This window comes from Papio anubis, chromosome 1 (genome assembly GCF_008728515.1).
Source record: "Papio anubis isolate 15944 chromosome 1, Panubis1.0, whole genome shotgun sequence".
In the NCBI taxonomy this organism is placed as follows: domain Eukaryota; kingdom Metazoa; phylum Chordata; class Mammalia; order Primates; family Cercopithecidae; genus Papio; species Papio anubis.
This window is the reverse complement of record NC_044976.1, coordinates 183965310-184109488: the sequence shown is the minus strand read 5'-3', so window position 1 is coordinate 184109488 and position 144179 is coordinate 183965310. Positions and strand designations below refer to the sequence as shown.

Genomic DNA, 144179 nt, shown 5'->3' with positions numbered 1-144179 from the left:
CACTCTCTTTATTGCTTTTATATGGAGCCTGGGGAGGGAGATGGATGGGATGGGTGGCCACATCTCCATTTAGGAGTGTCTCAGGCAGGCTAGCCAGGCATGTTGTATCGCATTCAGAGAGCCGGGTGACTGTATTTAACCAGGTGACAAGAATAGGCAGCACCCTCAAGGAACTGTCAAGTGGAGTTCACCAGTAAGAGTGCGCAATAGGGATGGGGCTGTGGGCAAGGGAGAGCATTAGGGAAAGTCAGACAGCAAGTTCCATTATAGAACCTGAGGGTAGCCGAGCAGATGTTTTACCTCAATCTCACCTTAGTCCAACCCCATTGCCTGGGTGACAATGACAATCAGTATAATAATGACTACATTTGAGTTCTGATTGCAGTCAAACATTAAGGTAGGAATTTTACATACATAACCATTTAACTCCTGTCTTATAGATGTAGAAACTACATCTGGAAAGCAAAACTGGCTTGTTCAGTGTCATTCAGCCAGCAATGGGGTCTGAACCTAGGGACTTCTGCCAGAGTTTGGGCTCTTTTCATAAAGTCACACTGCTTCCCAACAAACAGAAGTTTTCCTAACAGATTTAGACCAAGCTAAAATGTAGCATGCAGTGTAGAAATACCAACCACTCTCCTGGAAAGTATATGGCTTGGAAGTTCAAAGGGCCAGAGCAGGAGCACCTGAAGGTTATGGGCTGTGAGGTACCACAGGCCCGTGTTCTGCCGCTTCCCACCTCCACATCAACCCAAAAGGGCTTCAGGAAGAGGTAGCCAAGAATGCAACAGGCGTGTTCTAGGTGCCTCTATCCCTGGGGCTCTTCATGGACAGCAGTTGCCAAGGCCATAGCTCTGGTACACGTCCTTCCTTCCCTAGGCTGTTCTCAGGTATCCTGATGACATCTCTGCTTGGAAGAGTGGACTGATGAGATCACAAAGCAAGCCTATAGTTGAAGGAAGACTGAGATGAGATCTTGATTCTCTGATTCCTGGCTCAGCAGCCTGCCCCTCATATGCAGCCACTAGCTGCCTGGTGGTACTCAACATCCAGGGTATTGAACAGGGCATTGAACCACTGGGCTGGGAAACATCGCCCAGGAAGTCTATCACTTGCAATTTCCTAAAAAGTAAAGGATCTCTCCCCAGAATGAATAGAAAGAATGCCACTTATTCTCATGAGAATATGCCAATTCAGTCATGCTGGAACTTGATGCTAGATCTTTCAAATGACTTTAATATGACCCATCAATTAATCAAAGAATATGTTTTGGGAACCATTTTTCTAAACTCCTTACCAATACATATTTTTTTCTTTTTTTATATTGTGCATCCTTTATTTTACACTTACTAAAATCCTTTATAATTATTTTTTTCATTAGCCCCAAGGGAGCTGTTAAAGGGAGGAAACAGTATAATCTTGCTTTCATAAGAAACTGGTTATTGGGTAATACCATTCTCATGATGTTGAGGACATTGAGGTTGTCTGAAAATGTTTATAACATATCCTTTTAAGACATACACTCTCCAAAACGATGTTGGTGTGAGTGCCCACTACCTGCCAGGTAGTCGACCTACCAAGGCCCATCAAGTAAGTAGATGAGAAAGTGATTCTGTCCTTCCTTCTGCCGATCCCTGGCCCTGTTGACCTGGGCTATAAGTGAAGGGCTGCCAAAGTGTACACCTTTGTGAGTTTCAGACCTGAAATTCAGCCTACAGATCAGTGGTGCAACTTGAGTTTCACTAGTTACTGAGTTGGGAAGAAATATGATGTGACAAGGAAAAATACCTATGTACAAAAGCATAAAGCTAGCATATATACAAAAAAGAAAAAATAGTGTTTTTGAAAGAACAGTAGCAATTTCACCCTAACCAGAAAACCTCAATAAAAGGCACAGCAAACAAATGCAATAGCCACTTGGAGCCTCTGACCAGTGAAACAACCAGGATGCAAATGGAGAAGGCTCACTTTTGAAAGGGAGCTGATGTCACCTGAACCAGAGAAGATCAGGTTTGCCTAGAGGATTTCATTCCCAGGCCCTGTAGAGCTTACCCATTCCTTGGTTGTTCTTGCCCAAGGAGGGAAAAGGTGCTGGAACAGAGAGAACATTGGACTTAGAGAAGGAGATCTGGGTTTCACGTTCCAGATCTACTACGAAGCCACAAACTTTCCAAGCCTTAATTTATTTATCAATAAAATGGAATCCATAATATCTTTCCCACAGGCCTGAGAGGACTGTGTGAGATTTGCATTAGAATTATAATTTGCAAATTGTAAAACTTTGTAAACCCATAGGAAGTAACTTTCCTTCATTGCAACTGGAGAACAATATAATAGCTTTTAGGTTTGAGAGCAGATACAGGGCAGTTTACATAGGCATAGACCAATGCATGTCTCTGCTCTCCAGGATGTAAGTTACAGTGAGCTTGTAGAGGGCTCACCCTAATGTCTGATGACGTTTGTATGGAGTGTGTAAGGTACTACATTGGAGAAATCCAGATCTTTGAAGGGAGGACAGAGCATGACCTAGGAGATGGTGGGAACATGTCAATGCTCCATATGGACATAGAGTGTTGCAGATGTGGTTTTGACTATTTTAGTTTGGATTTTGTAGGAGACAGGGGAGGCAGGGATGGAAGCAGGCAAAGAGGGAGAAAATAGAAACAGGAACAACCAAGACACACTCATAAAGTCTTCAAGGTGCATTCTGTTAGGCTAGATGTCTCACGGATCCTTCCAACATAGCATGTCCTAAGCCAAACTCACCTTTGTCCCCACCCCGACCTGCTCATCCTCCTATGTTCCTTCTATCAGACAATGGCTCCACCAGCCACCCACTGCTTAAAATCTTGGCATCACCCTGGACTCCCCCACTGCTCCACCCAGTTCATTCAAGTCCAGTAGACAGAACATTCTTAAAACATCCTCTTTCCAGTCCTATGACTACTATTGGGGTCAAGGCCCTCATCACTGCTGGCCTGATTACTGCAATCATCTCCTATAGTCCCCCTGCCTGTCTTCCCACTTGAATTAATTCTCCATACTGCTGATTTCTAAGCCACTTCTCTCGGCCCCTTTCTTCCTCTGTGAGTTCATTTCTTGCCTTTCTGTCACACAGTCTGGCCCTTTACTCTAACTGTCTGAATGCTTCCAGGCCTTTGCAAATGCTGTTCCCTCTTCATGTAATGCCTTTCCCAGCTTCTCCTAGGTAATTCCTTCTTATCCTGAAGATTTCCAGATTTCTCCAACCCCAAAGGTTCCATTTTGTGTCCCTCTTCAGTGCTTCCTGAGCACACCTTCTTTCACGTGATGATAGTATTTAGCCCACTGAATGGCAAGAATTGATCTATTGACTTATTTCAAGACTGTAATACCTCTGAAGAAAGACCTACCTTTATTTTAGCTTCGTGTGTCCCGCACTCACAACAGTGACAGGAGCCTAGGAGTTACTCAATCACTATTTGTTGATTTGAGTGATGCCGAACTAAAGGGAACCTGGCTCAGTCAGTCTGGTGAGTTTGTCTGGAGAAATTCAGTGAGGTTTAGTCGTCAATACACTCCAGCCCAGTGGACACTCCTGCGTTCCCCAGCCCAGCAAGTTGGTAACTGACAGCAGCTTTCCCAAAAGTCAGGCTGCTGCCAGGGGTCACCAAACTCACTCCAAAGCTGACCCAAATCTGTTGTTTGCCCCATAGTGAAGTTGGCTTCTTCTGCTACCCAGCATAACCCATCTTCAGAGGTGGATGTTCTTGAGCTTAGACCCAGCAAGGGCCTTGACAATCATCCTGAGATCATCACTTCCACCTCTTTCCAGGCACACTGAATGCAGATTTCTCAAGTTAATTAATGAATTAATGTGAGTCAAGCTTTGATATGGATACGGGCCCTGTGTGTTCTGCAGCATGAAGAACAACATTGCTCATGTCCTTCCAAGCTCTATTCCTTACCACCTGACTGAGGCCTGTGGGGAGCGAGCACGCCTCTGCTATGAGTAAAGTACATAGGCTTCGTGATAGTTATTTGCTTGGATTCAAAAACCTTTTCACGCAACTAGCATTCTATATATGGTCAAGCTTGTCAGAAGTTAGACCATACGTTGTTAAATGAAGCACAATCATTCAGGTTTTTTGGGTTTTAAAAGTGTCACTTCTCTTTTCTTACCTGAATTATTCATAAACCTTAGGAGGTGGCATAATGTAGTAGGTTGCAAAAATGACCACAAGGCTTCATTCCTGGCTTTATATGAGCACTTTTTGATGTGACTTTCAACTCCTCCCATCAAAAGGCAGAGTCTACTCCACTCCTCTTGAATCTGGGTTGGTCGTGTTATTTGCTTTGCACAACAGAATGCAATAGAAGTAACAGTGTGCTAGTTTTGAGCCTAGGCCTCAAGAGACCTTTTGTGTTTTCACTCTCTCTTTCTCTCTCTCTCTCTCTCTTTCCCTCCCTCCCTCTTTCCCCATCTCCCTCTCTCCCTCTGCCTCTCAGAACCTGCTAGCTACCATGCAAACAAACCCGGTCTAGCAGGCTGAATGATGTGAGACACATGGACAAACTATCCTCTATTTCAGTTCTCTATTGTTGCATAACCATCCACCTCAAACGCAGCGACTTAAGACAACAATTATCGTTTATTCAGCCTACAAATCAGCACTTTGGGCAGGGCCTGGCAGGGACAGCTCACCTGTGCTCCATGTGGCATCCGCTGGGAAACCTCAAAGGCTGGGGGTGACTCAGTGTCTGGGAGTCATTCAGCCTCTTGGAGCTGGAGTCATCTGCAGGCTCGTTCACTCACTCATTCACTTACACGTCTGGTGGTTGATGCTGCTGCCCACCAGGACCTCAGCAGGGACTGGTGGTGAGACATGCACACCTGACCTCTCCATGTGGCTGCTCCACTGCCACACAGCATTGTAGGAGAGTTCCAAGAGCAACGTTGCACAAGGAAGGAAGTGGAAACTGCCAGTTTCTCAAGGCAGAAGCCTGGAAGTTCGCCTGCCATTAAACCCACCACATTCTGTTGGTCAAGGCAGTCACAAAGTTCTGCCCAGATTCAAAGGAGAGGAACACAGAGACAAAGAAACTATCAGTGTCACATTGTAAAAAGAGATATATATTGTAGTAGCCATCTTTCATACCCCCATCAGTCTAGCCAACAGTCAGCCAACTGCCAAACACATGAGTAAGGCCGTCCTGACAAAGTCACACATACATACACACACATACACACACACACACACACACACACACACCAGCCAACCAGCCAATGGGCTGCAAGTGCCTGAGCAAGCCCAACCAAAATTAGCCAAGCCTCACCCAGATCAACAGAATATCCCAGCCAACCGGTCAACTGATGCTGGCTGCAGACTGTGAGCAATAATAGATGGTTATTGTCTTAAGTGGTTATATTTGGGAGTAACCTGGCTCCACCACCCACTAATGAAGTAACCACTTGAACTTCAGTTTCCTTGCCTATAAATATAGTAATCATAATACCCATGTCACAGGATTATAAATTATTAGGATTCGATGGCATAACAGGCCTTTGGTGCCTAGTAAAGTGTTGGCACTGAGTTGATAAATGATCCTTCCCTCCCCTTCCTCACACATTCAAAGCTGTAATGAAGGTCACATTCTCATCATTCTCTGTGCTACATAAACCAAGGTCACAGCATCTTGACTGGGTGTCAATCTCAGTTCTGCTTTGCAGAAGGTGACTTTCAAAAATAACTCTCCTTACTAATCAATTAAACTAGTGAGAATTTTCAAAATCACTCAACTATTCCAGCAGAAAGGATAAAGGGCAGGACAAGAGGTGAACTGTGTGATCCTCCTAATGAAAATTTCAAGGAGACTTGGTTTATAAACACTGCAAAAATCCATTCTAAACAAAAACATCAGCTTTTCACTGTGACTTGGATATTAGCCAGCAATGAAGGAGAGATTGACCTGATTTAGGGTTGGTTGCACAATATGAAAAGTGATTTTTTTTTTCCCTTTCCCTGGACCTAGAGCTAATAGCTTTGTTTGTGTCCCTGATGAACAGAAGAGAACACTCGGCTTGTCGCCTTTAAAATCTGTAAGTGCACAAATGAAACCTTGCCATGGTTAACTCCACAAGCACTTTGGAGCTGCTGCAGTTGACATAAGCTCCATTAAAGTAGGGGGTGCAGAATAAACACATCACACTCTGATACTCCATGCCTAAGCTCCCAAGAGGAAAGAGACCTGAGACATTTTCAAGAGATGTAAAAGCAGAAGATGGTTGTCAGTCTATGTTTTAGTTGCCCCTGACAATAACGACATAAGCTGATGGAATTTTCATCATGGCAGAGGAATTTTCATCCGGCAAAGGGCTTTGGAGCACATGCTTTACTTTTAACCTGTGCAACAGTTCTGTGTGGCAAACAGAGTAAAGGTTGATCGTCTCCTTGTACAGGCGGGGAAAATTCTGTGATTTGTCCAGCTTCTTTAATGGTTGCCACACTTTTAGTGAGCTCTCAAACTGGGTAGTTGGTCCAATATTCAGAGTATTTAATTCTATCCTGGAAAATTGACCATAGAAATTAACCAATCATAGTCAGATTGATTGATTTCTGAGTGGGGCCCAGAAATCTGTATTTTTAACAACATCCTAAGCGGTCCTTTGATAACACTGCCCCAGTCTGATACTCTACCTTGCAAAATCAAAAAATATCTATAAAACTCATACATACAAATAAATCCTGTTTTTTCATAGTTTGTTACTCTTAAGAATTTGGAAATACCAGGAGTAGCATTATACCCTCTTGAAACATAGTATTACCTTCAGTGAAAGCCTCATGGAGCACAGTTAATGTGCTAGGTTGGTGCTCGACCTGACTGCCAACACTATAGTATTTAGCTTTGGAATGCAGATTTTTTTTCCAGCAGATTTGTCTTTCTAATTATGTCTGACTTCAGATCATATTAAAATTAAATTGCTTTTCCCTTTTCTTGGGCCCACAGCAGAGAAGGGGGTGGGGAAGAAGAAGAAATGGGCAGAGACATTCCTTAAGTGTGCTGGGTGGCAGAAAGAGCAAAGGACAGACTCTGAAAGCTGAAATGAATGACAGTGATCATCTGATCCAGCTTATCAATGCCAGAAATTGGGAGACAAAGGAACAGAGATGTTAAGGGTCACAGACAATCCAGCCTTGACCAAAATAGTACCAAGCCATGCATCACACAGCCCATTTGGCATTCAAAAACTCTATGAGGGCAGACTTGAGTTCTTCCTCTCAAAGTTGATGCACGGTTTACCATATTTGCCCATTCTCTCATGGGGCTGATTACTCAAACGAGGAGCTGGCAGGCATGTAGGATAACGTTTACTTGAGAACATTGTGTTGTGCTTCTACAAATTGCTCTTATTGAATGAATTTTTCATGAGCTGAAAGTTTCTACCTTGTTGTAAAGCCATCTTACTATCTATAAATATAGCCAAAATGATTCTTATTGTAGTGTCATAAGAGAACTTCAATAACTAATGTCTGAATCCATGCATCATGGTAGGGCAAAGGCCATTTTGATTTTCCAGACTTAGATGGGAAAATGGAAGCATGTTAAGGGAAATTATATCAGGATAACTCAAGTTAAATTAGAACAATGAGTGAAAGGGGCTTCAGTGTTCTCTGGGATGTATCAGGAAGAGCCCTGATGTTATGGGGATATCAAGTAAGCATAACATTACTGCCATTTCCTCAGCAACTTGACCTAAGGAAACAAAAACGTGTTCTACCTTCCCACTAGATCAGGTGCCGTTCTACTCAAATAGGTTCTCCCTACTTTGCAGATTAATGCACAGATTCACATTTTGAAGTTTAAAGCTTTTGCCTTAATCTAAGAGCCAAAGTCTGCCAACATAGCCTGCTGCAACCATTCTGTAAAGCCTTACTCAATACAAAAACTCTTCTTCAATTCAGCATCAACAACAGTCAAGCGGCAGACTAATTAAATGCTCTCCAGCCTCTCTTTCCCACCCTGGGGAGGCAAAAAACCTACACTTCCTATCTTTCCTTGCAGCTTTTTGAGGGCCATGTGATCAGGTTCTGGCCAAAGAAATATGGGAAGGAATGATGACTGCCACCTCCAAGCTGCATATAAAACATCCCACACAATCATTTTCATTCTATACCTTTACTCATCAGCCGGAGAAAGCTAAAGATTCATGGAAGAACACCAAAGAGGCTCTAGGAAACAGGAGAGCCACAGTATAAAATGGGTCTAGGTCTCCATATCAACACTGGAGGAGAGTCCTTCAGAGGAACTGCCTGCTCTCCAGAAGGCTGTGGCATGGGTGAGAAGTAAATCTCTGTTAATAGAATCCAGTGGCCCTTAGGGTTTGTTGGTTCCTGCATGTGGTCTGTTCTAAATAACAAGGATCACATCTCCATAACTAAAGAGTGAGTCTATAATAGGTGTACCTATAAACCAATATGAAAGAACATGATCAGATAGTGAAATAACCTTTATGGAATTGTTTTTCTCTCGTCTGGAAGTAGACTAAACACACACACACACTCACACAAACCACAGCAAAATAACTGTCAAATTAAACACTTTTTTGGTGCACTTTTTCTCTTTTATGACTAAAACAGAGTCAACTATTTATCTTTGTGATTATGTAATCAAATTAATATCAGTATAAAATCTAAACTACTTTCTTACTGGTAATCACTTGAATTCAGTGTTTTGTCTTACAACCTCTCTTTATTTGAAAGGTTCATCTTTGTATGATGTTTCTAGGGGGAAAATCAAGATTTAGTAATAGCTAATATTTATTGAGCACTTACTATGTACCAAAAACACGCTAGCATTCTCATGACCACCTTGTAAGATAGGTACCAATTTACAGGTGAGAAAATTGAGGCCAAAAATCCTCTACATGCATCCTAAGGCCACCCAGGTCACAAATTATTTAGCCAGAATTCACTTCTCCACTGTCATTCTAAAATCTGCTTTCTTAACCACCTCACATCTCTTTTGTGACTTCTTTCCTTCTCTGACTTATCTGTGAATATCTTATAGTAACCATTTTCCTAGAGACAGAATTCCAAATTGGCTATGAGTGCAGTTACTTGACTTATTCTCTGGTCACCTTCCTAAGTGGACCTCTGAGTTTGCTCTGATTTTATTACTGTAAATCATATTTATATGTAAGGTCTACATATTTATAAATGTAACCCAAGTTCTCTGACTTATGAATTCTTCGAACTTCTAACTTTTTTTCAGAGGCTTATGGCTCCTAACACTCCTTAATGACTTAAAGGGACATTTTCTTTCCATTTCAAATTTCAAGCCTGCTTACCTTTTAAATATTCAATATTTAGGTATTATAAAAGCAATAGGATTATTTGATGTCCTAATTGACTCAGGCCTTCTTTTAAATGCTGTTGTAGCAAACAGTGACGCCAGCAGTAGCATTCATCCTTCCTACTGCTCCACTTAAAAAGCATCCAGACAGCCCATCGGATGTGAGACCCATCGGACGTGAGACCCAGCACTGAACCCAGAGGACTGTTAGGGCTCAGACTAAACCACCCTCCAGGAGAATCATACTCTGCCCCCTCTCCACATCACCTCTGAGCACATGCACGCACACACACACCCCTGCTGGTAAGATGAGGTCACAATGAACATCCAGAAGAGAATTAAGAGAAAAAGAAGATATAGAAGGAAATGTGAGGTACAATCCCCCAACTTACTTTCTCCTTGTTATTGGGAGTTCCAGGGACTGATGAGATTTATAGATGAATGCAAACTCTTATGTTTATCTGTGGTGTGTGTGTGTTTGTGTGTGTGTGTGTGTGTGTGTGTACAAAATGTTAAAATGGACTTTAGGCTAAAGTCATGAAGCATAGATATCATTTGGCCATGGTGGCACAATTTCAAAGGAGGTTCAATTCTTAATCCTCTCACTCATGTCCAGGGTATAAGGTTTAGAGATTAAGAGATAACTAAGAGATTTTTAGTTGGGTTTTTTGTTGTTCTCGTTTTGGGTGGCGGGGGGGTGGGGTGGGTGGTAGAGATTGTTTGATTATGGAAAGGGCCTGTGGTGAGAGTTTATATTCTGAGCTTCCTCCCACCAAGTCATGTCTAAAGGTGGGGTTCTGCCCTCACTTCACTTCTAAAGGAAAAGATGTCAAAAGAACTCCTCAGAGAGCCTAAGGCCTAATGTGTGGTTCTTGTGCACACACCTGACTCCTGCCTGCAAAATCTGAAAGGCAAGTGTATTAGTCTGTTCCCATGCTGCTAACAAAGACATAACCAAGACTGGGTAATTTATAATGGAAAGACATTTAATGGACTCACAGTTCAGCATGGCTGAGGAGGTCTCATAATCATGGCATAAGGCAAAGGAGAAGCAAAGGCACATCTTACATGGGAGCAGGCAAGGCAGCTTAGGCAGGGAACTCCCCTTTATAAAACCATCAGCTCTCATGAGACTGATTCACTACCATGAGAACAGTAGGTGGAAAACTGCCCCCATGATTCAATTATCTCCATTTGGCCCCACCCTTGACATGTGGGGATTATTACAATTCAAGGTGAGATTTGAGTGGGGACACAGAGCCAAACCATATCAGCAAGACATGGGCTTACTGGCCAGTTTGATGGCAGAGTGAAAGAGAATTCATGACACTGAGGGTGAGTCTCTGGGCTATGAGAATAAAGATGTTTTTGCCCTGTCGAGAGCCAAAAACAGAGATCACCAGTGTCAGAGAAGGAGGTGTAAAATCTCCAGAGAATCCCCCAAAAATGCCCTTCAGAGCAAGAGTCAGGTTTAAGCATCTGCCAAGTCCCAAGAGTGTCAATTCTGTGTATCCTGAGGTATCCTTTAAGGGAGACATTTCCTGCTCTCCTCATCTTCTCTCCCTCCCTGCACCCACTTGGGAGGGGTCAGAACTAACTAGGGTGGCACATAGTTTACATACAGAAAGTCTTCTGAAAAGGAAATGGTGTGATGGTTCTTTTCATGTGTCAACTTGGCCAGGTTCTGGTGCCCAGCTGTGTGTCCAACACTAGATGTTACTGTGAATGCATTTTGTTCGTGTGATTAACACTTACAATCAGTTGACTTTAAGGAGAACACTCACTGACCCAAAGGGGAACTATTAATAACTAGACCCAGGCAAAAGCAACTGAGACTACCCTGAGCTAACCAGTTAACCAGTTAGAACCCAAGAGTTAGTGGGATGTGGAAGTCAGTGGACTGTGGAGCATGGCATTGGTGGCATGTGGAAGTAGGGTTAGAAGTGCTGGGTGAGGAGAGAGGAGAGGCTGACTGCACTCTCTTTTCTGGACTGTGGCCTCCTACCTGGAATAAGCCTGAACTGAGAGAAAGAAAGAATTTATTACTCTAGAGTTTCAACTATAACATGGGACAAGACGTACTAATTACCATGCTAAGACTGTGTTGTGTGACTTCACGTGATGGGAGACTATTCTGTGTGGCTTGAAGTGACTGATGTGTGTGCTCCTCTGGGGTGGACAGAAAAGTCATAGGGCATGTCTGTGTTTCATTTGGAGAAAGAGGAAAAATTAGTTCCACAGAGATAGAAAGGTAGTTGGAGACAAAATACAGCTATTATCTGACTCCACTCCATGGTTATATATGGATAGACATCCTTCTTCTTGATCGGAGGCCTGCTTGAGTTACAACCAGCTACCAGTGTCTGCAGCATGGAGGACCAGCCCTGGGCCTGGGGCAAGGGCCTCAGTTGTTCATAGGGGCAGCTCTGATGGGCCCATAAACTGGTATGAGCTCAATATTTTGGCACAGAGCACCTCTTTCTACCTCTAGTCACATTTTAGTTAACATGACTAGCCCACCAGAGCATATGGTAACTATGAAAGCTGTTTAACACAATCCATAAATAGTTTCCACATTAAGTACCTATTTACTGAGCATCTACCCTGTGCCTAATATTGCTGGATAGAAGTATAGATATAGAACCTCTGAGGCCAGGTACGGTGGTTCATGCCTGTAATCCCAGCACTTTGGGAGGTCGAGGCGGGCAGATCACCTGAGGTCAGGAGTCCGAGACCAGCCTGCCAACATGGCAAAACCCTGTCCCCACTAAAAATACAAAAATTAGCCTGGCATGGTGGCAGGCACCTGTAATCCCAGCTACTCAGGAGGCTGAGGCAGGAGAATCACTTAAACCCAGGAGGCAGAGGTTGCAATGAGCAGAGATCACGCCATTGCACTCCAACCTGGACAACAAGAACGAAACTCCATCTCAAAAAAATAAATTAATAAATAAAATAAAATAGATATAGAACCGCTAGCTTCAGGAAATTTATGATCACAGGTAAGTTTTGGTATACCAATCTTCTTGCATTCTGTTTTAATATTGTTATGTATCTATTCTGAGTCAACCTAGCTTTTAAATTCTGAGAGCTCTGAATTTGATTTACTTGTTTTTCCAAACTTACCCCTGTGAGTTGTGCTTCTGGTGATAAAAATCAAAGCAAAAATTAGTTTTGTAGATTTAATGAGAGGCTCAAAACTAAAGATTCTGACCTTTAGACTGGGAAGAATTTTTCTCTTACTGGAAAATTAGAGTGTATGCAAAACCCTTTTATTGTGCATACAACACACAGAGACACATACTCACATACGTATTATTTTTTAGATTTTTTAGATTCCATTCACCTGATCTTGTTTTTTTTTTTTAATTTGTATTTTTTAATGCTGAAAGAGGGCCCACGGATTAAAATAAATAGCTCTTCCTGAGATATAGGAGGAGCACAGAAGACATGCTCTTCTGAAAAGCAGAAGGCCGATTCTTTGAAAACACTTAATTGCACAAGAGATAGTTCATGAAATGGCTTCAGATTTTCTCTCAGGAAGTGAGAGTTATAAAGTCTGGTGGTCAGAACAAGATCCATTCCCTCATGACAAGAACCGACCATGCGGCCAAAGCTTTATTCTGAAGTGCAAAGTCCAGGTGTTGGTCAATAACGAAAGGATCAGAGCAGATGGGGTGGTCCCCAAGAATTGATAAAAGATCAGAATGAGACCTTGTGTGGCTAAGTTTGGCAGAAGGGTCATTGTCATAAGTGTGGTGAAGACTCTTAGCACTCACTGACTTATTTTCATGAAAAAATGATCTGCTGATGCACCTAGCTCCCAGGCTACCTGCCACCTGCCATTTCCATGAAGCTATACTTAGTTCTCGTTTTTAGTCAAAGCCAGCTTGTCACTTAAGCCTCACTCTGCTCCAGTATTTCCAGAACTAAATCAGAAACCATTCAAAAAGATCCATCTCATAAAGGAGATGGGGGCGGGGGGAGTGCCATTATTTTATCTAAGACCAAATGTATTTCTTTGCTCCCAGTCTGGTAGTATATTGTTGTCCATAAAAACAAGCAAGGTTTCTGGAACAAATCTTGACTTGTTTGCTGTGAAGAGCCATGACACCTGCCTCATTTAAACTAATTTATCCTTAAGCAGCTCTAATGCCTGGAGCAGCCTCCCTTCCCCATCACCATATCTCATGAGAGTTGCCCAGCCTGGATAAGGCTTACTTCCCTTGGAATTCGGTTAATTCACCTTTTCCCCTCAAGGATACACATGGTTTCCACTTCACAGAGTAACCCTGGCACATCACTGGCCCACTCCTGCTTCGCACCACCAGAATCCCCTGAACTTTATCAGAGATGATACAGATGTAATTAAACCTGAATTCTAGTCTCTCCTTGTGACAACTCAGCGGACAATTAATGATGATAAAAGAGCCTGCCAGCTGCTGCCTGACACACCAATGTGAGCTTCCAACTCCAAGGAAGATGGAGGGTGAAGGGCAGGTCCCTCTGGCTCCATTTCAATCTGTCTTTTATCTCACACTAGCTAAAAAGTAACACTTACTTTGGGGAAATTTAGATTCTTTCTTCTCCTCTCTTAAAAGCACCAAACAGACAGTCAGTGGTAATGCAAGGTCTATGAAATAAATAAGAATGCTTCCGGGAAGAGTAATTGAAGCTTCATCACCAGGGACCACAGAGTCAGGCCTAAAGCCAGAGGAGCAGGCTGTGCTCCCAATCCTGACCTCAAGCAGGGGATATGCCCACCGCCTCTTTGCCACAGGGACCCATCAGTTGGTAGGGAGGGGCTTCGTAAGGGAGGCACTCAATGGATTTTTCCACAACAATGCTGTTCACTCCAAACTGACTTCGATCACATTTGTCCTTTTCTCTCTAAATTCTAGGTTGAGCCACGACTACAGTCCAGTGCAATAAAATGCTTGGAGGGAGTCCAAGGCTTGAGGGAGACATGGGCTGTGGAGGGATACAGCTGGAGAGAAAAGAATCAAAACAATGCAGACGAGAAGGAGTTAGAGGAACCTGTTCAATGCTCACACTTCAGAAGCTCGTGCAGAGGCTCCGTGGCAACAGTACTGCCAGCTTCCTGTGTGGCTTTCCGTTTATTAGCTTGGTGTTTGGGGGGTGTGAGAATCCATTTAGATAATTCCCACAAGAAAAAAGTGCAAATGACTCATAAACATATGAAATAAATGTTCAACAACACTTGTAATCAAAGAAATGCAAATATAAAACAACAAGATAGCATTTTCACCTATCAAATTAACAAAGATTAAAAGGAATTCTAATACCCCACAGAATGGTGAGATGGCCCATGTCACACAGCCAACATGTTAATTGGGACAACCTTTCTCCTGGCAATAGGTAGCAAAAATCTTAAAAGTCTGCATACTCCTTGACCTAGTCGTTCCCCTTCTAGGGATCTACCCCAAGGACAGCAATAGCAATTTCAGCAAAGACTTAGGCGCAAAGGTTTCTTTGGGATATTATTTACAACAAGAAAAAGTACAAAAATAAAATATGACTCATAAATTAAATAGTATAAATATAAAACATATAAATATAAAAATAGATTATAACACATCCTCATCAATTAATAATATGCAGCAAATTCATGTATTTTAAGAGTACATATGAAGTGAAGAAATCAATATTGTATATATATATTAGGATCTCAATTTTTTAAATTGAGAGAGGGAGACAATACATCAAAATATTAAGAGAGACTATTTCTATATAAGTGATTTCAAGGGATTTTTTTAATATTTTTTGAAATTCTCCACAATGAACATATGGTAATCAGAAAATGCAAGCCATATTTTAAAGCATGTAAATAAAGGACTAATAGTATATTTGTCATGGTGGGCTGTATAACAAACTTCGAAGCTTGGAGGCTTAAAACAATAAAGGTTTATTTCTCACTCATATTGGAAGTCAGCTAGGGACTCATCCCTACATCACTTTACTCAGGAACAAAAACTAATAGAGCCTCCATCACCAATCACCATGGCAGACAGAACGAAATGTAGCAAATCATACACTGGCTCCTAATGACTCGTCCAGAGGTGATACAGGCTATTTTCATCTACATTTCACTGGCCACAGCCAGTCAGATGACCCATCTTATGTAATGCAAACAGGGAAGTTCAACCCTACAATGTGCCTAGAGGAAAGAAAACAAAAAAAAAATTGTGAATAGAACCAATGTTACTACCAAAAAAGCATTGATTATCTAAATGTCAAACTGAAGGTCTTTCCTCTGTGCTTTGTAAGATGTGGCATTCATATGACCCTAAACAATTTGATTCTGCTTCTCAATTCACAGTTTCAAACCCAAGATATTCAGGAGATGCCATTAATGCCGGCAAGAGGCTACTTTAAAAGGCAAAAGGGTGTGCACATACCACAACCACATTAAAGAAATATACTTACTTTTCAGAGTCCTGGGACTATTCAGAGAAACTCCAGCATTTCTTAGTCCCATTCTAAACACACAAAAATCCAAATAAGCAATATTGGAAATTTCTCCCACCTTTTCCCAATGTTGGAGAACAAGGCCCAATCTATACAAGGTCCTCAAACCACCTGCTAGGAACACTTTTCTAGTCAGTATAATCTGTTTTCTTTTTAATTCTGTACTCTGTATATAAAAGATTAGAATACACCAATCCCAAAATATGACCATTAGTGTTTAAAAAATAACATCGTAATCCTCTGCACATTCAAACAATTCGTCGTGCTTACTCAAGTAAACACCATTTTAAAGTATTTTTGTATTAATAAAAAAACTAATATGGCTTTATGAATGACAAAAATAGAAGGCAACATTGGGCATTAAATCAATTCACTTTTCTCCATTAAAATATATCTTGAACAGTGTTAAAAATAAAAGCTAATTACATGGAATGTTGCTTTGTAGCTTGCACTGATAGATCTCTCTAAGGGATACAGGTAATTATAGACAATCTGACCCAAGACAGAACTCTCAGGATTATCACTGAATATTTTTCATCATCCACTATATCTAATTGGTCATCAAATCTTATTGATTCTAAACTTCCTAAATACCCATTTAATTTGATTCTTCCCTCCATTCCTAGTTGCTATGTTCAGGGCTTCATCATCTGTCACTGAGGCTATTGCAATCAGCTATTCTCTTGTCTTATTCCATCGGACTCCCCTCTCCAAGCCACTTTCCATACTGCCACCAAAATATGTAAATCCTGTTACTTCTCTTAAAATCCATCTGTGAACAGAAAACCAAAAATCGCATGTTCTCACTCATAAGTGGGAGTTGAACAATGAGAACACATGGACACAGGGAGGGGAACATCATACACCAGGGGGCCTGTTGGGGGGTGGGGGGCTAGGGGAGGGATAGCATTAGGAGAAACACCTACCACAACAGGCAATATCACCCCTCTCTTCAAAACCCTGCAATGGCTTCCCCTTTTTACTCAGATGAAATCCAGAGTTCATACCTACAACCCCAAATGATTGCTCTTCTATGACTTCTCCACCTACGTCTCCCATCTTCACCTCCCTCCCTTCCTGGGCTGAAAATACACTGGGCCTCGTGCTGTTCCTCTAAACATGGAACATTCACAGCTCCTTCTTTCCTGATTTCTCTTTAGTCAGAGATCCACCCACCTCACTCCTTCTCTTCTTTCAGGTCTTTACTCAAATGCAACCTTTTGGTGAGAACTTCCTTGACCTCTTATTCAAAATTCCCAAACTCCACTCCCCAGCACTTCCAATAAAAACTTTCTGACTTCTTTCCTCCATGGCACTTAATGCCCCTCTGTAAAACACTGCCCAGTTCAAGTTCTTACTTTGTTTATGGCCTGTGTCTCACAGTAGAATGTAAGCTCCAGGAGGGCAGGAACAATGACCTATGCTGTTCTCTGCCATCTTTCAGTGTTGAGAACAATGTATGGCAAATAGTAGACATTTAAAATATACTTGTTAAATAATAGGATGAGTAAATAATGAATGAATAGAAAAGAGTAAATCGCATTTCCCAAAATAATTCTAGCACAGATTCCTTTTTGTGGGACATTTCACAGGAACAGTTCTGAACAAGTGTTCCCACCCTTTCTGTCCTCCCTGTCTGTTAAAGAGGGCCGTGACTTTGCCCACTTGGCCTTTTCTCTCTCCTGGTCTCTGGGAAGCATTCTTCCTTTGACAGTTATTGAGATCTATTAATGCAGATTGAGGACAATGGGCCTATCTTACCTGATAGATACTTACAAATAAAAGATGAAAAATATTTCACTAGACCTTTCTTAATGTAGAGGTTTTCACCAAATCCACTTTATTAGAAAAGTATTCACTAAATATTAGCTATGTTCCAGATAATACGCTAATCCCCTGGGGCTAAAATGACTAATAGGACACCGTATTTGACCTCTATGGAAACAGACATATAACCAAATAGTTGGAGAATTGCAGTAAGCAGTAGGACAGACATATGACGTAGTGTTATGGAGATTCAGAAGATGTTTTTATAGTCTAAAAAGGCAAATAAATGCTTTCCAAAAAAAAGTGGCCTTTGAGTTAAATCTTAAAGAATAAGTAGAAACTTTAGATTAAAAACTAGACCATTCCAATTAGAGGGAAAGGCAGTGCAAAGGCATGGAAGTGTGAGAAGAAACTAATAACAGCTTGGATCAGTTGGAGGAAGGTGGAAGAGTTCTGGGAGAGGAGACAGAGATAGTAGTCAGGGCCCAGGTCAGGGAAGGCCCATAAACCCCACTCTAGACCTTGCTCAATGATAGATAAAGCTTTTCTTTGTTCAGAGACTCAGTGGAGGAGTGAATTCCTCAAGAGAGGTTACAATGGAGCAAGAACTCTAGGACAGGCGAGAGAGTGGCATTACTTGTATAAATGGCTCTTTAGCACCCACTGTCCAAGGAAGGTGGGCCGCCCTATAGGCATATTCAGGCTCAAATAGTACTCCTATGTATGGCACATCCGTCTGTTGTGTTTATTAAGTGTTTATTAATGAAAGAGGCCTTGCTGGATGCTCTGTCAGTGTATCACTCCTGATTACTCTGCTCTCCTACTGTGCTGCAAGTAAAGTCACCTACCGTGGTTCTAGGATTGCTCAGAGTATGAGCAGGAGAGGAAGATGTCAATGAGGCTCCGGCTGCATCCCTTTCTGTACAACCCTTCCAGACCCCTCCATTCTAATTATATCACCTTCTCCAAATCATGCATACCCCACATATGCAGTGTCTACCATATGCCAGGCACTGAGCTAATGACTGGTCCAGTAGTAAAGTCCTAATTCTCCTTGGCCATGCCTCTGCCCATATAGTACTTAAAATTCCTTGGAATTGCAGAACTCCATGAAGTCAGATTCCTTTCTATTTATTTGTATAAAAGTCTGTCTCCTGTACCAGGTCATAAGGTTTTTGAAATCACAAACCTTGTTTTAGACATCTCTGCATCTATCGAGTTCCTTGCACAATGTCTGGCACATCATAGATGTTTGACAAATGTTTGCTGAGTTTTAAATAATTGTGCAAGGATGTTCAACCAGAGGAACCATTGAGAAATGACTTCACTGCAACCCTTCAATGTTATATGTGAGCCTGCTACCTGAGCTGGACTGTGATTTCAAAATGGAGCACTGAATCCAAAGGAAATTAGGATTCCCAGATTTCCAGTAGAGGGCAGTACCATTATAATATCAAGATATAATCTGATGTCTAATCACCATTCTGTGATAGTAGAAAATGTGCCCCAGCCCAACAGACAGAAGGAAAACTGCAAAGAAAGCATTTATGACTATAAACAATTTTTCTTTATCCTCATCTGGGTCCTGAGGCCTGTGATTTGGCTCCAATTTTTCATTTCTGGTTGTTTGGTTCAGATAATAAAACTGTTCCTTTAAAATAATGGTGACTATATTGAATCTAAAAATAAATGTCAAAAGATCAAAGTCCCTGAGTGGGAACAATTATTGCAAAAAGACCAGCCAAGCTCAAAGCAACTGTTAAGGGATCCTGGCCCAAGCAAGAGGAGCCTGGCCTCCTTGGCTGATCTGGAATCACATGGGCAGGCTGACAAACCAAAACTGAGAAACTTCTAAAATATGGAAAACACACATGGCAATATGAATGACCCTATGAAAATTGCTCTTATTTGATTGTTATTTGTCACTAACGACTTGCAGTATCGTTAAGACACTTCACAAAATGGACAGAAAATGAGCATTCAGTGTGTGAGGAAAAAAAACCAGAAGGAAGAGCTCCTTGTGAATTTGCAAGAGAAATAACACTAGGGTTCAGTTTTGCTGTTAGATATAATAAGCTCCAGTAAGGAAGCAAATGAGAGGTAAGCCAAGATGATGTGGCTTTATTTCAATACTCTCTTTGTTTGTTCCCTAATGCATTCAGAGAAAAAAAGTGTCAAAATCATTCAGTGAATTCCAAGTACAATACTTACCGGGAGTTGCAGCTGTTTAAGAAGTGCCTTCCTCAAGATCCAGGCCTGGACAATTCACAAACACAATGTTTATTTATTTTTCAAGAAGCCTTCTGTGTAAAGACAATTCTCAGGAATCGCAGTACTGATATGCATAGATTTTCCTCTCACTGAATATCTCAATATTTGTATTGTTTAAGGGATACATTCCAACCAGTAATTATTTGATGAAAAATTTTAAGTATAATAAATTTTCCCATCATTAATTTATTCAATAAGCATTTCTTGAGCATGTACTATGTACCAGACCCTCTACTAAATGATACAGAAATGTCAGTTTCTGTACTCAAAAAGCGCAATCTGGTGGAAGAGTGATAGGGAAATGGACAGCTGAACAAGGAAAGTTCTATGATGCTGTAACACAGAGGACTGGCACTGAATCCAGCCTGGTGGGCAAGGGCTGGGGTCAGAAAGACTTTCTGGAGAGAGCTGACAGTGAGTAGTAAAGGAAGAGGCATCCCTTAGCCAGGTGAATTTGCTAGAACCTGTGAAAAAACCAAGATACTTACTGTCATCTGCTTACTAACAACAAAAATAGAAACTAATATTGATCAAGCACTTACTCTATGCCAGGCATTGAGCTAAGTACTTGGAGCTTTAGTTCTTGTTGAAGAGACATTGTTAATAATATGAGAACATCAGTTATCAACATATGGTTGTGGTAGAAAAAATCATCCCACTCCACCCCACCCCCAGCCAAAGATGTTCACATTCTTATCCCCTGGAACTTGTGAAGGTGTTACCTTGGCACGATATGGTTACGTGGCTTTGCAGATGAAATTCAGGTTAGAAAACTTAAAATAGAGCCCTGGATTATCCACATGAACACAACGTAATCATGGGGCCCTTAAAGGGGTAGAGGAGACGAAGAGTCAGCTGCAGCAGAAGAGGGAAACAAAGGAGACATTCCAAGAATGAGGACAAGACCCACCATTGCTGGCTTTGAAGAAGGGTGAAGAGACCACAAGCCAAGCAGTGTGGGTGGTCTCTATAAACAGAAAACAACCACCAGCCACCAGCTGGTAGACCTCAATTCTACAATCACATGGAACTCAACTCTACCAATGCCTTGAATAAGTCTGAAAGTAGATAATCCCCTGGACCTGCCAACACCTTGATTTCAACTTTGTGAGACCTGGCCAGAGAAACCAGCCAAGCCCACTGGACTTCTGACCTATAAATACATGATGATAAATTTGTATTGTTTTAAGTGGCTAAGTGTGTGATAGTTTATGGCAATAACAGAAAACTAATACGATGGCACTCTCTGATTAAGTGACAACTAAAATTAGCAGCAAAAAAGTTACCACTGCACCTACTATGTGCCAAGAACTTTCCAAATATTATTCCCTTTGACTCTCATAATCATGCAAGGCTGGTATTATTCTCCCCATTTTACAGATGATAAAACAAATGACAAAAAAATCAAAGAGATTTATAGATAACTAAAGTCACAGCAAGGCAAGTAGAATTGGAATTTAAGCTCAGGTCTATCAGATGCCAGCACTCCTGTTCCTGCCATGTTGCTCCAGGGTAATTACTCTTTACATGTGTAAATTCTGGGTCCGAAGCACTTCTCTGTGCATTAACTTAATTGAACCTTGCAATAGTAGGTGAGGCAAACAGGGCAGAAATCATTTACTCCTACTTACAAATGGGATACCCAATCTCAACATAAACTATGAGCTGCCTGTGGGCCAGGGCAAGCACACAGGCCTTCCAACTCCCAACCTGCTTTGCTCTACCACCTTAGCAGTTCAGAGAGTGTCCGTGAAGTACCCACCCCACTGTGAGCTCTGTACAGTCAAGTTCGCCTTGAACACGTGGCCTGTTTCCACAAAGCAATGCGAGCAGGCCAGTGTTACCAAAAAAAAAAAAAAAAAGATGATGGCTCCCTGGGTGGAAAGTCAATACTTTAAGTGAAAATAAAACCTATAGCTATGCTGCAAGAGATGTATGAGGGTTATTTGCTCCACTTAGGATAATTATCAATGAATTTAGTATATGACTTTGGTACAGAGAGCTACGTCTTCAGTGGCCTCCATACCTGTGCTAGAGACCAGCTGTGATGCTTTAAGTGCCTCATTTGTACTCAGTTATTTAATGTACAAGTTCCTAGAGGCATTTTTCACCTAGGGCTTATTTTTTTAAATGAAATCTAATTTCTGAGAAGACCCCAGAGAAATCTGCTTTATATACAGCACAATCCAATTTACCAGAAGTCTTTCTCAAATGCCTCTCTGGGCCATTGCTAGGCACTGGCAATGCAGCACTAAAAAAGACAACACAGGTCCCTGCCTTCATGGGGCTTACACTCTAGTGGTAAGCAAATGAATATGATAACTGCGTTTGAAATATACCAAGAAGGCAACAAACAGCACCTGAAATAGAGTGGGAAGTGCCTATTTTAAGGGTTCCTGGGGACAGAGGTTCTGACCATGGGGATTAGGAAGTTTGGCACAATGAGGCTTCTGCTTTGCCTAACTCAGACCGCTTTCACGCCTAATCATCCATGTAAGCTGGTCCCTGTCAGTGCCACGTTCTTAACCTATGGACAGATCCCTGAAACACCAGCCTGGTGTTTCAGGGAGGTAGGGGAAGACAGTGTAAGTAATTCAGTTCCTACAAAATACACCTGATCTGCCCCTCTGCCCCTTCCTATGTGCATTGGGACTGTTTACTTTACCTCTCTGTGGCTTAGCTTCTTCATAGGATTGTGTTGACACATTAAATTACTAAATGGTGTTTAGCACATAATAAGTGATCAATAAACATGAATAGTTCCTGAAACATAGTTATGACTTCATATTAGCTTTCTTGAGGATGTGTCTGCCCTGAAAAAAAAGTGTCTATTCCCTTTACTAGGTCTGCACTGTACATATACATCTCTATCATTACTGCCCCATCAAATAATGCATACTGTTATGGGTTGAACAATGTGTGTCCCCCAAAAATGATATAACCCCCAGTACCTCAGAATGTGGCTTTATTTGGAAATAGGATCAGTACAGATGTAATTCAGTAAGTTAAGGTCAGAAGTAGGCTGGGCTCCTAATCTGATATGACTGGTGTCCTTATAAAAAAGTGGGAATTTAGACACAGACAAAGAAATGCATAGAGGGCAGCTGATGTGAAGAGACACAGGGAGAAGATGGTCATCAACAAGCCCAGGAGAGGAACCTAAAACAGATTTTTATCTTTTTTTTATACAGTGGATTATATTATTAATTTATTCTATGCTTTCATTTTATATATATAATTTCAACTTCTTAGATTCAGGGAGTACGTGTACAGGTTTGTTACATGCACATACTGTGTGACACCGAGGATAACCAATAGGCAGTTTTTCAACCCTTGTCCTTGTCCTGCTCCTCCCTCCTCCCTCCCTCTAGTAGTCCCCAGTGTCTGTTGCCATCTTTATGTCCATATGCACCCATTGTTTAGCTCCCACTTATTAATGAGAACATGCCGTACTTGGTTTTCTGTTCCTGCATTAATTTGCTTAGGATAATGCTCTCCAGCTGCATCTATGTTGCTGCAAAGAACAGGATTTCACGTTTTTATGGCTGCATAGTATTCTGTGGGGTATATGTACCACATTTTCTTTATCCAATCCCCCACTGATAGGCATCTAGGTTGATTCCATGTCTTTGCTCTTGTGAATAGTGCTGTGATTAACATATGTTGTTTTTGGTAGAACATAGGTACATCATATGTTCTATATCATATGTGCATGTGTCTTTTTGGTAGAACAATTTATTTTCTTTGGGTTATATACCCAGCAATGGGATTTCTGGATTGAATGGTAGTTCTATTTTAAGTCCTTTGAGTAATCTCCAAACTGATTTCCATGGTGGTTAGCTCTAATTTATATTTCCATCAACAGTGTATAAGCATTCCCTTTTCTCCAGAGCCTTGTCAGCATCTGTTTGTTTTGTTTTTACTTTTTAATACTAGACATCTGACTGATGTGAGATGGTATCTCATTGTGGTTTTGATTTGCATTTCCCTAATGATTAGTGATGCTGAGCATCTTTTTTAAGTTTGTTGGCCGCTTGTATGTCTTCTTTTGAGACATGTCTGTTCATGTCTTTTGCCCACTTTTTAATGGGGTTGTTTTTTGCTTGTTGCATTAAGTTCCTTATAGATTCTGGATATTAGACCTTTGTCAGATGCATAGTTTGCAAGTATTTTCTCCCTTTCTGTAGGTTGTCTGTTTACTCTGTTGATAATTTATTTTGCTATGCAGCTCTTTAGTTTAACTAGTCTGCATTTGTCAATTGTTTTTGTTGCAATCACTGTTGAAGACTTAGTCATAAATTCTTTCCTAAGACTAATGTCCAGAATGGTATTTCCTAGGTTTTCTTCTAGGATTATTATAGTTTGAGGTCTTACATTTAAATCTTTAATCCATCTTGAGTGAATTTTTATAAATGGTGAAAGGTAGTGTTCCAGTCTGAAACAGATTCTTCCTCACAGACCTCAGAAGGAAGGAACCCTGTGAATACCTTGATTTTGGCTGACAATGAGAATCATCCAAATATGGGACTGGCTATCTATCTGTAATCAACATTCAGACAAGTGTTTGCCACTATGGTGAAGAGGAAGTCCTTGGAGTCCCCATTGGCAGGAGGTACAGCCATACTCAGAAGGCCTACTGGCACCCATATCTGTGACTTCTGTGTCTGGGGGCAGGTGCTCTCATCATACTGGACTAGGGTCAGACTCACTCTGTGGTGAGGGAAGCTGGCAAGAATAAGTAGTGTTCCCATAGGTGAATGGATCTGGGTAGCCAATGGGGTGTGCAAAGAGAATCCCAGAATAGCAACATGGAAGGCCAAGGGGATGTGGCTCAGGACCTCAGGCACAGGCTTTCTGAAGGTACACTGACACCTGGGAAATGATGTGAGAGTTCAGGGATCAGCATAACACAAGGTTCCCCATCTTAAGCCCATCCAATAGGGAGAGGAGGAATCCGCGGCCTCTCCCTGAAAAGGAATGGAGATGAGGGCTAGGCCGGCAGAGGAGCCAGGGCCATCCACTAGAGAGGGGTCTGGGGCCAATAGAAGCAGAAGGATGAGAAAGGAGGCCTCAACCCAGGGTGGGTGGATGAGCAAGAGTTAAGGTGATAATTCTACAGAGGAAAAGAAGAAGGGAGAAAAAAGGATTTTCATAATTGAACTATTCTAATTGACTGCTGACTCCACACTGTTCAGATCCACCAGGTAATTGCTCAAGTCTCCATTTCATTTCATCTGTGTAGCTGTAGCTATAGCAGTTAGTTGGGGGTGGGGAGGGAAGGTTTAAGAAGTGATTAGGGGAAATCACTCCTTGCAGGCCTTAGGTTATTCTTGTTAAAAATGATGCCAGGAAAATCATAATTAAAATGGGAACATGGTGAATAACAAGAGCCCCTTTCCTTGAATGTGAAATAAATTTTAACAGCTACCTTAGCTAAAGAACCCAACACATTCGACCTTCCAATAAGGGTTAGCAGAGTTTTCTATCAGAGAGAAATAGAAACTATAAATCAAATGTTTCATATCTAAAGTCCAAGCCAGCTCCCGTGAGTAAAATTCCACTCTCCAACAGTCTTGTGTTTTTTCACTGACTATCAGGCTTCCTTGACTCTAGAACTATATGGATACTGTTTCTTCATCTTAAATCTATGAAACTACCTTCAAGAGCTATAGTCTTGACTACTCATGACATACTATCCAAGATAAAGAAGCTGGTCAATAATAAATGTGCCTGTGTGTGAGATTCTATCAGGTGCATGTGGTTGAAATGGAGTTGTCAGAAGGAAAGGGAGTGGGGGTGGGGGATGGGGGCAGAGTCGAGGAAAAAATTCTATAGAAAGGGGGCAGGTGGCAGGAAGCATGTTTAAATGTTGGTTTAAATTCATTTTAAAGAAGGGTTGATGTTGATCATCAGATTCTCCTGATTCAAGTACAATGAAAATTTGCCTCTCCTGAGCCTGGATTTTCCCTGGTCTCCCCAAATTTACTATGGGGCCCAACAACATCCTTCACTGAGAGACAGCTTTGGTCTCGAAGGAGACAGGCTGCTTATAGAAACTTCAGGTCTATTTTTCTGGGATGCTGTGAGCTAACTAGAAGTGTGCTCAGAGCTATTTAGCTGACTTATACCCTCTTCCTGTTGAAAATGTAAGAGAATTCTTCCTCAGCAGTTTGGTTCAAAATAAAATATGCTCCCATGGTCACAGTCACACTCCACAAACTCCCCAGAGACTCTTTGATTATCTTAATGGTCCTTCTGTAGACTGGCAGTGAGATCTCAGGGTGCAGTGCAGTCAGTGCCTCTGTGGGGAGCCAGATCAGATCTCTGGAGAGCACTGAGGACTCTACAGCAGGCAATTGAGTCCTGCTGACCCAGCCCCGCACCTTCCATGAGATAAGGCCTAGGGGCCCCAGGATCCCTCAGTACCCTCCCCTTCTCTCACACCCTCCTGTGGGTACCTAGTTTCAGGCTATGGGAAACTTCAAAATCATAGCAATTAGGTAGATGAAAGCGCAGCATCTATTTCGGTTATTAAGGCTTACCTCCTTCCCAGGCGGCCACCCTTCCAGCTGCCATCGCTGGCCCTGTGCTGGGCTATCTTCAGTCCAAGCTCACATGACCTTGGAAATCTGAAAAGATGACTGACACATTTCCACATTCAGGCCAGACCTGAGGTTTATCTCTGGCCAAGTACACGTCAAGTCTTCTGGCAGATGCCACCAATCTCCCCATCTACAAATGCCTTACCCCAGTGATTCTCCCTCCTAGATTCCATTAGAATCACCTGGGGAGTGTTTCAAAGGATAATTACCAACACCCAGGCCCCACCCCAAAGATTCTGATTCGATTGGTCTGGAGTGAGGTCCAGCCTGGCAGCCTCATGTTTCACAAGCTCCCCAGGTGATTCTCACGTGCCGCCAAGGTAGACTATCAGGTCCTAATCCAAGTCCTCTGGGTTATTCTCCACAAGGATAGATGACGGCTCCGAGTTAATACCTTACGACGTTGGTCTCACTTATTACTTGTTTATCTGATAAATTCTCAGAGGGGTTACCTAAGTTCAGAATCTAAAGGTCATTAGAGGTTATCTTCAATGTACCAACTAGAATAAACACTGTCTATTGAGCAATTATTTGCTGAATGCCTATTACGGACCAGACACTGTGCTGGGAACTAAGACACGAGCATGTACATCAAACGGTTCCTCCACGTGTTTTGTGCTCCCTTCTGCCCCTTCAGATTTGGAAACCTGGTTTTCTGTTTCAAATTCAATCTCTCTCTCTCTCCCTCTTTTTTTCCCTCTCTCCGCTCCCATCTCCTCTCAACTTTTATATATGATGCACGTACCCAAATACATTTACTTATAAATCTTACAGCTCATGTGCAGCAGTAGCTAATCTCCGACACATTCCTAAGTCTCAGTGTAATTAGAATATGAGAAAGCACCCATCCTGGGTAGGAACACACCTCATGCTATCTTCTTTCATGACTTTTTATCTCCTGATCAAGTTTCTATTATATTTGCCTCAGGACTTAACTACCGTTAAATATTCAAGAAGCCCAAATAAAAAACTTTTTCTACTCTCTGCTCTGTCCTTTCAGGTGTTTAATTTTGACCCAACTGTCAGGAAAAACACAATCCTGAAACTCCACAACCAGATTTAATCATTCTTGTGTACGCCTGAACCCTTGAGGGAAAGGGAAGAAAATCCTGCCACAGCAAACCAGAGCCTGAAAGACCAAAGATCTAGGACCACAGGAGTGGCCCTAATTCATCCTTAGTCACCCCGCCTCTGTGCTACTCTGCCTCCTGCCTGCCTTCCCCGTGGCTCCCTATTTCAATGATGTCTCCATCTGTCTTCCTGCTTGACTGCAGCTGATTACAGTCTGTGACTCATTCATTCCTGTACTCCCATCCTCCAACAGAGACAGTAGATAACAGCTCACAGCTGTTGAGCACTTGCTGTATATGCCAGGCACTGTTCTAGATGCTTTCCACGTGTTATCTCTGAATTTCACTCAACTCTGTGAGTTTAATGCCTTTATTATCCCATTGTACAGATGACAAAACTGGAGTACAGAGTTTGAGCAATTTGCTCACATTTACACAAGGCTGATGAAGCAGAATCCTGACTCAAAGCCAGGCCGTCTAGCCATAGATCCTATTCTCTTAGCCACTACTATATGATGCTGAGACTTAGACAAATAAACACATCTGTTTCCAAGGTTTTTATTCGGTAGAAGACAGCTTAGCACCTACTAGCTATGTGACCTTAAAAAAATTGTTAAATGCTCTAAACCTTTTCTAGATCTAAAACTCTTCTAGAAAATAAGAGTAAGAGCAATGATGATTACGTTAGATGATGTCTGTAAAGTGCATGGCACAGTGCCGGGCATTTACTAAATGCTTTACAAAAGTTAGATGCTGCTGCTGCTGCTATTTGGTAGGTGGGTACATTGGGAGCATCCCAAATTACTCCCCAGTCGAAGTGGCCACTGCCTCCCTGTATAAGAAGAGTGGGTAGCAGCCATGAAATTCTTTTATAATTTTATTTAGATATAATTCACATACCATAGCATTCACCCATTACAAATGTACAATGAATGTTTTTTAGTACATTCAGAGCTGTACAATCAATTTTAGAACCAATTTAGTATTTAGAAACCAGTTTAGAACCAAACTTACAATCAACTGTGGGAGATTTTATTATCACCCAAAAAAGAAACCCCATAGCCATTACTCCCCATTTGCCCCAAGCTGTCCTCCCATCCATGCCCCTGGCAATCACTACTCTATTTTCTGTGTGTTCTGAACATTTCATATAAGTGGAACCATACAATAAGTGGTCTTTGTGAGTGACTTATTTTACTTAGCATGATGGTTTCAAAGTTCATCCAAGCTTAGCATGTGCCAATACTTCATTTCTTGTTATTGCTGAATAATATTCCATGGTATGGATAGCCTTATTTTATTTGGCCTTTTACTCGTTGATGAATATTTGAGTTGTTTCTCCTTTTTGGCTATTATTAATAATTCTGCATGCCTACAATCCCAGTGCCTTGGGAGGCCAAGGCAGGAGGATCACATGAGGCCAAGAATTAGAGACCAGCCTGGGCAGCATAGCAACACCCCATCTCCACAAAAAAATACAAAAATCAGCTGAGCATGGTGGCAGATGTCTGTAGTCCTAGCTACTCACGAGGCTGAGGTGGCAGGATCCTGTGAGCCCAGGAGCTTGAGGCTACAGTGAGCTATGATTGCATCACTGCACTCCAGCCTGGGCAACAGAGCGAGACCTTGTCTTAAAATAAATAATGCCTCTATGAACATCTGTGTACAAATCTTTGTGTGGACCTATGTTTTTCTCTTGGGTATATATATGGGAGTAGAATTGCTAGGTCATCTTGTGACTCTGTTTCACCTTTTGAGGAGTTTTCAAATTGTTTTCCAAAACTAATAGCTACTAATCTTGCACTTTCTTCTAGGTGACCTAGAACAAAAGTCACTTAACCTCACTGAGCCTCAGTTTCCTCATCTGCAAAATGAGGATATTATGTACCAAAGGAGATACTTTCAGTACAGTGCCATCGACTGCCTGACACCAGCGAGTGCTTAAACAAGTAGTAGGTACTCTGTTGCCCCTGGCAGATGGTGCTGTGCCCTTTCCTTCCTGTCCAGTTTGGATCAGAAATGAAAGGACGGTACCACGGAAGGCTTGAGCACAGCCTAATGCAGATGTTAGAGTGCATCACAATGCAAAATCACACTGCCTTTCTGGGCCATGGCACCAGTCTCTAAAATCAAGAAAAAATAAAATAAACTACTCTCAGCTCAGTTGTGTGTATATTCTCTTTCCTTTTATAAACTGGACTTTTGCCCAGAAATCACAAGTAAAGAAAGAATCAATAATCCAAGTTTTATATGCTAATGTAATTTGGTAGAAAATGCACTACATCTATCAGAACTCCATTCTCTTGATTGCAGAGTTTCTTACACGCCACATCTCCAGAAAGGCTTGTGAAAACAAGAGTCAGCGAAACCGTCATCCGCATGAGCCTAAACAAAGTGTAGAAGTGTGAACCCCCAGTGCCACCCTGCTGAAGGCCCCGATTAGCATTTCTGTTTCTGGCAGAAACCGCTGACAGTCCATCAGTCCCAAATAACAATAATAAAGCTCTGCAAATGGAAAGTGTTCCATTCTTAGGGGAGTTATTATTATTCAGGGTAAAAAATATTCCTTGGGCAGATTCATTTCACTGCAAAAGTTGGTTTCAGAGTTACTTTGTTAAACCTTGGTGGGGGCCGAGGGAGACAAAGAGAACCAGAAAAAGTTGTTCATGCTGTATTTCATATTGTAAGGAACCTTTAGGAACAATAGGTAGGATGCTTGGAGAGACCTGTCCTAGCATATGGGAAAATATAAGAATTTCTATCTTTAGTGCAAAGATAGTAATATGACAGACTTGAGGATTCAAGCCAAGCAAGGCTGCCCTACCACCCTGGCTCAGTTCAGGTCACACGTGAGCATGAAGCCATTGTCCCAGGCCTTCTTCCATAGGCTCCAGCTTCTGCCTCCCTCTGCAGTAATGCTAATTATGGGATACAAAAACCTAATCTTTTCCTTTTCTAAAGAATTAATCCAATCTATCAAAGAAGCACCAAAAAAAAAAAAAAAAGGAAGAAAAACTTTCAACTTGGGATTGCAGTGAAAGATTCCAGAGAAAAAATATACACAGAATTTGCTTACTATTAGCCACCAGAAAGTTAAGAAAAAACATGATAATTAAGTGACTAAAAGCCACTTGGGATGTTCTTTATTTGAAAAATCATATAGGCCGGGCGCGGTGGCTCAAGCCTGTAATCCCAGCACTTTGGGAGGCCGAGACGGGCGGATCACGAGGTCAGGAGACCGAGACCATCCTGGCTAACACGGTGAAACCCCGTCTCTACTAAAAATACAAAAACTTAGCCGGGCGAGGTGGCAGGCGCCTGTAGTCCCAGCTACTCGGGAGGCTGAGGCAGGAGAATGGCGTAAACCCGGGAGGCGGAGCTTGCAGTGAGCTGAGATCCGGCCACTGCACCCCAGCCTGGGTGACAGAGCGAGACTCCGTCTCAAAAAAAAGAAAAATAATATAAACTGAGACTCACAGCCTACCCCATTGTCTAAGTACCTCCTCATCACTGAGTAAAGATATATGCCACATAAAGACACTGGCAGTTCCCAGATATAATAGTACTTGTTTTGAGGCTGAATTCTAGATGAAGCAAATGTGGCATAGAGCTCTTCAGTTACTAAAGTACTAAAATGGCCTCATTATAGAAATCATCACCTAGGCAGTGGGGAGGAGGCTGCACCCCAGCAAACACTATCAGCAGGGGCAGGAGAGGACATCTAATCTTAGAACCAGAGAATATGTGCAGTGGCATATGTGCAGTGATATGGTCTGGCTGTGTCCCCACCCAAATCTCATCTTGAATTATAGCTCCCATAATTCCCTCATGTTGTGGGAGGGACCCAGTGGGAGGTAATTGGATCATGGGAGCAGTTCCCCCATACTGTTCTCATGGTAGTAGTGAATAAGGCTCATGAGATCTGATGGTTTTATAAAGGGAAACCCCTTTTGCTTGTCTCTGATTCTCTTCTCTTGTCTGCCGCCATGTGAGATATGCCTTTCGCCTCCTGCCATGATTGTGAGGCCTCCCCAGCCATGTGAAACTGTGAATCCATTAAACTGCTTTCTTTCGTAAATTGCCCAGTATCAGATATGTCTTTATCAGGAGCGTGAAAACGGACCAATACACCAGGGTATGCAGAGGGATGAAATTTTTTCTGGAATATTCCAGCTCTAAATCAGAAGAAAAAACACTAAAGTCATTCTCTACATCTAAAATGCTTCCTATAGCCTCTGAGGCTTTGTAGCCTCTGCGCTATCCTGGCTTTCTCCAGGCTAGCCTACTCCTCCTTTAGCCTCTGCACAGGCCACCTCCTTAGCCTGCGTTCCCCAGCTCCCAAGACTGTGTTATGTGACCCTATGTGCTTGTGCTGCTCCCTGTGATCACCACTTAATGGAAATTGTCTGTTTACTCCTTCATCTCTGCTGCTAGACCATAAGCTCCCGGAAGGAAAGGGAAAGGATTTTCCTGTTCTCAGGATTTTCCTGTCCTCAGCACCAGCACAATGTGGGAACCCAGTAACTGTGCTGACTTGGTTTAAGTCTCTAGCTGGATAGGGAAAAAAAAATGGACCATCTGAAACCAGAAGCAGAAACCCTGAAACAGCACATCAATCAAGGTAAACCAGGTCAAGTACTGGGGGAAGAACGGGGCCTAGAAGGACAGTCCTGGAGAAAAACTTCTCAAGGACAAGATTTTACCCCTCACCAGTCAATGACCATTGGCACTTTCTTTTCAAAATCTGTGACTTCTTCTTACTCTATCTTAGAGCAAAGAAGTCTTTTGTCTGCTATATTTTAAAAGTCAAAAGTCTTTTATAATGATAAAGTATTACATGAGAAGCATAGATCCTGAATACAGATTAACAGAAAAACAGAAACAGATTGACCTGAGTTCAAATCCTGACTTTGCTACCAACTAGGCAAGAGGTCCGTCACTTAATCTCTTCTGTACTTCAGTTTTCTTATCTGCAAAATGGTGATAATAATAGCTGCCATTTTCAGAGTTTTTGTGTGATTAGATAGCAATGTAAGTCGTATATCTTTGCACTCTGTGTAGTGATATTTCTTAGTGATAGATGTGTGTGCAACAATGTGTTTCAGTAACATTTAGAGTTATGATTCTCAAATATTTACTAAATTTATTCCTGTTGTGAGGACAGGGGGAAAATAGGCTTTGTTTTTTTTTTTTTTTTCTTGAGATGGAGTCTCTCTGTGTTGCCCAGGCTGGAGTGCAGTGGCACAATCTCAGCTCACCGCAAACTCCACCTCCCAGGTTCAAGCAATTCTCCTGCCTCAGCCTTCTGAGTAGCTTGGATTACAGGCGCCCACCAGCACGCCCAGCTGATTTTTGTATTTTTAGTAGAGACGGAGTTTCGCCATATTGGCCAGGCTGGTCTTGAACTCCCGACCTCAAGTGTTCCTCTCGCCTCGGCCTCCCAAAGTGCTGGGATTACAGGCATGAGCCACCACGCCCAGCCAAAATAGGCTTTTTTTTTTTTTTTTGAGACGGAGTCTCGCTCTGTAGCGCCGGCTGGAGTGCAGTGGCCGAATCTCAGCTCACTGCAAGCTCCACCTCCCGGGTTTACGCCATTCTCCTGTCTCAGCCTCCCGAGTAGCGAGACGCCCGCCACCTCGCCCGGCTGGTTTTTTGTATTTTTTAGTAGAGACGGGGTTTCACCGTGTTAGCCAGGATGGTCTTGATCTCCTGACCTCGTGATCCGCCCGTCTCGGCCTCCCAAAGTGCTGGGATTACAGGCTTGAGCCACCGCGCCCGGCCCAAACTAGGCATTTCTTTAGCTGCTATGCCCCTTCTGTAGAAAGTAAATAAACTAAAATAATAATAATAATACTGTCATCAGATGATGAATAAGGTATTTCCTACTAAAACTGCATCTAGGGTTATTACAAAAAGAAAAAAAGAGACAATAGTAAGTTCTAACAGTGTTGTCCCAGAAGTCACCCAGAGCAGAAAACTCGGACCAATGAAGACCAACAAGCTATTTTTTAGCAGGAAAAAGAAATGAAGGTGGGTTTCCATTTTTTTCCTGTGCTTCAACGACTCCCCTTTCCAGAGCTGCCTGTTGCAAAATTCTTTTACTCTCTGACAGGGAAAAAAAAATTATGTGTTAAAAGAGCAAAATCATTTATTAACAATACACCTCCAACTTCAAACTGCCAGCCACTCAAAAGACTAGATCCTGACAACAGAGGGTTCCCTGTTTAATGGGTAAAGTGGGGTGTTTAGATATGGGTTTGGGGGCAATACATTGCTCTGCATAAGAAAGGAAAAACTATGGAGAGGTACCTTAAGAAAAGATCTCAGCCTAAATTTATCTTAATAAATACATATTGAGCATCTACTCCATATTAGGCATTGACTAGATGGGATTTACATACATTCCTTCAATACAAGTCACAAAGTAGACATCACGGCTGGTTTTTGTTTTAAATGAGAAAGCAGTCTTGGGAAGTGAAATGATTTCCTGAAGGTGAAATGATCATCTGTAGAGGCAATAGTGGAAATTTGTTTATGCTTTTTAGGGTGACAAAGTTTATGTATAAGAGCTGAGCAGAAATAGGAACAGAAATCGACTTGTTTTGAGGAAGAACGGGGAGGGAATGGGAGAAGGTCGTGGAGTATTCCTGAGAGGGCAAGGCCTTAGAGTTACGAATGAACAGTATAAGAGCCCAGCCAAGAGAGAGGGGAGACTGCTGGGGAGATAGAGGGCAGGAAGGACGTCTGGGCCTACAACAGAATTTTACCAAAGTGTAATTTGGGTGAGAGAGAAGTGACTGGAATCAGAGGATCTGTGCTTTAATCCCAACTCTGGTACACGCTGGCTTTAGGCTTCGTTGGAGCGGTCTCCAAATCTCCCTGAGTTTTGCCATTTTTCTCACTGCAAAATGGGCAAATGTGCTTCACAGCAAGAATGAATTCATATCCTTGAAAGTGGCTGGAAAACTTCACAGGGACCTCAGGAGCTCGGTCTGTGGCAAAACTTCCCAATTGTTTCTCAATCCCCATCTCCACTTTGTCTGAAGCCCCACTCTCTTTAGAAGACATGATTGATACGGGGTTTGGTGGCCAGGGTCTGATTATTGCATCTCTGTATTTAGGATCCTTTCAAAATCAGACTTGACCATATCTATTTCCTTTCCTAGATAATAGAGACACCAGGTAAAGAGGAGACCAAGCACTCACACTGCAGAACTAATTGTCAAGTACCTTTTTCCTAGCCCTGCTTTTGTGAAGTAATTGTCTCCTTTTGATTGAGCTTCTTTACTCTTAATTGAGAGGGTTGGAACTGATGATCTCTACGGTCTCTTAGAAGACCCCTTGTGAGGCTGTCCCAACAGCCCATTGTTCCAGTACTTTCTATTGCCCAATTAGCAGCATTTATCCAACTTTTTTCTGTCAGGTATGTGCTTCTATTCCAGGCATTCTGAGCCAATTCTGCAAATCAAACTTCTTGGAAGACTCAAATGTTTTAACAATCTTCAAACATAAGACATCAAGCATACCATTTTCCTTTATCTACCAACTTTGTACTTTTACTGCAAAAAAGAAAGGTACTGAGTCCATCTGGCATGATTTGCTTTGAATAAAAGCCCATCTGCTTATTATTTCTAATTTCATTGTCCTCTAGAATGTTTACAGAGCTTCTTTCAATATTTATTGCGCTGTGTTTCTAATTACTGATCCAGACCGTCCACACAGACTCGGGGGGGCACTGGGCTAGGATGTAGGTGTCTTTCTTTTTTTCATCTCCACAATTCTTTACTCTGGAGGCACAATGTGGCCCTCGGCCGTCATTACAGAGCCCTGGTGTGATGCTGCAGAGGCAGATTCTGACAATCAACCTCTTTATCGTGAGTCTCCCTGGGGACTTGCAAAGCTGCCTCTGATGAATTTTTGCCTGCCTCGACACCATTATTGTCATAGGAAGGATGGAAATAATTACCTGATTTATTATCTTGAGGCTGGCTTCATCCCGGGGCCCTGTGATCACTGGAAACAGAAGGCCCGTCTCTGTCTTTGGGAGTCCTGAAGAGATGGTAAAAGATTCACATTCCCTACATGATGGTGTCTCTGAAAGGCAAGTGATGGGATGGTCTCTGCAGCAAAAACAATTCCCATTTAGTCCTTTTCAAAATATGCCCCCAAAATCCAAGATGCTAAAACTGTTTAAAAAATTAAAATCTTTTTCTCCCCAAATAAGTTCCCATTTCTGATTCCCCCAGTTCTACTAGGATGCTTTATTTTCCTCCTCTTATGGCACTTTTTGTCATTCTTCACAATCAAGTAAGCCTCGTTACTCCCTTTGTAGCATCTTAATGCCTTTCCCATCTGTCCCTGGCTTCCATTCTCACTCCATTGTCTAATTTCAGCCCCATATCACATTGTCTCTATTCCTGCAATACCTCCTATCCTTCAGTCTCTCCCCCACCCCACCCACCATACACATGCCTGCAGAATAACCCACCTAAACCAACTTGATTTCATCACATCCCTCCTCAATAATGCTCCATGAGCGCCCTTTGCCTACAGGATTAGTCTGCAAACCCTCACTGAAGGGAAGGGTCTCCAGGGCCCGGCCTCACAGCCCCACAGGTGGCTGTGCACCCCGCCCTGCCCTGAATCCTCCTTCCAGCCCTGCAGGGGGCACTCTGGGCCTTGGACTCTGTTTTTGCTCACAATGACTTCCTAAGCATGTGAAAAAGTTGAAAAAGGAAGAAAGAATCTGAGATGAATTCTTAGCGCAGACACCAAGGGATTAAAATTTCATTCTACACTGCTTTTTTATGGGGAATGTCAGAATCCACCTGATTCTCACACCCTCCTCAGATTCTGGAAAAGTATGCCCACTGTGTAATCCACAAGTCAGGCCCCAGCTCACCCTGAGAAATTCAGAAGGAAGTTCTATTCAAAAAAATAAAATAAAACAGAAAAGCAACAAACATTATATAGGAGGGGCAAAGGGTACAGGTTAAAAAGATAGGCTTTGGAGTAAGTAGACTGGATTCCAGAGACTTACTAATGCTGTAACTTGGGCATGCTACTTAGCCTTTCTGATACTGCTTTCTTATCAGTAAAATAGGGCAAATATCCACCTTGCATGGTTGATCTAAGAATTATAGTCAACATATGTAGAGTTTCATCACAGACCCCGGCACTTAGCCTCTCAGTCTTGCTGTATTACTCCACTACCACCTCCAGCCCCAGTAGGTTCCATTCGACTCCAAGGGTTCTCACAGGGTTGGTCCACTCTCTGCTGACTAGCAGGGTTACTCTACCAGCCTTCTGCAATACTGTTCCGACTTCTAACCTGGGCTAGAGAGTGCAAAGGGAGCCTGCTGTCTGGTCAGTGACTACAGTGATTACAGCTCTTCCTCCAAGGATCACAGGTCTGCAGGTGTTCCCCATGGCTGCCCCAGTACCCAGAGACCCCCAGGTGTGGGGCTTCACTTCTCCTCAAAGAGTAACACCTCCTTACCATTCTTAGTGACCAGGTGCCGTCTTAAGGTCCCAGAGATTGAGAAGCACTGACTCAGGACCATGTCAGTACATGAGAGGCAGGAAAGAATGATGGTTATGGCAGTTTAATCTTAACCTGGGCTCTTGAGTCAGACTGCCTGGAATTGTTCTTCCCTTTGCCATTTCTTATCTGGGTGATCTTGTGCACACTGCTTACCTTCTCTGTGTCTTAGTTTCCTCATCTATAATATGAAGACAATAACAGTACCTGCCCCTCATGGGGTTTTTGTGAAGATCAAATGGGTTAATGCACACAAAACACTTAGAATACTGCTTGGCACATAGTAGGTACTCAGTAAGTGTTCGCTGTCATCATTAATGAGTCAAGTCCTCAGTTATTTAGGTCCCAGGCACATTACAATCAGAATGATTGATTGAGACCGCTCTCTGCCCAGGGACTGTTTCAACACCCTGCTTGTTGTTACCACCACTGTGTGCACTTGTACACACATACACACACACACACACACACACACACATACACACACGACCCTCAGCAGTACCTCACGTCAAGAGAAGAATCATTTCCAGGAGGCTTCAACAGCACCAATGCTCACCACCTCTTAATGAAACAAAGTCCTCAGCAGTATCCTAGACATGCTTTTCTCAGGGAATTGCCTTCAATTCTCTCTACTGAGCAGGGGGGAGATCAGAGGGCCAGTAGAATCTTTTGGTCTAATCCTCTGTTGAGAGACCATTAAAAATGTGTCTTTGGGTCTAAAATGTCTGAAATATCCATGCTAACACAAATCACCAGATATTTCTCAACCTTATGGCCTCTCTCATTCATAAAGTTTACAAGTTTTAATACAACCTTTCAGGAAACATTTATTGAGCATCAGTTTTATGTCAGGCACTGTTCTGGTGGCTGCAGGTGTAAGGATGAATCAGAGATAGGCTTTGGTTTCTAGGTCACAGTCAAGAGGGATAAACAGGCAGGTGGACAGATCACTTCAATGCAGTGTGATGAGGCCAAGTCAGAGAAATGCAAAGGGAGCCTGTAGAGACCAGAGAATGGGCATCCATCCCAGATGGGTAGATCAGGAAAGGTTGCCAGGAAGAGGTGACCTCAGAGATAGGTCTTAAAGGATGGGTAGTCATTCACAAAGGAATAGCATTGAAAAGCATACAGGCATGAAAAAATACAACATGATTTTGGAGTGATGGTCATTTGGCAGCACTAGAGGGAACAGAGTAAGGAGGAGGGATGGGAATGAGAATGGAAAGATAAGCAGGTACCAGACCTTGAAAGGACTTCACGCTTCTCCAAGTCTTTTTTATCTCACCGTGGGATGAAAGGAGAAACAAAGAAGTGTTCTAAGCAAGGAAGTAACATGATAAAATTTGCGTTTCGGTAGAAGAGGGTTTTCCGGTGGAGGGGAGAACTGTCCGGAAGCAGAGATCATTTGGTGATAAACCTGGATTTGTAACAATCCAAGTAAGAGATGGTAAGAACCTACACTAAGATTAAACTAAGAACTTAAACTAAGTAGGATTAAAAGAAATGAAGACATTTCAGAACTATTTACGAGGTTAGATCATCAGAATGTGGAGACTAGTTAGGGAAAGGAGACAGAAATGAATGAATCCCAGATTTCCACCATGAATAGAAAGTCAAGCTTCAATTTACGACTTAGAAATCCTAACAGTATTTAGATTTATACATTTTCTGTGTAATATTTTAGGTGTTTTTTTCATTTTAAGACAATACTAACTAGAATTTTAATCATACCAACTGGATAACAAAGAAAGACCCTGAAATCTCTGATGGACAAATTTTTTAAGCAGCAACAGATCTTGAATTCAATTAAGAATCTACTACAGCCAGGCGCAGTGGCTCATGCCTGTAATCCCAGCACTTTGGGAGCCTGAGGTGGGTGGATCACGAGGTCAGGAGATCGAGACCATCCTGGCTAACATGGTGAAACCCCGTCTTTACTAAAAACATACAAAAAATTAGCCAGGCGTGGTGGTGGGCGCCTGTAGTCCCAGCTACTCGGGAGGCTGAGGCAGGAGAATGGCATGAACCAGGAACTTGCAGTAAGCTGAGATCATGCCACAGCACTCCAGCCTGGGCGACACAGCAAGACTCAGTCTCAAAAAAAAGAAGAAAAAAAAAGAATCTACTACTGCATTCAGTCTCCTTGCATTGACAGCTCATGCAAAGACGACTAGGTGGAAGGAATAGAGAAACAGACAGAAACAAAGACTTTTAGGTACAGAACAATTAGGTACAGAATGTGGACTGCTGCTCTAGGAGTACCCCCAAGTGCCAGCATCAGAACAACAAAGACTATGCCTTAGAATTGACCTCATTTGAAACTCTTTATAGTCTTCAATTATAAATAATTCAACATTGTCTTCATTTCCAATGTTTGTCTTTCTAGATCGTTGGAGGTTCTTTTGTTAGTCATCATTAACTGGAACCAGAAGTCTATAGAAGAAAATGGAAGATGGGGGGGGTCAGAAATGAGTTTTGGTGGGAAGATAAATGTTAGGCCTAGGAATGTAGTCTGCATTCGTAAGCAATGGGGAGTCATTGAAGGCTTTTGAGCAGAGCCATGTAAGATGAAAACAAATGTTCAAGAAGAATCTAACGACCTTGTACAAAATGAATCAATTTGGCTAAAATCTACTCAATACTAAAGTATTACAGTCATTCTAATTAGACTTTGCGCTTTCCCCTATTGTTGCATCATCATACTCACTCACTCTAAATCCCTGGCAAATTGTTTGCTAAAGGCTTCTAGCTTTCTGTCTCAGTGATTTTCAACCAGAGGAGGCACAGGGTTTGGAAATGAGTTAGCATTTCTTATTGGGGTTCTTGCTGTTTTCACAAGTTGGGGAAGAGTGGGTACTGGCATTTAGTCCCACAGGGGCCATTGATGCCAAATAGTCTCAACACACTGGGCAGTCCTGTACAACAAAGGCTCATCCGGCCCAAAATGCCAGCAGTGCCCCTGTTAGGAAACATGGCATCTGATCTCTTTTGCTGCCCCATCTCTGTCTTCTATAAATTTTCTTCTTCTATTTATCACCAGGCATCCCGCCAGTCACCTGATTAGCAGGTTAAATGGTCATTCAACTGTCATCAAACTCCTTCTCCCTTTCAGAAGCAACTGGAAGAAAGCCAGCATTCATTATTGACCCAGTTCCATAGCACTTAAGATTTCCATAGTGCTTTGCAATGGTTTCTATTAACTAATTCTCATGTCAACATATGAATTGAGTTAGTTTTGTTATTAGTGGTTTGCAAGCGGAGAGACTCAAGTACGGAAGATTTGGCAACTTGTTCATGTCTCTTACATTTAATTCATGGAGTCACATTTTGGGAAGCTATTTTCAAACTCACAATAATTCTTTCAAGTCTCTAGAAAATTCACTTAGTAGGGTACTATTTGTGACTGAATTTCAATATAAACATTGCTTACTTTTGGAATTTAAATACTTTGGTGGCCTACTTATGAAAAGAGAATCTCCTTCTCCCCTGGTTTTCATTATATTATTGAAGATATATATATTCATATTTTCAAAAATCTTTTAAAAGAACTGAATGTTTTATTGCCATCTCTATGGGCTGCATTTTGGTGTCTGTTACATTTTATTACTTGTATCACTGGCCTTCTTTGGGGGAATATCATATCTTTCTAATAGATGGAAAGTATCTTGAAGCAAACTGTCTTATTCTTTGTATTCCTCCAGGCACGAGGACAGTGCTTGGCCTGTGGTAATTACTTAGTAAACACTTACTGATGAATTGGTGATCAAGTTGGTAGTTAGTTCCACAGTATTCAAAGTTGTACTTGTTGGAAATTGTAGTCTCCACCCAGTGGTTTACTATTTTTTTAAAAATCTTCACAAAACATTATTGTACTTTGCAGTATTCAGCCTCTGTGATACTCCTGCTGCAATTAGCTTCCTTCCACCAATGCCCATGTCCAAGCCATGGATATTTCTTTCATGACTGAAGAATCCCTACCTCCACACCTGCCACTCCCTTCATCTCTCTTCCATCCAGAAATTTACTATGTTAAATAGAGCTGATTACTTACACAATGGGAATGTGGTACATTGACTATAATAATTGTCATAATTCTTCACTCCTCTCTATGACCCTGACCTTTGCAGTGCAACTTTGATTCTCCTCCCAATCAAGATGTGGAGTCTATTTTTCCCTCCCCTTGAATCTAGTATTGTGAGTTACCTTGGTCAGTAAAATATATCAGATGTGACCATGTGCCTGTTCCAAAGACAGGCTTCAAGGGAAGCTGGATGTTGTTACTTATTCTCATGAAACTTGCCCAGCAGAGAAAGGGTAAAACAAACCCATTAGCCAGCTGGATGATGAGCTTCACATGGCCTAATCCTCCCTAACACCTCAGCCAACAGCAATCAACTGCCAGATATGGGAATGAGGCATACTAAACCAGGCAATCCCTCATGAACCTGCACAAGCAGGCCCAGCCAAGATCAACCAAGTTTGCCCCAGAACAGCAGAGCCACCCAGCTGCCTACAGACTCATGAGTATTGTTTTAAGGCACTAAGTTTTGGGATGGTTTGCTACACTACATTATTTAAGTGCTAAATGTCTTTAAAGAGGTCTTTTTAATCATAGTCAAATTTAATGGAAAACTACCTTAATTTAAACCCTTTAGAAATTGTCAAGAAATCTGTTCTCTTTTTTTATTCATTTACCAAGAATAAGCTAAAATATATAACTAATTTTTCAGATAATTGATGTTTACTTCTTTACATATAAAACCTTTTATTTAATATAACCATTTTTATAGTAATTGTTCTAAACTCTATTATACATACATTTATGCTGTAACATCAACATAATACTTGGGGTTTTTTCCTCTTATTTTTCATTGACATACAATAATTGTACATACTTATGGAACACAGCATGATGGTTTTATTCATGTATAATATGTAATGATCAAATCAAGGTAATTAGCATTCAAGCATTCACCTTCACCTCAAACTTTTGTCATTTCTTTCTGTTGAAAACATTTAAAATCTTTTCTTCTAACTTTTTTAAAATACACAGTAAATTATAGTTAACAATATTCATCTTGCAGTGCTGTAAAACAGTAGAACTTATTCCACCTATCTAGCTATAAGAGTCTAATCATTAACCAACTCTATGTCCTCCCCTCCCCACGGCCCTTCCTGTTCTGTAAGAACTAAATTCTACACTCTGCTTCTAGGAGCTCAGCTTTTTAAATTTCCCATATATAAGGGAGAACATGTAGTATTTATCTTTCTATACATGACTTATTTCACTTAACATAATGTCCTCCAGTTCCATCCCCTGTTACTTGAAATGACAGAATTTCATTCTACATTATGGCTGAATAGTATGACACTGTGCACACATACATTTCCTTTATTCATTCATCTGCATCAACATAATATTTGAATTCTGTATTTAACTTTCCCTTGATGGAATTATTAATAAAAATGCTATCCTAAAGTACTATACAGTAATGACCTGAGGGAGTACCAAAAACTACTGGACAATTTACATTGGGTGGTCCCAGGCCATTTTGCTTGTTGTACTCATATCTGTTGATGCACACATTTTTGGGACCCGCCACCCTTTAAGATGTCATCTATCATTTCTTGCTACCATAGAATGTGCTTATCCCTAGCAGCTACCTCTCTTTTAATTTGTTTCTTCCTATCGACTGTGGACCATCAAGCCATATAACCATACAACCATATTGGTAAATTTTTTAAGTTCCCCAAATTAAAGAAATTCTGAGTGACTGTATCACCAGAACCATTCTACCCTGAGGCAACACATACACAAAGAGGGAATACACATTTATTTCCTCTTTTCAGAGACACATTATCACCTAAGATGAATAATCACCCCAGGAGAATATAAGTGTTAGGTAAAATTAACAAGATATCAGAAAAGCAAAACAACTATAAAAGAAATACATTGAACTGATCAACCTACGAGATATAATATGGGATTAATGGGTCATCTAAATAGAGACAGTCCCCAACATAATGATGTCCTGACTTGATTTTTCAACTTTACAAAGGTGTGAAAATGATATGCATTTAGTAGAAACTGTACTTTGAATTTTGAACTTTGATATTTTCCTAGGCTAAGAAGAATTGGTGATCCTGCCACTGTAGCATCACCATCACCTGGCAATTAATTGTAGTTCAATGCTTCAAACATTATTCAGGCCCAGTGTGCATTCAACTGTGTATACTAATGACACGTATCCATACAACAGTTCTGTTTTTCACTTTTAGTACAATATTTAATGAATTACATGAATAAGTTCAACACTTTATTGTAAAATACACTTTGTGTTAGATGATTTGCCCAACTGTGGGCTCAGGTAAATGAGTGTTCTGAGCACATTTAAAGTAGGTTAAGCTAAGTTATAATGTTCAGTAAGGTAGGGGTACTAAATGCATTTTCAACTTATGATATTTTCAGTTAATGCTGAGATTATCAGGCTATAACCTCACTGTAAGTCAAGAAGCATCTGTATACATATGTATATAAAAACACTATAGAGATAAAACTACATAGAGTTACAATTATAGGGCGTATGTGTATGTGTCTCTCTATAGAGCCTATATTTATTTAAAAGATACGGAGGCTAGGCATAGACATTCATATCACTGGAATTTATATTACTGGACTCTCCAATGGAGAGAAAATATATGCAGAGAGGTGAATGTATTTAGCAAAATAATGACTATAATTTTCCAAGAATTAAAGATATAAGCCATGAAATTAAAGGCTTTATATATTAACAAATGAATTAGATTTTAAAAATCTAAACCTATTATAGTAAATTGTGATTCATAAAGTCAAAAAGAAAATTTCAAAGGCTTTCAGAGAGAAACAAAAGGAAAACACCTACAAGGAAACAAAGACAAAATTGGCATCTAACTTCTGAACATCAATACTGAAGACAAGAATTCAATAGATAACTATTTTTTTAGTGTTGTAGAAAAATTAATTCAAACCTGGATTTTCATAGCTAACTAAACTGTTATTTAAATGAGAAAATAAAATAAAGATACTCTTGCTTGTATACGGCTTCAGAACGCTTCCTATGCTATTAAAAACATTCCCTAACTCCCGAAGAAAAAATATTAGTCAACATGGATACCATGAAATATGCAAAAAGTGATTAAAGGTCTTAGTAAGTATCCAGTGAAAAGTAGAAAGTACGGGGGGCGGGGGGTGGGGAACAAAAATATGATACATGGAAAACAAAAATTAAGTTGGTAAAAATAATTCCTAATGTATCAGTAATTTTAAAATGTAAATGAATTGAATTCACTGATTAAAGGAAGAGACTCTCAGATTGGATGAGAACATAATCACCATAAAATAAGATACTTCTGAGAACCACATTTTAAACACAAGTTTTCTGAAAGTTGAAAGGATGTAAAAAACATATTTATGCTAGGCAATTATAAACCAAAGAGAACTGGAGTAGCAATCTACATTTCAGACAAATTAGAAATCAAAGTGCAAGAAACAACAAGGAACAGAGACATTATATATTGATAAAAGAAGTAATGGATCCAAAATATATATTATTTTAAAAAGTAGTATTAACATTTATTGAGGACTAAGCACCATTCTGAATCCTAATCTAAGATCTTTTCGGGTATTAGCTCATTTAATCTTCACAATAAGCCCATGACATAAGTTATATTGTCATCTCCATTTTACACATGAGGCAACTGAGGTACAAATATAAGTAATAACCAAAAATACAAATGTGTCTAACAATAAAGTTCTGAAATACAAGGCAATAACTAACAAAAATAAAGGGAGAAAAAAACAATAATTATAGTTAAAATTTTTAGATGCATCTTCTAAAATCTATTAAATCAAGCACACATGAAAGAAATCCTTGAATCTACAGTCATATCCAAAAAAGAGGGAAAGAGTGCTCATTTACAGAGCAACTAATAAATGTAGAGGACACAGTAGCAGAAGAAAATCACCAACTGTAACTAACAATGTAAATCTTGATTCAGGCAAGGATCATTAATGTATGATAAAGCCATTGGGCAAAAGATTATTGAAAACACAATATTTACACAATCTTAATATATCATCCCATGGACTACTTATTGATTCCACAGAGAAAAAAATATATATACATTTACAACAAAGAGATCTAATACACACCACCTAAACCAAGTTACCAATAACGGAACAAGCTGACGTTATGTGCCTCTTCATGTAATACAATGGGAACAATATAACTTTGCGTCTAAGAACAAAAAAATATATATCAGAAAAATCCATATTGTAAAACATTAGGACAATTGGACTGAACTCATAAAAAACAAGTCGAAGACAACCAAATGCAAAATATGATCCCTGATATCCAACTGGCCCTGGATCAAAATTTAAAATAAGATGAAAAATTAGCAACTTCAATTACATCAAAATTAAGGATTTATTCTTCCTAAAGAAATTCCAAATAATATATATATAAATATATATTTTTTAATATTATATTAAATATATATAAATGCTTCTTCGTCAAAAAGGTGAAGCTTAATTCCCCTCCCTTTGACTGTGGGCTGAACCTAGTGACTCATATCCAAAAAACAGAATAGGAAAAAGAAAAAAATGTAACTTCTCAGTGGAGAAACTAGCAGACACCACCTTAACCAAGTGTTCAAAGTTAGTATCACCAGAGATAAGCTATATTAATATTATGTACCCTTTGATGTGGTGTGATAAAAAGAGCACTTTACTTCTGTGATCTTCAAAAAAATTCATAAGCCCAATTTAATCCTAAGAAAACATCACACACTTATTTTTTTCCCAAGATGGTGGATTAGAGGCTTTTAACATTCCTTGGCCACTTGGAAATAGCAACCTAGTGCATAAAGACCAACTCTGTGGCTGGGTTCGGTGGCTCATCACGCCTGTAATCCCAACGCTTTGGGAGGCTGAGGCGGTGGATCACATGAGGTCAGGAGTTAGAGAGACCAGCCTAGCCAATATGGTGAAACCTCATTTCTATTAAAAACACAAAACTTAGCCAGGCATGGTTGTAGGCACCTGTAATCCCAGCTACTCAGAAGGCTGAGGCAGGAGAATCACTTGAACCCAGGAGGCAGAGGTTGCAGTGAGCCAAGATCATACCACTGCACTCCAACCTGGGTGACAGAGTGAGACCCTGTCTCAAAAAAAAAGAAAAGAAAAGAAAAGAAAAAGAAAAATAGATCAACTCTGTGAGCTTTAATTCAAGAAGGAAAATGGGAATCCACTATAATCATGAAGGACACCCCAGATCCTAAGGAGGAGAACACAGGCAAACAGCTCCCGTGAAGGTGACCGGCTGATAAAAGTGAGTGAAGCCCCAGTACATGAGAGGACAAGGCAGCCTTCCTTGTAACTCACCTAGCAACCCAGGACAGGGGAGAGCACTTTGTTTTTCCCAACCTCTGGAGCTAACTTGAGGAAAAGCTTGGAGGCACCGAGAGAAAAACACTGGGAAAAGCTGCAGGCATTTTCCCAGACTGGTATTGAGAGCAGGACGCCATTTTTAATCCAGTCACAAACAAAGTCAGCCATTCTTTGGCAGCCTAGCAGTGTGACCACACAGGTATTTTAATCTTGGGCCAGATATTGGAGCACTTGCTCTGGAGCAGGGTAGGGGCCTCCACAGTCAGAACTATGGAAAGCACCTCAGTAGTAGGTGCTGGAACTGTGCTCTCCCCCATCACAGGCCTGGAGCAGGAGGAGAGCTGCTACAGCTGCAGTTTCTCCTGAACAATAAGACTTGCAGCCCAGAGCTGGCTTGGCAACCTGGAATCACTTTACATGTGTTGTTTCTGGGTGCCCCAGCCTGCTCCCCTGAGATCACAGTGAATCAGAGCCCTCTGCACTCCACCCCCAGGCAGAACCTCAAGAATTCAGACTACACGCTTGCCTAGACCAGCAGCCTGAGCCACCTAGACCTCCCTAAGCATAGATCATGGTGCGGTAGGGCCCTCTCCATTCCACACCAGGCAGATCACCAGGCATCCAGAGTTCTCCCTCACCTAGATGAGCAGCCTGAGCTGCCCCACTCTTCCTGTGCAGAGATCTTGTTGCAGGGGAGCCCTTTCCACTTCACGCCCAGGCAGATCTCCAGGCACCTGGAGCACTGGCTCACCTGATTCAGCAGCCTGAGCCACCCCACCCTTCCCAGGCATAGATTGTGGTTCTATGGGGCCCTCTTTGCTCCATGCCCAGGCAGATCTCCAGGTATGTAAAGCACCTGCTCACATAGATTGGCAGCTTGAACCACGCCCCTCTTCCTATGCAGAGTTTGTGGTTCAGCAGGGCCTTCTCTGCTTATGCCCAGGCAGATCTTCTGACATCTGAAGCACCCACTCTTCTGCAACAGGAGTTTAGAAATTGTGCACCTAAAGATTAAATGCTATTCCTACTAATGTCATAAACTACTGTCATTTTTCAAAGAACTAGAAAAAACTATTCTAAAATGCATATTGAACCAATATGAGTTGGTTCAATACAGAGCCTGAATAGCCAAAGCAACCGTAAGCAAAAGGAAAAAAGCCAGAGGCAGTATATTACCCAATTGCAAACTATACTACAAGGCTACAGTAACCTAAACAGCATGGTACTGGTACAAAAACAGATACATACATCAACAGAACAGAATAGAGAATCCAGGAAAAAAGCTGTATACTCACAGTCATCTAATTTAAAGTCAACAAAAATAAGCAATGGGGAAAGACTCCTTAGTCAATAAATGGTGCTGGGATAGCTGGCTAACTGTATGCAGAAGAATGAAACTGGACCCCAACCTTTCACCATATATAAAAAAATTCACTCAAGATGGATTAAAGATTTAAATGTAAGACCTCAAACCATAAGAATCCTAGAAGAAAACCTAGGAAATACCATTCTGGATATCAGCCTTGAGAAAGAATTTATAACTAAGTCCTCAAAAGCAATGGCAACAAAAACAAAAATTGATAAGTGGGACCTAATTAAACTAAACAGCTTCTGCACAGCAAAAGAAAATATCAACAGAGAGAACAGGCAACCTACAAGATGAAAGAAAACTATGCATCAGACAGGGTCTAATATCCAGAATCTATAAGAAATGTAAACAATTCAACAAGCAAAAGCAAAATAACCCCATTAAAAAGTGGACAAATTCGTGACTATCCTGGCCAACATGGCAAACCTCCATCTCTATTAAAAATACAAAAATTAGCCAGGCATGGTGACATGTGCCGGTAATCCCAGCTATTTGGGAGCCTGAGGCAGGAGAATTGCTGGAATCTAGGAGGCAGAAGTTGCAGTGAGCCAATATCACACCACTGCACTCCAGCCTGGGCAACAGAGTGAGACTCTGTCTCAAAAAAATAAGTGGGCAAAAGACATGAACAGACACTTCTCAGAAGAAGACATACAAGTAGCCAACAAACATTTAAAAATGCTCAACATCACTAATCATCAGAGAAACACAAATCAAGGCCACGATGAGACAACATCTCACACCAGTTAGAATGGCTGTTACTGAAAAGTCAAAAAACAGATGCTGGCAAGGCTGTGGAGAAAAGGAAATGCTTACACACTGTTGGGAATGTAAATTAGTTCAGCCACTGTGGAAAGCAGTTTGGAGATTTCTCAAATAACTTAAAATTGAGCTACCATTTGACCCAGCACTCCCATTGCTAGGTATATATTTAAAAGAAAATAAATAGCTCTACCCAAAAGACACTTGTACTCATATGTTCATCATGGCACTACTCATTACAGCAAAAACATGGAATCAACCTAGGTGCCCATCAGTTACAGACTGGATAAAGACAATGTGGTACATATGCACCGTGGAATACTACACAGCCATAAAAAAGAATAAAATCACATCATTTGCAGCAACATGGCTGGAGCTGGAGGCCATTATCCTAAGCAAATTAATGCAAAAACAGAAAACCAAATACCGCATTTTCACTTATAAGTGGGAGCTAAACATTGGGTATTCATGGACATAAAGATGGCAACAACAGACATTAGGGACTACTTGAAGGGGGAGGGAGGGAAGGGACAAGGGTTGAAAAACTACCTCTTGGGCACTACGCTCACTACCTGGGTGGTGGAATCATTCATATCCCAAACCTCAGCATCACACAATACACCCTTTTAACAAACCTACACATGTGCCCCTAGAATCTAAAATAAAAATTGAAAGTATTTTTTTAAAAAAAGAAAATATCACACAAACCCAAATTGAGGGACATTCCACAAAATGCTTGACCAGTACTACTCAAACTGAGACCATCATAAAAACTAAGGAAAAAAGAGAGTAACTTTCACAGATCAAAAGACTAAAGAGATACAGCAACCAAATGCAATGTAGCATCCTGGATTGGATCTTGGAACAGTAAAATGATATCAATGTGAAAACTGGTAAAATCTGAATAATCTGTGGTTTGGTTAATAGTATTAAACCAATGTTAAATTGTTAGTTTTTAAAAATGTGCCAAGTTACATCAGACATTAGCATTAAGGGAACCTTGGTGAAGAGAAAACTCTCTGTAGTATCTTTACAACTTTTCTGTAAATCTAAAATTATTTCAAAATAAAACATTTGCCATATATAAAAGAATTTCTCTTTAACAAAAAAATACAGGAAGAAACTTGCACCAACTAAAACTGACAAAAATAAATGTCTGAAATATACATGGAATTCCAATAAATTAATGAGAAAGACAAGAAAGCCAACTGTAAAATGGACAAGGCAATGAATAGACAATTCCCAGGAAGAGAAATCCAAAAGACTAATAAATATATGAAGAGATGTTCTACCTCACAAATAACAGTAAATGCACTAAGTAAAATCAAGAAGTATATTTCCATGACTCAGTCTGAGGAAAAAAATATATGATGAAATAGAAAACCTATTTCACTCCTGATAGGAGAGGAAAGTGGAACAGGCACTCTGGAGAGTACCTTGGCGGTACTACCCACTAAGCATGGGATCACCCCCCAACCTGTAATCCTACTCTAGAGCTAACACTCCAGAAACACTCACCCATGATGGTATAGGGGCATGGATAAAATGGTCCTCACAGCATTGTTTGTAGCAGCAAAGCCCTGAGCCAACAATGGTGTCTGTAACTGGCGTTGTAAGCATCACATGGTGGATACACTCTGGACACGATACAACAGAAGAATTAGCCAGATGCACATTCACCACATGGATAAATCCTAGAAAATTAGGCCAAATGGAAACAGTAAAAAGCAAATATATATGCACATATATATTTATATATTTTTTTTACTGAAATACCATTTATATAAATTTAAATGTCATACATTTTAATGGCATATTCTCAACACATTAGTATGCATGTTTATAATATATCAAGGGAGAGAATAGGCATTGGGATGGGGCATGAAAAGGGAAAATGTGAAAATGAACTAACACATGGGCAAGACCATGAGCAGGTAGATGCCAAGAGCTCCTTAGGATGATGACTTCAATTTGCACCTGAGATCCACACTAAAGGAAAAAGGGAGAGAGTGGCTCTGGATGAAGGTTTGAGGAGATCACCTTTGAGTTAAGAGCTTGAATTTTCGTGTGGATAAATGTGGAAACATCTATATTGTCTGCTCAGCAGCCCTTTTTCTTTACATACTGATTACAAAATAAGTCATCTCTTAATGGCCAGTAAGTCATGCTCACACAAGCAAAGCAATGCTGTGCTGAGTTTCATTATAATAAGATATACCTACAGTACAGCCTGACACTCAAGAGTAATTTTTTCCAAGACCTTTATGAATCCCTCCAATTTACAAATTACCACTATGGCACATAATTTCCCCCATAATATGCATATACAATGAATGAAAACAACATTTTTTCTTTGGGTGCCTGGGGGCAAGATGCCTGACTCATTTACTAGCTGTGCAACACCACTACACTTGCATCCCAGCCGGCAAGTGAAATTCTAATTCATGCTTCAGCAAAAATACAAATTATAATATATTTTAAACATGGAGGGTCATTTGCAAATAATGAGAAATGCAAATTCTAAATCAATGAAAGTCCAGGGAGTACTGTACCCTGATGACCACTCTGCTGCTCTGGAAGAGTTATTGCAGCTTTTGAAGTGTTTAATATAATCTCTGAAACAACGGAGGTCATGAGCAAACCCCGCTCATTTTGATTGACAGTTTGGCCTGTGGCTCAGACCACTGACTCTAAGCAAATCATAGAAGATTGAAATTCTAAAAGAAGATGTTGATTTCAAAGCTTTTAATGATTCAAATTTTCAATCAGCAGTTTTTAGTTTTCTTTTTTCCAGCTCATTACCCACAGACTCTGTGGATCAACCAATGTGTGCAGCCTATCTCCTCCTAATTCCTCTAGTAATACAATCCTGTCCATCATTTTACCTAGCCCTGGAAAACAAAGCCAAAATATACATGTTCATTTCACCTTCATTTACCTTGTCAGGATTCCAAAAGCTCGGGAAACAACATTAAAAAAAAAAAAAAAAACCCAGCATATCAGAAAGCTTCTAAAATGAAGCTGATCAAGCCAATGATTTATTTACACAACTGAACTGATGGGACATTGAATGCAGGCTGGCAGCTCTGGCTATGACAAAAAAGAGTTGCTTGTGAAAACGGGGAGGAAGAGGAGAGTGTTCAGCCTCACATCGGAGTTGTGTCCCTCTCAGCGTCATTCCACCTCGGAGTCTGGAGATGAAAATAACGTGACTTTGAAACATATGCCTGCTATTCAGAAAAGCAGCCGATAGTTACAAGTATGAAGTGGGATATGGGAATAGCTTCCTACTGTGTAAAATTGCATGTTATTGAATTGATTGACTTGTCATTCAGAAAAGGTGATTTTCGAAATGAAGCTGGTGGGGAAATAGATAGAGCAGAAATTCAGATCAAATTCATTCAAGTATTGTGGCAGATACCTGTGAAACTAAAGGATTGCAGCTTGAGAAGGTAATGTCATTAAACAACAACACTGAAGGTCATTCCTTGTTACCCTTTTATATAAATGATCCCACCTCTTCTTTGGCTCATTGACTGTCACTCAGCAGAGTCACTTGCTCACTGACTCACCTGGAGCCAGGGCCAGTCAGGCCTTGGTAACATTCAGAAATCCCCATGTTGTCTTAAAAGTCTCCTAGAACCCATTTCCCATGTTCTATTCCCAACCGTGACCCACCCTTACCTCTGGTGTCTCCCCTAAGCTACCATTTACTGTGTGTTTACCAGCTGGGGGACACATAGAGAACCAAAGCCCAACTTTAAAGCCTCCTGTGAGATAGACCACAGTAACACAAAGTAGAACTTCTATAGGTGTGTGGCAAACTGGTTCCATTAGGGTGACCTTGAGAGCCAAGGGGGTCAATCCTGGATTGTGTCTTATATATAGTAGATGTTCAATAAAAATGCGTATAATGATAGAAATAAAAATGAACAAACGGCAGTTCCCTGAAATAGCAGGAGACCAAGGAAAAAAAAACAGCAATCAGCATTCAGTTCTGGCAGGTCTGTCCACAGGAACAAAACCCCAGCTGGGAAAGGGAGCATGGGGGACAGAGCTCAGCTTCCTGGAGGACAGGGCTGGCAAGGAAGTAGCAGGTTTCCAGGACTTCAGCCAAGGAGGCTGGGGATCGGAATGGGGTTTCAATCACAACAGGGAATGCAAGTGTCGAATGGGGCCAACTCCGTAAGCTTAGAGGAAACACGTGCAGGCTCATCAGAACAACACAGCCCTGGGCAGGATCAACCAGGAGTGAGCAGGGAGCACTGCAGAGAAGGAGCCCTCAGGGCCTGCCCCAACTGGGGAGTGCTGACGCCCCTCTCCAGTTCGCATCTACTGCCTTTCAAAACTGGCTCCTGTATGGCAGTTAATGCAAGCCCCCACCCTTGTGGAAAGATCACTGACAAGGAGGCCTCAGCAGAAGCACCAGACTCCAGTCCCAGCCCTGCTATGCCCAGAATGCGCCCTCAGGCAAGGCATTTAACTCCTTCAAGTCACAGATCCCTCCTCATAATTGGGAGCAATAGTTAAATTTATTGGAGCATTTGAGGATAAAGAAGATTATACATACGGAAGCACTCTGTAAAGAATGTAACCCTGTAAATGTTGACTATTTGTGCATTAGGCAGTATTCCATGTTGAATCCAATGTTGAAATCGTCAAATTGAATTTTCTGGAATCATGGACATAAAGCTTTAGTTTCTCATTCAAAAAATTTTAAGCATCAGGCAGGCAAACTGAGCTTTGCACAGAGCAAGAGAAGCCTTCCCTGGGCCCCTGAAAGCACGCTGCAGTTGGCATCTAACCGATGCATTGCCACTTTGCTGAGCTCTGCTTACAGCTGGGATCGGCAGCCTCCGTATGAAGCACATCTAAGTATCTACTGCAGGGCATGTAAATAAAACTTCACTAAGGTAAACAGTTGTTCAGTTTTACAGCCTATTCACACATAACTTTTATGTTCCATTATGATATATGGCTTCTATATGTTTGGAAGTCCTAGAACATCATTCTGTGCAGTGTCCTCTAAGTGACTGGTTGATAAACGGTTATTTACTCACTAGCTTTCACGGCCCATGAAAGTCTTTAAACTGGAACGCTGTCCCTAACTACCCATTAGTGATCATGGTAATTCTTCCTAATGGGATGTGAGCCAGTTATCTTGACAGGCTTAGTGGTGTGGGGAGGCAGGTTGGGCAGGATAAGAAGGAGCCCACGCCCAACCCAGAGTGTTCTACTGCACTGTCTGAATCAAAGGCCATGCCTACCACTGGGACATAACATGGCATGCACTCGCAGCACATAGTCCGTGTCACACATACCAAGAGGATCCAGGGAAGTACTTGTCTGCTATAAACAGCATCTGTTACTGAATCAAGTGATTGAGCCTCCAACGCCTGCTTTCTGCTGGTTTCACACCAACATGACTGTGATCACCTGCTTGACACACTGTTATGGCACAGATAAGGGAATCAAGTATGTTTGCTCCATTTCCTGGTGGCGCCTGTGAACTCTTCTGTAATGTAAGGCAAATCACTTTTCCACTCTGGGAAGGAAAAGCAGTCAACAGCTTGCTAACAGAATGGGTTCAAATTTTGCTTGTAAGATTGTTGGTTGGCATTCACAAAGCATTTTTAATAGAAATTATAAATAATAGTCTGAAAATGTTTAATGGTTATTATAATAACAATAGTATTAAGTATTAATAGTATGAAGTATTGAGTGCTTATTACTTGCCAGAAACAGTACTAAGCATTTTATAGGTAATTTTCACGATATTTATGGTAAGCCCATGAGATGGGGTTTATCTTTTCCATTTCACAGATGAGAATACTGAGGCTCAGAGAAGGTAAGTAACTTGCCCAAGGTTACAAGGCAACAAAGCTGAGGTTCGAAGCCTGTGCTCTTGACCACTCCTCCATAGTCAGCAGTGACCCTTGTGTCCTTTATACTTTCCATATTTCCCAAATTTGAAAATGAATTGTTTTAATTGTACAATCAGGAGGACATTTTTGGTTAGCTTTCTAAGTTAGCCATCAAAAATTGTTAGCTATACACAATTGATGTATGAGAACATGAGTCTGATCAGGGCGCCAGGTGAAAGACGAGAAAGAACACAGAAAATGAGGAGCCAGGAATAGAGGAAGACGTCAGAGATGGAGGAGGAAGAGTGAAAGCAAGCAGAAATGGAGAAAAAGACATCTTCATGAAAGAGAATATGAAAAGGAACAGTGCAAGGAGGTTGGGGTAAGATGGTGAAAGCCTTTGAATACGTCAAAGAACTTTGAACTCTATTCCATCTCTGAAACCAGTGCCACTTTTTACCTCATGTGGATTTCATAACACAAAGATGTAATGAATGTAAAACAACTGTCAACTGGAAAAAGGAGGAAGTAAGTGTTGGCACCTACAAAGACCAATTTTTTTTAAGCATAAGATTACTTAAGTGTCATATTTGTAGTCAGAATCACCTTATCCTTCGAAGTGATGAAACAAGATGATTTTCACTTTTCGAAATACTAATGAAAACCCAGAACACTTAATTATTGCAAATGCTTAGATGCATGTGACCAGGGCTCATGTCTTCTAGTGTGTTTTTTTTAATAGCAAATGCTGTTGTATGCCATCCTCAACAGCATCTGACACTGTGTCTACACTCAGCAGGTACTCCATAAACATCAGTGGCTAGGGTTTCCAGGCACAACTCCAGCCTTATCAGGTCACTGAAATATTAAGCAGAGAAACTGAGGCAGAAGTCCAACTGTGAACCAGCCCAATGGCTGTAATCCTAGCACTTTGGGAGGCCAAAGTGGGCGGATCACGAGATCAGGAGATCGAGACCATCCTGGCTAACACGGTGAAACCCCGTCTCCACTAAAAATACAAAAAATTAGCCGGGCGCGGTGGTGGGCACCTATAGTCCCAGCTACTCAGGAGGCTGAGGCAGGAGAATGGCGTGAACCCAGGAGGCGGAGCTTGCAGTGAGCCAAGATCGTGCCACTCCACTCCAGCCTGGGTGACAGAGCAAGACTCTGTCTCAAAAAAAAAAAAAAAAAAAAAAAAAAGAATACCTTTTGGAGCCTCCTCAGGTATTTAGGGCTCAGCCCATTACAAGAAAAAATTGAATACCAGGTACTTCCCCTGGCACAGTGGAGTTGTGCACTCACTGAGCACCCTGGGTGCCAGGCACTGTGTTGATGCTGCAGAAACAGAGACAAAGAAGGCAGACTCCTGTCCTCAAGGACTTGCGGGGACTGGTGGGACAGAGCTTGTAGATGCAGGGTGTCCATGGGTCCTGTGCTGAAGGCTGATTGCGTAGAGGTGAGATGACAGGTACAGGGAGCAGGGCAGGGACCCTGTTAGTGAGGATGCACATGGTCTACACTATCCCTGTACAACTGTGCAAGAAGGGAGCCGGCTTTCCTGCATAAAGTGGGACAGGAGAGAGGATATTTGCTTTAGCTTCTATTTGTTTTGACCATTGAGCCCAGCAGACACTTAATTACTTTTAATTACTTTTCCACTTTATGTGGAAAGTGGTCACTTTCCGGCCCAGAAGGGCCAGCCCTAGCTCTTGGACTTCAGCCCCATTCCTACTGCAGCCCCCTTGGACATGTTTTAGCTCCTCAAAGGTGCCATATTCTCTCCACTCTGGACTTTTGCACTGTGTCTTCCTTCTGATGGGTAGATTCGTCTCCCCTCACTCCCCTCTCCCCCTTCACCTGGATAACTCTATTCTGCATTTCAGTGTCGGCTTACGCATCACGTCTGAAAAGAACTCTCTCTCTCCCAGACCAGGTTGAATGCCTTGCTATCTGCCCCTTAGCACACTGTTGTTCCTTTTTCATAACTCTTATCACACTGGTAATTACATGTTTCTTGTCTCCTGCCCCTCTAGACCATGACCTTTATAAAGGCAGGGCTTTATCCGCCTTGTGGCCCATTGTATTCTTAGCATCAAGAGCAGGACTGGGCACAGAACAGATGTTCAATAGGTCCTTGTTGAATGAGTGAGTCACAAGGCACATCTCCATGGAAGAACAACTTTCTGGCAACTGGTATAAGTCCCTTGTGAATTCCCAGAGGCTGGGACCAAGCCTGACTCATCTTTGTAACTGTGGTGCCTTGCATTGTGCCGAAACGCTATAGTCAGTGAACTCACAGGTGGGGTGCAGAGGAAGGGAGAGCATGAGGTGGGATTTCCCAACACCAGGCCCTCCCCACTACCCAATCCCAGAAGACCAGATACATTTCACCTACTGCAGGACATCTTTCCTCGCCAGTGCAGCCCCAAATCTGCTTCCTCTTCTCGACTCCTACAGGCCTTAATGTGTGTGCTTTTCAGTGAGCCCTTTTCACGCCCTGTCTTTTCATGTCCCTCATGAGCTCCTTGAAAACAGAAGCTGCAGCTCCTTTTCTTTATTCTTAGCTCCTAATTCCTTGTGCAGAGCCAGTGCTCAATCTATGTTGATTGAGGGCTGACAAGAAATTGAATTTGTTTCCAAAAAGATTTGATAAGCTCCTTCCCTGGTGGACTTTGAAATATGGGTAGATTTTCAGGTGTGCGGAAAGCAGAGTAAGAACCTTTCTGGAAACAAAAAGGTAAATCGCATGAGTCCCTGTCCAAGCCTTTGACTATATGAAAACAAGTGCCTTACTGACACTGTAAAAATGAGGAAACACTCTTTTCGGCTTCCTTCATTTGAGACAAAGCCTGGCTTTTTCGCATACGCTCCAGTTTCAGAGGGCTCTGGCGTCATAGGCAGCATTCTCCACTCTGACTTAAAGTAAACACAGACAGGCTCTCATCCCACTGACGGCAGAATGAGCTGCTTACTCCGGAAAGCTGAGGACACATTGCCAGCATCAGCACAGAAAGGATCAGCTGCACCACAGAGGTGACCCTGTTACTTCATGCACAGAGCCGGGCTTCCATCAAGGTCCTTCCATAAGGTCCTTGTCCCCACACTTACTGGCGCATTGCCCTGACCCACAGATAATGTACAAAATCTTGCCTTGCCTTCACATGGCATTTTGCCTTGCAGGATCTCTGCTAAGCCTCTCGCCACCTTCCCTCGTGGGCAGAGAGAGGAAAGGCCCCCTTAGAGGGACCCCTGGGTGTGTCACTAATCCATCCGCCTGCTTCTATGTCACATTTAATTACTCACTCAATACAGAATTATCTGTACCAAGACTCCAGACTAATGAGATGCTGCGAAGCCTTCAAATTGGGGATTACAAACTGCAGCATGTTGTACCAAGGTCGGTTTGAATTGTTCTAAAGCTCTGATTACTACATGATCACCTTCTTTTTAACCCGAAACCCTTTAATTTTCATTTTTCAGTAGCAAAAAATTTTAGAGTGCTTTGGAGGAGGCAAAGGGTGCTGCTTGGTTGTTTATTTTAACTACATGAAAGCTTTAGTGATCAATATCTAAATCCTCAGCGCTGCACTGAAGCCAACTCCCTCACAGTAATCTTCCCAATGGGGTATTTGACCTTTGCCTCAAGGGAATAAGAAACTACATAGATCCTCTTGGTGGCATTTTGCGAAGAAATAATGCAAAGGTTAAATAGATATTGTTTTAAATGTATCTGTATTCTTATCTAGTTTAATAATCAGAGAGTCTCCATGCAATCCTTTTATCCCGATTCCTTATCATGTAGGTCTCTCAAAGGTAAAGACTTTGTATCCCACCATATTTGCTGTGCCCAGGAAATATGGGGGCACAGAGAGCTTTCTGGACATTAACTATACACTCCATACTCCTGTCTAATACAGTAGCTGATAGCCACATGTGGCAATTGAACAGCTGAAATATGGCTAGCCTGAATGAAGATACATTATAAGTGTAAAATAACCACGAGACCTTAAATTTTTAAATGTAAAAAAAACAGATTATCAATTTTTTCTCTATTTGATTACATATTGAAATGATGTTTTGAATGTATTGGGTTCAATCAAAGTTTCTCAACCTCAGCACTGTTGATTGACATCTGGGCCAGATATTACTTTGTTGTGGGAGGCTGTCCTCCAATGCATTGTAGGGTGTTAACCAGCATCCCATCCACTAAATGCCACTAATGCCCTCCTAGTTGTGACAATCAGAAATTGCCCAGTGACATTGCCAAGTGACATTTTTAGATATCACCAAATGATTCCTGGGGAGCAATATCTCCCCTGGTTGAGAACCACCAGGATAAAAATATATATACTATTAAGATTAGCATTACTATTTCATTTTACTTTTTCAATGTAGTTACTGGAGAACCTAAAATTACACATGTAGCTTGTCTTTGTGGCTTGTATTGTATTTCTATCAGACAGTGCTACCCTAACATGTGAGCATCTTGGGATTGAGGTTCATGCCTTTTCATTGTTGCATAACCAATATTGAGAAGAGAGTTCCTAGGGACCTTGTACTGGGGACAGAGTCAGTGAGTAATGCTTACAAGTGGGGTTGGTAGGCACTGGCCCATTGAAGACACTCAGGAGCATAGGAACATAGGACAAACACTAGAAAGTCACAGATCAGGCCCACGGGCGATAGAGGAACACACTTACAACAAGTCACGGAGTTTGAGTATAAGTAAATTCTTAGTAATTGTTATGAAATCACAGGCTGTCCCTAATAGCATATATACCACTGGATAGAGACCACCTCAGGACCCCATGTTGTCTTTTAACTGAGAAAAGCTTTACTGGAGTCAAATCCAGTTTTTTCTTTAATGTATCATTTGAGGGCATCATGTCTCCATCAGCACACAGGTCCCCAGGTCCCTTTGCTACTACTTTTTCTACTTTTCAGTCTGTTCTTTCCTCTTTTGGGTTTACTTTCACACCCATCATGTCCCACTCATACCATAAAATCCTCAAAAATTTACTGTTCTTAAGTCACCCAACATACCTTTCCATTCACCCAGGTGCTCCCAACCTCTTCCACTGTGGTCACGTCTCCCAGGCCGTGAACTCTTTACTCATACCCCAACCCTCCGCCTCCAGCTCTTTCTAAAATTAGTCCCTTCCTGGTTCTTCTCCTGATAGACCTTAACTTAGGTGCATAGTTTACAGCTAAGGGCAGTCTCTAGCACCAGGTATCTCCCATTTCCTCTATAAGGCTCAGGGCTCCTGTCACATATCCTACCTCCATGTCCCCATGAAGGAAAAGGAATTTTTACCATGCCATTTTATCTATTAGGTTCCCTTTGACTGAAAGTAACAGAGAACTCCAACTCCAAATGCCTCATAAATAAGAGGTGGCCAGCACCACGGTTAACTTGGCAACTCAGTGACATAATCAAGGACCTAAATGCTTTTTATCCTTTTTGTCTGATCATTATTAATGCATCCACTTTGCCCTTAGGATTGCTCCCTTCATAGTCCCAAAATATCTGCAACAGTTCCAGGAGGCCCATTCAGAGATAATGTCAAGAAGCAGAAAGGGAGCGCTCTTCTCCCTGGGTCTCTGTGGAAGAGTGGGACAACATGTCTCACAAGCCCTCAGCATATTGATCACATCTCAGGGGCCAGAACTGCATCATGTATCTATATCTAAACAATAACTGGCAATACAAATGGGACCACTATGATTAGCTTAGATCGGTGATGCTCAAAGCATGGTCCTCGGACCAGCAGTATCAGCATCACCTAGGAAGTTAGAAATGAAGATTCTCTGACTCCATCTCGATCTCCTAACTCAGAAATTACTGGTGGGTCCCAGTAAGTGTTGGTTGATTCCAAGGTGATTGACTCCAAGGCACATTAAAGTTGGGGAACCACTGGGTTAAACCAATCAAGACCTGCTTCTGGGTGAAAGCCTGCCTCCCTTGAAACATGTGGTCATGATAAAGGAGGGTGGATGAACAACACCAGGGTTCTTTTATGAAAGAGAAAGGAGTGATGGAAAAACAGGTGTTGAATAGATAGCCAATATTATCTGTTAGAATCACCATGTAATTTTTCCCTTTTTTAAGACCCAGCCTTCTGGTATTACAAGCTTTTGTTGAACAATTCAGTAACCAATAACTGGCAAGGATATTTTCAAAGAACATTTCTGATATGCTTAGAAAAAGTTTCTATTTCTATACAACGTGCAACAAAAACAACAACTCTTCAGCAATGCACACACAGTCTTTAAAATTATTTCCCATAAAGGGTTTTATGTTATCCTTAGGGCAATTCTGCACAGTAGAAAGAGCAGTTATTATTTTTATTTTCATTTTAGTGGTGGGAACACCGAAGCTCAGAAAGGGCAGAATCACACAGCTCAAGGCCAGGATTCACTTCACAGGTCTTCCAGCTGCAGATCTGCCGGAACATCCGCCAACAGAACTCTGTGGGGGGTGACCTCCTGCAAAAAAAAGTCTTACATGGAGAAAGCCGTGAATGTTTCAATGACTTTCATCTGCATGGCCTTCTCTAATGCAAGACATTGGAATTCCAACTACAAGAAAATCTGACAACTAGAACAAATGGCACAGATTTCCCCACCACTGTCAATTGTACAACAGAGGGATTTTGCATGCTGCTGCCCAAGAAAATGAGCGTTTTTATTCCCCACCATAGCTTTAATGAATGAACTAAAGTTGAGCAAAAGAGAGGCTACCTTGATCACATTGAAATTACCCAAGAAGATGTTTTCCTCTAGAAAATCCAAATTTTGAATTCTACTTTTGTGAGCTAGAGATATGGATGTTTTTAAAATTCTAAATAGGAAAAAAACGTGGAAAAAGCATGTACACTACACATTAAAAAAAAATGCCAATGGCCGGGCGCGGTGGCTCAAGCCTGTAATGCCAGCACTTTGGGAGGCCGAGACGGGCGGATCACGAGGTCAGGAGATCGAGACCATTCTGGCTAACACGGTGAAACTCCGTCTCTACTAAAAAATACAAAAAACTAGCCGGGCGAGGTGGCGGGCGCCTGTAGTCCCAGCTACTCGGGAGGCTGAGGCAGGAGAATGGCGTGAACCCGGGAGGCGGAGCTTGCAGTGAGCCGAGATCGCGCCACTGCACTCCAGCCTGGGAGACAGAGCGAGACTCCGTCTCAAAAAAAAAAAAAAAAAAAAAAAAGCAAACAATGACTTTTCAGCTAGAGGACCCAAGCTATTATGTTCTTAAAGAGCCATCAGACCAGGAGCTCAACCCTCAAAGATCGCCTGGGAATCCTGGAGCAACAGAACCCAAGAGACAGGGCCGACATGTTTCTCAACCTCAGAGGCTCCAATCCCCTTGTATTCTATCCATTCTGCAGGCCTGCCAGGAATGCCCTTCAGATCCCGGGAGCACTTTTTACTAGAGCAGTACTGCCTAAGATGGAAATTCTATGAGCCTCCCAACCTCTGTCCCAGCCTGGGTCCACCCTGTGAGATTCTGGGGCCCAGGATACACAGCATGTCATATAATGGGAGATTTTCAGAAGAAAACAATTTTCAACAAGATGAATATGTCAACAGATTTCAATGGAAATCCTGAATAAAGGACAAGGGCAACATTATCCTAATGTCCTTGCCCTAGGGCTTTCTAAGATAAACAATCATTTCCAGATTCTCTACTCCTGGCCCTGCTGCTGATTTGCTACTACTTTTCTTCCTTTTACGGACTCAGTTTACCCAAAATGCTGATCTCTGAGCCCTGAGGTTGTATGGTTCTGTGCTGGACCAGCTCTCCATGTATAGGTTCCAGCATCTCTCCAATATGTTAGCCTAGATCTAATGCTGATCACCAAGATGCTGTCACCAAGGATCACTTTCTTTTTGATAAAGAGATGTCCCTACTCCCGTTCCACTGGATCCTGGCACATCTGCCAGGTCCTGTCCCTGACCAAAATCATACGTCTTCCTGCGAGAACCCAGGTGGACTCAGCCCTGCAGGAGCACAAGAGTTCAAAGCCCCGGGAAGAGCTCCGCCTAAGCTGAGTTCATGAATGCTTTATTATTGTTCTGCTGAGCAGTTACCCCCATGCCACGCAAGTCAGAACAAGACTTCTAAGCTACGGTGATGGATGTTTGCAGGGAACCCATGGGAGTTATTAATATTCATGTTCCTGTCACACTTTTGCAAGTAGTGGAAGCTTGTTTTCTGTAACACATCATTAGGTGAGGAAGACAAGTGACCTCCTAGAGTTTTGAAGCACAAAGTGTGGTCACCCAAGACCCAGAAGGGACTGAGGGAGGAACAGACAAGGTGAAAGGGTTGAAGGTGTCATATTTTCTCCTTTTGGAGGCTCGCAAGAGATCCTTTCAGTGAATGCAGACCTTCATGGGCCCCTACAGAGTGAGCAGTTGTGGAGCCTGGGAGCTGTTCACTGTCTCTCCCCTCTCACTGAGGACAGCAGGACTCAACATGGGGTGTCTGAGACCACAGGTTTGAGGGAGGGAAGCAGGGAATTTGGATGCCTGAGTTGAGCCATCTTGCCTGCTATAGAACACTGGAGGGACCTGCGGACCCAGGACCAAAATGTCAAGTAGTCATGTGGTCCAGAGCGAGAGCTCACCCACTGCCACTTTGAGTTCAGGGGAGACCAGGTCCAGAGCAGCAAAGGATTGGAGGGAGGGAGGGTAGACATGTGCAGTAGCTAAAACAGCTGGTCAATGGGGTGTGGGCAGGACAGCAATGAGTTCAAACAGGCCTCTCGAAGCTGCCACTTCCCCTCCCTGCTCTAAGGAATAGTACCCAGCCAAAACAGAAGCTGCTTTCATGCACCCCAACACTGCTCGCATTGTATTGCGTCTCTAGGTGTGTAGCCTCTCTGCCTCTGGGCGTGTTTCCTCATCTACAAAATGGGCGTAAGAGTAATATCTCATTTTGTTGTGAAAGTTGAGAGTTAATATACATAAACATGCTTAGAACAGCACCTAACATGCAGTACACCCCATTAAATGTGAGCTATCGTTACAACTACTGTGAGTATTACGTGTGTCTATTTTCCTCCTTAGACTGAGTTCTCTAGAAGCAGGAACTGTGTCTCATTATATTTAGTACCCCAAAGCCCAGCACTGTGCCAGACACAATTTGGCTGCATAATAAATACCTAATAAGTTAATAACTCGATGAATAAGGGTACATCCTCTAGTCCTACCATCCTCAGGCTACACGGAGTCATCTCTTCCTAACAGCATCAGATCATTAATTACTTCGACAAATATTTCTTGATCACCTGCTCTGGGCCAGGTACTGTTTTGAGTGCTCAAGGAGCAGGGGAGGCTCAGTTACAAATAGAGTGGTGAGGGACAACCTGCCTAAGAAGGTGATATTTGCAGGAAGCCCAAAGAAGTGACAGAGCCAGCCACGTGGCTGTAGGGAGAAGAGCCTTCCAGTTAGAGGAAAGAGAAAGTGCCAGGATCAGCTTGTTTTTACTGCAGTGCCTCGGGGGCATCTGTCACAGCCATACTGAAATGGATAGCGTTTCCTTCAGCACCTGGGTGGTAGAAGTCACTTCAGGGTGCATTCTTCCACAGAATCAAAGCAGTCAAGGAGTACCAGCCCTTCATTAACTAAGCTGTGTCTGTGGGATGAAACTGGATTTCTCAGCCTGATGAGGAAGAACACTTCTGAAAATTCCAGATCTGTTTCTGTCTTACGTCACAAACCTCTTGTTTCCCTGAGTATATCAATTAAATGAGATATCTGGAAAATGCCTACCCTATTTCCTGGCACATCATAACGGTTTTTAATGGTTATTACTGTTATTTCAGTCTTCCTTCACTGTCCCTCAAACCCACCCTTCCAAAATGCTACAGAGGAGGAAAAATACTGGAGGGGCTTTTTGCTACATCACTATTTGGGGAGCGTGGGTGGAGATGGGGAGGAAAGAGACAACTGGCTGTTAATATGTATGTTCTGCACCAGACTGTGAGCAGCTTGAGAGTAGCAATCTCTAAATCTGTGACTGTGCACACTGCCCAGCAGAGCACCTGGCACATAGTAGATATTCAGTAAATGGTTGATGAAGGAAGAAATGAAAAATAAAGTACAGTACCATACACTGGAGCCTGAGGCTGTGATGTGCTCGCTTCCAGGAGCCCTGCCATGCCTCTCAGCCAGCAGGAGCTGGTGACACCCAGGGAGAGAGGCTTGACCCACACTTCACATCTCAGGAGTTTAACTCTCCTACTGTTTCTTGTGCACACTCCCTCAAATGCCACCTGGTGCTTTAGGTTGCCTGTGAGTGGCAGCCCACAAAGGGGCTTTGGGTGATTTTCCTACAGTTTAGCTTTGTTGGCATTTAGATCAATCATCCCTTTCTGTAATATTAAACTTTAGTTCAGTGTTCTCAGAGAAGATATAAATTATTAAACAAAGGAAAGCAACTCTGGTTTCAGATCAGATGGTAATTAGCATCACCTAGCACTGAGACAAGTCCCTTCATGTGGTCCATGTGTCAGCATAAGGAGTTGAGGATTTGGCAACGATGCTCAAGTTCTAACTGATATTAATCTCAGTTGTGCCTGGACCCCAAAAGGACTAATTGAAAAAATTCAGGCATTCACCATCACTGCAAGAGGGAGGGAAGGGAAAAGAAGGAGAGGGGAGGGGAGGGGAGGGGAAGGGAGGAGAGGGGTGGGAAAGAAAAAGTAAATTTTGATATAAGAACAAAGAGAATTTACTTGACTGCCCATCTTCTATGTACCATGTATGGTACGTATGATCCATGACATTCTATGTACCATGTAGGGTACATGGTAACATATGATTTCATTTTAATTTATACATCATGAAGTATGTGCTATACTCTCTATTTTGCAAATGATGAAATCACTGTTCAAAGAAGTTAAGTGACTACCCAAACACACGCAGCAAGCAGAGGAGCTGATATTGGAACCTGGGTGATATAATTTGACTGTGTCCCCACCCAAATCTTCTGTTGACTTGTAACTCCCGCAATTCCCACATGTTGTGGGAGAAACCTGGTGGGAGGTAATTGAATCATGGGGGCAGTTCTTTCCTGTGCTGTTCGCCTGATAGTGAATAAGTCTCACAAGATCCAATGGTTTTAAAAAAAGGAGTTTGCCTGCACAAGCTCTCTCTCTCTTTGCCTGCTGACATCCATGTAAGATTTGACTTGTTCTGCCTTGCCTTCCACCATGATTGTGAGGCATCCCCAGCCTTGTGGAACTGTGTAAGTCCATTAAACCTCTTTTTCTTCCCAGTCTTGGGTATATCTTTATCAGCAGTGTGAAAACAGACTAATACACTGAGTCTACCTCATACTAAGCTGCCCGTTCTCAGAAGATGGCACAGGACCCTGCTGATGGCCACAGAGTCCATGCCAAAAGGCTCCATGGGCAATGAGCAACAGTGCCCTGGGAAAAGCTTAACTGTGGGCTATGCCCTTGGAATGAGAACACTGAGAGGGAAGAAGGAATCTTTACACATTTCAATGGCATCAAAATGTTCTTTACTGTGGAAAGAGGAACAAAGTCTTTCTTTATAGCAAATTGAGTGAAAGTCATGTAGTCCTAGAGCAGTTTCTCAACTTTTTCTTCACTATGGTCTCCCTAAAGCAGCCTTTTTAGATACTTTTTTCCGAATCATGAAATTTTAATACCATATATATACAGTATATTGTATATATATGGATATATCTGTGCTTTATATATGAAAAGAATAAGATTTTTTGCTGCCCTTCCCTTCCCCCATCCCAGAAAGCATGAACTTGGGTTCTACTGAGAACGCATGTCCTACAGCAAGTCAGGGTAGCAGTTCTTTCATTCATTCCACAGAATTTGTTGTGGGCTTCATACATGGGCTTCAGACCAGAGCACCTCACAGTCATTTTCCCTCCTGAAAAGTGGTGGGACTTAAATTGTCTCATCAAAGAGAAGGGAAAGCTCAACTGAAGTCAAGAAACACAGGAAGCCAGGAGCGAGGTAGAGTACAAATAGCCTTATTTGTGGCAGAGGTTCTGTGGGATGTGGACTCCAGCTGAAGCTGGCTCAACCCATTCAAGTCTGGCAGGACCCCACCTCCACATTAGTGTCCATAATGCCCCTACCCTGAGGTACAAGACTCCCAGGAAGGCAGGCCTCGCATGCCCCTGCAAGAGCATGCTGAGGCATGGCCACACTCACATCAAAAAACCCAGGGAATTAGGACAGGGAAGATCCTCAATTCTCCTCTAACTAACTGTCCTGTTTTACAAAGAGGGAAGTGGAGTACAGAGGGAAGTGACTCAGCCAGTGTCAGAGTGGCCTTGTTAATGGCAAATGGACAAGAAGGCAGGTTCTGATACCCTTTCCAGGGCATTCAGTCAAATCTAGCCCTGGCACATCTCAGCAAAAGATGCTGATCAAGATCCAGCCCAGTGCCCTGCTCAAAACAGGCTCCATAGCAGGTTAGAAACATGCAGAAGTTTCCCAACCACACGTGTGGCAATAACAAATGGCTTGGAGCAGTGGTGCCTGAAATGCCTGTGCCCAGGAAAAGTGAGGCAGAGAGACAACCATGCAAATCAACACCAACACACTCGACTCCATTCGGGAAGCTTGCACTGGTGTTGCTCACAAAACAGCAAGAAGAAGCACCCGCAGTAGTCCGAGGCATTATTTGGGGAACGTTGATGTCTGAAGCAGCTCGTTTGCATTCTTAGAGCCAGATAAGCTGTAAGAAGACTTATCATTCAAGCAACAACTGTAATACCACCTCTTCCAGGAAGCCCTCACCAACCCTTCCCTTCATTCAATCAGAAGTCAACCCTCCCACCTCTCAAAACACTCAAGTTGTATCATGTTTGTGGCACTATACTGCCTTGTATCATAATCACTATTGCATTCACTTTTGCTTATGGCGTGTCTCCCTTTCTAGATTATAATTTATATTTTAGGTGTAGATATAGAGCTAGAGGCTGGGCATGGTGGCTCATGCCTGTAATCCCAACACTTAGTGAGGCCAAAGTGGGTGGATTACTTGAGGTCAGGAGTTCGAGACCAGCCTGACCAACCTGGTGAAACCCCATCTTTACTAAAAACACAAAAATTAGTGTGGCATGGTGGCAGGTGCCTGTAATCCCAGCTACTCAGGTGACTGAGGCACAAGACTCACTTGAACCTGGGAGGCAGAGTGCAGTTAGCCGAGATTGTCCCACTGCACTCTAGCATGGGCAACAGAGTGAAACTGTCAAAAAAGAATAAGAGGAAGAAGAAGAGGAGGAGGAGGAGGAGGAGGAGGAGGAGGAGGAGGAGGAGGAGACAAAAAGATACAGATCTAGAGATGTATATATTTTACATTCCCTTTCAATGTCTAGAACTGGTCCTTGCCCCCAACATATACTTAGTAAGTATTTGTTGACTGAATACTCTTATGTAAAATCTATCAGGGCAATAAAAGATTACAAATGATTCCACAAAATAGAATTCAAAGAAGAGAAGCCTTAAAGCATTGGTATTTTTTCCTAATTCCAAAAGCAAATCCTTCTCTTGGAATTCAGAAAGTGACAAGAGTTGTTGACACAGGAATATGGGGGAAGAGGCAGTTAAATCAATCAGGGATCAAAACAAAAATCTTTATTTTCCCAAGAGTCCCTTGGCCTCTGCCATATGCTTTTTAGGACGAAGAGATTTCACTTCTCAGGGATGACCCCCATGGAAATGGGGGTGAAATTCAGTTGAAAAGGTAAATAAAAATAAAAGAGTTAAAAGAACACCATCAAAAGGCACGTAGAACTCCCAAGTCAGAGTTCTAATTGGTCAGGCAAAATAGGATTGTGAATAGAGCAGAAGGCTGCACTGCAAAAGACCCTCAAACTGCCAACAGAAATCTGAAATCCTGAAAAAATGAACATCAGGCAGGTTTGGAAGAAAATGCTACTTCAAAGATTCCTAGTAAGACCTTTTTACCCATCTGGAGAGACCACGCGCGCGCGCACACACACACACACACACACACTCACGCTTATGCACATAACTGATGAGAATGTTCCCAGGCCTTGGTAACCTTCCAACAACCATTGTTGCCAACTGCTGTGCCCTTTGGTCCCAAACCACCTGCTTGGTGCAACACAAGCCAGAAATTCCAGCTGAGCATCCCAGGACCATCAAAGTTCACACTAGCCAGGTGACTTCCAAGCCTGAGGGAACAGCCAGCTCAAACATTTCACTTGGGATCATGCCAAAAAGCAGCTGCCTGAATAACAGGACCATAACCAGCTCCACTAAGATTTCCCCTCTGGATAAGAAGGGCCACTGGTGCAGCCAGGATATGGGCTGGGAGGCGGGAAGAAATATTCAGGTGAAAGAAGCAGAGAATGCGATAAAGTCTATGTATTTCTTTCCAGGGAATTTCAAACCTTCTTGGACACAAAGACCTAGGCATGACCACTGACATAATAGCTTCTCTTTGCCACTCTATAACTATCCTAATTCATAAAAGAGCTAGAACTTATCCAAGATCACACAGCTCTGGAACTCTCACTCTTAAGCATATACTATACCATGTCTTGTGTTAAGATCCCAGGGAAATCCTCGTAGTGTGTACCTCACATGCTCTCACTCACAGAGTAACCCCTCAATCTCTCCATTGGGATATATGCATGTTCCTGAGTATTTATCCAATTCAGTAAATTAAATGAAGCTTTATTCAGCACGTGCTAGGTGAAAATCAGGACTAGATGCAGGGCCAGCTCCATCTGGTGGCAGGAGTCAGGGCTCTCCTCATTGCAGCTCACCCCCAAGGAGAAGGTGCTTGGGACACCACTGGTCATAATGCCGCGTGGGATGTTCTGTGCAATGAGAAAGAAGTTAAATCCTGTTGCATCCTTGATCTGCTCTCTGCCTGCCTTGTTTAGTCACTGCCTTCATTTCCAGATCATGTCCTCATATTTGGTTAGTGTGGTAAATTAAGCCTTCAGCTCCCTACCAACCCCTACATCCCCACGCCTCAGGGGTATAACTTAGGCCAATTGTGCTCTAGTCTACACTTCCCTAGACTAACTCCCTGTTAGATTCAGTTGTCCTCATCATTCCTACCACCAGAGTGATCAAGACCTGGGGACAGGCCTCAGAAAAAAAGACAAAGGAAGCCAGTTTTTAGCCCAGTTCTTGAACTCCTCAGGATGCAAAGAGGATGCTGTGACTCACACATGGTGAAGCCAGCTCGCCCAGGCTATGAGTTCTACGTGGGGCTTTTAGCCAATATTCTGTAGTAATAAATAGCTTGCAATTGTCTGACCTCGTCTTCATGCATTTTCACCTCAAAACCAGCAGTGGTGAACTGGGACTGACTGAGGAGTCTGGTTTTCAGGATCTCACCCATGTGTATCTCCATGTTAAAGATACAAAGATCAATGAACCATGGTCCTTCCCTTCCTTTGACGAGCATACAATTTAGTGGAGACATAGATTCTGACAAGTAGTCAGAAAAAAGGTAGTCCATGCCCTGGGAACACAAAAGAAGTCATGATGGATTTCAACGAAAACATTAGAAGAGGTTTTACAGGCCTTGAAGGATGAACTGGATTCTGATGGCAAGGAAGGGCAGTGCAGTCCAGGTCAAGGGAAAACGGGAGTAGAGACTTTGAAGCATGAAAGGGCGTGCAGTTTTGACTTGGATGGATATCAGTGGTTGACACACTGGGTGTAGGAAAGCCTCCATGTTACATGACTCAGCTTTTGTACTTTAACAAGTAAGCAGATACCATAGGTTTGGAGTATTTATTTCCTGAAAACTTTTCCCTACCTCTCCTTTGAACTCTGGACTAGTAAATCCAGCTCATGGGCTTGGCATGCCTCTACTTGTCGTGGACACATACATATCAAACTTAATGTGTCCAAACCAAACTCTTGCTTGTCGCTCCAAATCTACTCTTCCTGAAGTCTTCCCCATCTTTCTGCTGCTTGAGCCAGAAACCTAGGAGTCAGGTTATATTCTTTTCTTTCTCTCAGATTCCATAGCCAATTTATCAGCAAATTCTAATAGTTTTACCCTGAAAATATATGCAGAATTCAACCACTTTCTACAACCATCCCCATGGTTACCACCTTGATCCAATCACCATTATCTACTGGCTGATTTTGTTTATTTGTTCGTTTGTTTTTCAGATGGAGTCTCCCTCTGTCGCCAGGCTGGAGTGCAGTGGTATAATCTTGGCTCATTGCAACCTCCACCTCCTGAGTTCAAGTGATTCTTCTGCCTCAGCCTCCCAAGTAGCTGGGATTACAGGTGCCCACAACCATGCCCAGCTAATTTTTTGTATTTTTACAAATACATGTAAATTACAAATACATGTTGGCCAGGCTGGTCTCGAACTCCTGACCTCGTGATTCACCCACCTCAGCCTCCCAAAGTGCTGGGATTACAGGTCTGAGTTACCCCGCCCAGCCTGAGTTATTACAAGAGCTTCGTGTCTACCACCCAGTCTAACCTCTACTCAGAAGCCAGCGTGATACTTGAAAAATGTAAGTTAAATCATGTCACAGTCACTTCTTTGCTCAAAACCCTTCAGTGGCTTCCCCTAACTCAGAGTAATGGCCAAAGTCCTTACCTTGGCCTCTGTGTCCAACGAGACCTGTCCCTACTATCCTCTCTGAGCTCTTCTCCTACTACTCCCTCCCTCCTGCCTCACCCCCACATGCTGGCCTCCTTGCTCTTACTCATTCACCAAGCATGCTCTGCCTCAGGGCCTTTACACGTGCTGCTCCCTTGGCCTGGCTGGTTGCTCTCAGGTACCTGCACACCTCACTCTGTCACTCCAGCCAGGGCTCTACTCAATCACCTCCTTGTCAAAGAGACCATTCCCTGACCTTCACATGTGAAAAACAAACTCCTACAGCAATCACTCTCTTCCCCTTACCTTGCTTTATTTTTCTTTGTAACATTTATTGCCACCTGATATATTATACTTTGCTTTTCATATATCTCCTTCCACTAGAATGTAAGCTCTATGACAGCAAAGACTGTTGTATTCACAGATGTATCTCTGTGACTAGCAAGGTGGCAGGCACATAGTAAGTGCTCAATAAATATGTATGGTGACTAAGCATAGAAGTACACACAGAAGTACACTATTTTGTAATGTCTAGATCAAGAAGGTACATGTCCAGAGTCAGAGACATCATCAAAGACCACCAAAGAGGTTCTTATAATGATTCAAGACAGTCAAGGATGAGGTCCAGAGCTAGGGCAGATCCGGGGCTTGCATATGTTTATATACACACTTATGTTATTGGAAGCACAAATAAATAGTGGGTCTCTGGTCATGTCTAGTAGCTTCAAGTCACAGCAAACCCAACTCAAAGGGACTAGAACATTAAAGTGGTTCTTTGTGTGCACCAATAAGCATACAGAGAAAGGTTCCAGAGACAGCTAATTTAGCAGCTCACTGATAACACTGTGGACCCAGTTTTTTCTATCTTTCTGTTCAGACATTCTCAGCATTTTTTTGTTTTGTCCTGAGACCTGTCCCCTTATGGTCACAAGATAGCTATGGCGGCTTCAAGCATTACCTTCTCAACTAGCAATCCCCATCATCCAGAGACTATTTAAGAGAGAGCATTCCTTTCCCAGCACCACTTTAAGAGTGAGGGGAGCTCTCCAGAAATCACAGAGCAGATTTCTCCTTCCGTACCATTGGCAGAGATGAATCCCATGCCCATTCCTAACCAGTGCCTGGCAAGGGAATGGGAGAGCTGTGACAACCTTGGCTTAATCAAGATTTATACGAGGGCTGGCAAGGACCACTGTCCCCTGAAACCAGTGTCTTAGGATGCCTGAACCAAATCAGGGTTCTGTTAGGAAGGAAGAAGGGAAGAAGAGCTATTGCCTGTTTGTGACAGAATGATTAACAGCCTGGGAGACATCCAGTTCCTCATCCCTGGGGCCTACAAATGTTGCTTTATGTAGCAAAAGGACTTTACAGATGTGACTGAATCAAGGATCTTGAGATGGAGAGATAAACCTGGATTTTCCAGGCACAGCCAATGTAATCAAAAGCCTTCTTAAAAGAGGGAAACAGAGGGAAATGTGAAAGAGAAGAGAATAAGGCCATGTGATGAAGGAAGTGGAGATTGGAGTGGTGTGGCCACGAGCCACCAGAAGGTGGAGGAAGCAGGGAACGGATTCTCCCCGGGAGCCTCCAGTGGGAACCAGCACTGCAGACACCTGGATCTTACCCCTGCAAGACTCGTTTCAGACTTCTGGCCTCCAGAACTGTAAGGTAATAAATGCATGTTGCGTAAAGTCAGTAAGTGTGGCAATTTGCTACAGCAGCCATAGGAAGCTTTTATAGCTGGGAAACCAATTATGTCCATCACAAGTAGAAAAGCACTTTTCTGGAAAAGGCCTGTTGGATCTTAGGAAGACTTTCACTCAACTTTTAATAAACAGGGGCTTTAATAAAAATTCATCACAGCCCCACCTGCTTCTGGCTTCTTCCATAGCAAGATGTTGGAGGCTGAGGCCAGCCCTGGGCCAGTTCTCTTCCACTTGGCTTGGTCTCTGACATAGCAGTAGCTTTAGGAAATACTATTTTCAGACCTGACATAGAGAAATCATCTTATTTTTTAAGAGCATTTGCTTCCCTAGCTTTTTCTCTCTTTACTTTTTTCCCCAGTGGGAGGAGGAGAAAGAGAAGACTTCACGCCCTGAAGTAGAGATAATTCCCTTCTGGATTTTAAGACCACATTCCCACTGCTTATGCCATTCTGATCAAAGTCAATCACTAATGAAGAACAAACTGGGGCCCTCTATTCACTATTTCTTTAAATAATCTTTCTTCCTCTCCTCTTTGAGGAAAACAAAATTTTAATCCAAAGACTACTATTAACCATAATGATCATGTTTCACGTTTATATTCTCAAAGAACATCAGCATCATTAGGCAGTTAATGCATCTGCCACTTCTCTTGGTGAGGCAGGTCAGTACCATTCTTCTCTCTGAACAACAGTCATCCAGGTGCCGTGAGATTCAGCATTCACTCATCTACTTGTCATCCATCAGTCACAGAGTCAGGGCTGGAAACCAGGTCTGCAGAACCGCAGATCTTTCCAACATACATAGGACCAGTAAGGGCCAACGGCCTCCGGAGAAGATTGAGTTACAAAAGAAAAAGTTTATCAGTTAATAACAGGATTTAAATGAATTGTTCCCATTCTTTAGGAGAGATAAGATTTGTGACTAATAAACAGAGAACAGAAGACAATGTAAAATCCAAGAGCTACGTTATATGGCATAGACAACAGAGCTGCAGCAATTCAGAGAAAGGAGAGGTGATTAAGGAGGTGTGTCCCCGTGGAGTTCTCTTTTTCCCATGGTTTATATCAAGTAGAATTGTCATTCTCAGAGAGGTGCTCTGTATTACACAGAGCACATATATATTCTACCTAAAGACAAAACAGCGACTATACCCACGGCAAAAGAAAGCACATTAGAAGTTGGTAAATTGGGCCTCTGTGCCCCTGTTATTGACTGACCTGGATTTAAGAAATCTCCTATGTCTTAGTTATGGCATTGCTACAAGCCTGTGACCCAGCCTGGATCCCTGCTCTGAAGAGACAACACAGAGAGGAACTTGTACGACTTGAAGCATCTTATCATTTACTGAAATGTGCTATTTCTTTTAAGGAGCCCAGTGTCTCACTTAAGGCCAACAGGAGATGTCAGTGAGTTTTTTTCAGATAAGACAGAGATGAGTTGTCAGTGGTTCCAGACTTTGGGATTTTATGGACTCATGAAACATCCTCTCCTCTCCCTCTCAAAAAAATGTGGGTGATTCAGGAATCTGCAAAAAAATTAGGAATTTGTTGTTTTACCAAATAAAGGGACTTAAGAGAGAAAAAAAGTAGCAGCTATTATCTACTATTACCTCTCTTTTTTTTTTTTAGAGAAGAAACTTTAACACCAAATATAGTAAAAGGACCTAATCTTAGAATTCTAATAGATAATACACTTGGCTCTATGAAAAGCTCACTCTATTGTTTTTATTTTTTCATCTCATTGCAGGTGGGTGAAAATTTTGCAGTGTTCTGGCACCAACTGCACACCTGCATTTGGAAACCACCAGGGTGAGTGCTTCCTGAGGTCTCTTACAGCCCTTATTCTATAAGATTCTATTTGCCATTTTACCTTTTCATGCAAATTCAAGGAAAGCCATGCCACATATCTATCTTGTTCCTTTAAGCCACAGTGACTGCAGATTGTGCCTGCAGAGGACAGTTCTTGAGGGAACACTTTTATCCATCCACCTATCTACTCATTCATTCATTCATTCAACATTTAATAAGTACCTACTGACTATCAAGGACTATATTGGGAAATGGAGAAGCAAAAAGGAATTTCAAGTCCTACTGACACACAAATCATGAAACAAGGAGACAAAGTTGCAGGAAGACCTACAAAAGCAGTGCCGGAGCCCATCCAGGTATGATGGTTGGAAGGCGAGGGGGTTTGGGGCATAAGGAAGGTGGGGTAGCATGTACATGCTGCCCCCACCAAAAAGTACATCTTTCATTGTACATACCCTGGTAATGATGCTGAGCTGACAGCAGGCATATCTTCAGATAAGCAGACAATGATACATCCCACTGTTCTAATTCTGGAACTGCTATGCCACCTCATTAATATGTGAAAATGTGTTATAAAGCTGCTGATAAACAGCTGCACAGAGGCAGAAATAGTGGCTCCCATCACATTTGCAAGTTTTATTGGCTCTCCAACATGGCGTAAGAAAGGAAGCTTTGCCTGCATGTATAAACTGGGTAATTTGCTATAATGCTCCACTTTATTGGTAGACATTTTGCCATATCACATCTCCCCAACCACAGTTTAAGGACACTTCTGTTTTACACAGCTCTGTAAACTGCCTCTTTCTTAGGAAGAACTGTCATGTTGACTAGCAACGTTGCTTTAAAGTTCCAATTTATCAATAAAACAGAAGATTGACTAGCTTCCGTGCATTGCACAGTTTCTAACAACTGAATTTCTACTTGCTCAGAGAGCATTTGATTAAGAAATTAAATACTAGTTATGTATGAATCAGTGCAAGCCCTGAGTTGACTGAGGCCATGGAAAGTGCAGTTCTTAAGCAAGGGGAGTAAAATTTTATCCTAATCCAAGACCAGCCCAAAAGTTAGAAAACAGCCGTATCTGAAATGTTACAGCCAGAGCAGATTTTCAAACCTCAAGGGCGCTACTTTCCAGCTCCAGGACCAAAAGTCCCAATTTACTTGACCTCAGGGATGGCTCTGCTTCGTATTTCTCCAGCTACGCTTCCAGCTAGAGAAAAAGTCCCACTGAAGCACAATCCAATTACCTCCTTTCTCCCGCCACCTCTCCCCTTTCCAGTGACAGATTGATGGACTCCTCAGGTGCCTCCTGAGTGTGTCCTGAGACAGGAAACAGAAACATTGAGTTCACTGAATTGATTTCCACCTGCTACCTATTTAGACCAGGCCTATGGAGGTGATTTTCATCACTGACCTCCCCTTGACCCCTCACCCCCTGCCCCACCCAATAGAGGAATTACAGCCTGTTGGGGGAACCCTCTGCTCTGGATAAATATTATACTGTTTGCTGTTTGGTACCAGGTGGCAGTTGCTCCCTTCCTTCTGGGTTGGGGATTATGTATTTGTATAATTTTTATATTATGTTTGTTTTCTTAGTGGATGGTTATGTCATTATTGGGGTGGCATGCTGGAGAGAGGAAGGGTGTAACTCTAGGGGTATGGTCTGCTTGATAAAAGGCAGATAATAAAAAGTGGGTTTTTTAAACACAGAGAGAGCAGAACTATATAATTTAACCAAATGCAAAGAGCCTTGCATCCTGCAATTATCCAAGCAATACTTGGAGCAGGATAACTTCGAGACTGAATTTTCTTTTTAGAAGCATTTAGATGATTCTCCTGGCACACACATCTCCTTTGGCCTAGTTCCCCTGGACCCCTATTCCCATCCTACCCCCTTAGAAGAGTGCCCAAATGGGCTTATCAGGGTGTCTCCATCTCTAAAAAAATGTGAGTGCTTCCTGGCAGTGCCGAGAGAAGGGGGCCTTAGAATTGCAAATACAGCATTAACTTAAAGCCCTTGGTATAAAATTTGACCTAATTAAGACACTAGCGGGGCAAAGCATTCCAATAGCAATTACACAGGTTGTAAAGGGGTGAATTACCTTTTAAAACCAAGAAATGCTTTTGCCAGACATAAGCGCCCCTGAGGGTCAAACGAGGAGTTGTAGATACAGGACATCACTTGCCTTGACCTCAAGTAGGGCGCTTCCCTTCCCTCAGCTGCCACAAATGTCGCTGGCCTGGAGACGAAGCACTAGACTCCCTCTTCCGTAGACCTCCATCATCTCTTTCACGGACAGTTTCTCAGAAGCTGTGATGATCCTTTCATTTTGCCCGCCCTTACTAAGCCACTCATCCCTTCACAGATTTCGTTTGAGCACTTACCACATGCCAATACCTGTATCAGCTTCTAAAGATGCAGAAAAGGATCAAACTCTAACAAGAGAATGACTTCACATGATAATCTCTAGACCAAATATAATTTGTGGACATTTTTTGCAAGTTCTCCTGAAGTTCTCACGGTGGGAAATTATTCGCCCAGTTCTGTTTTGAATATTGAGCCCTTGTTAGGCATGGGTACTGTGCAAGGTGCCAGAAATATAAAAATAAGTAAGTTATAATATCATCCCAGCCCCTGAAAGTCATAAGTCTAGTGGAAAAAAATAGGCATACGCATAAACACTGGAGACAACAAATAATATCCCTTGGTTGTACTTGGGAAAGAGAGGCACACAGAATCACCCTAGCTAAGACAGCACAAGACTCGAATAAAGGTCAGTGGTCCTACTTGGTATTGCAGTACAGGTCCACCCACTTTAAATTAAGTGAACAAGAGATAAGGGTACAGGCCAGACTGCAGAAGTTCAAATACCAGGTCCTCCACTTTCTATGTGTGGTTCTGGGGTAGTTACTTACATTTTCTGCACCTCCATTTCCTGATCTATAAAGTGAGCTCATCAAACCCCCCTCTAAGTTGTTTTAAGGATTAAAGACAACATATGTAAAGTACCTGCCTCGATGCTCTCCCAGTTCCATCATTAGCTGTGTAACGTTGGATGAGTTATTTGAACTCTGTGCCTTAGCATCTTCCAAATATCTACTTCCTAGGGCCATTAAGAGAATTTAATGAATAAACACATGTAACCTCTTACATAAAATGCCTGGCACAAAATCTCAGTTATTATATTGATGTTTTTATTAACCACAAATATACCCTCAATGTAATAATTAAAAAGCTTTACATTTTAAATTACGGTCTCCTATTTGAAGAAAAAGACCATCAGCCTGGAAATCAGAACTTTAAGAGGATTTAGGAAAATTGATTAACCTCTCTGGACCATGGTTTTTTCACTGATAGAGCCCGCTCCCTCCGAGCCTTCCTGACAACCTCCTTCCGTGGTAGGCAGAGTGGGGCAACATGACACACCAAGGGCGCCCGGAGAAACGACTATCCTGGGTTTCCCTGAATCACTTATTAGTTTCCTAATTCATCTGTGAGCCCTTTGAGGGCTAGGACTTTGATCTCACCTATGTATCCCATAGAAGATCCTAAATAAATGTTTGTTGATTGAGCAAGTGCCAAGTTTTTAGCTGAGATGTTTGGGGGCACTGAGAGATTCAATTGACATACTTTTAAAGTCAGCCATCTAGCTAGCAGAAAATGTGAGCCTAGAACTGAAAGTCTTCTCATTCTTAATACAATGTCTTCCCCCAAGACTACAAAGTCAGCATCTACGAAGTGAGAAAATGGGAACGATTGTTTTCTTTATAAATAACTCTTTATTTCAGGGGTTTAATATCAATTACCTTTAAATTGCAAGCTACTCCAGTGCATTTAAAAATTAATTTGATTTAGAAAATGTCAATGTATCTGCAACTCATCAGGAATATACCTGTTGCTCAAAGCAAATGAGGCTGGATCCCGACTCACAGTTTTAACTGATGTGTATTATTAGGATGACTAACGCCATCTGTGGGCTTGGGGTTGGTTTGTTGTTGTTTGCAAAGAGAAGCAGCTGAAAAATTAAATAAAGAAATCATGACTGTAAGTCTCTCATTGGTTCTTACTTAATTCATGGGCATTTATCCAAATACTCAAAGAAGTGGAATGAAATCTTGACGCACAAAACTCAAATTATTTTCACTCCAGGACAGTGAGGTTTTCACATGACCCCAAATCATGATCGTAGAACATTAAAATAATGAAAAACAGTGATTGTCTTTTACATTCCAAAATGAGCCCTTAAAACTCAGAGACAAGTTTTAAAAGTCAAGGTCTTGGATTTCTAAGAACCAGTTTGGGGAAACATAAAATTAGCTAAAATTTGCTAGCCAAAAGTCTGGATGTATTGACACAATCCTGTGCTGGTAAGTGGGACTTCACAGAGTCTTCGTAGTATCAGCCACTCGGAAGATGCTTTATGGAGAGGCTGTCTTCTGGGTAATCCTCCCTTGGAAATAAAGAGTAATTGCGAGGAAGGGGAAGTGAAAGAGGCTAGGAGTGGAGATTAGGTGAAAAGAGACATTCCAAAAGGAGCCTCATGGATGGCACCCACGCATGTGTACACACATGAAACCATATACACTCCTCACCAGGGCTCTTGCCTTCAAATGTGTTCCATTGCAACATTCACAGTCCTTTCCTGCCTCCAAACCAACAGCATGGAGAAGCGGGAAGAATTTCTGCAGTAGCAATTTGACAAGTCTAAATCAGATCATCCTCCTTTCATAGATCATGGTGGTATTTGTGATCACAGTACACTATTACCCTTGTTCATCCAGACTTCGTCTGCATCCACCACATCTTAAAGCCACTTTAAACTTGGCCAGCAGATATGCTACTCTACATAGCTAGCAGTGAACTTCACCTTCATCTTGACCTATAGGGATGATATAATTTGAATATATTACATATTTCCCTCAAAATTATATAAATATGTGAAATTCATATATGATTAAGGGATTGAAGCTACAAAGTTATTTGTACATATATTTAGAACAGCTCTCACATTATGCAGAAATTTCTGTGTTTACATGTCTGTCTCTCCCACTAGACTGTAAGTATTTTAAGTGTCAGAACCATTTTTGTTGGGAAAACAGCAATGCCTGACATGCTATTCAATTAATATTTGATAAATCAGTGAACGAATGTACACATGTCCAGGGACAATGTGGCTAAAAGCCCAGATTCTGAGATCAGACTACCTGGATTCTAATTCCAGCTCCATCCTTACTAGCTGTGTATGTTTGGACAAGTTACCTTACCTCTCTATTCAGTTTTTTTGTTCCTAATATATGTTGAAATCACAATACTATATACTGCATAGAAAGTATACACACATAGAATGCAAGTGTCTGACACAAAATACTCAATAAATGTTATACTATTATTGTTGAAATTCAGGATGTCTGAACACTGGAGCTACCAAAAGACTCCTAGCATTTATCTGGTTTAATCTCCAATTCTACTGAAGAAAACCCCATTTTGTAAGACTTCATTTCATAAGCTGAGGCATGACTCGACCTTCCAAAATGTGAACGAGTTCCCAGGCACAGGTGGTGGTGAGCAGCTGTTTTCCATCTCTGCTGAGGACCAGTTAAGAGTCTTAAAGAGTCACAGGAGTGATTGGAGTAGAAAGTATTAGAAATAGCTTCCTAATGTTTGAGGAACCATGGGCTGAAACCTCAAAGGAAGCCATGGAATCCCACTCTGTTAAGAATTCTTTAAAAATTGGGTAGGTTAACTGGCTCTCCCTAAGATAGGTAAGGGCCAGGAAAACATCTCACAGTAAAATAACAAACAGTTGGCAAAGGTCATTTGAGTTTGACCTAAACTGCTGTTGACCCTGATTATCTGGAAACAGGAATATACAAAAAGGAAGAAAGTATAGGAAGAAGATTTCTCTACCTAGCACGATTGTAATGAAAACATTTTCATATGCTGTTAATCCTCGTTCAGAATAACTTTAAATCTCATTAAGAAACCATTTCTAAAGGACCTGAATGAATGATGCCTGGTATAAGTATGGCCAATTAATGAAATGAAAACAGGCCGTTGTTGAGGCCACATTTTGGGACAACCTCAGTTAAGTACCTAACATTCTGTTGCTTGCAGATCATGCTTCATGCAATTTCCAGCTTAAGGCAGCAAATAGAAGAGGAGAAAAGTCACTTCCATTCCACTCTCTGGTGGAAAAAGTGAGAGAAACTCACGTGATTGGAGAGACCCAAATTACATACCTATTATTCTTTTCAAGCAGAAAGAGGGTTTTGCACATTCCGTCTTGGGTAGAAAGTCTTCTGATTTTAGTGAAGAAGTAGATGCAGTCTCTTGCTCCTTTTCTTGGTTACTCAGAGGAAGATACCAAAAAGAAAGAGACTTTCTAGGGTAAAACAAAGCTAGCAGAGGCTTTGATCCTGAGCAACCTGAAGCCTGTGAGAAGGCTGAACAGAGAGGACACACAGGTGACTGACGACTCGCGGCTCATTTACAGCTCTATAGCCACATGAGGGGATTAGACAGAGGGCTGGAATGGTAACATGTGATAAAGACCCTGAAATGGAATTTAGTGGTTTGTTCACTTTCAAATTATAGAACATTACATTTAAATGTTTTCCTATAAATACTGAATTATGTGTATATGGCAGAATCATAAATTTGCCCACCACTACTCAGCTTTTCAAGGAAACTATAGTTTATTTCGTATGACTGACCTATTCTTCCTCCAAGCTTGGATTCTGTTGAGAAGCAGGTGAAAAAACAAACTTGCCAATTAATAATATCTTAGGCTCTTCCCTGTCATACCATGTCTTTTGATCATTCATTTTTTGAGAGAGAAAGAGAATTCTGCTCATTCTCTCTCCCCAAACAGCTCACGGTGACGGAAAAGAGGGCTATGACCTTCACAGTGTGACCTATTCATTGCTGGTGGCTTGTCTGGCCCACTCCTGACCTTTTGCCTTTTGGGAGATTACTTGTCCCATCTGGCCTTTGGGGTCATTATGCAATTATTCCCTGCTAGTCTACACTACAGCAGGCTTCAGGGAGCTCAGAGCTCTGCCTCAGATCCCCAAAGCCAAGCTGCTATGGCTCCCCAGACACACTGGACACGTTGCCAAGCCAAAGCCGGCTTCTCCTCAAGTCTTGCAGCCTCCCTTCCCAAGGTTACCAGGCGAGCTAGAGGAAAGGGCCACTAGCCCAGTGTGCTCCCTTTCATAGCAGTGTATATCTGTCACAACCTACTCTATTTCCCAAGCCTCCATCTTATAAAAGGAGAAAACAATATTTTCTTCTGACAGCTGCACTTGTTTCACCAAAACAGATTTTAACCAGTTGAAGTCGTAAAATAACCATGACCTTTAGCAATACCACCACCACTACCCAAACAGCACAGATGAGCAACTAAGAACTGGGAGTGACCCCAGCTCCTCAGACCCTTACTGGACCTAACCTAACCAATGAGCAACTGGGCTTGTTTTAACCAAGCATATACAGATTAATAGACACATTCTGACTTTGCCAGAGTAAAACCTTTAAATTATGAATTACCATAAACACCAAGAACCTCCTCCCTTTCTAGTGCATAGAAACCCTTACTCTTCCTCTTCACAAAGTGTATTCATTGCTCTGTATTCCTCTGGCTGGGAGGTAACTAAACTCAGTGCTTGCTTTGTTGAGCATAACAGTAGCCACTGGTATTCCATGAATTCTTTTAACAGGAGGAGGACGAGAGGACACAGGCAACCGATGTCTGCGCCTTCCTCTTTGGTCTGCACTCTCTCCTCCCTAAAGTGCTTTATTTCTTGGACAGGACCTCCCCTACACCATTGTTCCCTTGGGCACAAAGCCTCATGGCCTAATGTTGGTGTTAGAAGGGATGCAGGAAGAGAAACTGACTTGGCAATGACACATATTGAGAAGTATGTTTTAATCATCATCCCTGTCCTATACAGATATCAAGAACAAAAAATCTATAGTCAGATCTGGTAGGCCCCAAAAAACAGTCAAGATCTTATTAGATTGCAAATTAATAATAAAAGACACCATAATAAAGTCCAGTTGAGCTTTGAACAATGCGGACATGATGGGCACTGAGCCCTGCAAAGTCAAAAATCCACATATGATTTTTGACTCCCCAAAAACTCAACTACTGATAGCCCACTGTTGACCGGAAGCCTTACTGATAACATAAACAGTGTATTAACACATATTGTATGTGTTATATGTATTATATACTGTATTCTTCAAGTAAGCTAGAGAAAAACACATGATTAAGAAAATCATAAGAAAGAGAAAATATATGGGCTCTCCATTGAGTGAAAGTGGATCATCATAAAGGTCTTCATCCTCATAGTCTTCACATTCAGTAGGCTGAGGAGGAGGAAGAAGAGGGGTTGGTCTTACTGTCTTGGACAGGCAGAGGCAGAATAAAATCCAAGTACAAGTGGACCCACACAGTTCAAACTCAGTTTGTTCAAGGGCCAACCATACTTAGCATATACCAGGCCCATTTCTAAGGGCCTAACTCATTTAATTTTTGCAATGTCCCTATAAGGCAGGTACTATGATTATCATCATCTTAATTTTATAAATGAGAAAACTGAAATACAAGACAGTGAGGTAACCTTGCCCAAGGTTACAGGGTGAGCTACAGATGAGCCAGCATGCAAGACTAGGCAGTGTGGCTCCTGTGAAACTCACACACTAATGCCACAGCACCACCACTGGATGTCAGCATACCAAATTGAAGGAGCAGCAGCCTTTTAAGGAAAAAAGGGGAATAGCATTTATTGAGGGCCCTCCAGGTGCGAAACATTTATGCATACATTTTCTAATTTAATCTAAGAGGTTAAAACAACTTTTTATGGAACAAAATACACAACATTTAGTTTAGTTAGTAAAGTGACTGACTTGCATCAGAGGAGCTTTTTGTTCATATTTTTTAAATTGGAAAAAGAATAACATTAAAGTAGACTTAGAAGTTAAGAGAATCTGTCCCTAGATTCTTCATTAACAAAGGGCTCTTTCCAGCTATTCACACTTGATCACACAATAAAATCATTATTAGAAAGACTTCAGGGAAGAGACCACCAGCGTACTGTCTTCCTCTGCAAAAATCAGCCAGAGACAAGCCCTTGCTATAAAATTATCTGGGTTTAATTATTATCAACATCAGAACTATGGAACATTAACATACTAAACCTGTATTTACAATTACATGTACAAAAAAAATGTTCTTTGTGAGGAGCAATTTTCAGCAAATCTGACAAACAGCAAGAGTCATTCCTATTTCGGGCTTGAAAAGAGAAATGGAAATTTCCAAGACGCCCCCCTCCTCCCTCTCACTCCAGTGACCCTCCGAACATCAATTTGCAAAGGCCTGAGGTAGAAAGGGAGGTATTAACAATATCAGGCACTCATTCTTCCCCTCCTATGAAAGGGATGAATTTTTAGGAACCGCTTTCCATCATTTATTATACTGATGTGCCATCCATCTGCATCATTAGGTTCAGTAGTTACCATGACAATATGATGCCTAGAGCAATCTAACTTGATAGCCACATGCCAGAATGTGAAAAAATAGGACCAGCTAAGAAAGTGAGAGAAATATAATTAATCTGAACCACATTAAAAAAAAAAAAAATGTGCACAAAACTAGGACCAAGAGGGAAACTGCTGAAGTATCATTGAAGAGGAAATTATAAGGCCGGGCGCGGTGGCTCAAGCCTGTAATCCCAGCACTTTGGGAGGCCAAGACGGGCGGATCACGAGGTCAGGAGATCGAGACCATCCTGGCTAACACGGTGAAACTCCGTCTCTACTAAAATACAAAAAAAATTAGCTGGGCGTGGTGGCGGGCGCCTGTAGTCCCAGCTACTTGGGAGGCTGAGCCAGGAGAATGGCGTGAACCCGGGAGGCGGAGCTTGCAGTGAGCTAAGATCCGGCCACTGCACTCCAGCATGGGTGACAGAGCGAGACTCCGTCTCAAAAAAAAAAAAAAAAAAGAAGAGGAAATTATAAAGGGCAGTAATAATCAACTTTCAGTATAAAAACTTTGCTAAGTAGAGCCATGTATTGGTCTATTACTAAGACAGGAAGAAGTCCAAGTTGGTCTAGAACATTGTTCTGAGCTCCTGCCCCTCCCCTGCTTCCCATTTCCTGCTACAGGGCTCTGTGGTCCCATCTTTGATTCTAGCTGTTAGGGCCCTAATTTCCCCAAGGCTCTCAAGCCACCACCATAAGTGCCACCACTATGTCACTCTGCTCATGTGCAGTCTGCTATTAGACCCAGACCTTCCACCTGATGAAATAATTTCCGGCATTCTGAAGCTAATCTTAAGAGACTGAATTGTGCTGTGTCTTGAGAGATCCTGTCTTCTTGCCTTCTCAGTGACTGGTGGAGACATCGGGCTGACACAAACCTCTTGAGGGTCCCAGTATGGTAGAGAGGGACTGGGAGATTGAGAAAAGGAGAGCAAGCAAAGTTGCGGCGATGAACCTGGGACGCGTGTTTATTCTCAGCATGGCTGAGTGGGATAGCGACGCTGAGCTAGGCGATTTGGCCGATTCAGGCTAGTGGCCATGGGCAGCTGGAAAAGAAGAACAAATATTACACTGAGTACAGCCCCAAACATGACTCTGCCCGGGATTGATTGGATGGATGGAGCTAGGGCACCCTGAGCCTCTGTGTAGAACATTTCCCAAGGTTGTGTTCTAATTATCTACCTCCACCCAACACCTTCACCCAACTATGGTGAAAAGAAATTGGATTTTATAAAGAGAGGAGGCCAAATGAGACATTAGCAGAGCTAAGTCTACCCAGTTTGCTGAGGAACAGGGAACTTAGCTTCTCTCAAAGTTTCCAGTGATCCCTTTATCCCCAGGACAGACTGACAGTGCACCCACACTACTGATGCCAACACCGACTGTGTCTCCCACATCTCAAGAGCTATTAAAATTTAAATACAATATTAAGAGTAACTACATTTATTGACCATTTTCTGGGTTCCAGGCCCTTCATATACGTATCTGTGAGCTAGCTACTACTGACCCCATTTTACAGATGCAGAAACTGAGACTTGGACAGTCTCAAGACTCTCCAATTGCTCAAGAACTCACATATTGTAAATGGCAAACTGGGATGATAAACCTAGGTCTCCTTAATCCAAAACCTGTGCTCCTGGCCAGCCCCTCCCCCTGAGGGTTTCCTTACCTGAGGGACCTGAGATGGGTTGTAAAGAGGAACAGTCCCTTTTAAGGCAGGTGGAGGAAGCAGAACACCAGGGTTGGAGCAGAGCTCAAAGGAAACACTCTGTGATAGAAAAGCATGGAAAATTCCATCAGTGCCCGCCTCCCAGATTCCAGAATGTTGAGGCTTTCAAGAAGCACATCAGGATTGTTTGGTTTTTTTCTCGGTGATTTCTTTGAGTTCCTTATTGACTCTCCAAAGGACATAAACAGAAATTTCTCAAAAGAAGAAATGGCCAATAAACAAATGAAAAAAATGTTCAACATCAATAATCTTCAGGGAAATGCAAATTAAAGCCACAATGAGACACCATCTTACTCCTGCAAAAATGACCATAACTAAAATGTCAAAAAATAATAGATGTTGGCACGGATGTGGGGAAAAGGGAACACTTCTACACTTCTACACTGCTGGTGGGAATGTAAATTAGTTCAACCTCTGTGAATAACAGTATGAAGATTCCTTAAAGAGCTAAAAGTAGAACTACCATTCGATCTAGCAATCCCACTACTGGGTATCGGCCCAAAAGAAAAGAAATCATTATTTGAAAAATACGCTTGCACAAGTATGTTTATAGGAGCACAATTCACAATTACAAAATGTGGAACCAACCTAAGTACCCATTGACTAATGAGCATGTAAAGAAAATGTGGTATACATATACGATGGAATACACTCAGTCATTAAAATGAACAAAATAATGTCTTTTGCAGTAACTTGGATGGAGCCAGAGGCCATTATTCTAAGTGAAGTACACAGGAGTGGAAAACCAGGAACCATATGTTCTCACTTATAAGTGGGGAGCTATGAGTACGTGAAGACATACAGAGCGACATAATGGACTTCAGAGACTCAGAAGGGGAAGGGTGGGAGGAGGGTCAGGGATTAAAAAAAACTACACATTAGGTACAACCCACATCCATGCCAACACTGCTTGGGTGATGGGTGCAATAAAATGTCAGAATTCACCACTATATAATTCCTCTAGGTAACCAAAAACCACTTGGGCCCCAAAAGCTACTGAAATGTTTTAAAAGAGAACCATATCAGAAGGATTTCTTAATAGAACTCAGGGAATCTCAAGCAAGCCAACATGGTTCAAGTGGACACATCCAACCCGTGGGCCTGGAGTGGCAATACTGACAAAAAGAAAAAGCCTCAATAAATTATATTGATACCACCATAAAAAGTAATATAACCTTCAAAAGGCCTAAAATTATACAAGCGTTATCTAACCAGGCTTAAAGAAATAAAAATGTTTTCCTAGCAATAGATATGAGATCCATACTAATGTGGACAACTCATCAAGAATTTACCATAGCCCTGGACAAGGTCTCCAGTGAACTCTGCCTCTTCCTGGGACAGGTAAAAAGGCAATTCCCCAGGCTTCCCCTGAGGAAGCTGTTATAGGTTGAAATGTGTTCCCAGAAAAAAAAAATCACATGTTGAAGCCCTAGCCCCCAGTACCTCAGAAAACATATGTTTGGAGAAACATGAAAATACAACATTTGGAGATGGGCTCTTTAAACAGGCAATTAACATAAATGGAGGTCATATTGGCAGCCCAATCCATTATGACTGATGTCCCTATAAGAGGAGGAAATCTGAACATAGACATGCTCAGAGGAAAGGCCGTGTGAAGACGTAGAAAGAAGATGGTCAGGCACAAGCCAGGTCATCTTTTCCTCAAAAGAAATCTGGACCTCAGCTTTCAACCTGCGGAACTGTGAGAAATTAGGTTTCTGTGGTCTGAGCCTCCGTTCTGTGGTACTTTGCTATGACGACCTGAGCAAACTAACACAGCAGAGAAGCATTCCTCATGTTCCCCAGGAGTCAGCACTGTCCACACTGAAGGTTCAGTCCTCACACACAGGCATCTGCTGGGGTCCGAGGCTCCAGCCCAGGGGCTGCTCACCTCAGGTCCAGACAAGCCTCCAACCCCAGTGCCCGCAGCTGCTTCCCCACTGGATGTGGATCCTTGGCCTTCACCCCCACCTGGAAAGCAATGAGTCAGAGCTGTTTCCTCTGCTCAGGACTGGGGGTCCCCACTCCCAGAAGGCACCCCCACCCTTGGGAGCGCTGAGGGGACCACCCATGGCCCAGAGGACGCGAGGTGGGAGTACCTGTGCCCATGGAGAAGGCGCTAAGAGCTGGCAGAGGAGGGGACTCAGGAGAAGGTGTCAGTGAGAGGCCCAGGCCAGCCTGGTGGGGAGAAGATGCTCTGGGGGTCTCCCGCTTTGTGGAGAAAGAAACGCAGCATTGGCGACATTGGTGGTTAACAAATTCACGCCCACCCACTTGCGTTCCCACACTCAGGATGGCAGCCTTGCCACAAACTGCTGCTGGGTACTCCCCAAAACCCCCTCTCCTCATTCCACTCTTCTGCTCAGTAATCCACACTAGCTCCCTCCTGCTGACCCTCTAAAGTTACATTTCTTCATCCTAACTTTTTAAAGCTTTTATAATCTGCCTTGCCCCCACAGGACCAATTCATTTCCCACCATCTTCTGTCACAAAACCTCTGTCTTGTGTGGCCTGGGGTGGAGTCAGGTGCCAGCTCTGAGAGCTCCTAGGTGCTAAGGCAGCTCCCTCTGAAAGACCCACAGAGAGAGGCATTCTCTCCCTTCCACAGAGCCTACCTCACAGTCAGGGCTGTCCGAGGAGTCCTCCTCTCCAGAGGGAGATGCGTTCTTGGTGGGCTTCGATCGAAACCAGCTGAACCAGCCAAACCCTGAGCTCTGGAAGGGGAAGAGGACATTTTATGACCTGCAGGTTTGCTTCTGCCCCTGACTATGAGGTTAACCCGCCCCCATGTGACAGTCAGAGCCCAGACTTCCAAGTCTGCACCACCCTTAAGGAAGGGATTGGCAGGGGGAGGAAGGCCGGGGAGAGAAGAACAAGTCCCTCCACCTTTGTATGCTCCTTCCCATCTCCGAGCTTGCCTCTCCGGGCAGTATTTTGGGGAGAGTTTTTATCAGCCTCATCGGAGGACTCCTCCTCATCCTCCTTGGCTGAATTGGTGGAACACTCAGAAATACTTGGTGCTCTGGCAGCCAGCAGTGTCTGGAATTAAAGAAAGAACTCATATTTGCATGGCACTTGACAGGTTACCAAACACATGTGCACATACTCCCTCACCTGACCTGCTCCGAAGCAGTGGGATTGTCTCTCAGAATCATATTGTACTGAAGAGGAAGGAAGGCTTAGCCATGCAAAATGACTTGCTGAAGGTCGCAGGATAAAGTCAGAGCCCAAGCCCATGTTATCCCTAATCTTACAGACCTTCGTCTGTGGTGCCACCTCTCCAGAAACATACAGTTTTCAGAACTATGCCAAGGCCTGGAGCAGGGGTTATGGACTGCTACTGCTGGAGATGAAGAGGGCCAGAAAACACCCCACAGAGGCCCACAAGCCCCCCCAAAGAAAACAGAGAATGTAGCAACCACCAAACATAACTCGTCTTAGAGCTCATTTCCTAACAGACTTGCTCAAGATCAACTGCGAACATATGCGCCAGAGAGGGGTAAAATACACCCACATCCCTTTACATTAACTTTTTGTTGTGGTGGTGGTAAGATAGATACAAAATAAATTTTGCCATTTTAACTATTTTTAAATGTGCAATTCAGTGGCAGTAAGTATACACACAGTGTCGTACAACCATCACCACTAGCTGTCACCGGAAGTTTTTCATCATCCCCATTACATAACTCCCTATTTGCCCCTCCCCCAGGCCCTGGTCACTGCCATTCCACTTCTGTCTCTGAGTTTGCCTATTCTATGTGTCTCACATAGGTGGAGTCACACGACATATTGCCCTTTTCTGTAATATTTACATTTTTCACTCTCAATAAAACACAATTGATACAAACCTTAGGAAATACTTCGGCAAAATAAAGAAAAAAACTTTATTTTTTGTTCAAATGAATATAGTGTTGACTTTGTGCCAGGCACTGTTCTAAGGGCTTTATATGTAGTGATGCATTTAATCCTTACAATAGTCCTGTGAGCTAGGTGCTATTATTATCTCATTTTATATATGAGAAAACTAAGGCACAGAAAGGTGAAGCAACCTGTCTCGGGTCACCCAGCTCATAAATGGCAGAGCAAAGGCTAAAGGTAGGCTGTCTGGCTTTCCTTCGAGGAATTTCTCCTAAGTGAATGATTCAAGACATAGACAAGAGCTTATATACTAGGATGCCCAGCACTGTGTGTTATATATGAGTGAGAAAAGGAAGGAGGAATGGAGGGAGGGAGGGGAAAGGATGCAACACTCACAATGATTAACGACAACACGGGAATAATCAACCAGAATGCGAGCTCCTTACTGTGGTCATGGAGGCCCCGTAAGCTTGCCTCTGCTGCCCTCCAGCCTTTTTTCTCAGCCCTCTTCCCTACTCTCCCCACTCTCAGGGCAGAATGGCTCCCTTGATCTCCCTTAACTACACCAAGGGAGCCACTGCAGGGCCTCCAGTCCTGCTATTTCTCTGCCTCGAACGCCTTTCCACTAGCTATTCACCTGGCTCATTTCCATGCTCCATCCTGATCTCCACTTGAAGGCCTCCTCAGTGACACCTTCCTTGGCCACTCCTCTGAAGTGAGATGCCTGGCGCGTATACTTGTTTATGTTTAGTCACTTCCACTAGACTTGAGCACCTGAGGGAAGGCTTGGGCTGACGTGCTGATGCCACCCCAGCCCCTGTGACAGGGCCTGGCACATTGTAGGAACTCAGTGAATATTTTGAATAAATGAATGAATAGCGCTACTTTCATAAAATGAATTTTGCCATGCCAATATTAAAAATCATATTTATAGGGGGCACCAAGATGGCCAAATAAGAACAGCTCCAGCCTCCAGCTCCCAACGTGAGCAACACAGAAGATGGGTGATTTCTGCATTTCCAACTGAGCCTCCGCTGCTGATACTCAGGCAAACAGGGTCTGGAGTGGACCTCGAGCAAACTCCAACAGACCTGCAACTGAGGGTCCTGACTGTTAGAAGGAAAACTAACAAACAGAAAGGATATCCACAGCAAAACCCCATCTGTACGTCACCATCATCAAAGACCAAAGATAGATAAAACCATAAAGATAGGGAAAAAGCAGTGCGGAAAAGCTAAAAATTCAAAAAATCAGAGCGCCTCACCCCCTCCAAAGGAGCATACCTCCTTGCCAGCAACGGAACAAAGCTGGACGGAGAATGACTTTGACAAGTTGAGAGAAGAAGGCTTCAGTCAATCAAACTTCTCAGAGCTAAAGGAGAAACTATGAACCCAGTGCAAAGAAACTAAAAACCTTGAAAAAAAGATTTGATAAATGGATAACTAGGATAACCAATGCAGAGAAGTCCATAAATGACCTGATAGAGATGAAAACCATGATACGAGAACTATGTCACAAATGCACAAGCTTCAGTAACTGACTCGATCAACTGGAAGAAGGAGTATCAGTGATTGAAGATCAAATGAATGAAATGAAGCAAGAAGAGAAGTTTAGAGAAAAAAGAGTAAAAAGAAATGAACAAAGCCTCCAAGAAATATGGGATTATGTGAAAAGATCATATCTACATCTGATAGGTGTACCTGAAAGTGACGGGGAGAATGCAACCAAGTTGAAAAACACTCTACAGGATATCATCCAGGAGAACTTCCCCAACCTAGCAATGCAGGCCAACATTCAAATTCAGGAAATACAGAGAACGCCACAAAGATACTCCTCGAGAAGAGCAACTCCAAGACACATAATTGTCAGATTCACCAAAGTTGAAATGAAGGAAAAAATGTTAAGGGCAGCCAGAGATAAAGGTCGGATTACCCACAAAGGGAAGTCCATCAGACTAACAGCAGATCTCTCGGCAGAAACTCTCCAAGCCAGAAGAGAGTGGGGGCCAATATTCAACATTCTTAAAGAAAAGAATTTTCAACCCAGAAATTCATATCCAGCCAAACTAAGTTTCATAAGAGAAGGAGAAATAAAATCCTTTACAGACAAGCAAATGCTGAGAGATTTTCTCACCACCAGGCCTGCCCTACAAGAGCTCCTGAAGGAAGCACTAAACATGGAAAGGAACAACCATTCCATGTTGGAATGTACCAGCCATTGCAAAAACATGTCAAAATGTAAAGATCATCGATGCTAGGAAGAAACTGCATCAACTAACAAGCAAAATAACCAGCTAACATCATAATGACAGGATCAAGTTCACACATAACAATATTAACCTTAAATGTAAAAGGGCTAAATAGTCCAATTAAAAGACACAGACTGGAAAATTGGATAAAGAGTCAAGACCCATCAGTTTGCTGTATTCAGGAGACCTATCTCACATGCAGAGACACGCATAGGCTCAAAATAAAGGGATGGAGGAAGATCTACCAAGCAAATGGAAAACAAAAAAAGGCAGGGGTTGCAATCATAGTCTCTGATAAAACAGACTTTAAACCAACAAAGATCAAAAGAGACAAAGAAGGCCATTGCATAATGGTAAAGGGATCAATTCAACAAGAAGAGTTAACTATCCTAAATATATATACACCCAATAGGAGCACCCAGATTCATAAAGCAAGTCCTTAGAGACTTACAAAGAGGCTTAAACTCCCACACAATAGTAATGGGAGACTTTAACACACTGTCAACATTAGACAGATTAACAAGACAGAAAGTTAACAAGGATATCCAGGAATTGAACTCAACTCTGCACCAAGTGGACCTAATAGACATCTACAGAACTCTCCACCCCAAATCAACAGAATATACATTCTTCTAAGCACCACATTACACTTATTCCAAAATTGACCACATAGTTGGAAGTAAAGCACTCCTCAGCAAATGTAAAACAACAGAAATTATAAAAAACTGTCTCTCAGACCACAGTGCAATCAAACTAGAACTCAGGACTAAGAAACTCAATCAAAACCGCTCAATTACATGGAAACTGAATAACCTGCTCCTGAATGACTACTGGGTACATAACAAAATGAAGGCAGAAATAAAGATGTTCTTTGAAATCAGTGAGAACCAGATACAACATGCCAGAATCTCTGGGACACATTTGAAGCAGTGTGTAGAGGGAAATTTGTAGCACTAAATGCCCACAAGAGAAAGGAGGAAAGATCTAAAATTGTCACCCCAACATCACAATTAAAAGAACTAGAGAAGCAAGAGCAAACAAATTCAAAAGCTAGCAGAAGGCAAGAAATAACTAAGATCAGAGCAGAACTGAAGGCGATAGAGACACAAAAAAACCCTTCAAAAAATCAATGAATCCAGGAGCTGGTTTTTTGAAAAGATCAAAAAAATTGATAGACTGCTAGCAAACTAATAAAGAAGTAAAGAGAGAAGAATCAAATAGATGCAATAAAAAATGATAAAGTGGATATCACCACTGACCCCACAGAAATACAAACTACCATCAGAGAATACTATAAACACCTCTACGCAAATAAACTAGAAAACCTAGAAGAAATGGACAAATTCCTGGACACATACACTCTCCCAAGACTAAACCAGGAAGAAGTTGAATCCCTGAATAGACCAATAGCAGGCTCTGAAATTGAGACAATAATTAATAACCTACCAAACAAAAAAAGTCCAGGACCAGATGGATTCACAGCCGAATTCTACCAGAGGTATAAGGAGGAGCCAGTATCATTCCTTCTGAAACTATTCCAATCAATAGAAAAAGAGGCAATCCTCCCTAACTCATTTTATAAGGCCAACGTCATCCTGATACCAAAGCCTGGCAGAGACACAACCAAAAAAGAGAATTTTAGACCAATATCCCTGATGAACATCCATGCAAAAATCCTCAATAAAATACTGGTAAACCAAATCCAGCAGCACATCAAAAAGCTCATCCACCATGATCAAGTGGGCTTCATCCCTGGGATGCAAGGCTGATTCAACATACACAAATCAATAAATGTAATCCAGCATATAAATAGAGCCAAAGACAAAAACCACATGATTATCTCAATAGATGCAGAAAAGACCTTTGACAAAATTCAACAGCCCTTCATGCTAAAAACTCTAAATAAATTCGGTATTGATGGAACGTATCTCAAAATAATAGGAGCTATTTATGACAAACCCACAGCCAATATCATACTGAATGAGGAAAAACTGGAAGCATTCCCCTTAAAAACTGGCACAAGACAGGGATGCCCTCTCTCACCACTCCTATTCAACATAGTGTTGGAAGTTCTGGCTAGGGCAATCAGGCAAGAGAAAGAAATAAAGGGTATTCAATTAGGAAAAGAAGAAGTCAAATTGTCCCTGTTTGCAGATGACATGATTGTATATTTAGAAAACCCCATCATCTCAGCCCAAAATCTCCTTAAGCTGATTAGCAACTTCAGCAAAGTCTCAGGATATAAAATCAACGTGCAAAAATCACAAGCATTCTTATACACCAATAACAGACAAACAGAGAGCCAAATCATGAATGAACTCCCATTCACAATTGCTACAAAGAGAATAAAATACCTAGGAATCTAACTTACAAAGGATGTGAAGGACCTCTTCAAGGAGAACTACAAACCACTGCTCAGCAAAATAAAAGAGGACAGAAACAAATGGAAGAACATTCCATGCTCATGGATAGGAAGAATCAATATCATGAAAATGGCCATACTGCCCAAGGTAATTTATAGATTCAATGCCATCCCCATCAAGCTACCAATGACTTTCTTCACAGAAGTGGAAAAAACTACTTTAAAGTTCATTTGGAACCAAAAAAGAGCCCGCGTTGCCAAGACAATCCTAAGTCAAAAGAACAAAGCTAGAGGCATCATTCTACCTGATTTCAAACTATACTACAAGGCTACAGTAACCAAAACAGCATGATACCAGTACCAAAACAGAGATATAGACCAATGGAACAGAACAGAGGCCTCGAAAATCATATCACACATCTACAACCATCTGATCTTTGACAAACCTGACAAAAGCAAGAAATGGTAAAAGGATTCCCTATTTAATACATGATGCTGGGAAAACTAGCTCATAAGTAGAAAGCTGAAACTGGATCCCTTCCTTACTCCTTATACAAAAATTAATTCAAGATGGATTAGAGACTTAAAAGTTAGACCTAAAACCATAAAAACCCTAGAAGAAAACCTAGGCAATACCATTCAGGACATACGCATAGGAAAGGACTTCATCTCTAAAACATCAAAAGCAATAGCAACGAAAGCCAAAATTGACAAATGGGATCTAATTAAACTAAAGAGCTTCTGCACAGCAAAAGAAACTACCATCAGAGTGAACAGGCAACCTACAGAATGGGAGAACATTTTTGCAATCTACTCATCTGACAAAGGGCTAATATCCAGAATCTACAAAGAACTCAAACAAGAAAAAAACAACCCCATCAAAAAGTGGGCAAAGTATATGAACAGATACTTCTCGAAAGAAGACATTTATGCAGCCAACAGACACATCAGAGAAATGCAAATCAAAACCACAATGAGATACCATCTCACACCAGTTAGAATGGCGATCATTAAAGTCAGGAAACAACAGGTGCTGGTGAGGATGCGGAGAAATAGGAACACTTTTACACTGTTGGTGGGACTATAAACTAGTTCAATTCATTGTGGAAGACAGTGTAGTGATTCCTCAAGGATCTAGAACTAGAAATACCATTTGACCCAGCCATCCCATTACTGGGTATACACCCAAAGGATTTAAATCATGCTGCTATAAAGACACATGCACACATATGTTTATTGCGGCACCATTCACAATAGCAAAGACTTGGAACCAACCTAAATGTCCATCAATGACAGACTGGATTAAGAAAATGTGGCACATATACACCATGGAATACTATGCAGCCATAAAAAAGGATGAGTTTGTGTCCTTTGTAGGGACATGGATGCAGCTGGAAACCATCATTCTCAGCAAACTATCACAAGAAGAGAAAACCAAACACTGCATGTTCACACTCATAGGTGGGAATTGAACAATGAGATCACTTGGACACAGGAAGGGGAACATCACACACTGGGGCCTGTTGTTGGAGGGGGAGAGAGGGGAGGGATAGCATTAGGAGATATACCTAATGTAAATGAGTTAATGGGTGCAGCACACCAATATGGCACATGTATATATATGTAACAGACCTGCATGTTGTGCACATGTACCCTACGACATAAAGTATAATTTTAAAAATAATATTTACAAATGACATAGAAAAATCTCATTATATAGTGTTAAGTAACAGGAAAAAAAGCTTTGCATACATATGTTCTTAGCAACTTAAAAACATGTATATGTGTATAATGTATATACAGATATACATATATGTGTGTATACATATGCATATACAGAAAAATAGTGTAAGAAAAGAAAAGCACTTTTACTGTTGGATTGAGTGATATTTGATTCTTTATATGATACTTCACTTTTAGATTTTTCTATAACAATAATGTACCACTTTTCAGTCAGGAAAAAAAAAAAAAAACAGAAAACCATAGAAGTTTGTTAAGACCTGTACCCCTGTTTTTCTACTTTAAAAAGTTATAGGATGTAACCCTCCAACCAGGAGAAGCTGAAGAACGCCTTAGGTTCGGGACCAACACTGCCCATTGCTGAGGGCAGGAGTGTGTTCAATCAGAGCTAAATAGAATGATTCATCAGACATGGTCACCTCCAGGACCTTAGAGCCTAACTGAGGAGAAAAGACAGAGGCAGGCACTGTCACAGCTACCACAGATCTTTCTTTGAAATAAAGCCAGGTAAAAATTAAAACAAGGAAATATCAACAGTCTTCCATGGCAGGACAGGGTATGGCAAGCGTTTTGTGCAGCACCGAGAAGATGTCAGAGGTAACAGAGATCTGAGAGGCCAAAACAAACCAGCTCAGTTGCTCCCTTTCACCCCGTGGACACAGGTTGGTGGGGTTGAGTGTAAACAAGAACACAGCCTCCCGCCCAGCTCCCAGGAGTTGGTATAGGAAGAGGCATGGTGAGATGTGGAAGAGAAAGCTGCTGCAACGCTGAGGAGGAGCTTGCATGTGGCCAAGAAACCAGGGCAACTGGTAAAAACCAGAAGTGTTTGAGTGGGCAGTGGTATCTTTTATGCTGTGTGCTCTCACCTGTGGTTTGGAAATGACCTCTTGGCCATCAGGAGGCTGGGAGGTTTCTTGAGACACTGTGTTCTCTCCTGAGTCACAAACAGAAATGGAAATAGCAATGGGAAGTTGTGCTTTTCCCATCTATCCTGAAGAAGAGTAACTGGGACACAATCAGCTTTCTTAACTGCAGCAGAAGCTCCGAGTCCATAAGCCCAAGCCAATCACAGCCAATACAAAGAATGCTCATATGGCTCAGCTCAATCCCAGCCACCCCAGGACATGCTGTTCAACTCATCCTCTACTTCCACAGCCACTCTTCGGGAATCTTGGAAATCAGAGCAGCATCAAGTGAGGTCACAGGGATCCTCCACCACCTTCCTCTCCATGTGAGCCTTCATCTTGGACAGGACCTAATCCTGGAAGGTCTAAGATCTAATCATTCTAGGTGACTTCCAGCATCTCCCTGGCATCGCTCAGCATTGCTCACTCATACTTAGCCCTTGTTGTCAAAGGTCTGATGAGCCTGAAAAAACTCGGGACCAAGATAGACACATGGGTTTCTGCTGGAGACCCTGATAGTAAGCTTTTGGGTGCAGGATGATTGGAGAAAGAGAACTTGGCCTCTATTTCTCCATCCTGTAATCTCTCTCCTAGAAACTATGTAATCATTTGGATGGCAGGTGTGGCTCCATTTGCCCTGCTGTACCCAGAGGAGAGATGGACCGGGCTGGAAGACAGCAATCTCCTTCAGATATATGCAAAGCACCAGTATAGTGGCTGAAAACTAGCAGGCCCTCAGTAACAGGCACATACCCCTGCATCTGTGTCTTTCCCAGCTCCAACCCAACCTCCTCTGACTGGTCCCAGAACCTCCCTTTCCTGCTTCCTCCCTACCCAGACGCTATACTCAACGTGGCCACCCTAGCTACCAGGTCTTACCAGGGCCCAGGTGTGTCTGCGGCGGTTCCTCCCAGACTGTTCCTCCAGGGGCCTCTGTCACTGCCACGCTGCTGCCAGTTCCTGGTAGGTGGATCTCAGGAACTGAGTAAAGAGGCATCGGTGCCCCTGTCTGCCCTGCACCCCCTCCTGCTGGGTAGGAGCCTGGCTGGAGAGGGAAGGGCTGCTGTGGGCTGGGCTGGGGCAGGCAGGTCTGCTCAAGCGTCAGCCACAGAGCTGAGCGGTACCCAGGGGCTTCAGAGTAGCCTTGACATCCAGAAAAGTCCTGGTAGAAAGTGTTTTCTAAGGATATAGAACGAAGGTAAAGAAGTGAGACCTGAAATGTGGCATTTGCATACTGATCACACCAGAAACATTCCTGCTCATGTCTTCTTTGGAAAGCAGTCACAAGGACAAGCTATCTAATGTGGCTTCCAGTAACGTGATGACAAGTAAAACACAGAGTGATGGTAACACCCTCATTGCTGTTTACGGAATTGTTTCCTTCACTAGTGTACCCTAAAAATAAAATCCTAAGCCCGTCCATTGACTTAACAGACCCCCTCTTGGACAAGGGGACCCCAGAGAAACCTTAAAACTTGAGTTCCCAGCCATGACAGGATGGGAAGTGAGAGTCATTATACCCCCTCTCTTTTGTAGTTTAGACACAACTGACCAGCATTAATGTTAAAACCGAGATCTTAAGACTAACAGATCTTATGGCTTGGTGGCCATAAGATACCAAATTACACACAGAACCTAAAGCCCTACCAGGCAACGGTTAAGTCCCGCACCTTAAAAATAAACTGTGTTCTCATGGCCACGAGGTTTTTTTCTCTAGCAGCTCAGCAAGCACTGGCCTTGAGATGAGCAATGTTAAAACAATTACAACTCATTCTGCTCACAAATGCTGACTAAATGAGCCTCTGTTCCATCAGCCATACCCACGGCTGTGATTGGACAAGACTGATTTCAGTAACTTTCTCCAGATAAGAAGACCACCAACCATGAATTGGGTCTGGCCAGTTTACAGAGGGTCCCCACTTGAGTGCTTCTGTGTCCCGAAAAGACCTTTTGACAGGTAAGGCCTAATTGTAATACACTTAAAGGATAAGTCTCCACCCCAAGGTGAACATGGGTCGTGTTTTACATGCATGTTAGCTCATTAGGCATGTGTGAGGACCTCCTTTGTGAATAGTCACAGCTCCTCCTATAACCTGTTAAATACGTATGTTTGATCAACCCATTCAACTTAAATTCTTGTCTTACCTCTCCTTCCCTCAAAGTGCCTGGCTATACTGCCCAGCCTGTGGGATGGCCACCTTGCAGGCTGGAACCCTTTGTAAGAAATAAAGTCTCCTTTCCGAATGTACACATTGTATGACCTTTTTTTTAAGTTAACACTACCTTGTATGATCTCTGAGCCTCTAGCCAGTGGGTTGGGAGGGCTGAAATTATCATCCTATCTGACTCCACATCTTTTTAATTTTTGATAAATTATTTCTTCTTTAAGGACTTCCTAATGGACTTGGGTATTTAAAACTTAGAAAGCTTCCAGCTAAAAACCTAAACCAGCTCACAGAAATCATGGCTTTGTTCTTAAAGAATCAGAGTACATTTGCCCTGGAAAAGACCTGACTGGTAACATAAACTAAGGTGTGGACCTATAACATGATTGGTCACGGGACTGGCATGGGGGCCGACCCGCCTGCTCCATTGGACACCAGGAGCCAGGGCTGTGGGGAAGCAACATCCACAGGCACCCAGCCTAGCTCTCCTCCACCCCCCACCTTTACAGATCCTGCTACACAGTGAGAAACAGAAGCCAAGGCCTGCCCTGCCCTCCCTTCCCTTTGCTCATGCCTGAGGAAGGACACAGGGCTGGGAAGAGATGAGGGCCCTTTCCTGACCCTACTGCTGGGGGAACTTGGGGAAAGAGTACAGAGTTAACCAGGGATATGGTGCCTGCTAACCCACCACTGGGAAGCATCCCAAGGGAAGAGTAGAGATGCCGTGAAAACATTGAAACATCCTTATTCCACAGTCATCTGGCAATTGCCAGCTCAAAACTCTTAAGGACTTCCGACATCCCCAACACTAACATATGATACCGATGAACCACAATCTCTGGACTCAAGAAATGTATCCAGCTGGAGAGAAGTTAACATAGGAGAAAGAATTGGCTAACAGTACAGTGCAACACAAAAAACACTCAGGTATTTAAAAACCTGAATCGTGAAGCAGATGCTTTCAGACTGAGGGAATTTAGAAGTGTCGGGGATGTGTGAGGCTGGCAGGAGCTGTGTGGAAGAGGCGCCTGGACAACAGGGTGGATTTACACGGCAAGGCAGGCACCCAGGGAAGGGAAGGGCGAGTGATTTTGTGAATTACTTTGTCTCGTAGAATCAGATCCTGAGCGTCAGCTATGGATATGCTCAGTTCATCATTTTGGGTACCTGTTGTTGTTCCTCTGGCTCCCGAAATATCTGAGCGAGTAAGATGAGGATCCCCAGTGTCTCCTGCTATCTTTTGCTATTTAAAATAAAGTAAAATTCCTTTTAAGCAGCACAAAGGAAAAACAAGAACAGAGAAACAAAGTGATTCAAAACTTAAGCCAAAAAGAAACTTCCAGTGGGGATGACAAGGTAAGGGAAACACTCGTATGCTTAGGGGCCTGGGGGGTCATGTGGATGGGGATTCCAACTCTGCCCAGACCAGGCAGAGATGGCTGGAGACCAGAGTCATCCACCCTCCCCTGAAGGAAGGAGCGCATGGAAAGAACTAAACTGTAGGCCTCAGCACGTGCAGCAGATAGAAGGGGTAAGGCTGGGCGTGCTTCAAAAAATCCACCCTGTCTTTCCTTCAGAGCAGAATGGGAAAAAGAAAATGGAGGAGGCCCTGTTCCAATTACTGTTCCAATAACAACCAGCAGCTTTTGCGATTGTCAGAACAAAAAAGAAAAGGCCCGGAAGTCTTTTAAGCAATTGCCCCACATTACATGAAAGTGACACTGGTCCACTGTGATCCATTGTTCCTAGCAGAGATGGGGAAGCTTTGATGGTCATGAAACATATTCTCTGGGGCCTCAGGGAAGGGTGTCAAGAGTGATTGGGAAGAGCGCCCCAACGTGTCACATGTGAATATAGGAAAACGCTTCCACACAGGGACAAGCAGCGGCAAGGAAGCTGAGTCCCACCCCTTCCCCAGACACCAACTGTGCCTCATGGGTGATGGAAGAGACCACGGCGAGGCATGGGGACCAGGGACTTGCTAATGTCAGCGCCTACCTGTTCCATGTCTAGGGGAGGGAGGAGGGAAACAAAGGCCGACACCCGCCCCCCACCACTGCCCTGGCTCCAACCCCACTCACCTCCAGCTGCCTCCGAAGTTGCACTAGCCAATCTGGCTCTAGGTCCCTGTCTCTACTGCGTCTTTCTAAAACCAGAGGATCTGATAGCTTCAGTTTCTCTGCTAGCTGTGCCAGGTTTCCAGATGGGTTAGGGGCAGAAAGTAAGAGAGAGGAGAGGAGAGAGAGGGAAGAGAAACGGAAAGACAATAGGGAAGAGAAAACAAGGAAAAAGGAGAAAGAGAGCCTTAACTCACTTATAAATTACATTATAAAAAATAATCGAAAAATAGCTAATTCAGCAGACATCCTTCCAAAATTGCAACATAAATCATTAACCTGTCTTGGGTGTTAGATTCTAAATAAAGTATGAGGAGAAACAGTTACTCAGCTTCATTTCTCTGCAAGGCTGTCTGCTCTGTAACAATGTTTCTCAAACTTAGATGTACATACAAATTTTGTTTGAATTCTAATTGTAAACTTGTTAAAATGCTAATTCTGATTCCATACATCTGGGCAGGGACGAAGAGGCTGCACTTTTAACCCGCTCCCAGGTGATGCTAATGTTACTTTGTATTTCAAGGATTTATTCCATAAACAAGTTTTAGTTACCAAAACTTTTCTAATCATTCATTCTGAGCTCCTTGCAACCATCAACCTGTTGGCAGAAACTTCAGGGTATGGGGAGGCTCACCACCACAAATTTTTATACATTAAAGAATCCAGCACTTGGGCCTCATCTAAGGCAAAACAAAAATTTAAGGGTAGGCTGCTTTTTAACTCTCTAGCTAATGGGTTTTTCTTCAATTAATTGAAACAACTATTTGCTTGATTGTTGTTTTCTTCCCTAGGAACTAAAGGTTGATATGTTTTTGTTTTCTATTTTAAATGTATCTCACATGTGATAAAATATTCCATGCATTTAAAAGCATTTTAATAAGGATCATTTACTCTTTTAATCACTAAAATATATTTTCTAAGCCCAGCTTTTATAATTAGAATGGTTCACCATAGCATGTAGTTTTACTGTACCAGAAAAGCAGATGCAAAAATGAATTTCCCAAGTAGCACTGACATGGTTTCCAGTCTCCAATCCCACCACCGCCCGCTCAGAGAGCATCCTTTGTGTAGTGTTGGGCCTCTGCTTATCGCATCTGGGCATGCATACGTGGTCAAAGACGGTCGTGGGCTCCAATTTTACGGCAGGTTCAAAGAAGATGAAATGTAGAGTCTAAGCTGCTCTACAATGGCATTCTTTGAATAGTGAAGATAAAACAACTGCACAGAACCCTTTGAGAGGCTCACCTTGATGAGTTCCGCTAACAGCACAGGGTGACTGCTCTCTCCCTGGCTCAAGACAGCTGCACCAATGGCTTCGCAGTAATGCAAGGCCTGGGACACGAGGCCGTAATCTGCCAGACGGGAAGCATAAAGGAGCTTATACACCTGTGAAGGGAAATGAGTCAGTGACTAGTCCATCCAGGCAGGGAGAGAAAGAGAGAGAAATGTAGATAAGACTTCTTGGAAGTCAGCTGACTGTCAGCTTCCGCTAACTCTGGCATCCAAATATCAAGAGGCTTGTGCCATTTGGAGCATTTTATCTATGCGTGGGCACAACTCCAAATCCAGCCTCCAGTTCCTGCATTACAGAGAAAAGAACAGGAGTCACATCCACTCAACGTTCCTAGGTCCTGGTCACCGTGCAAAGTGCACTGGAGTCCTTATTTATTGGGTAGCCCACATATCCAGAGAGCCTGATGTACAGGCACAGGACCAGGCAAAAGGGGGACATTAAAAGAAACAAAAATAGCCTGGGTGCAGTGGCTCACGCCTGTAGTCCCAGCACTTTGGGAGGCCGAGGCAGGCGGATCACTTGAGGTCCAGAGTTCGAGACTAGCCTGGCCAACATGAGGAAACTCCATCTCTACTAAAAATACAAAAATTAGCTGGCATAGTGGCATGCACCTGTAGTCCCAGCTACTCGGGAGGCTGAGGCAGGAGAATTGCTTGAACCCGGGAGGCAGAGGTTCCAGTGAGCCGAGATCATGTCACTGCACTCCAGCCTGGGTGACAGAGTAACTCTGTCTCAAAAAAAAAAAAAAAGAAAAAAAAATAGACCCTAGTGCAAAGGGCATAAAGTTAATGGAGAAAGCTTACTGAGAAAAACAACTAAGCTCTCATGAAAGCATGAGTGCCAGGGCAGGAGCAAGTGTGAGGGCTTTGGTATCAGACAGACTCAAGTTCAAATAAAAGCTCCATGTGAGGTGTGAGACACTGGGCTAGTTACCTCATCTCTCTGTGCCTCAGTTTCCTCTCTACTACATGGGAATACTACTACTACCTACGCCCTTGGTTGTTATGGAAATTAAATGAGATAATTCAGGTGAAGTACTGAGAAGAAACAGCATGCAAGAGATGTGGGCCGATAGCATGTAACCCTTCCGGGCCTCCGTTTTCTCTTTTGTAAAAGGGAGTTAATCATGCCTACATTACAGGATTTGAAACAATACACAAGATGTATAACGCCACAATGCCGGGCACACAGAGCACATTCAAAGTAGCCAATCTCATTACTAATACCAGCCCCAAGCAGCACCAAAATAACTGAGAGTTGGGATGAATAAAGAAGAGAAAAAAAAAGGAGACCAAAGAGCCGGTCGAGGAACTGCAAACAGGAGCTCATCAGGCAAGGTTTTGCTGGAAAAGGTGAGTCTTTGGCAAAGCCCTTAAAAAAGAAGATGCTATAGGACACATGCCTAATGCATGTGGGGCTTAAAACCTAGATGACAGGTTGATAGGTACAACAAATCACCACGGCACATGTATACCTATGTAACAAACCTGCACGTTCTGCTCATGTATCCCAGAACTTAAAAGAAAAAGAAGAGAAGATGCTAATTGGGCCATTTCTCTATGACAAAGGAATTCACTTTCAAGGCTTTGTGTTGTGTGTGCATGTTGTTGTAATTGTTGTTGTTGCTGCTGCTGTATGTACCCTCGACACCAAGCACTGAAGGAGAAACAAGGAATTGCTGGAAAAGATCTCTACCTAAAGAAGATAACTAAGGTAGGAAGATAAGGTACCTGTGCATGAAAGGCAAGAAAACACAAGGCAGCGTGAGTTCAATGTCAGTGGGGGCCCCTGGATTCAGCTGTGGGAGCCACACTGTGCCTGCCATGGCCTCAACACTGACAGCAGTTGCTGTGTGCCAGGCGCTGTTCTCGTGCATTAGAGAAACTAACTCAATTTCATGCCCACTCCATTACAAAGCACACTGTCATCCCATTTTACAGCTGAGACCACTGAAGGCTGCCATCTCAGTCACACTCATAGGCGTGGTCCGGGGAGCCTGCATGGAGGAAGGGATGGTGCTGGACGTCAGAGCTCACGGAGGATTTAGACGGAGGACGGCACGATGTCAGCACTGGTCTTAACGAATGTAAGGTGACAACGGCATCATGTAGGAACATTGCGAAGACAGGGCGGAAACCACAGCATGGTCATCAACCGCACAGCTGATGCCCTGAGAGGGACGAAGAGGGGTGAGGGCCAGGGCTGAGCACAGAGGGATGGCCAGAGGTAGAGGACAGAGGAGTTCAAAAGAGGCCTGAGAAGGAGCGCGGAGCAGAGGGAGGGTGAGCAGCCACTGGGCTGGGCCTGCGTTCCCACTCCCTCCCACAGGACAGCTGCAGGGGCTCAGAAGAAGGGAGAGCTGTCTGGAGAGATGGGGAGAGGGAGCTGACAGCAGGAGTGAGGCGCAGGCCAGGGCGGCAAGCAGAACGTTCAAACGTCAGCAGTCAGGCAGGAGCCTCCAGCAGAGAGGCCTCTGCAACGTTTTACCTTTGTATTATAAAAGGCAGACCTTTAGGGGACATAAAAAGAAATCCTACACCCTCCCACGCTTAAGCTAATGAGGAAAAGTTCAGTGATAACTTAGCCCCAGGTACCAAGTGCCAAAAAGCAAAGCTGGAAATACAGCTGCCTGCAGCTGCCTGACAGTGACAGTGGTGGCCTCATCTGGGCTCGGTTACCTGGAAAGAAGGGATGAAGGATTTGGGGCGGCCCAGCATCTGGCAGTACTCGAAGATTTCCGTCCTCTGGATTGCCTCAGTTGTTGCAAATTTCAAAAACTCTTGACTAAAACCAGGGAATAACAATAAAAGAGATTGAGGTGTGGGGGACACGGGAGTTAAATCCTAGTGGATCGCCAAACACCAGCTGCAGCCTTTCATGGGGGAGTTTCCATCCTGGGCTGATCCCTGCGGCAGCTTCAAGAGAAGAAAGAGACTCTGGGCTCCCAGAATGAGTGTTTCACCTCCTCTCCCTCTCCCTGCTTGAGGCTGAGGAAGGAACAGAACAGAACTCTGCACCAGAGGCGCTGGGAGGCAGAGGCTGCGGAAACGGGGGGTCACCTGCCTTCTTGCTGAAGGGTAACTCAAGGCACTGGGCCCTCCTCTTAAACACACGGAGAGCTGGCCCCCATGCCCATAAAGCCTGTCGTGTACCTGTAAAGAGCACCCCTAGTTTGAGCAAACTCGCACAAAAGAGGGGAGCCATGTAACACCCCAGGAGCACTGAGACCAAAAGGCATGGCAGAGCAGGCGAGGACGGCTGAGCCAGAAATCGAACAAGCGTCTGTACATTGGATGTTCATTCCACCAGTGAGAATGGAGACTGAGTGAGTGTGATCTGGTCGGGGCAGGTGGTGGGGGGCACAAGAGTCTCATGCGACCCAAACTTTCTCCCATCAACAGCTCGCCATGGTGTTTAAAATCACAATCAGGGTAGGACTTTATTTCTAGGAATTTCCTCATTCAACATAAACCAACATAAACATAGGAGGGGAGACATATTAGCCCATACACACTTATTGTACATTTGGCACAGGAGGGATTCTTTGACAAGCTAGCCGTGTGCTGTCAGAGACCTGGACCTGGAAGGAACAGGCATGAGCTGGGTAGCTGCCTCAGCGGGAGGCAGTGTGGTGCAACAGTTAAAAGGGCTTTGCCGCCTGACTGCCTGGATTCCGAGTCCAACTCACCCACACCCTCGCTGTACCATCTGAGACAAGTCATTTCATCTCCCTGTGCCTCGGTTTCCCTCCTCCATGAGTACGATTAAAATCTTTGCTTGACTTCACTTCTTCATAGGGTAAATGTGTAATAATTAAAGGAAATAGTGCAAAGAAAACGCCTGGCACAACGTAAGAGCTTAGTGACTCTTAATGCGTATGGGGAGGGGGATAGAGAGATACAGAACAGGGAAGGCCACTAGGGAGCGAATCGTTCTGTCCGTGCATTCATTCACTGGGAGCTGACCGAGCGCCTCCTGCAGGAAAAGCCTAATGCTATGGCCAACAGAGAATGTCTCCAGTGGGACTCTAAGTAGCTTGTGCCCCAAGTCATTGTAGGGATGCTAGGGCCCCAAAGAGGGACTAAACATAAACTGCTTCCATTATCCAGTTTTGCCCAGGGTGGGCTCTCAGAACAGGCCCAGGGCTGCCTAAGACGGACCCACAAGCCTCCACACATAATTGGTTTTTTTAAGGAACAAAGTCAGCTTGTGGAGCCAGGGTGCCACCCAGTGGCCAAAGGACACAATACTACACAAAGGCATCAGCCCACCTCTTTGCAGAGCAAGACCCAGGGCCTGAGGCCCCCGCTGATGCTTTAATGTGGGGCCCACGGGGCATCTCCTTGCACAGACATGCACAGGTAACAGTCCCAGATAAGGGAGCCAGCGGAAGCTGAAATTCACATGAGAAAATGAAAAATGGATTCATAAAACCCAACAAGGGCTAAAACAATCCCTTGGAAAACGTCCTTCCTGTTTCCTTTCTCCCAGGTCACATACCTGTGGCTGCTGCCCAGCAAGACCAGATGATCTGTCTTCACGGTGTAGTGGCCAAAGGGCACATGGGCCATGAGGTAACAGAAGTGAGCTGCCTCCACAAGCCCCTTCCCAGCTGCAGGAGGAAGAGAACAAGACCCAGTCCCGGAGCACACCCGTGTGGGGGCCCATCATCCGGGTGGGATAGGAGAGAGATGGAAGAGTGGCCTCGGGGGTCAGAGGGGAGAAGCTACATGGGACTAAATGAATAAGCCTTTCATAGCATGAGTCACAGACCCCTAAACCCCACTCCTCCCACCAGCCCATTTGGCCTCAGACGTTACATTTCTCTTCAGCCAGAATAAGGCACGATTTCACCTTCTAGCTAAAGGACTTTTTTTTTTTTTTGAGACGGAGTCTTGCTCAGTCGCCCAGGCTGGAGTGCAGTGGCCGGATCTCAGCTCACTGCAAGCTCCGCCTCCCAGGTTTATGCCATTCTCTTGCCTCAGCCTCCCGAGTAGCTGGGACTACAGGCGCCCGCCACCTCGTCCGGCTAGTTTTTTTTGTTTGTTTTGGGGTTTTTTTTTGTATTTTTTAGTAGAGACAGGGTTTCGTCGTGTTAGCCAGGATGGTCTCGGTCTCCCGACCTCGTGATCCGCCCGTCTCAGCCTCCCAAAGTGCTGGGATTACAGGCTTGAGCCACCGCGCCCGGCCCCTAAAGGATTTTTGATGAGGAATTCTCCGAACATTTTAGTCTTTCCTGAGGGTGAAAAAGGAGTTTGAAATGCCTGCACCTGAGCAAAGAAGGAGACTACCGGGAGTCGCCATTCTTAAACTAGGCTTCCTGGGGCACCATTGTTTTCCCTGCTAAAGTCAAACATAAAAATCACATTAATTACCAACATGTTTTGAAATGTTCTCCCATACATTTTCCACTGCCTCAAAATTGAGTTAATTCAACTAGATACGATACCTGGCACAGTGTCTGGCTCCCAAGAAGGGTTCAACAAACATTAGTTCCCTTCTACTCAGGGTGCTGCGTGGTCTCCCTATGACTTGGCACAACCTTACCATAGCTATTTAAATCTAACAGAGCAGTATTTTTAAAAGCCCCATAGGAGCAGCATGATTTCTAGATGCTCTGCTTCTTGGCTAAATTTGAGAACCACTGGTCTGGAACATTCAATAGCCCCTAAGTGTTTATAAGGCCACATTCACAGAGAGATAATAGAAAGAAAGACTACAGGGTTAACCTAGAGTGGTTCAGGCAAAAACAGAATTTCCTATCTGATTGAACTGGGTCACTGAGAAATTTACAGCAACAGGAGGCAAGGTGTCCTATGCATTAACTCCATCCACAGGGGAATCCGACCCAGGGCTAGAAAAATCAGCTGCTGAGAGCAGACTCCTACAGCAGCAGAACACCAAGGCTCAGGGGCCTGGCCTGCATTCACTCACCACAGAAATTCTGCGAAACAGAGAGACAAGAAGGACATGCATTTCCCTAGAGTTACTTTCCCCAAAACATGGAGGCTCCTGGGTCCAGGAAAAGCCTGGGGCATAGACTCTGGCCCTACCTAGAATCTGAGAATCTAAGAGCAGGATGTTTAAAGCTGGTCTGGACAGGGAGGAGTTGGGGAAGGTAGGGGACAGAAGGGAAGGGAAGGGGAGGGGAGGGGAGGGGAGGGGCGGGTCAATGCTGGTGTCGCTTACCCAGAGTATCACCCATGGCAACAATCGCACGCTGATACAGCTCCGGGTCCCCAGCCTGATTTGACAGAATCACAGCCAAGTGAGGCCTCCAGTCTCCCCACTGCTTTTCTCCACAACACTGAAAAGCACCAGAAAAAAAATAACTTAAATGTACAATCATTTAGGAATGGCCAGATGTACATAAAGAAGGCTGTTGTCTATTTCCTGGTTCAGAAGCTGTGAGAGAACGCCCACTCCACCACCTGCAATGCTGCCATTCATTGATTTAGAGTTCTCATCTTTAAAAAGGTAAAACTCTCAGAAGGACACAGATAGACAGATACGTATACATGCATACATACATGCATTCACAGGGATATTGGAAAATGGATAAATAAAATGACATTGCTCACTTACTACTTTTCACATTTCTCCCCAGTGCCTGACCCCCAAATAGCTAGAGACAAAACTCAGAAAAACCCTGAGGCTTCAGTGGTTTTTTGGTTCAAGATCAAACATCCTTGGCTCATGAGTAGAAGAGGCCACAGCCTGTCACAGAAGTCAGGGGAACACGGGCCTGCTTAATGTCTTACAAATACCTATGTTTTCTGACTTTACAAAGCCCATTCACACACATCCTCTTATTTAATCTTTACAGCAACCCTATGAAGTCCAGTTCCTATTACCACTTTAGGAATAAGAAAATCAAGCCAAGTGTCCCAGCTAGGACAATGCAGAGGCAGCAGAATTCCACCAGGGGGCAACAGAGAGTAATCAGCGTGGTGGAAATGTACAAAACCCCGCATAAATGGTGTTTTCCCTACCATCTCTCCCTAAGGCTGTCCTACTAAACAAAGGAGAATTTCAAGGCAGAAAATATCAATAAAGAAACAATATAACGTCATGGAAACAACACAGGTCCCAACTCGAGTCCTGCATCTTACTAGCTTACTTACCTTGAGCAAGTTTCTTAATGTCTCTGAACCTTTGTTTTCTCATCCCTAAAATGGAGATCATAATTTCCACCTAACAGGTTATTGTTGATAATAAAATAAGATAGTTGTGTAAAGCACATCGCATGGTGCTTCACGTTTGGTTTGCATTTAATTACATGTAGGTATAAATACATACACACATACACACACACACAGTTGGAAGCTGAGCAGAGGAAAGAGGTGATTTGCACAGCTGCCTACCTTCCAATTTGTTATATAGATAGGTAGGGCAGGAGATTGCCAATAATAACTAAGATTTGGAGGTTAAAACCATTCATAATTACTTGGTCTTTGTAATTATCCCAGGGAATAAAAGATGCTTTTTTCAACTCCATTTTACACCCACTCCTTGTTGATCCAGTCAATGCAGTGTGAAGAGGATGATGACAATGATGGTGATGATAAATCATAATAATAGCAGTTCTCATGTGTCACATCGAACCATGAGCCATATCCTGTGCTAAGCGTTTCCCCTACCAACAATCACATGTGCTAAGTCCTATTATGACCTTCATTTTAACATGTAAGCCAAGCTGCTTCTTGCTGATCTACAGAAATCAGCAAAAGAGAAGGAAATCCCTCGCTAAACACACACACACACAAAGAAAAACTTAGAGGTCATTATTCTGTCTCCTCGCTGGTGATTTGAAAAAGATCACTATGAATCAGATCAATGGAGAGGTGGAGGGGACACAGGAGAGAGAGAGAGAGAGATAAAGCACCAACATTTATTAATTAACGTCAATGGGCCAAGCATGATGGTTGATATGTTCAGATGTTCTCTCTCCTTTAATTTTCACAATAACTCTGCTGGTTAGGAACCAAAATCCCAATAAAGATTAAAAACTGAGGCTCTGTGAGATTAAGAAACAAAGCCAAGTTCACCTGGCAGAAAGGCGTACATAGAGTCTAGGTTAAACTGGTGTGAAACCCACATCTGTGTTGTCCTGTTGCCGTGCTTTTCCACCACCCCATTCATCACATGAAACTGAAATCCAGCCTTTTAGTACATGCTGAAGTGCTGGGAAACTCCCTAAGATCAAATAATGCATTGACACATCACCTCTGGCTCCTCCGTTCTCTCATCTAAAAATAGGGGAAATTTAGCTAACTCTACTATTACAAAAAAAAAAAAAACATACACACACAATGAACCATAGCTAATTGTATCACTTTCTGCATTCAGTGCTTCGTGACATAATGCAGTTCCATTGTGGAGCACAGGCCATTCCACTGAATTGTGAGGCACACTCTGTGCTACAAAATAGCCGGTTGATTTGATGACGGGGCATGAAAATCATTTCTCTTTTCTTGGAATTAGCCACAAGCAATAAGAAGGATAAGAAAAAAAGGAAAAGGAAAAGCGTGAGGTCAATTTTTATTAAAACTAGTGTTCACCAAAACCCAAGCCTCAAGATATGAGAAAAGGCTACCAAAAGTAATGGCGATTGGACAGAGGTCCCTCCATGGGGAAGCCGAGAGAACACAAGGGAGAGGACCCCACAGCTCTCCCCACCAGCTGGAGAGTGGCAAAGGCAACTCAGGCTCACACAGAAAACTCTGGGTCCTGCAGAAAATGCCAGATGGCCTGGAATATGGCCTGGCCCATCCTCTGCACGAACCTAATATAAATAACTGGAAATATAAACCCAGGAAAGATTCAACTCCTTTAAAGTTATGTAATATGAGAAAGCAAGCACAGAATGTATACAAATAAACCCTAAGACAGAAGGAGGAAGGTAACATGAAAAATAGAGGGGAGAGAGAACATTCACTACAAAAACGTTGCCACAAAACAAATGAAAAATTGTCACCAGCTCTTCGGTCCGTACGTCCAAAATGACAAAGAAAAGAAGGAACAACCGTCGTGCCAAAAAGGGCCGCGGCCATGTGCAGCCTATTCGCTGCACTAACTGTGCCCGATGCGTGCCCAAGGACAAGGCCATTAAGAAATTCGTCATTCGAAACATAGTGGAGGCCGCAGCGGTCAGGGACATTTCTGAAGCGAGCGTCTTTGATGCCTATGTGCTTCCCAAGCTGTATGTGAAGCTGCATTACTGTGTGAGTTGTGCAATTCACAGCAAAGTAGTCAGGAATCGATCTCGTGAAGCCCGCAAGGACCGAACACCCCCTCCCCGATTTAGACCTGCGGGTGCTGCCCCACGTCCCCCACCAAAGCCCATGTAAGGAGCTGAGTCCTTAAAGACTGAGACAGACTCTTCTCTGGAGAAAAATAAAATGGAAATTGTACTTAAAAAAAAAAAAAAAGAAAAAAGAAAAATTGTCACCAAACATTTTGTCGTGAATTTAAGTAAAATAATGAAACAATTGCGTCTGTGAAGCAAGAGCATAATCTGAGTTATAAGAGCCCAGGAAATAGATGGTGGATAACAGGAGATGAATGTAATGTGCAGAGCTTAGGAAAAAAGTAGGGGGAAATTGAAGAAATAGACAGAAACACCAGAGCACAAAAGCAAGAGACACCGGTGAAAACACAGTAAAGGACAGAGGAAGGAAAAAAGAAAGGAAGGAAACAGGGAAGGAGGAAGGGAGGGAAGAAGGGAGGGAGGGAGGAAGGGAGGGAGGGAGGGAGGGAGGGAGGGAGGGAGGAAGGAAGGAAGGAAGGAAGGGAGGGAGGGAGGGAAGGAAGGAAGGGCGGGCAAGAGAGGAAAGAAGAGAATAAAAAATTATTAAAGAGAAAATTATAAGTATAATTCATATATGTATATATATGAAATATGTGTACATGGAATTCCTGAAAAGGTAACCAAAATAATGGGAACAAAACAAATATTGAAGGATATAATCCAAGAAAATATTCCTGAACTCTAACATATGAATGTACATATTAAAAGGACATGCTATATATACCCCAAGGAAAAAAATGGATCCAGACAGTCAACACCAGGGCATAATCTAGTAAAGTGACTGGACATCAAAGGTAAGGAAGGAATACTTTGGGGCCAAAAGATCAAGTCTCCTATAATGGGAAAACTATCAAGCTGGCCTCAGACTGTCAGCCACATCAACTCTAGAACACTGAAATCGAGTATGTCCAGCTTCAAAGTGCCAGTGTGCAGTGGTGGGGAGCATTCCTCCAGAGAAAAAGAAGGGCAGCCCTGCCAGGGGAAGCCTGAAGAACAGGCACAGGTCCTCTTGCCATTCACACAAGAGCAGGCAGCTTTGACATTTTGGGAAGGCCAAGGTCTTCAGAGTCAGACAGACCCAGACAGATCCTGAGCCCACCACTCACTATCTCTGACCTTGGGTCATCTTACACCTTTGCAGCTCAGTTTCCACATCTGCAAAGCAGAGAGAATATTTCCTACCTCTATGCATTAAACCAAGTAATATGCATCAAAGCACTTAGCACAGGGCCCAGCACATGGTAAGTGATTAACAAACTATTAATATTATCATCACGTTTGCTCCTGAAAGCCATCACACTCCTGAGCAGTCCCCACCCCCTCAAGCCCTCGGGATGCCAGGGTGGTAAAGGAATCCTGTCACAGGGGTACCGTGGCTGCCTGTGGAATCCTCCCCGACATGAGCTGGAATAGGGTCTGCAGTGGGTCATTGAGCGCCAGCGTGCTGGTGAAGCTGCAGAGAGAAGGATAGTCAGTGAGGACCACGCCCAGGGAACCTCTTTACCCACTGCCCACAAGGCTCAGGGCCTCACCTAATTTTATCAGATTTTGGCAGCTTCCTTAGGAACGTGAACATCTCTTTACTTTCTGCCGTGCCTCTGTCACATCCTCCTTTGAGGAGAGATGGCAGGGTCCTCAATCTACCGCACACCCCAGCTAGATCTCATTGTTGGGGGTATTTTCTGCACCTTGGTCTTAATGGCCTAACTCTGGAATAACCATTTCTGTGGGCCTTCTTCCATCACTGAGATGACCCATTGACATCTCAAAGGTCCCCTGGAGAGCCACAGCAGTTTATCTGGAAGCTTTTCTCCATAGGCACCCCCTTCCCAGCCACCCTGATCTCCCACTCCCTGCAGCCCTCCTCCACACCAAGCCCACAGCACTCAGTGCCGTTTTTCTGGCTCATCAAGAGCCTGGGTCTGTAGTGCTTTTGCTCACAAGCACTAAATAGCCATTTTCAGTAACCAAAGAGGCGTGGAACAGGGGCCAGAAATGATCCTGCTGATGACAAACCATGGGATATGCTTAACAAGGATATAATAAGCTCTACAGCTGATTTGAGATTTAAGCTTACTCAGTGAGAGGTATTTTTCACAATTCACTGGGCTCCATCAAAAATCAATGGCCCAAGGCAAAAATCTGTAGCAGAGATGTATGCTACAATGTGGGGCTGTGGGATGTTCGTTTTCAAAGCCCAAAGGAAAATCATGCTCAGAACACCGTCCTTTATTTAACAGCACCCTTGCCACCGGAACTCCAAGCATGTATCATAATACAACTTCTGTGTTCCTCACCATTCCAGTCTCCAGGAAGACTGAGGGTGGAGTCGTCATGAGACTCAACCGAGGCCATCATCCAGAATGGGCCCGCCGGTGGTGCAGTCATTAGGCCCTCAGACTGAACTTAACATGGAAGTGTTACGTGTTTTTGTTTGTTGGTTGGTTTGTTTTTTTGAGATGCAGTTTTGCTCTTGTTGCCCAGGCTGGAGTGCAATGATGTGATCTCTGCTCACTGCAACCACCACCTCCCAGGTTCAAGCGATTCTCCTGCCTCAGCTTCCAGAGTAGCTGGAATTACAGGCGCCCGCCACCATGTCCAGCTAATATTTGTATTTTTAGCAGAGACGGGGTTCCACCATGTTGGCCAGGCTGGTCTCAGATTCCTGACCTCAGGTGATCCACCCACCTCGGCCACCCAAAGTGCTGGGATTACAGGCATGAGCCACCATACCGATGGAAGTGTCATCTTCTAATTCAACCTCTGCCCAACATGATTTACGGCCAATTCAAATGTAAGTTCAGCTGAGAGGATAGCTTCCTTCACAGCTCTAACCAGCACTAGAGGCTAAACACTTTGAGGTAGCATCTTTCTTGCTATCTGACCCAAGTCTGCCCCTTACAGGAGGGTCCCTCACCCCACCCACCACATTTGTCCCTGCCAACCCGTGGGTGCTAGGAGGAGCCTGAAGGACTTATTCAGAAAGCCTTCTCCATCCAGCACCCCTATTTGATCCTGGCTTTCTTTCACTCTGTTTCATCTCCTTATTCCAAACTCCTGGCTATGGACTCTTGCTTCCATCCCTAGCTCATCCTGGTTTGGGCGTTTTTCCTGGTCCACGCTGGCACCCAGATCACAGTGTGCTGACGTCATTTCTGACTAAGCACATCTCTTCAGTCTCAACACCTCCCACTGCCGCCGATGCAGACTTCTGGATCTCACTGCCAGTGCAAAAACTCCTTTTCCTACCACAGCTCACGACCCTGCTACCCCACACCCCTACCCTACTCTCAGTACCCAGATCTCATCACAAGTATAAACAGTAGACAACTGCTTACGTCAAAGACCCTCAGTCCCAAGGCTCTAAGGAAGTGATCACCTACCCCTCATTACCAGAACTAGCTGGAACAGCCACTCCCAAAGAGAGAAGGCTACTGCAATGTAAAAACCTATTTAATTTTTGAAAACTCTCACCCTGGGCAATTTTACTAAAACTCTGTATTCAATTTAGCAGGTAGAAAGAATGTATCTGTGTCTAAATCAGAGACATGCTATGTCCAGCTCAGAAAAGAGAACATGGAAAGATCCCTGGAGTGGGAGGCTCCTCGGTGCATCTGGCGTTTCTCCACACCCTCATCCTCCACCTTTGGTGAGGAGGCCTCTCTGCCCCACTGGTCTCTTTTGTTAAGTTCCAACTCACCCACTCATGACCCAGCTGTAGGTCCGTGGGTCCATCTTGCTGGACAAGAACAAAGCATGGCCCCACAAGTGGTTCTTCATGGCCCACTCCAAGGCTTCCTGAAAACCAAAACATCACATTCAAGAGTGCCTTTCCCACCTTCCACTCACAACAAGTTCCTGTGCTTAGGCACTGCTGCATCCTGAGCAGCGGAGGCTGGGCTTCCAGAAAATTCTTAGAGCCTCATATAAGAATGTGAACAGCCAGAAGCAGGTTGTAGCTAGCATAGTGTTTTTCTCTAGGATGTCACCTTCACCAGCCTTCACTTTATCAAAATCCACTGTGCTATTCCATCAGCTTCCCGTCAGACATGGTTGCCAGTTAGCCTCATCTCTTTAGCAAAAGTTTCGTAGCACTTGAACATCAAGACTGCAGTAAATACCAATGTATAGTATACTTGAAAATCACTAAGAGAGGAGATTTTAAGTGTTCTCATTAGAAAAAACACGATAAATATGTGATGTGACACATATGATAACTAGCTCCATTTAGCCATTCCACAGTGTGTGTGTATATATACACATATATATCATGTTGTATACTATACATATATACAACTTTTGTCAATTAAAAAAATAAAAGATAGCATCATATACAAAAACAAGAAATTAAATATTTAAATGTAAAAATGAAAAGTACTTCAACTTCATTTTTATAAATTAATTTTGAAGTAGAAAAAGCCCTTCTAAATATGACCCCCAGAAACTTACAATTTTACACAGAAAGCCCTAAAAACATAAAGAGCTCCAACAAATCAATAAGTGAGGATCAGAGACTCAATAGAAAAATGCAGGAAATCAATGACAAAAAATTCACAGATTAAAAAATATTCAACTTCATTGAATTCATTTTGAATTGAATTGAATTGAACGTATTCATTTCAATAAGAGAAATGCAGGCCTAGTGTGGTGGCTCACACCTGTAATCCCTACACTTTGGGAGGTTGAGGGGGAGGATCACTTGAGCCCAGGAGTTTGAGACCAGCCCTGGCAACACAGCAAGACCCCATATCTACAAAAAAAATTTAAATTAGCTGATAATTTTTTCTTTTGAGACAGTCTCTCTCTGTCACCCAGGTTGGAGTGCAGTGGCATGATCTCAGCTCACTGCAACCTCCACTTCCCAGGTTTAAGCAATTCTTATGCCTCAGCCTCCCAAGTAGCTGGGACTACAGGCCATGCCACCAGGCCTGGCTAATTTTTGTATTTTTTGTATAGATGGGGTTTCTCCATGTCACCCAGGCTGGTCTGAAACTCCTGGCCTCAAGTAATCTGCCTGCCTCCCAAAGTGCTGGGATTAGGGGCGTGAGTCACCACGCCAGCCTTTTTTCACTTCACAGATTGGCACCTATCAAAGAGTCTGAAACACACTTCGGTGAGAATGTAGGAAAACAGGCACTCTCTTGCATTGCTGGTAGAGTGAATTGGCACAACCTCTAAAAGGCAATTTGTCAGTATCTATCAAAATTACAAACCATATCCTTTGACCCAACACTCTGCCTCTAGAAATTTATCTTACATGTATTCTCTCACACTGGGCAAAATGACAGTGGTTATTCATTGCAACATTGTAATTGCAGAAGACTGGAAGTACTCTTAATGTCAAGCTATATGGAGTTTAGTTAAATTAATTATAATTTATCAGTAGAAAACTATGCCAATGTAAGAAATAATGAGAAAGGTATTTATATAGGCTATAGAGCAGAGGTCAGCAAAATATGGCCTAAAGGCGAAATCCAGCACACTGCCTATTTTGGTACAGGCCATAGCCTCAGAATAGTTACCGCCTTTTTAAGTGATTGGAAAAAAAATTTTTTTAATTTCACTATGCATTATAATTATATGGTAACTCAAATTTCTATGTCTATAAATGGAGTTTACTGAAACACGGCCACACCCATTCATTTACATATTTTCTGTGACCACTTTCACACTATAAGGGCAGAGCTGAGTAGTTGTACTAGAGGCCCCATGGCCTGCAAAATGTAAAATGTTTACATTTTACATTTTTTACATCTGTCCAATTATAGAAAAAGTTTGGCAACCCTAATATAGAGTGTTTTCTGAGGTATTTTGTAAAATGGAAAAGGGAAGGTACAGAAATGGTATACAGTATGCTATTTTTTAACAAAGAGAAAATAACAATATAAGCATAAAATTTCTCTGGATATTTCAGAGAGAAAAATAGGGTGACTAGGGGATAGGAGCATCATTTCCCAATTATGTCTTTTTTATATTTTAATTTTTGAATGAAATTGATTCAAATTGATTTTAATTATCTATCCAAACACTTAAATTTTTATGACTTTTGTAAAGTATAATCTCAACCTCAAAATTGAGCTAGAAATCAATCTTCATCTGTTTAAAGTACAGACAGTCCCTGCTTTATGAGTTTCTGACTTTACAATGGTGTGAAATCAATACACATTTGGTAGAAACTGTACTTCAAGTGCCCATACAACCATTCTGTTTTTCACTTTCAGTAACATATTCAATAAATTATATGAGATATTTAGCACCTTATTAAAAAGCAGGCTCTGGGTTAGATGATTTTGTGGGTTAAGGTAAACATTCTGAGTACATGTGAGGTAGGCTAGGCTAAGTTATGATGTTGGGTTAGGTGTATCAAATGCATTTTCAATTTATGAGATTTTCTATTTAATGATGGGTTTATTGGGATATAAACATTGTAAGTCGAGGAGCATCTGTATTCAATATTGATAGGAAGCCTTAGATATAGCAGAAGGAGTATTTGTAAACAAACTTCCTGGAAATTAATTTGGTATATATATAAAGAACCTTTTAAAAGTGCATACCATTTATATACCCAGTAATTCCACTTCTAGGAATCTGTCCTAAAAAATTTAAAAGATCAGACAAAGACTCATGTAACAAGATGTGTAAATTATATAATTTATAATGGTTGACAAAATTGTAAATAGTCTACATATTCAATAATAGTAGAATAGCTAAATAAAATATGATACATTAATATGATGGAATATTGTATAACTATTTTTTAAATGGTGCTGTTGGAGCATATTTAATGCCATGAGGGTATTTTACCATATCATCTTAAGTTTAAAAAGAGAAATAAACGATTGTATATGCAATTTTATTTTCTTTTTAATATATATGCATGGAAAAATGCTGGAAGTAAATATATCAAAATGTTAACAGGTATAATCTTTTCAATTTTTTATTTTTTTATTTTTAATTTTTATGAGTACATAGTAGGTATATATATTTATGGAGTAAAATATATGAGATATTTTGGTACAGGCTTGCAACGTTTAATAATCACATCATGATAAATGGGGTATCCATCCCTTCAAGCATTTATCCTTTGTGTTACAAACAATCCAATTATACTCTTTTAGTTATTTTTAAAAGTATAATTAAATTATTATTGACTGTAGTTCCCCTGTTGTGCTGTAAAATACTGTCATATTCATTCTATTTTTTTTGCACACATTAACCCTCCCAACCTCCCTCCCACCCTCCCTACTGCCCTTCTCAGCCTCTGGTAACCATCCTTCTACTCTCTATCTCCATGAGTTCAATTGTTTTGATTTTTAGCTCCCACAAATAAGTGAGAACATGTGATGTTTGTCTTTCTGTACCTGGCTTATTTCATTTAATAGTTCATTGTCTTTTAATGGTAGAACTGTGGGTGTTTTTATTTTCTTTGTTGCTTCTTTTTGAACTTCTCGCATCCTCCCTGAAATGAGTATATACTATTCACATAATTGGAGCAGGGGTGATTGGTGGAGAGGGATTGGGCGAAGGGCATACTTGCCTTCTTCCTTCCATAGTAGAGCAGTCTAGTGAATTTCTCCACGATCTGCGCAGGTGTCTCCACACTGGGGGGGATCTCTCCAGTGAGCAGGTTCGGGGTCCCAGAGCTCAGCACTGGCCAGTCCTCATTGGTCAGGCTGATGAGGTTGGCCACAGGGGGCTGCCGTTTGTACTTCTCCAGCTTCTTGCAGTCTTGCATTAGCAGCTCAGCAATGTCAGACCCCACCATGGACTGTAAGGCAAAGAGGATCATCTGAGGAGAATCCTATGGGTCCTCAGGCTGGCCTCCCCAGCTGGAGAAGGAAGGCACCAGGGAGCCTGCCTTCTTCGCGAGGAGTCCAATTATGCAAACATAAGGCAGTCCTTTCTTAGATTGCTATATTTCAAACTTCAGCATCACTATCATGGTTATTTTCTGCCTGTCAGGAGCCACAAAGCTTACCAGAAACATTTACAATTTCACAGGTATATTACCTGGCTGGTGCAATAACTCAGAAACTACAATATTCCCAGACTAAGGAAGATCATCAGGGAAGATTTGCATTAGCAAACTGGCATTGACATTTGAACAATTTTTCCCCTTGGGGCAATTTGTGGCTTCTTTAACATTGCTTTTCATAATCATGCCATAAACATAATCTTATCTATCCCATGAAGACTTCAATTTCAGCCTGCACCTGCTCTCCCACCAAAACAGTAACTTACCCCATTCTGGCGACAAAGGAGAACCAAGAGCTGCCACAGTAGAGCCGAGTCTCTGCTCCCCAGTGTCTCAGATTTGCAGCTCTGAGCTGCTTTCTGCTGGCAAAACGTCATAATATCCACCTTATGTATATCTTCCCTACATGGAAAAAATTTAGGGAGTGAAGAGTGAGCAGGCAGACACTTCCCTGTTTCGGACCCCAGGCTCCTCCTAAGTATGCAAGTGCTGGCTGGGCTGTAGTTGAGATAGAAATCTGACAAGCCAGGGCTAGGGTAATGAGTCTATAGCTATAGGATAGTTATTTTCTTATAGAACAGGAAGAAGTTTCAGAGATTCTCTCATGCACCCCCTCCATTTTATAGATGAAGCAACAGAGGCCCAGAGACCTGAAGTCACTGCACAGGATAGCAAGTAAAAGCAGACTTTGGAGTCAGACAACCCTGGGTCTAAATCTCGGTCTGCCACTTCTCTATTTAGACAAGTTTCTTACCTCCTCTGAGCCTCAGCTTTGTTCCCTAAAATAGGGACAGTAAAAGAACCTACCTCCATACAAAAAGGAATTAGAAAATTGTGTGGCATGTATTAAGTGATCAATATGATTGGCATTATGATTTGCTCAAGATCATCCAATAACATCAAAGCCAAGTTAGGCTTAGTACCCCAGTCTTTGAATAACCCAATTCACTTTTTTGACCCATATCTGTATACCCGCGTGTAAGAAACAGAGAGAACACTCATTTTTACTTGAGGGAACTGTCAGATGCCATAAGAGGAATACATTTATATAGTAGTGATGATACTTTCCATGTGCATAATCTCACTTGAGACTCACAGACAAGCCTCGGGTAGGGAGAGCAGGTGTTATACCACTTCCAGGGGGAAAACTAAGGTTCAGAGAGGGCTGACCTGTCCACCATGGTATTCCTAGCACATAGGATGCCCGAGCCTGAGACCCATGTTGGCTGTCATCCAGCAAGGACTCTCTCCTCAACAAAGATGCCCTGAGTTACATTTATCAGGAATATAACTAAATATTTAAAAGCAGTCCTAGCTGAGTACTGCAGAGGGCTCACTCGCACACTGTTCCGTAACTTGAACACTGCCGATCTTATCTACCTCTCCAGGAAAAAGCCACTGTCACAAGAATTGTTTCTGCTATGATCCACTCGTCAGGGACTTCCCAGGCGATGCTCCACTTTTCTGCTAACATCTGTCAAGCACACGGAACACTAAAACTTCCTACTATGCAGCCTCTGCAAAATGGAACTGGTTTTAGATTTCTAAACTGTCATGCTAATTTTGCTTTCTGTCCTTCAACTACTGAATGGCTTGTCAAAATGACTCAGGCCACATCTGGTTCTATCTTGTAGCACAGAGAATTCCACTCCAACAAGGACGGACTTTTTTTTCCAAGGAAACCAAGAACATATCTCCAAAATGCTGATCTGAGCAGGAAGATTGCCCTTACTCAGCAGCTCTTACAGCACTTTACCTAATCAAGGGTCCTGAGAAACTTCTCATCTCCTCTTGCTCTTCGGAATCATTAAGAATAACCTGCAATAAAACAATCAGATTTTATCTTTAAGACTGTGTCCACCCTAGGCCCCTTTCAGTCAAGTCTAGTATCAGACCCCAGGGCCGTGGGGCTAGGATGTGGCTCAAGGCCTTGTGGAGAAAGCAGAAAGGAAAAAGTGAATCTTGCTGCTAAAGATGAGCCACTGACATCTCAGGAAAAACATAACTCTAGCATCAATTCTTTCAGAGAAGAGCCCCACCCATTCCTGCACCCCCTAATCCAGGGGGTACCTGGCCCAGTTTCCACAAGAGCATCCCATTCCCGGAGATGCCCCAGCTCAGGCACAGGAAAGCAAGGTAAGCACGTTAGGAGTAGTTAGGTAAGCAGTGTGCTGGCATTCCAGGAACACTGGGTCTTCTTTACCTCCATGCTGTGCAGTTCAACAAGGGCTGCTTGCCCGTCAGTGGGAGAGCTGGGACCTACACACACCAGCTGACCTCCTGGCCCGAAACTCACAGGAACATGAGGAACGTAGAACTTCATGGGCGCTTTGGGACCAGCTGAGGAGACATCCTCTGACCAACAGACACAGATGGACATTGTTAGCGTTACTTCCATCACTTTTCTTTAGTTCAGGAATATGCCACAGACATATTTCTGCCCAAATTCTGCCTGAACCAAAATAAGATTCTGGGTGGGTTGTGTAATTAGAAGAAGCCCATGTTCCCTGCTCCAGTCAGATTTAAGCCTCTGAGAATGTGTCACAATACAATGCATGGGCTTGATGATTCAGTCCAAATGATAATGCACTCAGCCCAGACTCAGTGATGTTGAGAGGCCAAGGAGTCTCTGGCTTTCGTGGCCTCTATACTCATGACAAAGTTCCTACATCCAGACAAAGCAATGATGCTTTGCGTCTTGCTTTTGCTTTTCCTAATTCTCTCTGGTCTTCCCTTTCTTAAAAGCACCACTGAGTGCCTCCTTTCCCAACCTATGATGGATAGGGGCAGTGTTCCCTTCCAGGAATCAGCTATGATGCAATTACTATTACAAGCAAAAAGATAGAAAATGGAACCAAAGTTGACCTCTCTGCCCCAGAGACCTACATAAGCAAATGCGGTGGACAATGATCCATCATAAGGCTGACTTTCCCAGAGACTTTCCACCCAGCCTTTCCACATCAGATTCAACCAACTCTTGTGATCATTTTAGAACCCACCAGCCTGAACTGGACTCCAAGCTGCTGAAGCTGGGGGATCATCCCGCTCGGAGGCATCTGTGATGTACTGACTGAGCTCATAGCTGCTGGAGCTGAGACCAGACTCACGCTGCTGGAGAAGGTTGGACTCACTAGCCAGTGATGGCTGAAAGTTAAAAACAATACAAACACATAGGAAGAAGTTTCAGAGAGCTGGTCTTCTCAAGCGTTCCTTCAAAGAAACAAAACACATACAGTGAAAGTGGATGTGTTGAAAGGAGAAAAAGAGAAAATCAAGTTGATAGGCATTTGCCAAAGGATATATTATGACCCAATGGAAAGAGCGGAGGCCTTGGGGTCAGGGGCCCTTGAATTCAAATCTCAGCTTTGTCTTATACTCAGCTGCTGTGCCCCTGGACACGTGACTTAGGCTCTCTGAGCTCAGTGCTTTCATCTGTGATATAATCATATCTGCCCTATATACTTCAAGTAATTTACGTATTCATTCATCAACTTTTTTTTTTTTTTTTTTTTTTTTTGAGACAGAGTCTCGCTCTGTCATGAGGCTGGAGTTCAATGGCACGATCTCAGCTCACTGCAACCTCCACCTCCTGGGTTCAAGCGATTCTCCTGCCTCAGCCTCCCAAGTAGCTGTGACTACAGGTGCACCACCACGCCAACTGATGTTTGTATTTTTAGTAGAGACAGGGTTTCACCATGTTGGCCAGGATGGTCTCAATCTCTTGACATCATGATCTGCCCACCTCAGCCTCCCAAAGCCCTGGGATTACAGGCATGAGCCACCGTGCCTGGCCCTCATTCATTGACTGTTTAATGAGCACCTGTTATGCTCTAGGTGCCATGCTTTCCCCTTGGATGCAGGTGTAAAGAAATTCATGGGTCCAGGTATGATGGTTCACACTTGTAATCCCAGCACTTTGGTAGGCCAAAGCAGGAGGATCACTTGAGCCCATGAATTTGAGACCCCAAATTGCAACATAGCAAGACCTCATCTCTACAAAAAAAAAAAAAAAAAAAAAACATAAAAAAATTTAGCTGGGCACGGTGATGCACACCTATAGCCCCAGCGACTTGGGAGGCTGAGGTGGAAGGATCACTTGAGCCCAGGAGTTCAAGGCTGCAGTGAGCTATGACCATGCTGTTACACTCCAGCCTGGGTGACAGAGCAAAACTCTGTCTCTAAAGAAATAAAGAAAGAAATTCATTGAGTTTACATCTTGTGTGCATACAAGTAAAATAATGAATTCAAAAGCTCTTTGGGCCAGGCCAGGGGCTCACACCTGTAATCCCAGCACTGTGGGAGGCCGACCCAGGAGGATCAGATCGCCTGAGGTTAGGATTTCCAGACCAACCTGGCCAACGTGGTGAAACCCCATCTCCACTAAAAACTACAAAAATTAACTGGGCATGGCGGCACACAGTTGTAGTCCCAGCTACTAGGGAGGCTGAGCCAGGAGGATCACTTGAATCAGGGAGGTGGAGGTTGCAGTGAGCCGAGATTGTGCCACTGCACTCCAGCCTGTGCAACAGAGTGAGACTCTGTCTCAAAAAATAAAATAAAATAAAAAGTAAAGCTCTTGTACACTGTAAAGTGCTGTACATGTGTATGTGGCTGCTGTCATTGTATTGTTACTATTAGTCATAATCATATGTGCCCTACCCTATTAAGCACTAAGTATACAAAAGAAATTGACCTCAAAAATCATACAAACCTAATAAGGGAGACAAGATTAATACAAGACTTTCAAAATTAAGACCCGATCTCTGGCTGAGCATGGTGGCTCAGACCTGTAATCCCAGCACTTTGGGAGGTCAAGGTGGGCAGATCACGAGGTCAGGAGTTCAAAACCAGCCTGGCCAACATGGTGAAACCCCGTCTCTACTAAAAATACAAAAATTAGCTGGGCGTGGTGGGGGGGTGCCTGTAATCCTAGCTACTCAGGAGGCTGAGGCAGGAGAATCGCCTGAACCCAGGAGATGAAGGTAGCAGTGAGGCGAGATTGTGCCACTGCACTCCAGCCTGGGCAACAGAGTGAAACTCTGTCTCAAAAGAAAAGAACCATCTCTGTAGTATATTTGCAAATTTTCCACAAATCTAAAATGATTCTAAAATAAAAAGTGTATTTTTAAAAAGATCTCCATTTTGTGGCCCAGCTGGTGCATACAATAAGATTTTTAGAGGAGAGGGATGAATGAAGAGTTAGAAAAGGTTTCAAGCCCTGCTTCTCAAACCTGAATTCAAAGATTCTAGCAACTTCCCTCTTCCTGGGTTAAACCAAATTGCTAGTCCCCTGGGGTCCCTAACACCTAACACCTGGATGAGAGCGTCCTCTCTTTCCCAGTGTGTTGGAGTGAGCTGGGTGACCTTTCTCGATCCCCTCAATTTGCTGAAAATGCAAAGGAGTTCAGTTTAGGGCCTCGGTTGCCTAAGACTGAGGCAGTAAGGAGGGAAGAAAGGAAGGCATGGGTGGAGGTTCTGCCAAGAGGGAAGGAATGGGTCCTCCAGACGGCTGACCGCTGGACATCCATGCCCAAGGGCCCTGTTCTGCCACTGCTGACAGTGTCAGCTGCAACACATGGACACAGTCTCCAGCCCCCACGTCACTTTAGGTTACCTTAGTTTTCTGGGCCCCAGCAAGCAGGCTCCCTGGAAACAGCTCCCCGGGCCACTCCTGTCCAGAGTTGGAAGCAGGGCTGTCTTTATAAGGGTTCCTACTGTTAGATCTGCAGCAAAATGACAGGAGCAGTGAGCGGGGTTCCGGGCAAGCCAGCAAGGCTGAAGCACTCTCTGCCGGAAGCTGACCTGCTCCAAAGCATGGTCAGGTGCCATGTCAGCCTGGGTGCCATAGGAGAAAGCATTTTCCTCCCACTCGCCACCTCAATCTACTAATCCCAGAAAAACAGGAGTGCTTGAGTTCCACAGCTCAGTGGCTGGAAGCGGCCTCAGGTCCTGATGAGAACGGTTGGTCTCTACAGCCTGACATTCTGGAATGACTTACATCAGAGTGTTTAGGTTGGTGAATTCCAGAGCTGCGAGCACCAGGACAGATGCTTGGGCAAAACTCTCTTCCCTGTGTTGTCTTACCACGGGGAGATGGCCCATTCTCAGGGCTCTCAGGCGTAGGCTGAGGAGAAGCACCCCAGCCCCAGGTAGGTTCTCATGACCTAATCATGAGAGCTTTTTCTAGGCCATATCTGTTCTGAGGCCAACACAGAATTAAAGTCCTCTTTTAGGACAGACCTCAGGGAACCTCACAGGACTCAGACTTGCCCAGCTTTGGGAACAGACTCTCAGTGATAAGAATCTCTCTTCCCAGGGTCCATATTAACAGCGGACCAGGACCATCCTTGGATACTCCCATATCCCTGTGGCTGAAACAAAGGTACACAGGCTTCTGGAGGTAAGAGACCAGCATCAGACGCCAGAAGATTTGCCCAACATAGTCTGAGTTTGACAACATCATGTCAAACTGGCCTCTCCTTTTGCACTTACTGGAAGTGGGTCTCACTATTTGTTCCAAATGGACTGTGCTGGTTTTCATAATGATGTTCATCAAGGTACTTTTGCTCTCGGTAATCTTCATGCCAGATATAAGGACTCCTTTGCCTTGGCACTGCACCCTCAGAGAAAACAGAATCAAGACAGGTCACTTGCTGTTTCTGAAAGTTCTTAGAAAGATATTAGTGAGCTGTGAGGAGTTCCTAGAGCACAGTAGATCTAAAAACATATTTTCCAAATTGAAAAAATAGATAGGTAAGAGCTAATGATGAAAGTCCACAGGACGCCTCTCAGACCCCTCTGAACTAATTAGCGTGGATCTATACAACCGCACAATGATGGGGATTGGTGTGTACATGTGTGGGGGGCAGGTAGGGGGGTGTGTGTGTGTGTGTGTTCAATGTTGAAACAGATTTATCTTTGCTAGCAGTTCAGATGCTGCCATTAAGACACACCCTATACTTATTAGTATAGGGGAGAACACTCCTTTGGGTGCATATCTGCTGTCCTCAGGGTGAAGTGACAGACTCCTACTATAGCCCAGCAGATGTCCTTAAGAACTGACTTCACTGTTACTTGGTCGAAGACTATAATCTTGGCTATAAGGCAAAGTAGAAGAAAAAATGTGGATGAAGTGCAAACTACCCATAGTACTAGTAACAGTACCATCATCTATGCAAACAAAGGAAAACAACTCCTTTATGTCTCTTCTCAGGACATCGAGGAGGAGTGTTTCTGCTGTGGTCTCGTCTGGCCAAGAAAAGATGTACAAGGTGAGGGTCTGAACATGGCTCCGTCGGTCTCTCCCCTGCCTCTCAGACCAGCTGCCCCATCCCCAAATCCCAGAGGCTTCTTGGAGACTTTTCCATACCTCTTTCTTCCTGCAGCCACTGCGGGTGTCCGTGATAGTAGTAACTTCCATAAGCATATTCCTCCCTCGTTGTGGGAGAGTGATAGCCCTGATATGAATTCTCATACCCTGGCCTAAAATAGCACAAAGAAGACTGGTCAGTTGAGGACAAGGGTGGTAAAGACAGAAACCAATGGAAGACTTGACAAACTAAACAGCTTCAGAGGACAGAGTTGTGACCCAGCCTAGAATCTGCTTGAAAGCCATGGTTAATTCTAGATCCTATAAACAGAATCAGAGCAAGAGTCAGGCCTTTGTTGCATAACAAGAGTAGAATTTTTATAGTAAAATTTTTTTACTTAAAACTCTTTTCTAAAAACCTCTTTTTTATTTAAAACTCTTTTACTTTATAGTAAAACTCTCACTCCCCAAATACATACATATTATCTTAGAACACTCTGTCCTGACATTATCTGAGAAAATCACTTCCTGAGACGACTGTGTTAAGTCTCCAATACACCACTGTAACTTCCATGCTTATTCCAGATGGAATTGAGATTAAAAAGTCAAACCGGACCATCTTAAGTCTGATTACTTTTATTGCCTCTGTCCTGAACATGCCTCTCTTTGAGAAGTCAACAATCCAAAAAGATTGGGGAGAGGACCATCATAATACTAATGTTTTTATCAATTAGTAATTTTTTTTTTTTTTTTTTTTTTTGAGACAGAGTCTCACTCTGTCACCCAGGTTGGAGTGCAGTGGCATGATCTCGGCTCACTGCAATCTCCATCTCCCAGGTTCAAGTGATTCTCACATCTCAGCTACCCAGGTAGCTGGGATTACAGGTGTGCACCACCACGCCCAGCTAATTTTGTTTTGTTTTGTTTTGTATTTTTAGTAGAGACAGGGTTTCACCATGTTGGACAGGCTGGTCTCGAGCTCCCAACCTCAGATGATCCGCCTGCCTTGGCTTCCCAAAGTGCTGGGATTACAGGTGTGAGCCACTGCACCTAGCCCAATTAGTAATTCTTTAGTATTTCTTAGGGACAAATTTCTTTATAATAATAGTCGTAATTTCAACCCTGAATCTGTAAGCAGGTAAATATTACCCCTAAAGTAGAACATAGATGGCTTCCAACATTCCGTGAAATATTAAGTCCAGTGCTACAGACCAGGGAAACAGGAATTCCAGATTCTCCAACCTGAATAGAATGACCTCACTGCAACCTCTGCCTTCCGAACTTGCAGCCTCCAAGTTTCTATCTGCTTTCCCTAAGGTCGATTTTTTTAAAGTTCCCATTCATTCAATATGGATTATTGGTATGCCTGTTACATTCCGGGTACTGTGGTAGGAACTCGGACTCTTCTTGGTGCCGGTAGTGTCATGCTAATCCCAAGGCAGAGTGGTCTAATGACAATGAGGAACTCCTCATAGGGATCTCCAAGAAAAGCTTTTCCATAGTCTACATATACTACCTTTTGCAATCCCAGAGCAAGAGGGTTCCATCTGCTCTTTTGAATTTCACCACTTTTCTTCCCTCTACACTGCCCCCCGCAAACCCCCAATACTCAATTGCATTTGTGATGGCTTCTTTAAGAAGCTCCACTAGGGAATAAAGAGGAGAGAAATACTATCTTCAGTCATCAGAAACAAATTTGGGAGAGGACAGGATTTAGCTAAAGCCATGTAGTAAGGCAGAGAAGGAAAAAGAAAAAAGGGGGAGAAAAATAAAAGGAAAAGGAAGAAGGAAAAGAACAATCTATTCATAAGCATTTAGGAGAGTTGCATTCATTCCAAGCCCTAAAGCCATACCTTGAATACAACTGACTGGGATAACCACTTTCGTAATAGTCAATTCTAGACAGAGGCTGATGCCAGTCCCCAGGCCTGGAGGCATAATGGGACTGTTGATGGTCTGTCCTGGGCTCCTGCTGTGGCTGGGGGCTCCCACGGTTGTCTTGCCATTGGTGAAACCTCTCTCCATTGTGCCGAGAGTGAGGGACAGGCCGATGATGTCCATCTCTCCGAAACCCTTGGTCTGGATCCTTTGAGGGTGCTGTGACCTTCCCTCGTGTCTGGGGCAGCCTCTGGGGAGCCCAAAGTTCCATCACTGACTCTCTGAATTTGTCTTGGGTTTTGAGTAAGTTGTGTAGTTATTTTATCTTCCTGCAGACAAAAGAAAAAGGAAAAAAATCATCATTTGAAACCTATATCCAAACATAGTGGTTGATTAGGTTTTGTGAAAAGAGCAGCTATGGTCCTCAAAATCTATCTAAAACAAACCATATGGTCACGGATACAGAAAAATCTGAAAAAAAAAAAATCTCAGATACATGAAGCAAATAACAGACTAGACAATTATATTGATATTGCTTAAAAAATTAAAAAGTACATTTGGAACAACGACAGATGGGGGAGGCATGGGAGACAGATAACAGTAATAGGTACAGCTAAAAATGCTATCAAGGAATCCCAGTTGATGTTTCTTCACATATTCCCCCAGCAAGTGTTTATTTAACACTTACAGTGGAGGCCCTGTGGTATCATAAATAGAGTGGGTCTTGCAGAGAGCTAGATCAGAGTTCAAATCCTAACTCTGCCACTTAACTAGCTAGTTCATTTTTTCAAGCCTCAATTTCCTTACCCCTGAAATAGAGACTGTAATGACTACCTTGCAAGGTTATTGACAGAGTTAAAGATAACCTCTGCAAAGTGCCTGACATGTTACCCAACATGTTAAAGTGCTCAATAAATAGTAGTGTTATCAAGGATAAAGATGAGGGTAGTATGAGTGGCTGAAGATGTTTACTAAAGAAAAAGAAGTTTAGGCCGGGCATGGTGGCTCACGCCTGTAATCCCAGCACTTGGGGAGGCCGAGACGGGCGGATCACGAGGTCAGGAGATCGAGACCACCCTGGCTAACATGGTGAAACCCCGTCTCTACTAAAAATACAAAAATTAGCCGGGCGCAGTGGCGGGCACCTGTAGTCCCAGCTACACGGGAGGCTGAGGCAGGAGAATGGCGTGAACCTGGGAGGCGGAGCTTGCAGTGAGTGGAGATCGCACTACTGCACTCCAGCCTGGGCTACAGAGCAAGACTCCGTCTCAAAAAAAAAAAAAAAAAAAAGAAAAGAAAAAGAAGTTTAGACTGACCTTTTCAAGAAGCACCTTTTCTGAATCCTTACGTTAACCCCCCAAAGAACTAGAACCTATATAACATGGTCATCCCTGCTCCTCCAGAGAAGCCAACAAGAGGCAAATTTGGGATTGTTTTCATAAAAAATTAGAAGGCCATGTCTCAGGATTCTTCCTGGCTGGAGATTTTAAATCCTGGAAGTCTCCCTAGCATCAAACTAATTTTCCCCCACATCCCCACGTATTCCTGAAAAAGGAAAATTGCTCCAAGGACTGATTACCTTCCAGGTTCCTCTGCTCATAGCACGGGGTGGTGGGGGGCAGGGGTTGCACCCGCCAAAGGAAAGCACGCCTCAGATCTTACTCTTGCTCAGGATTCTCTTGTGTCAGGAGCATCCACAGGCTAGGTCTGCCTCGATATTTTCTTCCTTAGGAACTGTTTTAGGTTGCAAGATTCTGATCAAATCAGTTAACTTGTTTCCACTACTAAAGGTCCGAGCCTCACATAAAAATTCATATCAGAACAAAAGGTCAAAAGGGTGGGTGTTGAAATCGAGACGTCACTCTGCTCAAACACCAGGGAGCCAGGGTCGACAGCTATGAGCCAAGAGCTATGAGACAGCAGAACACACAAGAAGAGCAAGGTGCAGAGGGGGCCTCCCACCTTAAGGTCACTCACAACTCAGGGGAACCTGTGGCTTCCTTCCCATGTCAGCTCACTCCCTTGAAAAAGCCAGGTGCAATGACAGCCTTTGCCAGCAAATCCCAGGAAGGGCCAAATGTCCCAGACACAAGGAAGGGTACATGAGCCTTTTCTGAAGGCTGGTGGAACTCAAAACCATTTGGACCAAGTAAGCGGAATGAGAAGAAACCTGCTTTCTCCTTGTCCCCAGATAGTCTCACTAGGCAGCCCTTCCCCAAATGCAAAGGTGCAACACCCAATCTTTCCACTGAAATCACATCATTTTGCTGCCAAGAGACATCAACTCCAGCAAATCAGTCCTCAGATTAAGGACACCAAATAAATAGCAACTTCGATTCTCAAAATGAAGGAATTACATCTATGATGACAAATCACACTCACACATTCACATAAATGACCTTTCCTCGCCCCGGTAAAGGCCATCTCGCCTTTCCTAATCTGACGGCACAGCACGTCCAGCTCAAAGAAGGGAAAGAAGGGAGCAAGTGTTCCCACACACCTGCTCCGATGGCTTCCCACCTTCCTTCAGCGCTGCTCCAGGGACCTGGCCTAAGAGTGCCCCCTCTCCTCTTGGAGACTGTCAAAGTCCAGGTGCCACATCTACCACGACTCACCGGGCCCTCAGATCTACAGCATGTCAGTTACCTTTGCAACTGCCCAGCCTCCATGGAGCTGATTCATTAGGGCAAAGTACAGCCCAGATACTGCAGTCCGGGACCCGCCTGACTTGAAGAATTTGCTCTGAACGCTGTCAGAGACTGGCGCTTCTGTTTGCCTGAGCATGGACTGAGCCAGGTTCACTCACATGAGGAATCATTCAAATTCCCACAGCAATCACGGAAGAGAGACATCAGGAAGAGGAAGTCCAGAAGCCCCGAGGCAGCCGGGTCTGGCGCGAAAAGCGCCACCTTTGGGGTTTTAACCCGGGGCTCTTCCACTCGCTGGTTCTGTTACTTAACCTCTCTGAGTTTCAGTTTCTTTTTCTTTAAAATGGGAATGGCAATGCTTAGCTTATGAGGATCATTACGAGGATGAAATGTTGGTAAAGCATCACGTGATATATAGGTAAGTATGCCCTGCAGATCAATATTATCTTTTCCTTTCCAAAGAGAGGAGTTAATTCCACTGGTTGAGGTGCATGGGGAAGGGGACATGTTTGCTGGTGGGAGTAAACACCTGGTTTGCCCAGTGTGGGTTTTTCTCATGTATGTTTCTCTCCATTGGGCTCTGGTTGTGTAATACATTCTGTTATCTAGCTAGAAGGCAGATTTATATCCCCAATATTGAACTGAAGGCACTAAAAAGTTTTCCATTATAACAAGAAAGTAGTTTCTCGCGCTTGAAATACACATTTCTTCTGCAATATCAAGGTAAACACGGAGAAACACATGACTACTTCTGAATTAATATTTTAAAATTCTGAATTTTAAAAAATCCCAAATGGTTTATTCTTTCTCTCAACAAATACTTACTGTGTTCCTATTAAGGGCCAGGATTTGACACACATAAATATAAAAGACACAAATTAGTCTCTCATATCTGTCATTACTAGTCCAGGGAAAACCACCCTCTTGGGTCTCATGGTCATATAGGGTCATGTATCTAAGCTACAGGATTTTCTCTCAGCCCCTCAGCTGACTCTAGAACCCAGCAACTGAGTGTAGAATTCTCTGACTGCAGCTAATGGTTTATTTATTTTTTTTTCTCCAAGACAGAGTCTTCCTCTGTCACCCAGGCTGTAGTGCAGTGGTGCACTCTCAGCTCACTGCAACCTCCACCTCCCGGGTTTAAGCAATTCTCCTGCCTCAGCCTCCCAAGTAGCTGGGATTACAGGCACGTGCCACCACGCCTGGCTAATTTTTGTATTTTTAGTAAAGACGGGGTTTCATCATGTTGGCCAGGCTGGTCTCAAACTCCTGACCTTGTGATCCACCCGCCTCAGCCTCCCAAAGTGCTGGGATTACAAGCATGAGCCACCGTGCCCAGCCGTTAATGGTTTCTTACCTCACTCTTGGTCTGTGAAGTTTGGCTCTCTAATGGCTGCACTGTTGTTTTTAATCCTTCTGGGAAGAGGAACTAGAGAAGGACACACACATCGACAGCAGGAATCAGAACGTGGGTGATGATTACGCTGACTTGATATCAAATTATATGTTCTGATATATCACAATAACATTCATAAAAGTTCTTGATGTCACTCTTTTGGCATATAATGTGACATTAGTCTTGCCTATAACACCAGCTGCATTATCGGAATGTTAACTTTGAAAAGGACCTTAGAGGCTATTTTAGCAACTTTGCTTTTTTGATGATAAAACCAAGATCCAAAGAAGTGAAATGACTTACCCAAGATCACAAAGTTAACTAGAAGTCCAGTGAAAATTACACTGGTGTGCTCTAGCTGCCTTGCACAAGGTTAATAAGAGCTGATTATTAAATATTCAGGAATTATGTGAGCCAGTTGTTAAACCATGGGAAATCTTGAAATCCACCATGGTGGGAGTATTTACACCACAGAAATTGGCAAATGCTACAAAGCGAGGTTGTTGGTGGGTTGTTGGTTTTTTTCAGAGAACCTGTTTAGCAGCATACTGATTTTAACCCCAAACTCTTACTTCCTGATTCAGTGTTCTTGCAATTATAGAATTGTCCTTCTGTTACTAGCCTTCAGTGCACAACGCTGGCTTAAACATCTAGTCAAATTATTCCAAATGCTTCTTTTGTGACATCCCAAAGTATCTCTAATTATCTCTAGAGTTATTATGAAACTCTTCAAACACTCACCAACCACAATTAATTCTAATTAGCTTTAATTATTCTATATAGACATATGGCATACAACAGTTATATGGGTCACAAAATTAAGTAGATTGTGGTGGGATCTCACCGCTCCAAAGGGTTTGGGATTTATCATTTCCTACCTTCCCAGCCCTACATAACTACAACTACTAAGTCTTTCAGCCCGGCAGCTCAATTATTCCTGATTTCTAAACCAAATTGACCCAGATTGACAATATACTAGGAGTTCAGTCCCCACCAGGAGGTGGACCAGAATGAGTCTTGCCACCCCAAGTCCTGGCTGCAGTGTTCTTGGATAATCCAGTAGCCTCCCTCATGCCCAAATGGCTACAGTCTTCATATTATCCTGCCCCAGGTGCTCTGTCCTCATACCTGATTCCTGCTCTGCATCCCAACTATGTACCAGGATTGGAATCCTAGAAGTTTACTAATTTATGTGAATTTCCTTTCCCAGTCTCCGTCCTCCTTTCCAAATGCCAGACAGCACTGTCTAGGGTCTAGCTTCAAACAAGAGTAACTGCCTACTGTGAACTGAATGTTTGTTTCTTCCCAAAATTCGTATGTTGAAATCCTAACCCCCAATGTATTAGGAGGTAGGCCTCTGAAAGGTCGTGAGAGTGGAGCCCTTGTCAATGGAATTAGTTCCCTTATTAAAAAGACACAAAAGGGTTTGCTTCTCCTCTCTCTCTCTGCTCTCTGATATGTAAGAATACAAACAAAAGATAGCCACCTGCAAACCAGGAAGTGGCCCTCACCAGACACCAGATCTGCTGGAATCTTGATCTTGGACTTCCCAGCCTCCAGAAGGGTGAGAAATAAATTTATGTTGTTTAAGCCACCTAGTTTATGGTTTTCTGTTACAGTAACCTGAACTGACTAAGACACTACCCTAGTTTGACACCTGTCTAGCAAAAGTATTATCATTGTTAATGATGCTGCTAATGTCTAGCCACCGGATTAGTGCTGATGGATGTGAACACCCACCTAGATCCAGGTCAGGTTTGCCATGAATCCTTGAGCACTGTGATTTAATGACTGGTTACTCTTGCAAAGGGCAGCTCATCATTTAAGACATCCCCCAGGCTTCATCCTATTCCTTTACTGAAAGTAACAATTTAGAAAACAAGCTGAGAAGATCTGCATCAATGTGTTATCAGTAGTTATCCACTGGGTAATGGAATGATGGATGATTTTATTTTCTTCCTCTTGCTTATCCATATTTTCTAACTTTTCTACAATAAGTGTATATTATTTTAAAAGGCAAAATTAACTAACATTATTTTTAATCAATAGTATTAGTTCAACCACCAAATGTGTTATTGTCACATCAGTAACTAATTAGGCATTCAAGCTGCTAAAATGGGACAGTGCTCAAAGCTTCCCAGATTGATTAATTGTGCTCAGTCTGCTCTTCTTGATAGAGGTTGCGTCATTTATTCACTGAACAAGTGTTTATTGAACACCTACTATATGCCCATCATTATCACATGCACTGGGGATACAAAGATAAATAACATGCAATATCTGCCCCCAAAGAAGCTCTCAATTCAGTAGAGCAGTAGACATTGAATCATAATACAATCAGTCACAGTATAGTGCAATCGTAATACAATGCAATCATCATTCTAATGGATATATCACTGATTTTTCTAATAGAAGAAGCACAGGGGAAAGCAGGAGACTAGAAACAGTAAGTGTGCTATTCAAGGCTATTCCACAAATCAAGCAGGACAGATGAATGCCTGAACAAGAGCAGCTGTGAAGAGACTGGAGGAGAAGGGACATATAGAATACATATATGTTTATAAAATATAATCAACATGCATTGATGGTCTGTTGACTGTAGAAGATGAGGGAGAAGGAAAAGTCAAGAATGATCCAAGTTTTCAGGCTGTGGAGATGAGATCATGTTACCTTTTTTTTAATTTTTGGCTAATCATCTCAGAAGAGGAGCCAGTTTGGTGGGGAAGATGATATGTTCAGTTTTGCACATGCTGACTGTGAGGGGCCTGTGGGACACCGAGGTGAGTGTGGTCAATAAGTAGTTGGCTGTAATGAGCTCAAGAGAAAGGATGGAGGAAAGACATGGTGGTTGAAGCCACAGACACAGATAGGATCACTGGAGAAAAGCTTAGAAGATAAGTCTGAGGAAGGAGCTCTGAGGTGGACACAGAAGAACTGGACACAGAAAGAGGAGCCTATGAAAGATAACATGGAGGTGCCAGAAAGATGAGCAGAGAACCAGAAGAGGATGGTATCCCAGAAGTCAGAGGTGATGGCTTTAAAAGCAGGACAGTGGTCAACAATGCCAAACTAGGAGGAATATTGAGAAAGACAACAAGTAAAAGTGTGTTCTCTGAATCACTGGATTTGACAATTAAGAGGTTTGATGATCTTAACAGGAACCATTTCAGTAGGGCCATGGTCAAGGGAGTGAGGGATTAGACATAAAAATCACTTCTACAGCACATGGAAATTAAGGAAGAGGAGGCAGCAAGTAAAATGACTCTTTCCAGAGCCCTAGATGTGAAGAAAAGGGCTAGGGCTACCATGAGGCACTCAGATTTGAAGAACTGGTTTAGGGTGGACTAGCCAAGAGAGAGTTTCTGCTGATTCATATGGAGAGACTGAAAAAACATTTACGGAAGGAACAAATCTCAGAGAAAATGGGTCACATGGGATCCAGAGCACAGGAGCAAAAGTTAAACCTAGCCAAGGAAGGGCACCTCTTCCTCTAAGACAGGGAAAAAGAGGTGAAGATGGGCATAGGTGGAGACAAGTTTGAACATAAGGGGACAGAAACCAAGAATTCCCTGTGGAGTAGAATGCCAAGTTCTACTGGCCATCTCTAGGTTGAGCATTTGGTAAGAGACTTGAGAAACATTACGACGGTTTGGAATGGCCACTGTGGAATACAGGAGTGGGCTTTCACTAAGAACGTGTGCTCAGAGTAACAGGTGGGCTGGAAATGCATCTGTCATTGGACACCTAGGCTGACATCAAGCTCCATGGGGATGTCAGCCTTCTGTGCTTTGTTCCGTGCTATATTTGCAGTGCCTTGCACAGTGCCTGGCGTATGACAAGAGCTCAAAAACATTTTATTTATAAATGAATGGACACCTTAAATGTATACCAGCAACAGCTTATACTGTATGACTGTACCAATAGTTTTCATAGCCTGAGTATAGAATTAAATATTGAAAGAGAGTTTCCAGAGAAAGTAAAAGAGAAGGCTGAGGCAGTCAGTGAGTCTAGGGAGCTGATCTAAGTGTGGATAAAGGGATGCTGCGTGGGATATAAATGAGACAAAAACAGACACAAATTATCTGCATACTTTATTAAAATGAGGTCCCTAGCTAATCTTAAGAGACCCACTCCAACAAGACAGTGAAAGAAAAACATTACATTACAATAATTTTTTTTAAATTCTTAACCAAGGTGGGAACGATGGGATAATGGCCACACATGTATTTCCAGCCACAACGTCGTGGCTCTTTTTAGTCAGCAAGCATCTCATATTTCTGACTCCAAGAATGAATCAGGGGGTGACGGTTTCGTGCAGAGCAGCCTTTTGACTCCAGCTAAGCTACCCCCTGGAAACAGTCTTGGGATATGGAGGTCACAGCCTCAGCCAGTGTTGGCTGCCAAGACTTCCGCCCCTTGCTTCAGGTGAGCTGAGTGGCAGACAAGATGCAGCGCATCCTGTGCTACTCAGCTGTTCTAGTTATTAGGAGGGTGTGTGCCAAGAAAAGATGGTGCCTGTGCCAGAGACAATTAGCCTGGCACAGGTACCATAAGCTACCAGTGCCAGTCCTGGGATTGTTACTCTTACCACAACCTTAGAAGTGAAGGTTTAGGCACAATGCAGACTTCCTACAGGACCAAGGCACCCTGTGGGTGCACCCGCAAAGGACTCCTTCAAATGCCACCTACGTGGCTGCCTGCAAACCTGCCCAATCTGCATCCACCTCTGCTGCCAAGAGCTGGAGAGGCAGTCTATCACTCAAGAAGAATGACTCTATGCTTCTTTATTAGCCCTAGGCTGGCAGAGGTGGCCCAACTTCCTCCTCTCTTCACCCCTCCCATTTGATTGATGCCCCCTGAATCAAGAACAGTGGGCAGCAGATGGATGCTGCTGTGACTCCTGACCCCATGTCAAGCTCCAGCAGGCAGAGGTGACTCATAAACCCACCAAATGAATTGGGACTGGAATACTCTTGGAATGTTCTCTCAGCTGCAGGCCGATAGGATGTAAATTCCCCAAAGGAGCAAGACAACTTGGTGGTCCTGGAATAAAGCTGTCCAGCAGTGAATCCCAGCCCTACTATGCTGGCTGTGTGAACTTGGGCAAGCTACTCTGCATCTCTTTTTCTTCATCTGTAAAATAGGGGTAATAATAGAACCTCCTACCTCACAGAGTTATTATGAGGATAAAATTAGATTAAAACCCTACAAAGTGTTTGGCAAATCACAAAATGCACAATAAATGTTAACTGTTATTATTTCCCTGGAAATAGTATAAATTGCCTAAGAAGTATTCTGCACAAGTCATCAGTAAGGGATTAATTGATTATTCATCACTGCTGTGAAAACTACAACTCCTCCTTGACACATAATCCAGTGCCCCCATTGAGCCATGAGATCAAGAAGAAACAGAGAACATGTGTCATACAATGACACAAGAAAAAAATAATGGGCTAAAGTGAAAACAACAAAATTAGAAACTTTAAGAAAATGTAGCCCAGTGCTTCTCACACTGGAGTACTTGTTGTTTCAGGAACAATGCAGGATGCCATGGGATACTCATCAATTTTCTTTTCTAAACAATTTTAATAGTATCTTCATTTAAAACAAATACAAATGGTTTTGAATGAAATTCAAATTTACCTTAATTTTTAAGATGAAGCATGATACTTCAAAGAAATTTTACATGTGCAATGGGACAGATACAGATGCACACACACATACCCTGTACCCCCAGAAGTCACTCTCTGCCATTTGTTGGAAAATTTTGAGAGATGCACTCCAACCAGAAGCAGACATTCAGACGCACAGAGCCAATGAGCTGGAAAGGATCTGTGGAAAGTCTCCATCCCTGCAGGTGAAGCAGCGTCTAAGCCAGAGACTCAAGCCAAGGCGCTCATGCACACACAGCTCTTTCATTTACAGTCATAGAACTTCAATTACTCTCTATTGCTGGATAAAAAATATCATATTATATAAGACACTACAGGTTACCCAGGTACCCAGGGGGCTAGTGACACTCTCAGTTTACCTGAGATGGGTAGTGTTTGTCCTTCAAGGAAGGTAGGTCGTTAGGCTCTGTACAGAAATACACCCCAGTATTTTACAGTCCCATACGTGACTCAGGCCCTCATTGCAGCTGTCTGAATAGCGTAGACCACCCCCATACCACTCCGAAGTCTGCTCCTCTCTGGGTACAGAGCTGCGATCTTGTTTATATCTCCTTAAAAACTGCCCTTTCCTTAGTCATTTTGAGAAGTAGCAAGGTCCAAAGGAAAGAAAATAGAAAATGAAACCTGGATTTGGTTTTAACTACACCATTTGCTAGTCATGTGCTTTTGGAAGAATTGCCTAATCTCTATGAGCCCATCTTTAAAATGAAATTTTTAAATTATATTTTAAAAATGAAATCTCATTTAAAAGGGCTGTGAGGTGGATGAAATGATATATGGAAAAACACCATAGAAAGTGCCTTTTAAATTACAGGAGTGGGTTTTCAATAAATCTTTGCTTTTCTCTCTTTGAGGTTCCTTACATTCTGTTAAAGGTGTGAGAAGCTAAACTATATACAAAGCTCATGACTTTGGTACACTATGGGAATTGAGAGCTCAGGCTTTGCAGTCAGAATTGGATTTGGGTTCCAATGCCTCCGCTGATTAGCTGTGAGCCTTCAGGCAAGTTATTTAACCTCTCAGCCTAAGTGTCCCCATTTGCTAAATGAGTATGTAATGATGAGTATCTTCACAAGGTTGTTATAGAATAAATGAGATAATGTACTGTGCATGGCCTGTAGGAGGTGCACAATTAGCATTTGATAAATAAATGAATGCATGATCTAGGAAAAGCACTCAGCACAGTCCCTGCACCTTGGTAAGTGTCCAACAAATGGTTGTTGTCAATGTTGTTTAAAAGAGCATAGCACTATTTCTAACTGGGCATGGTGGCTCATGCCTGCAATCCCAGGAATTTGGGAGAATGAGGCAGGAGGATTGTTGAGGCCAAGAGCTCAAGAAACCCTAGTCAACATAGTAAGACCCTGTCTCTACAAAAAAGAAAAAAAATAGTTGGGCGTGGTGGCTAACACCTGCAGTCTTACTTAATTGGGAAGCTTGGGTGGAAGGATCACTGAGCCCAGGAGTTCAAAGTTGCAAGGAACTATGAACATATTGCACTCCAGCCTGGGTGACAAAGTAAGACCCTGTCTCAAATAGATAAATAAATAAAGAGCATAGCAGAAGAGTTAATTTATAGGCTGTTCAGAGTATATGTTCTTATTTAGCTTTTATCATAGCAGTTCATATTTAAATTGTATCTTAGCTATTCTTTATTATTGACATAATCTAATCAGAAGTTATTGTTTTTAATTTTTATTCTGCCCTGTCTGTCATCATAATAATCCATTGCAGTCATAGCTTATCTTTCCCAGAGATGCCTATCCTTAGCTCATTATTTTCCTTACCCAGTGGCATCAGTAGAACGTCCATTTTAGAGGCAATAAAAGTGATACTTTTACCAAATTCACAGAGTGTGTCAATATCAGTCATCAAGTAGAGGAAAATCAACCGCAGGTCTTCTAGTGGAATGCTTTTGCTCAAAAGAGCATATGGCTTAGTAATAGCCATGTAATATATTTAACACAAAAATTCAATTGTTTAAAATCTATTTCATGTGAATATAATAACTATAACCTTCAAAATTATCAGTCAGAGTAAATAGATTCATTCAACCTGATGACAGATAGATAGATAGTAAATAATGGGACAATTTCTCCTTGTCCCATTTGTCAGCTAATAAAGGTACATACCATTTTGCAGGTTCTACTGCTCTGCCCACTGCTCCATGTACAGAAATGGCCCATGCGTGTGTACAGTGTGGATGCATACATGTGTTTAAATGGCACTCACATCCCATGCTCTACCAGTCTGGAATGAGTGACTGCAAATATAGCAAAGCTCCCCAGCAGTGCTAATGCTAAATTTATCACAGCAGGGCAATTTCCATAGAAGTCACTTATGATGCCAAAAAACCAAGTTCAAATTTCAGGTTCTGGAGGACACTGAACACAACAAGATGATTTTCTAAGTGTGTTTGTCCATTTTCATGCTGCTGATAAAGACATACCCAAGCCTGGGCAATTTACAAAAGAAAGCGGTTTAATGGACTTACAGTCCCACATGGCAAAGGAGGCCTCACAATCATGGCAGAAGGCAAGGAGGAGCAAGTCACATCTTATGTGGATGGCAGCAGGCAAAGAGACAGCTTCAGTAGAGAAACACCTCCTAATAGAACCATCAGATCTCGTGAGACTTACTCACTATCATGAGAACAGCATGGGAAAGACCTGCCCCCATGATTCAGTTACCTTCCACTGGGTCCCTCCCACAACATGTGGGAATTCAAGATGAGATTTGGGTGGGGACACAGCCAAAGCATATCACTAAGCATATGTGTCTGCAGTCATTACAAGGGAGATGGCTAAAGTTCACTATTTTCTGGGAGCATCCCATAAATGAATGTTGTAGATTCTCTGCATGCAACACTGTTCCTGCAATGTAGTTTCTGTACAAGCTTGCTAGACGTATTCCCTTTTACACTTAGGATGCAATATTCTGTATGCCCCGTAACATTATGACACTGTGACACCATGTCCTAGTTCTGATCCAGATGTCATTCATTAAATAAATTATGTTGCTAAATGAATCCAACTGTGGTATAATTTCATCCCTGGGATAATTTTTTAAAAATTATCTCCATTCACCAAATAATATTTTAGACAATATTAATTCATTTATTTATGAAATAATAAATGAAGACCTTCATTTATTCAGTTCATATGGGAGAAAAGCCTCTTCTTAACCAAGAAACGGGTGGGAACCCAGGAGTACTTCATTATTGTGTATTTCTTGAGTATCTACTATGTGCCAATAATCATTTTAGGTGTTAAATTCAGGCCACACTAAATGGGCAAGGTGAACTTGTTCCTTCTCTTCTTGGAGTTTAGTGCCTAATGGGGCCACAGCCTAGGTGACAGGCAATTCCAATGATAAGTGCTAGGAGAGGATGACAATGAGAAGCAGATGTAATGCACAACAAAGGTATCAACCCTCACCAGAGAAGGTTTCTCTGAAAAAAAAAAAAAAAAAAATCTGTCTCAACTGAGACCTGAAGGATGAGAGTGCATTATCCTGGAAAGAGAGAAAGGAGAGCAAGAGAGAACGTGTTCTGGGCAGAACAGACACGATAAGGGCTAGAAGGTGAAGGAAGACCTGGTACATTTGCAGCATCATAATGGGTTTTATGCTTAATGTGATTTGAGCTTAGAATGCAAAGAAAAGTTGAGAGTTGGTACGGAAGACTGTCCCTGCTTGGCACCTGGACAAGGAGAGTGGAGTGTAGAAATGGCAGGTACTCATCATAAGTATGTGCAAACCCCCAATGTTTAGCTTTTATCATAGCAGTTATATGATAAAAGCCAGGGGGTTTGCACACAGTTATGATGAACACCTGCCATTTCTGCCAGCATCCTATACTCTGGCTTCTGGTAATAAATTATCAATTTTACTTTTATGAACGTCCCTACCCCCTCTCAGTTTATCTGTCATGTGTGAGACTGACCCCATCTCTTGCTCTAAGAATGGGCACAAAATTTAGACCTGGACAGTAAGAGTCTTGCATCTCCCTGGCCATGGTGATTCACTCAGCAGTCAGCACATGTCCAGAGACATTCCAAAAAGCATGCACCCAGAACTTATGCATGAACTACTGTGAAAGAGCAATGTTTCTCACTGACTGGGTTGACTGACACAGAATGTCAACCTACTGCAGCAAGCAGCCATCTGTCCACCATTTATTCGTTCAATAATTAATGACTGAATAACTACTATGTGCCTCATGTTGTAGGCATTAGGAATACAAAAATAAAGACATAATTCTATTTCTCAAGTTTTCACCATTAACTGGAGAGACAAATAAAGTAAACTAATCACTTGAATACAATGTGGTAAGTGTTAGGGTAGAAGTTACATACATTATTATACACAGAGGGAAAGGCAGCCAACTAAGAGAAAGCTACGTTCAGGACGGGCCATGCTGAGTTGAGGTGCCTGCAGGACAATGTACTGGAGGTGTCTTAGGCAGTAAATATGAGTCAAGAGCTCCCAAGAGAAATCTGCAGAGACACGCATCTGTGCTGGGCGGTGTTCATTTATTTATACTTTGCTTCTTTCCTGAAGATTTGTATGTGCTTTGATTTAGGCATTAGCAGCATACAAACCGTAATTAAAATCTCAGCTATGAATGAGATTGTCAAGGAAGAGCACATACTTCAAAATAAGAAAATAATACTTTAAGGTAAAAAGCAGAGGAAGAGAAGTCAATGAAGACTAAGAAGGCAAAGTCAGAACAGCATCAAAGGCAACCAAGGGAGGAGAGGCTGTCAAGAAAGGCATAAAGATCACAAACACAGTAAGACATCAAATTACATAAGAACTCGAAAGTGCCCACTGGAGGACGCCAGTGGGGTTGGTGAAAGGGTCAGAAAAGGGAGAGAACAGTAAGGAGGGATTGTGTTTGCTCATTGGCTGGTTTGGTGGGTAGTCAGTTGGTGTATTATAAAATGGGAGAGACTTAAAGATGTTTTTACTTGTGGTGGAAAGCCGGTAGAAAGCCAGTGGAAAGACTGAAGACACAGCCAGAATAAAGGAACTGAGTGATGAGTGTGGTGGTTCCAGAGGAGGCTTATGGGGATAGGTAATCCAAGAGAAGGGATTTGTTCTGGGTCAGGAAGTACACCTCTGTCTTGGGGAAGGGAGGGAGGCAGCAAGGGTATGAATGCCCACGCAGATAATTTTGTGAGCTAGGCTAGCAGGGCTGATGGACAATAAGTCTACATAAAAATTGTGCTTTTAAAAAATGGATTTGATCCATCATTCTACTAACATGTTATGAATCTCCCACAACTTCCAAAGTCTAAAAGGACTGAACTGATGGTGAGGAGTTCTGGGAAGCTGAGGCTGCACTGCATGGCTGCCAATGGTGGGTATTTTCCGTTGTACTTGAAACCACAGCCTGGCTGAT

At 42.8% G+C, this 144179-nt stretch overlaps 2 protein-coding genes across 3 annotated transcripts; one reads left to right on the top strand and one right to left on the bottom strand.

Moving 5' to 3' along the window:
* Positions 1–84572: 84572 nt before the first annotated feature.
* LOC101021192 (protein transport protein Sec16B) lies at positions 84573–131697 on the bottom strand. 2 transcript variants are annotated; one of them, XM_003893616.4, is made up of 26 exons: positions 130639–131697; positions 129035–129388; positions 127242–127354; positions 126365–126485; positions 125487–125595; positions 122872–123016; positions 122076–122227; positions 121629–121690; positions 120139–120274; positions 119435–119665; positions 115598–115695; positions 113269–113350; positions 108777–108894; positions 107088–107199; positions 105266–105371; positions 102539–102679; positions 101258–101362; positions 100344–100419; positions 97891–98190; positions 96973–97040; positions 88785–88937; positions 88514–88612; positions 87998–88109; positions 87790–87869; positions 85839–85937; positions 84573–85215 (listed from the first exon to the last, which is right to left on the bottom strand). In XM_003893616.4, exons 2-26 carry the CDS (start codon positions 129328–129330, stop codon positions 85144–85146), a joined length of 3186 nt encoding a protein of 1061 aa, XP_003893665.3. In that variant the 5' UTR covers positions 129331–129388; positions 130639–131697; the 3' UTR covers positions 84573–85143. The 2 variants fall into 2 exon arrangements, with proteins under 2 accessions (XP_003893665.3, XP_031514169.1); XM_031658309.1 differs by lacking the exons at positions 96973–97040; positions 97891–98190; positions 100344–100419; positions 101258–101362.
* On the top strand, positions 111572–112018 carry LOC101021552 (40S ribosomal protein S26). The gene has a single exon (XM_009195127.3). The coding sequence runs from the start codon at positions 111590–111592 to the stop codon at positions 111935–111937; it is 348 nt and encodes a 115-aa protein (XP_009193391.2). The 5' UTR covers positions 111572–111589; the 3' UTR covers positions 111938–112018.
* Positions 131698–144179: the final 12482 nt, after the last annotated feature.

What these genes read in the sequence shown, in the direction of transcription:
- LOC101021552 (XM_009195127.3), top strand. Translation starts at nt 111,590, where the DNA reads ATGACAAAGAAAAGAAGGAACAACCGTCGTGCCAAAAAGGGCCGCGGC.
- LOC101021192 (XM_003893616.4), bottom strand. Translation starts at nt 129,330, where the DNA reads ATGGAACTTTGGGCTCCCCAGAGGCTGCCCCAGACACGAGGGAAGGTC. An exon ending in CCCAGTCAGTTGTATTCAAG is followed by an intron (nt 127,355 to 129,034) that starts GTATGGCTTTAG and finishes GTGCTATTTTAG; the next exon opens with GCCAGGGTATGAGAATTCAT. An exon ending in TCTACTATGGAAGGAAGAAG is followed by an intron (nt 115,696 to 119,434) that starts GCAAGTATGCCC and finishes TTTGGTTTTCAG; the next exon opens with GAAGCCTTGGAGTGGGCCAT.